Source organism: Oenanthe melanoleuca, chromosome 4A, assembly GCF_029582105.1.
Source record: "Oenanthe melanoleuca isolate GR-GAL-2019-014 chromosome 4A, OMel1.0, whole genome shotgun sequence".
Classification (NCBI taxonomy): Eukaryota; Metazoa; Chordata; class Aves; order Passeriformes; family Muscicapidae; genus Oenanthe; species Oenanthe melanoleuca.
The window spans coordinates 11,977,828-12,122,006 of record NC_079338.1 but is presented as its reverse complement, the minus strand read 5'-3'; the positions used below and the strand labels follow the sequence as shown (position 1 = coordinate 12,122,006).

At 41.4% G+C, this 144,179-nt stretch overlaps 2 protein-coding genes across 6 annotated transcripts; one reads left to right on the top strand and one right to left on the bottom strand.

The window, feature by feature from the left end:
- Positions 1–36,647: 36,647 nt before the first annotated feature.
- On the bottom strand, positions 36,648–116,155 carry KLHL13 (kelch like family member 13). 5 transcript variants are annotated; one of them, XM_056491433.1, is made up of 8 exons: positions 116,068–116,155; positions 105,902–105,966; positions 59,602–59,743; positions 58,291–58,423; positions 57,847–58,043; positions 50,931–51,726; positions 43,867–43,980; positions 36,648–42,337 (listed from the first exon to the last, which is right to left on the bottom strand). In XM_056491433.1, exons 2-8 carry the CDS (start codon positions 105,964–105,966, stop codon positions 41,850–41,852), a joined length of 1,935 nt encoding a protein of 644 aa, XP_056347408.1. In that variant the 5' UTR covers positions 116,068–116,155; the 3' UTR covers positions 36,648–41,849. The 5 variants fall into 5 exon arrangements, with proteins under 5 accessions (XP_056347408.1, XP_056347409.1, XP_056347411.1 ...); XM_056491434.1 differs by lacking the exon at positions 105,902–105,966 and adding an exon at positions 98,680–98,738; XM_056491436.1 differs by lacking the exon at positions 116,068–116,155 and adding an exon at positions 98,680–98,738 and having other exon boundaries at positions 105,902–105,968.
- LOC130253317 (basic proline-rich protein-like) lies at positions 114,457–137,453 on the top strand. Its single transcript, XM_056491814.1, has 4 exons — positions 114,457–114,501; positions 115,594–116,122; positions 117,779–117,786; positions 136,371–137,453. The coding sequence occupies exons 1-4, from the start codon at positions 114,457–114,459 to the stop codon at positions 137,451–137,453; spliced, it is 1,665 nt and encodes a 554-aa protein (XP_056347789.1).
- The last annotated feature ends 6,726 nt before the right edge of the window (positions 137,454–144,179 follow it).

Genomic DNA, 144,179 nt, shown 5'->3' with positions numbered 1-144,179 from the left:
TGTTTATGTAAATAGAAAGGGCTGGAGAAAACTTCACCACTTACAAAATATTAGATATGCAAGTCTAGGCAGTGAAGCTTGTGGGGTGTCAGCTCATTTAATCCCTAACAGGAACAGAGGAATCATTACCACACCTCATGCCTTGCAAGCTGTTATTTATGGGCACTGTGTTTGAAAGCAAACCAGCCCAGAGCACTCACCTTTCCCTGGAACCCATTTCTGGGGTTTGTCTAATACTTCCTATTAGAATTTATGCCTGTCACCTGTTTTTGAGAAGGTCTCACACCTCTGCCACTTGCTGCCAGATGCTGAAATTTAGTGGGGAGAGAAGCCCCCAGCTAAACAAGCTCTTTTTCTTCAGTTCATTCTGTTTGGGGCTGCTCATGTTCCTTCTGTTCCTGGTGCCAACAGCAGTATTTTTTTTGCAGCCTGTCAAAACAGTGATTAAATCCAAGACTGCAATCTGAAGCCAGCCCCAGCAGCCCTAGAGAGCCACAGCAGAGGCAGACAGATCCTGCCTGTGCCAAAGGCTTCAGCAGGCACCTTGCACAGGGAGGGATGGGAAGGATGAGGGGATGGAGATCAGAAGAACATCCCACCCCTTGGGTGGATTATCCTGCAGCAGCAACAAACCCACCTGAGGGTCTCACTCCTCCATGGACATTGAACCAGCAAGGATTTGCACCTCAGCCTGACCTCTGCTGCCCTCCTCCTTATGGATTCCTGCCTGATCCAGGCTGCAGCAGAACAGCCCCAGCCATGCACGAGCAGATTCCCAGCTCACCCTCTGCAGGAAGGTGTCTGAGATGTGAAGAGGGGTGGCAGCAAAGGCAGCATCCCCAAGGGGATGAGGGGAGGAATACATCTGCCAGATAAACCCTCTCCAGAGAGAGAGAAGGAGCTGCTGGTAGCTTGGGGGGTCTGCACAACAAGGCAATGCAGGGGGAGAAGTACTCAGAGAAATGTTGACTTACCAGGAGGCAGAGACAAAATGTGCTGCTAGTGATTACCTCTGGATGAACAGGAGGGTCTGGAGCTTGTAAATTCTAGAACACATCTCAGCAGCCTCTAAGGACATGCCATGCATGGCAAATTATTTGTCAAGGGTTCCAGTGCAGGTTGCAGCCCATCCCTGGGTGCTGAGCACCCCCTGATCCCTTTGGGCTTCCACATGAGCTCTGCACTGCTGCTATTGTGCCAAGATGCATTTGACAAAAATCACCTGAAGCAGACTCCTTTCTCAGGCCACAACACTTAAAAACCCACTACCTCTCTGAGGTGCCATCATAATTTTTAAAAAAATTAGTATGGAAAATATGAATATAAATATAATTATATTAATCCAAATAGAAAGATAATATATAGTAAACTATATTTCAACATTGGAAAACATGGACTTCTGCAAAGCTGAAAAACAGAAAGGGATGCTGTGACTTCCTCAGCTTCTGTAATGTTTGTGATTCCTCTTGCAGTACCTGGTGAGAAAACAAAGCTTTTCCATGATGCAGGCCCCATTCTTTCACTAATATTTCTATTCAGAGGCAAATTGATGCACTTCTAAATATCTTGAAGCTATCTCTATATTCACACTTGTTTTATGGTGTATCTTTCTCCTCCATAAAAAAGTTAATAATGCAAATTAAATTTTAAAAGCTGTGCAAGCTGGATTGGTGAGGCTTAAAAATATTTTGGCTGATTAAGTTTGGAAAGATGCCTTGATTTGAAAATATTTTCTTTGTCCCTGTGCATAGAGCCAAAGGTGACTCCACTTTGCAGCATATTCCAGCTGAGCTCCAGAGAACTGGGCTGAGAGCACAGCAGGTGTTCCTGGAGAAGATACACATCCAGCCACCCTTTATCTTTCTTCCCTTCCAGCCCCCACTTTGCATTCCTTACACTTGCTAAGTCATATTTTTCTGTGCACTAAGTCCCACAGGGAGGACTTTTCAGCACCAAGTTTACAGAATTTGCCCTTTACCACCTCCTACAGATACCTAAAAGGATACATGCAAGCCAGGGTTCCAAGGAAAGTGGGTGTAGAAACCCAGGACTCTCAGCATCATGACAACTGGAAGAGAATAAGGAAGTCAAATGTCTTGGCCAAAGTTCTGTGAAACCTTTCATTTTCAATGAATTGGCATTTTTAAAGGAGAAAATGCATCATCACAATATTTCTCTTCAGCTCTCATGCAAGGATACACCACAATAGTTTGATTTGCAACAAATCCCTCTATAAAAGTGCTGAGCTTGCAGAGCTGTCTGCATGAGAGGTTATACAGAAGATTTGTAGGAGCATAATCAAAGATGAAATGACATGTTAACTTCTGGATTATAACTAATCCCTCTGGAAATAATCATTTATTCTACCAACAAAATAAGATCACTTACATTAACCTTGAAAGATCTACTAGCAGCTACTCTCCAAGTTTCACATACACAGATGATGATGTTTAGCACTGACAGTTCCCACTATCTGATTTTTCACTCTATTTTTGTTATAAGACAGTGAAAAATATCCTCAGGCCTTCTTACTGTTTTGCTTACAGGGAATGAAATTATCTGGAAGGTAGTTTTCTTCTCACATGCCCCTGCTTATTTCAGGCTTGGTGTCAGCAAAGTTGCTGTACTTAATTTAAACTCAGCTGGGAAAGAACACAGATGCAATTACTTCATACAGCACCTGTGAGCTGTTGAAAAAACTAAACCAAAGTTTGTGCTGGAATTAAGTCCTTGTTTGAGGTATGTGTACAATTTTTTTGGTATTCAGGAGACCCTCCCAAACTTGGGCACCACCAGGTAATTCCAATCAGACAACTGGAAGATTTTAAATTCCTTATGCCCCACAACCCACCATGGATAAAATACAGTTTTTTCAGCTGGTGCTGCTGAGCTGGTAGGTTGAAGCCTGAGAGGGACTTTTAAAATTTTCTTTTATTTTCATTTCTTTTCCTGATGTCATGGTTTCACACTGGTTAACACGTCAGGTACCCGTGAAAACTGCAATAAAGGGCTCATGAGATAAGGATTGGGGAAAAAAGGGCTCTAAGGATAAAACATGCTCAAACTTACAGGTATAAAGTCACTCTATTTTAACAGATTCAGAAGAGGATAATGAGGAGTAAAACAAGCCTTTAAAACATATTTTTCCACCCAGCCTCCCCCTCCTTCCCACCAACATGGCAGTGAGACAGGGTGAAGGGGTTTTGGTCAGTTCATCACTCAATATTTTTCTTCAGTTTGCTTAGGGAGAGAAATGTCTCTTCTGCTATGCCATGGGGTCTCACAGGAGACAGTTCTCTGTGAAATTCTCCAGCGTGGCTCTAATTTTCACGAGCAGCAGTCCCACCTGACCTGCTGTAATGTGAATCCCTCCCACGGGCAAACAGTCCTCCCAAAACCGCATGGTATGGATTGTTTTAGTTTGTGAGGTGTAGTCTTTTAAGGATAAGCTGCTCTAGTTGGGAAGCAAGGGCTCTCTCTTCTCTGTCTCTGGAAACAAGGGCCCTCTCTGTTTGGGTCTCCCATAGGATTGCAGTTTCTCAGCATCCACCCACTCCAGCATGAGCACCTTTTCTCACGGGCTGTGAGTGGATCTCTGCATCCCCCCATGCACTTCAGGGATTACAGGAAGATTGTTTGTTTTATTATAATCTTCACCATGGCTTGCAGAGAAATTTCAACTGCAATGCTTGGACCACTTCTTCTTCTTTCTTTTCAGTGATCTTTGGTGCCTTTTCCACATGTCCTCATTTCTTCCTCTTTCTCTGACAATAAGGGAAAAAACCCTACTGCTCATAAGAACCGTTGCCTACAAATTCCACCAGTTCAAAGATTTCTGCAGGATCTCACAGTGCTGAGGAGTTGATTTTGTTTAGATTCTGTGTCATAGAACAGCTCGTCATATTTCCACTGCTGGCCACTGGCCTGGCCACCACCACATGGGTGTTGCTGGCCACTCTGGCACCAGCACCATTCAACTCCTCTCTTCCTGTGGGGTGCCCAGGAGGAGAAGACACCACCACCACTCCTGCCAGCCCTAGAGACAGCCAGGCAGGCAAAGCTCACCCTGGGCTGTGCTGGATGGAGCGGCTGCAGTGGCTGCAAGGCCACACACCTAGTGCCAGGATGGTCTCAGCAGCAGCCCCTCACCACCCCTAAAAAAACCAAAACTGTTCTTGTGTGGTTTTGATTTTCTTCTTAAATATGTTATCACAGAGGCATTACCAATTTCTCTAATTGGGCCAGCAGCACGTCCATCTTCAGAGCCGTCAGAGATTGTCACTGTTGGACTGCTGCTTCCAGCAGCTTCTCACAAAAACCACCTCTGTGATTTTCCCCTATGTCTTAGGTTCCAATACAGGATGTGACCAGAAATGTGTATTCTATCACCATCTGTTGAAACCAGGTGTGGCAGTGATCCTTACCTCCATGGGAGATACCCTCTGCTAATGGGCCACCTGTTAAAAACCAGGTGGGGCAATCATCTTTATCTTTTCTACAACCCATCCTTCCTCCAGGGAGGTATCTTCTGTTAATGGGCCATTGAGTTCCACTGCGTGACTGATAAAATTACATCATCCCACTGGGAGATGCTCCACCCTGGGAGAGGAGCCAAGCATTTCCTACCTAGATAAAAACTGAGATCTGTTAACACCAAGGCAGCCTTTTTCCACTGGATTCCAGAGGAAAACCAGACCCTGTTACATCATCACCGGACCTTCAGAGGAAAACTACACCCTTCTACAGGAGCACTTCTACAACAGAACCACATCTGTTACTCCAGGAGGATGCAGCCACCACTTAATGGGACTGCTACCAACACTATGACTGACAGGGTGTCAGGTTGGATTCTCACTCTGTCAGTGTTTTGGGTTTGTTTGGGGTTTTTTTTTTTCTGCAATACTGTATTTCTATTTTAATTTTTCCTAGTAAAGAACTGTTATTCCTATTCCCACAACTTTGCCTGAGAGCCCCTTAATTTCAAAATTATAATACTTTGAAGGGAGGAAGTTTACATTTTCCATTTCAAGAGCAGGTCCTGCCTTTTTTAGCAGACACTTGTCTTTCAAACCAAGACACCCCACTACCAAAAACCAGGCTGTGCTAAACCAGCACACCCTATCACACACAATTTAATTGCACCATCCAGCCTGGTGTATTTTTGTCTCAAAACCAGGTCAGGCAGGAGATAACTTCCTACAGCAAATGTCACTCTGTTGTGTCCTTTGATTCCTGGTGTGTTGCTGCTCCCGTGCAGGTGATGCTGTGGCTTCACACACTGCACCAAACACCTGCAAAATGAGAGGCTTTACAGCAATCCCAAGCTCAGCATGGCCATTTCTGGAGTGCAGCCATTCCTGGCACTGGAGAGCTCCATGAGGCCTAAAAGGATGAGCACTGAGATCTTGGATACAGCCCATCTTCATGGGAACAGCATCCACAGCTCTGTGAGCCAGACAGAGGAAAAGGCATGAGCATTCCCCCCAGCATCTCTTCTTTCTTGATTTTTCCTCGGAAGGGAAATTCAGAACAAATGAAACAGAAAAGGTGATTCAGATCCATCGGCAGGCAAACAAGCTACAAGGTCATCATAGCTTTTTGCAAAATCAGGTTCTGTACACTGCAAGAGCTTCATGAGTCCTCCAGAGGAATAGACTGACAACAGAAATTGCCAAGAAAAGGATGGTTCTGGAAGAATCAACAACAAACTGGAAGGCAGCACGAAGCTGTGGTGTGCTGCTGTCAGCCTTGAGCCACACTCACAGATCTGCAGCACTGCTCAGTTTTGCTGTAAAGCAATGCCATTTAGCTACTGGCTGTGAAGAGGCCCCAGGATGGCAATTTCCTGGAATTACCTGGGGAATGGTCACCAAAGTCCAGATCCACAGAAGGATTTGGGTACTGACTGCAACATAAGCTGACACCTGGGGAGAGCAGGTGGCCACAGGATGATTTCTGTAACAGCTGGGTGGTTATACACAGGAGCTGCCTGCAAGAACCTGAAAGAAGAGCAGATATCTCCTGTTGGCCAAGACTTGGCCACAGCATTCACATGTCTAAGTGCAGGCTGTAAACATTGAAAAATGTTGTAACTCCAGCCCCTGGAGACAGACAGCAGCCTGAGCAGAGGCTGGATTTCAGCACTGATTTCCAAGCCCAAAGGCTCAGCTCCTGGATGCTCAGTCCTGCTCTGACTGAGCCAAAAGGAAAGCTAGGAGATCTCTCTGCAATGCACTAAAAAAGCCAAGTTTACTGGTATTTATGTTTATAAATATATAATTAATGTTTCTGAAAAATTCATTCCAGGAGCCAAGGAGAACAGCAACATCAGAAGAAAGCAGACTTGAAAAGAAAATGGAGAGGTTGAATCAACAACAGAGCATCTTTATGACCTGTATATTTAACAACTGCACCTTTCTGTGCTGTTTTTAAAAATCACCCTCATTTGTTATCTGTCTGTGCATTTGTGCAACACCTTTACCCTGCAATCCTCCAGGAAAATTATTAAATTTAATAGAATCCACCCACGTTTTAAAGCTGAGATGGAAAGTACTCATCTTTAATAAAAAGTACAATTTCTAAATGGTTATGGTATTTAATTTGCATTCTCTTTGCTATTTTAACTGCAGCTTTATTAGAACAGCACTGTTGGCTGCAGTGTTTATTTTTCACTGCCATTGTCATGAAAAGAAAAACATGGAAAGCAGATGAAAAACAGGGAAAATATTAAAAAAACAGAGCATGAGCAGAGTAGGCTGAAATGTGCATTTTGGGGAAAAATATCTCAGATCTCTGCAAAGCTCAAATCCCCAATCATGCTCCCTATGAGCTTCCAGGAAGTGAAAAGAAGATGTAGGAGGTTGCTGGCTTATTTCCATACCAATTAAACATCCTTTTGCTTTGGCAGAGGCACAGAGAGTCAGCAGGTGAAAACTCAGCCCTCCAGCGAGCTGTGCCCATTGGCACTGGTGCAGGAGGCTTCTCCCAGCCTGCCTGTTTCCTGCATCCTTCGATGGTGGGAACAGAAATTCCCTTTTCTTCATCTGCTCTCTGCCTCTCAGGACCCACTAAGCTCTGTGGGTTGGATCTGGTGCCAGATGTCTGTGTTTGCCCAGTTCAAATCCCCAAGTAGAAGATTAGACATGTCTGCACCGAGAGGATCATCCCGAGTTTCTGTTAATGAAATCATTGCAAAGATCAAGAGGGGAGCTTGTAACGCTGGCCCAGAGCACCCACAGGACTTGGCAGAGGTGAAACATGAATTGGCAGGAAGGGAGACAGGGAATGGGGTGGGTGAGCCAGGTCTGGGGGGGCCCAAAGCCCTCCTGAATCCACAGCCCTGTTCCAGCCCCACCAGCCTCAGCCATGGGGGTTATCAGGAGTCAGAGGGTAAACTGCAGTGAGAGAAAGGGGAGTAGAAACAGCAGCTTGATCACAGACCCCAGTAATCACTTTCTGAGCTGGAATCAAGAGGATATTCAGCACTGAAGAGGTAAATAATCATATGGGTGAAAATGGTGCAATGAAATGGTGCTGCAGGCTCAGCATCCACGTTCCCCATTGTTACCAGCTCAGTACCACCCTATACCACCCCACAGACACTATTTACAGCAGCCCTGCCAGCTCCCCAGACTGTTCTCCTGCCCAAGTGCAGATGCACCTCTGCCTACTTCTGGCAGCACAGCACCAGCCCTGTGGAGCACCAGCACTGCCTGTGGAGCTGGCAGGGGAGGAACATGGACCAGAAACCACAGCTCCATGCTGAGGAAGGGGCCATCACTGCTCAGCATCATCCAAGCCTCAACCAGGCACAGAGCAAGGAATGGATTTAAGGAGAGAACAGGGAAAAACTCCAGTGAATGCCACAGCACAAGAACTGGGGAAACTTAGCCAGAGCACCCAATAGCATTTACAGCTCAGCTATGCAGGATGATCCATGTGCATGCAAAAAGATGGTCCCTGTCCCAAATCCCAGTAAAAGAGTCCAGTTAAAAAAAAAAAGAGAGAGATAGGAGGAAGCATTCTGGAATTACTCAGATCTTTCAATCGGAAGGAAATGAAAAAAACTCATATAGGAGCCTTATCTCTGGAAAACACTGAAAAATTAGCCATTAAATTCTCCTTTGAATTTGTCCATAGATAGGGATTTGCTTGGATTCTTTTAATCATCTTTGTTGCTTGCTGGATGGAACAAGGAGCACCAACTCACCTTTCTACAGATGTCACTGAGTTTATGGCCCCATGTGCTAGGAAGGCAAGGCACACAAAGAAATTATTATGCCTTCATTTGCTAAGAAATTAGATTCACACAAATATGTAATAAAAGTATTATGATTTGTTTACAGGTTCTCTTTTTAATTAAAAAAATGTTACTTTCATAAACTATTTAAACTGTTACTGATGAATAACAGACTTTCTGGGAGAGTAACATGTCCACTGATTAGATTTTGAGAGAAGAGACATAGGTTTTTATGTTAACTGGTCCTTTTGCTCACTACTGTCATGAGTTTAGACAGATCCCCACCAAAAATCAAACTTTGATCTAAAATAACACTCATTGAAAATGGAGCAGAACCAAGAATGCCTGCAATTATAGGGCAGCAATATTCCTTTGTCCTGGGGTTCCTGTGCTGCAATACACATGAAACACCAGATGGAGTAATTCAGATAATATTTCAGATAGAATAGCTAACAACAATTGTTTTAATTAGCCCTCACCAAACATCACAGAACAAAGCACTGTAACACCAAGACTAGTGCAGATGTTTTAAGATTTGCTCAAACAGGTTCAATCAACAGTTTTGTCCTGGCAGGAAATTCAAAGAGGAGATGACAACTAGAACATTTATGCAGAGACACGTGAGCTTGCAGCCATTAAATACAAACCTACCAAAGAGCTTACTCAAAGGGGCACCACAGATTCAAACCAGAATTATTGCCAACCAAAACCAGCTCTTCAATAGCTTCTCTGTGCCTGCTGAATGTCTGTCTTCAGCCCTTGTCTAAATATATTCCATGACATCTTGGGAGAAATACTAGAAAGGCAAAAAGATCTTCAGTACTTGTACTCTTTCTTGTGAAAGGGCTGCTACCACCTCCAGCCCCTTTCTTAGATCTGCTACACAAAGTGGCCCTGCTGAGGGGGTTTGCAGAGCAAAACTTGTTAAGATGATGATGCCAGAGCATGAGTGCAGTGGGCTCACCCCTGGCCTTTGCTTGGCAGCAAGAGAGAAAAAGGTGCCTTCAGCTTCTGAAGTTTTCTTTTAAGCAGATTGGCTCATCTGATCAGAGGCAGGCTGGCTACTCAGGAGTAGATTTCATAGGCAATTAAAATGGCAGAGAAATAAAATTTAAATACCACGTTTAAGTTTGATTTATTGTTTGGCAATTATGCAGGATATTTCATTCCCAGTTGTGCCAGGATGACACAGAGGGTGCCTTGGCAGACCAGAGACAGACATGTGTGACCTCAGGAGTGCCCACACTGACCAGTCAGCCCCAGACAGAATGTGTGACCTCAGGAGTGCCCACACTGACCAGTCAGCCCCAGCAACTCAAGTGGGATCTAGTCCTGAAGAAAACAAATCTTGAAATGCAGAAGGGCTCAAATCCTCAGTGTGGCTCCTTCCCATCTTGCAGGCTGAACACCACAGGCAGTTCAGAGGGGCTGTGCTGGGCAGGTCAGCTCCTGCAGTCAGCTTTGACCTCAAGCAATGCACCAAATCCCTGCCCTAGCTCAGGAGGAGCTGCCAGATGTGAAGGTGATGCCTGGAAGGTGCCTTTGATCCACAAGAGGTGCTACAAAAAGACCCTGTTCCATTGCACACCATTGTCAACGTTCTGGGGATCATAGTGATGCCTTAAGTTTTTCTGTTCTGCTTGGGTGTGCAGTTTCCAGTTTTATATTAAGGGTTACTAGGATCTTTTCACAGGGTGGTGAAGACAAAACAGTCCTATTCCAGCTGGGAACTCAAGGACAGTCTCTTTAAACTTCAGGCCCTAAGCATAATCAATGTGAAAAGAGGAGGGCAGGCAAGCAAGCAAGAAAGGAGGATGAAGCTTAATGATTTGAGGCTATTAATTGGACAGTTGATTTCTGTATGCAAAAGGACTAAAACCTATAAAAATGTGAGATCTCATGACCAAGCCCTTTCTTGCTTCCATCTTGGAGCATCCAGGCAGGGCCATGACTGTGGCACTGGTACTGCCAGGGTGTGGCCTCTGAAGGCCCCTCAATAAATACTCATTTTATTCCCCTTAACTCTGTCTAGCCTCTGTTCCAGCTCCTCTAGGCATCAATGGCTGCACCTACCTGGTGCCAGCTGTACTTTGCTCTTTCCCAGCAGTGGCTCAATACTTTGTGTTCCCTTCAAGGTGAGCTCTTCCCTCAAGTTTAATTGGACGTGTCTCTGTGTTTTTGTGATCACATTAAAGAGAAGCTAATTTTACATGGCAATATGCCAGTTCAGGAAACCAATACGCAAATTCATAATTATTCATGCATAATTCAGGGTTATTTGCATACAGTAAACAGGCCATCATCCTGATGAAGTGTCAAATGATATAAAGTGCTAATGAAAGAAAAGAGAATAGACAAGAAGAGATCATGAGATCAAGAGAAAGTGGAGTGGAATATATCCTCTAGTGAACTTTCAGAAGTCTCCCTAGACTGTTGTGCATACAAGAGACACTAAAACACCTTTAAGCACAGCCCCAGGAGCCATCTTCTCTCCCACATTCCAGTACAAAACCTTCCATCAAGCAAAGGCCCAGGGTTTATCTGGGTGTAAATCAGATCATTCCAATCAAACCAGAAGTTAGTTCTTCCATGACCTAGTAATTCAAAATCATTGTCAGAGGTGCAATGTTTCATCATTAAAGGGCTCCTTGGCTGCCCCAGGAGGGTACCTACACTTTCATTATGTATCATGAGATTATTTTAATCATTTCAACACAGAGCAAACATTTCCCAGCTTCATTCAAGTCTGTCTTTCATTCTTATCCTGAGGTCTATGGGGGAGACAGAGTCCTCACCTCCAGCAACTGCAAAAATACTCTACATTACTAAGAGTGCTTGTCAGTAACATGATATTCACTGAGGAAGAAAGGGAGAAATGGATTCACATGCTGACACTCCAGCACTGGATTCATTCCATCATTTTACAGTGAGTGTTGCATCCACTGGAGAGACACAACCCTTACTGAAAACATTTTCTTTGCAAGGAAAAACAATCAAGGGCTTTTGCTGAGAGTAAATTCTTTCTTTTTAAATATACAGACTTCATTACTAATACCTTGAGCTTTAAAATATTTCAGAAAAGGGTTTCTAGCTTTCAAGATTCACAACAAGGGTGACTCATTTTTAATGGGTTATATGTAAATAATATTTCTATCAAACCACAGGTGTAAGTAGTCACATATACATCTTTAAAAAAACCTCTGAGATAAATTACAAAAACTGGTGAGAATATGATTTTAAAAGGTTTTTTCAGTATTTGATTTTAAAAACTTGACTTTTTAATGATAACTGCTAGTGAAAAACGAGCAATGAATAGTGAAATGCAAATGAGAAAGGACAGTGCCTATCCTGATTTCGTGTATTAACCTGTTGCTTTGTGCATATTACAATTGGCATGAAATCAAATAAAGTAATGATGATACGTACCTAGTAGCAATTCCTGCTAGACTGAGGCCCAGCCAGGTCTAGGCTCCTGGGGACTATTGGAGTTTCTAGTACTTTTTGTACACATGTTATTGTGTGGTTTGCCATTGATTAGGTGTCACAAAAACCCCGATTTTGCTATCTGCTTCCACTGAAATGGAAATCAGTGGGATCTACCCTGACTTGCTATGGATTTATTGTACTTCCACTGAACTGCAAACACATCTATTGTTAATGAAGGGGCAGTCACATTCTCACTAAGTGCAAGTACCAAAACATTCATTATTTTGATTTTTCTGTGGTTTGCTCATTTTTACCATCACACCAAGAGCGGCAAGGTGGCTTTCAGAGGACAAAAGGAGAGACAGGCTTTCTTTGTGTGCATTCCTGTTTGTTTGTTTGCTTCTTAAGCAGATAATGTTGCCTTTCCACAAAACCTATTTATAATCAAGGCTTCAGTCTTGCTTTCCTCTTGGGTTTTTTTGAGGGGTGGGGGTTGTTGGGTTTTTTCCCTGTGAATGGACTGCCAGGGGGAGCTGAGCCTGGGAGATAAATATATCAGCTGCAGTAACTCTTGAGCAGAGCTGAGGCTTGGCACAGCACTCTCTTTCACGCTGCTGTATGCATGATAGAAAGGATTTTTTTCTGGGGAGATGCTTTAGGAGAAAATGTTCTAAGCATGGTGCACAGTGGAGAGAGAGAGGGAGAGAGACAAAGTCTGGAAAAGAAGGCAGGAGCACTTTGTGCCATAAGAAAAGATTTAAGCTTGTCAGAATGAAAAACAAGCATTTTCAAAGTGCATAATTTCCTGAGAATTACATGGGATGTGGGTGGCTTCAAGGCTACAGCTCCTGCTCTGCCACATATAGGTTTCAAGGTCAGAGTCTAATTTTATCCTGTGATATAACAGGCTGTGCTGGAAGCTGCTGAGACAAGTCTGAGTGCCTGTCACCCCAAGTGATTAGTGCCTTGTTTTCCTTGTTTCTCTGAAGCTGAGGACAGGGTGAGAATGGGGCAATTTGGGATCACTCCATGACTTCCATGTCCACAAGTGACACAGTGGCAGCCACAAACACTGCTCCAAGCTGCAGCACAGCTTCCACTGGCAGCTTTTAAGGTGAGCTGAAGGTGCTGGAGGGGAAGGAATGAAAGCAGAAATTCCTGAGGTGAGTACAAGCTGTGGAGGATGCTGGTTTCTTTTTCCAGTTAACTCACAGAAGCCTCAGCTTGAAAATTAACAACTTCAGGGCATGAACCAGAAGTGCAAGGCAAGGAAGGAACATCAGCAGTGATTCTGCACTCATGAATTCAAGGGTTCATCTCAGATGAGCTTGGCAGGAGCCTGGGAGAAGCACTGGGATGAAATATGGCTTCAAGCAAACAACCAAAAAGGGAAAGGATGGAAAATGCAAATTAAAAGTCAGCAAGACAGACCTTGAGGAACCTGATGAGGATTAACACTTCTGATGCCTGATCCTCGTAGAGGAAGGGAGGGTTTGACAGGATCACAGAGCTATAGTTGTGACCTCTGGACTCTGGTCCATCAGAGTTCCTGAGATGAGGGCAGACAGAAATCTACACCTAAGCAGTTCCTGCCTTGGAGCAAGCACAGGGCAAAATTACTTTCTGCATTACCTGCCAGTCCTGCTATTCAATCATTTCACAAATTCCCTCTAATGTATCTGTTGGCATCTGCCATGCATCCCAAAGGGGAGAAAGGAAGGAAGGAAGGAAGGAAGGAAGGAAGGAAGGAAGGAAGGAAGGAAGGAAGGAAGGAAGGAAGGAAGGAAGGAAGGAAGGAAGGAAGGAAGGAAGGAAGGAAGGAAGGAAGGAAGGAAGGAAGGAAGGAAGGAAGGAAGGAAGGAAGGAAGGAAGGATTCTTCCTTTGTTACTTTGTTACTTTTCCTATAAATAGCACTTGCCAAAAATTAATGCAATTTTTGTGGGTTTGGGGTTTTTTCCCCCCGCAAAAATATGCCAACAGATCACAGAAAATGTTGGAGAGCCAAAGATATCTCTACAGCCCAGGGCCACTGCTCTGCCATTATCAGACAGAAAAGGTCAGGTTTTGCTGTCACCACAACGTTCTGAGGCTGGCACAAATCATGGATGAAGAAAAAGGCAAATTCTGGCCAGTGGTCCCTTCCCAGTGAAGTGCAGCCCATCAGGAGAGATGTGCTGTGAGCACCCACAGCTGCTGCTCATTCCTGTGCTTGCAGCCCCCAGACTCACCCAGGGCTTTTCATACAGTGCAAGCCCTTTCTCTCCTGTGAGCTCACCTGTAGCACTATTAAAGCTGTCTCCTAATGACAGTCTCAGAGACAGATTTTTCCTTGCCTAAGCAAGAGCACTGCCAATTCCACCCATTAAAAGTATTGACTGCCACAGGGTGACGTGTGGAGTGGTGAGACCACAGAGCTGCAAATTGCAGAAGACAAATTAAGTCCCCACTGACAGTTCCGAGCATCAGCACGAAGAGAGCTGTTCCTGGCAGCAGAAGGCTTTGTAAGACTTTGCTAGATTGAAAACAAAAACAACACATGGTGACAGTGACCTTTGGGCTAAGGAAGAGCCAAGGATGAAGTTCTTGCATCTGTAAGGGCCAGAGGAGGTGCAGGATGATGCTGTGGGAGCACCAGTGGTGCCAGGAGCTGTTCAGCCACCTCTCACTTCTGCAGCACGGATGACAGAGAGCAGTTCAGTTTTTTGGCACACATTAGCAGACACTAAAGCCCAAGTTAGACACCCAGGGCCATTGCAAACACTAAAGCATCTGGTAACTGTAAATCATAAATTTTCCTCTGAAGCACTCTGTTAAAGCAACAAATTCACTATCTTTCCTACACAGCCTACATTCATTTTGCCTTGTACCTTGCCTTGTATTTAACTGCATTAAAATCAGCGAATTCTGTACCAGTCCAGTGCTGACTACAAAGTATATTGCTGATGATTATAAATTCTTTATGATATTATTTTCAAAGTAGGAAAGATCTGCAAGGCTGGGAGAGACTCTCCTACAATCCTTTTACCTTAATCAATCACATTTGCTATAAACCTGTTATAAACTTGTTATGAAGAAAACAATCAGAAAGCCAGCATCAAATTTGTCTGACAAGGTCATCTTGCCCTCTTTTAATACTTTATTCGTTATGAAGTAGGATTTAAAATAATGATGCCTTCAAGGTACCTTCACCCCTAGCAGATGGCAGAAGTCACAAGGCAAGAGATGTAATTAGAAAATCAGTGGTGTCTCATCATTTATTGACTTCTACATCAGTGCTGGAGAGAAAAAGAGGGGGTCTGTTTGTTGGTGCTGAGGGTACCCATTTTCCAGTTTGATGCTCCTTGTCCCTGGCCTCCACAGAGAATGGTAACATCCCACTTGGGTTATTTTGAAAGTCTCCAAAGTGCTCAGTTGTTTTCAGGATCGAGGAAAGGGAAGATGTGTCACTTTGCCAGCTAATAAGTCCCCAATTGCTTTTCTTTAATGCCTTTGGAGCTGATTCATGAAGATTGGCAGGGAAAGGGCACTAACAGGGGGATTGTGCCTTTTGCATCCCCCTGATGAGTTACCAGGCTCAGCCAAGAATTTCTCTATCACTAAGGGAAGTGAATCCAGAAACCCTTCACTCCAACAAATGCTCTATGTGCATATGGGTCAGGCCAATTTTAATTAAGTGATTCTTTTTTCTCTCTCAGATTCCCAGACTTATGCAGGACATGCTGCAGAGCTGGTTCATGATTCACACTTTTAGAAGGAGCTCTATTCATAAACCATGAGGATAAAGTTCATGCTCCAGGCCTGCTTCCTAGAGTAGCCAATCTTTAGTAGCAACAAAGAAAGCTCAGGAATGAGCTTGCCAAGCTTTTCAGCAAGGGCTGAGAGCAGCTGGCCTGGCTCAAAAAGGATGCAGAAGTACCCAGAGCAGCAGCTGCACTTTGGCTGCAGCTGCCTCCAGCCACAGGCTCCAACATCTCTTTTTGAAACCTGTGGTCAGGACCACTGCAGGCTGGAGGGGTGGGAAACCAGCCCAGAAAAGGGGCACCAGCTAGCAAAGAGAGCATCCTGCAAGTAACAAGGCTAATTGTGCAGGCAGCATTCATTCAGGAGCAATTCTGGAAACATCCCACAGAGTACAAAGAAGAGCAGGGAAGAGCATTTTCCTTTAATGGCCCTTTCATTTCTTTTTTTATTGCATCTGAAGTATGCAGCAAAAGGAAAAACATTCAAAGCTGTAAACTACCACAAAGAAACAGCCTGGCATCTCCTGAAATACACTGCAGGATTGGACACAGGCAATTTTAGGAGGGAGCAGGGTGGTGGCACAAAGGAAGAGTATTGATGATCCCCTGCTGGGGGAAATCTCATCCTCTCGTGGGATGTCTGAATACAAATCCCACAGTGTACTCCTCATCACTTCATCTGCTCTGGGACTTGCCTGCTGGCTCCATGGGCATCAGGCCCAGGGATCACAGTGCTCCTGGGGGAAGCAGAGGTGGTGGATAGGCACAGGGACAGTCCTGCAGCAGCACTATGTGTTGCAGGTCCTAGAGATGTGCTGAGGAGATAAGCCAAGGCAAGATTTGTGCCACTGCACTGCAGCATAAGGAATCCAACCAGCAGAATTCCACCCCCATGGACAGTAACAATGCAGTAGTGTCAGAGCATCTGTAACTGAGCTGCACCTCACTGGCAAAATTTTGTCCCTATATCTGAAATACCAAGGAAAATTATCCTTTTTTCAGGAATTAATAAAGTAGCAAACCCCCACAGTGTGCAGGATGATACAGAGCCCATCTAGGGGTTTGGATACCTGCTCCAAGCAGTACATGGAGAAAGTTGCAGGACAGGAGCAGCCTGTGCTGCAGATACTACAGGACAGCGTCACTGAGGCTCAATGGGATGAGCAAGCTCCAAAAGAAAAAAGTTTCAGATGAGACTCTCAGGAATAGTCCATGCTGAGCTCACTTGCTACTTGCAAAAGCTCATATCTAGCATGATAAACAATTTCTCTGCCAACACATGAAGAGCTCTGATACAGGTGAGGCAGACCTGTTCTCTACAGCTCCAGCACATGCACCTTCTGGACAGATCATACAAACTGCAGAGCCAGAAGAAGCTTTTGATTTGGGGAAATTAAGGCTTGGCTTTGCTGTGCTAATGAGCAGTCATTATTTGAAGTATCAAAGCCAAAGGAAGGAAATCCTGGAGCAGGGTGAAAGCACACAGAGGTGTCAGGGAAGAAGCACAATTACCTTCCCTTCAGAATCAGGGTACTCCCACACTAAGGTTCCCACAGCAGATCCTGCACAGCAGCTGAAATGGGAGTTACCATTGAAGGTAATGAGGAAGTGGATGGGCTGGAGATGGAACAGCTACAATCCAGCATTTCCTATTCCCTGGCTCAGCTCTGCCACAATTGGTGGAACTGAGTATGGGGGTTTAACTGGGGTCATCCTGGGGCTGTGAAGTTTGATCTTCTCCTACCTTTCAGCTGTACTCTCTTCATCTATTCTGTGTAGGCTTTTCCTGCTACATTTTCACCTTTCAGCAGCACTCTCAAAAATGGGCAAGTATTGGATAGTCAAAAATTGTTTTCCCTCCTACCCTTTTCTGAGAGAGCACATCTACCTTCATTATTTAAAGAACTTGCTGATTTTTAAAAGAGCTTCAAAAATCCAAGAAGGGAGCAAACAGTGTAATTAGCAAGCAAATTACACACTGCAACATGATGAAGAGTGAATAGAGAGGGGTAACTTGTTGATCTATGTGCAAATAAGTCTCCAATTAGAGCAGGCTACTAGTCAGAAACTTACTATATCTCCATGAGTCACCACTGGCTTGAAAGCTTAAAAAAAAGGTAAGAGTTCACTGAATCCTAATTGGCAACAAACATGTGATCAGTCTCAGAACTAGTATAACAACTTGTCTTGGCTTGAAAAACAGGTGTCTGCCAAGTAAGGCAGGAACCTCCCTTGGAATAGAAAATGTGGTCCCTGTACCCTCCAAATTATTGTAACTTTGAAATTATGGGGCTTTCAGGCAAAGCTATGGGAAGAGGAACATCAGTTCTTTGCTGGTGTGTGTGTGCAGAGCAAGGCAAGCAGCAGCAGCAGCAGGAACAGAACACAAAGCCAGGCACAGCCTCTCTGGCTGCGGCACCTTCCCTGCGCTGCAGTTCCGGGCACGGCCAGCAGGGGCGCTGGGGGCTCCCGGCCGGGCAGGGGCCGTGATTCCCCCGCGCCTGCAGGGGGCGCTGTGGCCGCTCTCCCTCACGGCAATGGCGGGCGGGGGCAGAGAGAGAAGCGGCTTCCTCTGCAAACCCCGGGGCAGCGGTGCCAGTGCCCCTCTGGATGGAGAAATGGGCTGCAGCAGGAGCCTCAGAAGCAGCAAGCTGGAACGGTAGAGGTGAGCAAAATGGCGCAGTAATGAACAAAATGTATCAGAACCTCAGCAGCTGTAGCAGGAGCCGCGGGGTGTCCCAGCAGGCAGGGGTGAGGGGTGACAGAGCAGTGAGAAACCCAGAGCAGTGGCAGAGGAACAGCAGAGCTGGGCAGCAGCAGTGAGGGGTGACAGAGCAGTGAAAAATCCAGAGCAGTGGCAGAGGAACGGCGGGGCTGGGCAGCAGCAGTGAGGGGTGACAGAGCAGTGAAAAACCCAGAGCAGTGGCAGAGGAACGGCGGGGCTGGGCAGCAGCAGCCCCAAACATGGCCGGGAGAGGCTCCTTGCAGGGGGAGGGGGCTCGGGGTCCCGGGTTTTCCCTGAGGCACCTGAACAGATGGTGAGGGTCCATTCCAGGGAGGTCGGGTGTTAATAAGGCCCCAGTGCAATGGCTGCTCCCACGAGCAGAGCTCACTCACGGTAGAAGAAGACAGAACCCCGTCGTGGTGGGGGCAAATTCTCCCCACAGCGACCGCAGCCTGTCTCCCCTCCCCTCATCAGAGAGAGAGCCAGGAGCTGCTCCCAGACCCTTCCCCAGACTGAATCTCCTGATATTTCTGTCCCTCCAAGGGAAACCCCTCAGGGAGTAGCCAGCCACACCCTTCCCCTGAACCACAGCAACTTCTTGGGTCTCTCTGAAGAATTGGCCATTATTGTCTCTTAGCAACAGATGCAAGTAAATTCCTGAGAGAAAGAAAACTAAAGGAGCAATCCTAACCTCCAGTATAACTACACATATGTAAACAATACTGCTTTCCTATAAAGTTTGTAGAAAGATGTTAAGTAACACTTAATGCTGGTTTTAGTTTAGCTAGATGCTGTAAAACAATGCCAAAATAGGAAAAAACCCACAAAATCCCAAACAATCCAAAATACCAATTTCCAGTTCCCAAGAGTCAGCAACCAAGGGCATGAAACAGGTTAATAATAACATTTAGTGTAGATATGCATTACACCGCTGGTTGTCCAGCCAGCAGCACCTAATTGAACTAAAATTATTCACTCTGCATATCTAATTAGAAGGCCCAGTCTCAGGGCTGTGATACAATCAGTCACTCAGCATTAGGCTTTTATATGAGACACAGCTGATGACACTCACTTGTGCAGGGCATGGAGGAAATGCCAGTGCTGGACCTGCAGCTCTGGTTTGCAGCAGATATTACTGTTTATGATCTTTTTGTGGTACATTTACAGACCCTACTGCTGTGCACAGACATCCCACACTAAATCTATCAGAAAACATTACCCACTGTAGCTCTTGGCAACACCAACTCCACCGTGTCAACCAGCCAAAACAGGGCTCTAAACGGAGAGAACAACTCAGATCATATGTTTTGCTAATTATGCATAAGACGAAGATGTAAATAAGCTCCATTAAGATTATTATGCATGAGTTCATGTTTTTGCACAATTCACAAATTACCTATAACTGCTTTTCTCAGATAAATAAGGTTGGAACGATACAGCTGACATTTTTTGCCAAAGACTATGACTTCACTGCAGCTTTCAGAGGAATTACCCTGAGATTTATGGTCTTATTAACCCATGACTCTGATATTGTCTGATGAGACTTGATTATCATCCCAGTCTGGTGGCTGAAAAGAGTCCTTTTCTTGATCCAGAAGACTCAGAGCAGAAGCAGTATGTCTCTGAACTGAACCTGAGTCTGAAAGAAACTGTCCCAGCTGTGTATGAGCATGGATAGGCCTGCTCTGTCTAGGAGGAAAGCTGGGTCAATAGGATACATATGAGATATCTTTCTTTTCTGATTCAAGTCAATCTTATACAACTGGGAATGCTAAAATAGATAAAATTACTAGAAGGCATTGATACATAATTCCCTGATCACACCCAAGTTCACATGATGCTCCTGCAGAGAGATGCATGGAGAGTCTGGGAGATCAGGACAAAAAAAATAGGTTTCCTGCAAGCATCATCTCCACATCCTGAACAAACACAGCTCTATATGCATAAAGCCATGGCCTCTCTCTAGATCACAACGAACATGTTCCTTGGCCGTACTGTTCCCTTTTTAAAGCTCTCCATTCCGCAGCACTTCTGGCTTCACTCCTAACTGCATACCCACTTGGAATTTCCTGCTGAAAAATGTTGGGAAGCAGCTGCACTTGATTTCTTACTCCCTTTTTACTTTATAACAGTGCATAATCAGGTCAAGGCAGACTTGAGACTTTTTTAATTAACCATATTATTATTTTGATATTATTTTCTTCTGGATGGTTAGATAACAGGAAAGCCTTTCTAACCCTTTATTACTCTGCTAATTGCTTCAGTTGTACCTATTGAGCACTGGCCCACTGTTCAACACTGGAAAGAACAAATTTGACACGAAGAGATTGCTTGTTTTTCTATAGTATCTCCTGGCAGAGATAAAATGAAAACAGCTCTCTGAGATGACAGTAATGTGAGACAAGCCTGTTGTTTCAGGCAGTGCTGCAGACAGCTTTGCTGGAGGAGAGCAGTGATCAGCTTCTTCCCTTGACCAGGCTGTACACAAGAGGGAATTAACATTTCTTAGATTTATAAATCCCTAAATGACCTTCATGGATCTCTTAAAATAGTTTTGAAGCACTGCCAGGTTCACCAACCTTGCATCATTTCCAAAATGATGCTGAGAGCCTTTGCTTAAATCGGCAGTGGGGTAAGAGCACCTTGTTTCAGCAGCTCTCTCCACACCCCAAGGGCTTTAAAAAAGGTAATTTAAGGATTTCTTCTGAAATCTCATACATCTTCCAAAAGTGGCCATTATGAAAGACAGAACTCCTGTAACACTGAGGACCTAGTGGATGGGGGGGTGGGAGCAGAGTAAAAGTCTAGAGGAACCCAACAGGACCTGAGTTTTAACCCAAAATTAACCCACGTGTCCATGAGCTGCTACCATTGAGTCAGAAGAGGTGTGTCCTTTCCTATGGATGTGTTGAGGCATTCAGCTCCCAAATCCAGCTTGCTCAGGGGCTCCTTCTTGTGCAAAACTGTGCCCAGATCACAAATTAAGGTTTGCCAGTGGCATCATGTTCTCCTTGACTATGACATTCATAGCCTTTAACTATAGGTATTTAGAATTATATTAATGTCTCCTTATATTATGTAAGGCAGATTAGAGTTCTGTTCCATTTAATCTTGCTCATCCATCATTTATTTAACTTTGCATATTGTCATTCAAGGCAAGTATTTTGAAATCAAAGCTCCATTAAACCTATTCAATTATCTGTTGTTCTGGGTAACTGTTATCACTGGGTGCAATAGCTTTTATTAACTGATAGAACATTACGAAAATGAAAAATATGTGATTGTTAACCTTGGAGCATCCCCAGGTCCTCATTTTAAAGCAGCTCAGGCATTAATCCCACAACTTATAAATAAATTATTACTAAAAAAAGACTAGGAAAAGTTGTAGAAACAGACAACTAAGCAATGTCTTCCATCATGGATTCTGCTTTTTTAAGCAGGTAGATCTTTTTTTCCATGCAGCACACAGAAAGGCTTTGATGTTTTATGTAATGCTGTCGCTCACAGAAAAGCAACTTGAAGTTAGTATAAAATTCAGACTGCACAGAGAGCCCAACTTCACAGCTCCTGCTCTCCTATTTGTGAAATGCTTCATATTTAAGAGTATTTATACTGCTTGAAAACTATGTTCAGAAGAGACATATTGTGGTGACTGTGTCTTAATGACTTTGTAATTAGATGTACATTTAGTAACTTCAAAGTAGGGGGAAATATTGGTCTATTTCTGTACTATTCTTACTCTGTGTCATGCTTGTAAAAACTTCAAAGTGTCTAAAAATCCAGTCTGATTTCATACATAATTAGGTATGGAACAGATACTTCCAAACAGCAGCCTAAGACAATAGCAACCCACATTCCAGCCCTTGGCAAGAAACAAACAGAGACAGAGACAACAGCAAGAATAGCTGATACCTGAAATCACCTCCCTGCTTTCTGGAGTGAGAAAACTTAGGATCAGACAATCCATGTGGTCTGTGTATCATCAAATTTCTCATTCATGCCAGGAAGTTATCTAGGAAATCATATAGACTGAAATATATAAATTGGTCAGAGATAGGTGGCTAGATCCAGAAACACACTTAAAGCAGAGAGTTGCAGAAAAATAACAGGCTCTAAAGGAAGATGGCCAACTCTCCAGAGACCAAAGGTACCTGATACAGGATCACATAAAGCAGCCAGTAAGAAGGCAAAATTGCACTGTGAAATTGCACTATGCTTAGATACAGTCGTTAGCTTTATCTGGGCAGAAGTTTAATCCAGGCTTCCTTGTAATCCTCTTCCTATTGCTGACCAACACCACTCCCCCAAACAGCCCACACCACGCTTCTGGGGCAGCAGTGCTGGCACAGCACAGCCTGCCATCCCCTCAGCAGTTCTCTGGTGCAGGAATCAATGCAAACTCTTATTAAGGCATATCTTTTCCTGTTGATCTCAGTGCAGAGAACCAAGAAATACCCTTGAAGAGATGCACATATGAGATTAGATGACTTACAGGCAGCATGAACAGCAGATGTACGTGGGTATTGACTACCTTCTTGCTCCAAGTAATTCCTGCAGGCTACAGTGAAGAAGCTGCAGTCTTCCAAACACCTTCAGTCACATCTCATTGGCCTCCAGCCAGATCATCCCACAAGAATCTTTTCAATCACACAATCCTATAAAAACCAATTTGATTTCATGATGGTGATGGATCTGTCCTCTGACTAACCTTATTATTTGCTTGCTTGCTTTGTGAAGAGCCTGATCAGACAGCTTCAGATTTATCCATACATTTTCAGTGTTTTGTTAATCACCCTATTGCTTTATCGATGTTCTCATATTGGACAATCACCTCCATCTGAAAAACACTTGCTAATTGTCAATACCGGGGAGGCTGGGCATTTGTGATAAGTCTGATTAGCAAAACAGCATTTCTGTTCTTCTATCAGAATGTAATGATCAGCTGTAAGACAACAGGATAAAAACAAGTGGGAAACAAACTAAAATGCTATTTATTTTCATCCATGGGAAATCATGACTGACCAATAGCACATGATTCCTTATAAGAAAGCTTCCTTGTTGGACTGGGGAAACACACTTGTCCTCACCTATCCAGAGTGGGGCAGTCAGTGAAATCTCCTTAAGTGAGTTACTGCTTGAAGACAGAATGGCTGGGAATTAAGAGTAGGAACCAGCTCCATTGGGATTACCAGCAGGCTGTGCTGAAATGAGACTTCTCAGAGCAAGGGCATTACCAGTGATGACACTCCAGTTCATGGATGTCATTAAGGAACCTGGTCCATGAAGCAGCTGTGGTTTTCAAGGAACATGCCAAGCTCATGTAGAGCTGTGTCACGACGTAACATCAAACCTGTGTAAAACTGCACTGTATTACCAGGCTTTTTTCCTTCTAAAACCTTGAAACTGAGAGTCAGAGAACAAGTGACATCAGAAGGACTGGTACAGATAAAACAGAGAATACCTTGCAAAGAGGCACAACTTGGCTCAGCTCTGCTCTACATCGAGCATTGAGGTGATCACTGACACAGGCCCATGTGAAGGAAGAAAAAAAATGTACTTCAGCTCCTGAAGACTCAAGATCTGGGGAAAAAGAAAAGCAATCAACAGTGCAATTTGATTTTAATTCCAAAGCTTTTGAAGTCTGCTGCAGTGAAATGGTTCATAATGAAGCAATTTCTACCACCATTCTGAAGAGATGTATGGGCCAAGAACAAATCAAAAGCCACTCTACCAGAACCATCGCTCTTGAAGAGCTATCAGAATTGCTCTGAAGTGTCTTCAGTGCATGTGACTCAGCATTCAATCACTGCCCAGGCTGGTGCCAGGCTAACCAGCCCTGGACAGGTCAGTGTATTGCTGCTGTTGGGGCTGAGCCTGGCCCCCAGGTGGCTTTTGAGCTTCTCTGTTCAGGACAAGGAGTATCAGATGTTCTCATTTGCTCTCAGAAACACATCACCTCTAAATAACCAAGCAATAGAGGAAAAAGGGGTTTTATAATGCCAGATGCTGAAGCCTGTGTCTTCACAGCTGTCTCTCACAGGGTGCACTAAAAAGGCTCAAATGGTACAAAGGGTGTAGTCCACACAGGGTTGACAGCAAGTCCTGCACCAAGCCATTAGGCCCTGCAGTGACCTTCCTGTGATCACCCTTGGAAGTTTGCAGGTTTTTCTCAGCTCAGCTGGGACAGGGGTGAGCAGGAGCAGTGGCACAGCCAGGACAGGCACCTGAGGCAGATCCTGCCCCAGTGGCAGGAGGGCTCAGCCAGGGCATCTTCTGGACCAGAGCACCACAGTGAGACAAGCTTAGCACTCACCCTAATCACCTGCCTATTACAGGAACAAACCCCATTAATTTTAATGTCTCCCATTTATGCTGGGGTCATTGTGCTCCCATACCTTCACCTGACAGTGGAGACAAACATTGAGACAAACACAGCTCATCCCTAAAGCAGCAGCACCTCAGCCTGGGCTGGGGGACCGAGGCTCAGACAGGAGCTCCCTGACACCCAGATGCAGCATGGGGGATGCAGGCACCCTCCCACTGCCACTGCAGGATTTCTCCAGAGCAGGATTAGTGTCTGGCTGAGGGGAGGTGATGGTTTTACCTCCAAAAGCATCCCAATCCCTCTGCAACTTCAAGGCGAGCTGAGGGACTTGAGCAGGATCCCAAACTGCAGCAATCTGGGACACAGAGACTCCTGAGCTCTTCCAAGGGCAGGCAGAGCCACCCAGCCTCTGTCATCTGGTGGAGAACATCTGCTCATCAGAAACTGCAGTTTTCACAGAGAAAAAGAAGAAAAACAGGTGGAATTTTTCACTCTTTCCCATTGAATTTTTAAACTGAAAATACCGCAGTTTTCAAAGCAGGCCAAAAAAGGAAAGAATTTACAAGACAGGACATAAACAGAAATTAATGAAAGTATTTCCACATTATTTTTTTTAGCATGAAAATCTTTTTATAAATATCTATGGAAAGATTACTGCTATTTTGGATCAGCTGTGGAGTCAGCATCGAGCAACAGATTTTGCTGAGCATCCGCTCCTCTGGAAACATTTCCCAGGATAGAAAGCAAAACACCCAGAACTTTTCAGCACACTCAATTTGCTAATTTTGTCCAAGGAAATCTACCCTCCAAACTGATCCCTTAGATAGAGCAGCCCCAAGGAACACCAGCAGCACTGTCAACATTTTGGTCATCCATCAGCCCTTTGTTCAACACACTGCACATACAATCCAGAGCCTCTCCCTTGTCAAATACAGATTTTTATCCATTTTAATGCTGATCCTCCCTGCAGCCCCTAAGCAGTAATGAGTGGCTGAAACACAGGCAGGGAGGCACTGACAAAGCTACTCTCAAGGTGTTGGGAAGCACTGAACCTCCCAGAGAGCACTGAGGGGAAGGGAACTCCTCCTTGGAACAAAAGTGGAGACAAATTCAGGGAACTTTTTCCTGCTGCCCAGATGTGTTCAGTATAGCAGGCAGCTGTGCTGAACTGGGACTATCCTGAGAGAAAATCCATCAGAGAGCATGGAGAATAAGACCCTGGAGAGAGGGAGGAACAAACTGTATAGCCATGGATGCTGACTAATGAACACAGATTCATTATCTGTCTCATGTTCAACAGTGTTAAAGCACAAGACCTGTCCCATTCCACAAGCCAGAGGCAGCAGCATCTCCCTGCAGCACCCAAATGCACATGTAAAGGCCTTTCTTCAAGGGAATTACTAGCAAAGCCAGCAACTTCTACCATGCAGATCAAATAATAGTTTTAAATGATAACTTGAAATAGTGGAACTAATGTGATTTAACCACAGATTTGGGTTTTTCCCTCCTCTGGATAAAGCCCTTGTGCTATAATTCATTTATTAACATAAGCCTTTATTGCAATTGGGCTTAACCTCCTGTTTTGTACTGCTGGGAGCTGAACAGGCACAGGTGATGTGGGTCCAGCACAGGGGACCCATGCCCAAGGAATCCAGGGTTTTGTCTAAGCTGTGGGGACTGGAAGTGTTACCAAAATGGCAGTGTTGGTCACGAGGAGGAAAACAGCATCCATGGGGTACTGCAGCTGCAGTTTCACCCCAGCTAGGTGCTGCATCTTCTCAATGAAGACAAGATACTCCCCTGAGCAGGGCATTTCTTCCAAGAAGCTCCCCAGGCTCATCTTCACTCACAGATTCACCCACATTTTTTTGCCTGTACCATGACTAAGGACAACTGCACTACTAAGACACCCAGATGTGAGCACAGGAGAGAGCAACTTCCAAAACCATTGCAGATTTTGGGCATAAAAAATGCTTTTGGGGATAGAGAAGATCAGTATACAGAGACAAATCTCCCCATCTACTAATAAGTTTATTTCATGACAACATGCATATAGCAGAGCAGCACTCACTCCTAGTAATTGCAGTTAAATCGATGGAAACACCCAGAAAATAATTTCGTCTTTGGAGTTTGTTCATTTTCAGCCAGACAGGATGAGTGACAGTGTGGTTCCACCCTTGGTTGGTTGGTTGGATTTTAACAAATATATTATCTGCAGTTGAGCAATCATCCACCACCTGGACTCTTAGCAGAGTATTGTGGTCCAACCCTAGGTCTGCCCAGGACAGAAGTACCATTTTTACTGATTTTGGAAGGTTTTGGTCTGGGCTGACCTCCCAGAGGCTGTGCTGCCCCAGGCACTGGGCACAGGGAATGGGATTTGGAGCTGGTCCATTCACCAGCCTGGGTGAAAGCCAGCACCCACCAGCCTCAGGTATCATTCTGCAGAACAGCAGCTCCTCTTAAAAATTGATTAAGGCTTATACAACATACTTCTATTTCTTGTATTTTTGCCAAAATTAACTCTGTGGAGTGTCAATGCTACAGCAGAAATCTGCAAAGCAGGGTAAGGCTGTTTTTAAGATTTTAAAAATTGGGAAAGTTTAAAAAAGGGAGCTTCAGTTGAAAACTTTAAAGCCAGTTTGCCAGCTAAATAGTACAAGGAGAAAAAGCATAATTAAAAATAAAGTTATCAGACTTTTAATACTACATTTACCAGACAAGCTAAATATAGCAGCATTAGACTAAAGTATTGTCTTTAGCAGGCTTAAGTTTCAACAATTCATTTTCTGATTAGCATCTACATGAAATCACTCACCACCTTGATTTTTGAAAAAAAAAAAAAAAAAAAGACAAATAGTAAATTTTTATCTCTTTAAAGAAACCCAAATCACAGTGGGCTAAACATAGAAAAGGAGAGCGATAACAGAGAATGATGTAAAACCTAATTAAAGACCTCTGGCTGCCGCAGAATTGAAAACCAATTAAAAACCTCTTTTTGCCTGGGAAGGTCCCAGAAGAAATTCCTAAATCTTAATTTGCTTCTGTCCTTATCTGCGCTGTGACAGGTCTCTGCAGCCTCCTCAGCCACGCCAGGAAGACAAGAGGGCAGCGAGCAGAGGCACTCGGGGTCTGCCTCCCTCTCCACAGGCGGGGCCGCCGGGACCGCGATCTTTAATTACCGAGCACAATCGCGCGCTCCATTAGAGAAAGGATTTTTAAAGCCCCATTTAAAACCTGATATGCCAGCCTCAATACCTCGCTGCCAAGTACAGCCCTGGTGGAGGATGAAGGATGATGCTCAGCCCAGGCCATGCCTTGAGCCCACCCACCTACTGCTGCCAGCACCTCCAGATGCTCCAGCTCGGCTGTCTCCTGTCCTGCGCGGTAGTCCTTGGCGCCTTGCCAGACATTTGATACCATTTTGTTTTATTCCTGTAGGGAATTAACAACACAAGCTGGGAACACTGAAAAAGACTTCTTACAGGCTGATGCTTAATTTAAAAATCTAATTTAAATCCTCAGTAGCCTTTCCTTTTTATAAAATTAATGCTTAATTTCTTCCTTGCTACTTGAATGAATTCATGTGTGCGGTCAGACAGAGAAGATGAAATTGGAAATTACAATTCTGGGGTGTCATACCATATGAGTAATTAGAACCATGGATTTTGACATTGATTTATTTTCTTTATTAGTACTTTTTGTTGCCTGTGACAATATCACTGTGACCTGAAGTGTGAGATTCACAACCACAACAAGTGCAGAGACCAGAGGGAACCAGAGCTCTGGTTCTATCTATCTGGCTCCCAGTTCAGCACTGGGAAGGTGCAGCCTGCCCACTGTGTGCCCACTGTGGTTGTCCTCCCTAGTATTACCAACACACAGATCAGAAATCCCAGACCACTGAGATTCTGCAAAGCATGATTTGGGAGCTGGTGTCATGCCAGAGGGGGAGCATCCAAGGGCAGAGAGCATGCTGCCTGATGTGTCCATCACCTGGGACATCCTTGGAAAGATATCAAAGAACCTTTTCTCCTGCACATCTTTCCCTTTTGTTGAATACTCCCTTTCTTCTGTTACTGCTCCTTTTTTCCCTTCACTTTTTTAGATTTCTAACACATTCTGTTTTTTCCTTCCCATCAAGGCAGACTCAGTCTTGCCTCCCACTGTGGAGCTGCTCAGCTGGGTCAGCTCTCCCTCTCTCCCTGCTGCAGGCAGCAGGTGACCCTGCTCACACCATCCCTCTCATGGGCTCTGGTCTTCTCACCTGAAGGAAGAGAATTAAAATTATCTTAGCAAAACCCTACACAATGATTGATGACTGGTCATGGCACTTTCCCCCCAGAGATCCCACAGGCATTGCTTTAGCTGGCAGCTTGCTGGGATTTTCATGATTTAATGTGTACCCATGAGCTACCTGAAGAGCAGCTTGGGCAGTGCAGGTCCTTTCATCATTTTTCCTGCTGAAGTCCCAGGCTCCATCCAAGTCAGCAGCTGCAGAGGAGCAGCCTGTGCCTGTGCCTGTGCCTGTGCCTGTGTCTGTGCCTGTGCTGACACAAAAAAAAAAAATCATAATACTGATATTTACCAATTGATTAGCAATTACGAGTGCATCCACCTTAAGCAAAAGGACCACCGGGGCCCCAGAGCAATTACATAAAGCAATCTCTCAAGTAGAGAGCATATTGACATTATTTAAAACTCGTGCTCCTGGTGACTTTGCTCCCTTTGCTTGTGCCCCACACGATGGCAGCTGTGGCAGATTGCTGCCTTGAGTCTGCCATGCCCATGATCTTCACGTTCCCCTCTCTCCCAGAGCCAGGACTCTTGCTCCCAATGGACAGGGATGGGTGCTTGAGTTGCAGCCTCTTCCCCCAGGACTAGGGCCTCAGAGAAGCAGAGCTGTTCCTCCTGGGGACAGCTGGGATCCCGGGGCCTCACTCTCTGCAATGCTGGTCCTTCTGCTGTAGGTAGATGCACTCATCACCACTGAGCATTTGCAACCAGCCCTCAAGGATCATTTCCATGACCGAGGGCCATTAGTCATCTGATCAGCTTGCTCACCATGCCAGCAAGTTCTGCTGCTGCACTCCTTACATGAAAAAAGGCAGCTTTCATTTGGGGGAGGCCGCTGTAATCCTGCTGGAGAGAAAAGCCATCAGGAGTTCATTTAGTGCCGTTCGATGGGAGCGCTGTGTGTCAGCTCTCACGCCATCAGATGCTTAGGGAGAAGCAACTCCAATTGGGAATTAACCCATTTTGTAGTTACTGCTAAACCTCTGGGTTTAATTTTTTTAAAGAAAGTATTTTAATCCCCATTCCTAGTTTGTTTGGTTTTTTTTCCCAGAGATCTCTTGGCCTTAAAGCAAGTTCATTTCTACAAAAGCTTCAGAACCTTGTCTGAGATAGGTTGGATCCTGAGCTCAGGGGGCTCCAGACCATCAGACACATCCAGATATTCCAAAACCATCAGTCTCAAGGGCTCTTCTACACATAAAAATAGCCTTTGATTTTGCCCCTCCCTCCCCCACTGGTACAGCTAAATTTTATTTTCCTTTATGCCAGGCCTTTCTTTCTGAACGACAGACTGCCCAGAGAGAAGGATGAAGAGGAACTGTCTAGAGGCTTGTGTATTGTAAGGTCACAGCAGGCCTTTCCTGATGTAAGTCACTAATAGCATGGCTAGACACACTAAATGACATAAAAGTCAAGAGTGGACAATTAAATATAATTTCAAAGTGGTAGTTATCCTACTTGGGAAGGTCACTGGATTTAGAATGTCTAATCCTTTGCAAAATGTCTGTATATTCAATAGCAATAGTTAAGTCAACCATGTATCCTCTCAGTGACCTCATCCCCTTGCTAAAAATACTTTTGGTTTGTCCCTGGGAATACAGTGATTCTCATTAGCAAATCATGGTGACTCTTATTTAATACAACAGCGCAGACTAATATACATGAAAAATACATCAAAGAAATTAAACAATGGCTTTCTGCCTTTCTGATGGGTAAAAACAGTCAGAGCAATCAGTTATTTTCTTGTGAGAATACAAAAGAACCACCAGACCGCTACATGCAAAACCCAGCAATAATCTTGTGCTGGTATAAATTAGCCCCTACTCCTCCCTGTGCTCAGACCACGCATCGTGCCCACAGCTACACTCTTTTGTTCCCTTTATGGCACATCCTGAAGGTCCTTGACAGGAGCTGCACTGACCTGGCAGGGTTGTGTCACCTGCAATCACCACCTTGCTGAAGAGCTCTACACCCGTGTCAGGCTCAGTTCTTGTTTAAGTCACAGCTTTCCAATGTCTCTTCACCACAAGATGCTGGCCCTGAATTACAGACAGTTTCTTGTTGAATATTTTTCCATGCTGTCACATCACTCCCACAGAAGATCTCCAGCCTGTGAGGGCAGCATGGGCCCTGTATTCCCTTTCCACATAAAGGCTCAATTTGCTAAAAAATATGTTTACAGAAGTGTTAAAGCAAACAAGTGGAAATTCTTAAGACCATACAAAGCATTTCCCGTGAGCATGCTGGTAACAGGGCTGGTCAGGATCTCCCTTTTTCCCTCCCTGTCCATCACCCAAACGAAAGGCACAGCTTTTGAGGAGCAGCTGGTAACATCAGAGGCAACTCAAAATTGCTGAATCCAGCCCCTGTCACAGCTGGAAGCAGAGCCTGCAGGCAACATACTCCCCTGCCTGGAGGAAGCTGTGCCCAAGAGGGGGATGAAGCTCTCAGGTACCAGCAGCTTTGCCAAAGGGTGTTTAGAGACCTGAATGCTCCCCTGACCTTCACCACTATTAAGCAGCAAAACCCTTAGAACCTTCTAAACAGGCTGAAAGATAAGCAATTTTTTCCTAACATTTCTTTAAAAATCAGTGCAGCTTTCATAAAATTCATTTTACCTGTAATTTTATCAAATTGTTTTGGTGAAAACTGTTCAGTCCCTATTGGGGACTATTGGCCACAACCAAAACTTGTTCATATGCCTATAGTAATGCTGGAAACATGCTCCAGATTTGTTTTTTAAGCCTAAAATTATTTGCAATAACTTTCCATCAAGACACATAAATCTGATCTGTGATTCACACACAAACATTTCACCTGATTCCGCATCATTCACTGGAGCTGAAGGGAAAATTGGCCCTAAATTAACCCTAAATTAACATAAACTATAGCATCTGAATATTTAATATTGTGTCTTCTTCAACTGAGGAAGGACAGTTCCTCTGTTACAACCTTCCTGTTCATCACGTTTTTCAGCTGAGAACACACAATTATTGGTGATAGAAATTCTAAGAAGTAAATAAAATTAGTTCTAGTTAGCAACCAAAGTAACTTCTACTGAATAAGTGAACTGTAAATCTTTCCTCTGTGCCTACAGGACATATTCTCTCTTATATTGTCTGTGATCATATTACCAGAGTCCTGCTTCTGGACATAACTGGTAAATAAAGCACAGAAATATCAGACATTCTGCAAGGTGTGAACAGGGCAAATGCTGCTGGTGTTGGCTGGTAGGGTTGTAGTGTTTGCAAGAAAAACGTTGCTGCTAAACTGCTGCAGCCCTTTCCAGTGTCTTAATGGTGGAAAAAAGATAAAGTACCTGCTACAGGCCTTGAGAAGGAGAGGACGAAACTGCTTTAGCTTTGCCACTGTGGTGCACATCTTTACAACCAAATGTTCATGTATAAATCATTAGCTGTGATAAAACATGCACTAAAAATAATTTCCAGAAGGAACATTCAGCTGCTATTTACCCAATATTTTTTTAGTCATTCAAGATGGTTTGATTTTTTTGTCCCCTTTTTAAAACAATTCATCCCACTCCACCTTGACATCTTGTTTACAATTTGTTTCTAGCCACAGAGAGCTGACAGATGTGATGTGATTAGCAAGACAAGACAGCCTAAATACAGAGCAGACAGCACAGCAGACAACACACAAGGGGCCCTCGAGCTCCTCTGCACGCTCCATCATCCCCACCAGCCCTGGAAGTTTCCATCTGACAGTGGAGATGGGCATTAACCCCTGCAAGTCCACACAAGGGTTGGTTTCAAAACAGGATGCACTTAGGAGTAAACCCAGTTTCTGTTCAACTATAGAGAAAAAGTAGAGGGTTTTCTGCAGCCCAGCTCCTTCAGACAGGAACATTTCCTGCTCAGTTCCACTATCATTAGCAGAGTTACTGAAAATTTTTTTGAAGTTCTGCTTGTGTGCTGTGACCTTGTCATTGGTGCCACTCCAGCAGTGCTATGGGAACAGGAGCAGAGTCCCATAGCTGCTCTGAGCTGCAGGAGCAGAGCTGCCTGTGGGGAAACTCCTCCAGTATTCAGAGCTGTCAGATATGGAGTCATCTGTCTGTTTTCCAAGCAAAGGAGTCAGGACTGGGAGAGCAAACAGAAAACTGAGGAACTCTCTAACAAACCTAAATAAGAATTTCTGGTGTTGGCAAATTCAGATACCTGGGGTCTCTCTTACCAGGGTCTTTACATTACAATGCTTTAATGAAAAACCTGCTCAAAACCATCTCAAAACCCTCCCCCAATCAAGCAACAGGTAACACATTCAGAGAAGAATCTACTTTAGACTCATTTGATGGGGTCTTTCTAAAATACTACTCAGTTTTGAAAGGTGCACTGGACCATCCAATATCTATCCCTCAGTACCACACATCTGAGAATGTGCTGTCCAGGATCTGCAGACAATGGGATCACAAGCCTCAGCAGATGGCTTTACTTACTACTCTGGTGAAGTGTTTTCACTGAAGGCTATCAAATCATATGGATGAAGTTCACAGTTAGAGAGTAGAACCGAGAAGTTGAACAAGAGGCATCCCACCTTCAGCAAGAGCAGCACAGGTTGGTTCAGGGACTGATGGTCCCATCACAGCAGCCATGCACAGCATTTTGCAGAGGCATTAAACAACAGGGATGAGTTCAGAGGCAGGAGGGGCAGCCTGCACTAGATATTTGATCACAGCAGACTTTCATTCACTTACTCTTGTAATGAACCCAGTTACTTGCAGCAGTTCAAGAGCTGTTTTCATAAAACAACCAGTGGTCATGAGATTCTCCCTGGCCTTCCATAGGTGGCCAATACAGCCACTTTACAGCATAGTCTTTGCTGTTGCCATCAAAAATGTCACCTGAGCCCCCATCCTCTTTCAGTAGATCACAAGATGTTAGGGCTTTTGAGAAAAATAAGTAATATAAACAGTTGGAGAAAACTAGTCTTTCTATCTTGGCTGACAACCAACTTCAGAAGAGTGCAATAAATTATTTGTTCTCATTTTATGTGTAAGGGAATGCAGGCTTCCCAGGTAGCTTAGAAAAGAAACAGGGAAGAGAAAAGCTCTTCCTCCAGCAAATGGAACTAGGAAAATAAAGATGCATCATACCCTCTGACCAAGACCCAGCCCCTGGCTGCCCCTCCCAGACTCTGGCCCTGCTCTCCCCACATCCCCATGCAGAACCTGAACAAATGGCAGTGCTGGTTACTGGGAAGCTGAGGAGCCACCCTGCTGGACATCACCTCTCTCTGGAGGTTCATGGCACTCCTGCTCTCAGGGCACTGGTTTTGCCCAGCAGCTGCAACACTCAGGGCTTTTTCCAGCAGGTCCCTCTCTCCACTCCCACCACTGTGCCCATAAAATTTAGCAATACATTGAGATTCTTCTGCTTAATCCTGACCCATTTCCAGTGGCAAAGCAGTAACAATGAACTCAGGGTAATGGCTCCATGCTGCAAAGTCAGCTCTACATGGGGTATAGGGAGAAGGCTCAGAGCTGAGGCTTCTGTAAAAGGAAACTCCAGTAATTTTTAGTTTGTTTGCTAATTGAAAAGCTGATTTTAGACTGCTATTCCTTTCAGCCAGTGAACTGTTAAGGAAGCTGGAATTTCTCCTGAGGACCATATGGCACATGTCGTCTCTATCAAGTTATCAAAATTCCAGAAAGTCCACATTTATAAGTGTGTAAATATGGAAGAGAAAAATGAAATGTGATTCTTTAGGAAGTGAAGTTTCTGCTGTAACCCTAAGTTCCAAGCTGCAGCTGTTTATTGAATGGCATTGGTCTCTCATGCCACATGATGTTAAGACAAAAAAATCATCTTAATTTTGAAAAGACAGCAAAAATGAAGAGTGAGATGAAGAATGTGAAGCATCTTTTAAAACTCCCAGTCTGATGCCTGGTCTAATGAAAATGCTGGTTTACAATAAGGATGGGTTTTCTTTGGGGAGGAAGTAAGGATAGGGAGAGCAAACAAGGTCACAGCTTTTTTCTCAACAGCATCCCTAAGTAGAGAACACATACGTGGTGACATGAAGAGGTCTCAGTCATGTCCCTAACTGCTTAAACCTCTGCATAGCCCAGCCTGCCTGGAATCAGACTCACAAAATGTCTGAGAAATATTTAGGGCCTTGGCAGAAAACTGAGGGCAGGGGGGGAAGAAAACTCCACTCTCTCCAAAATCAGTGGCTTGATTAGTGCTGAAATTAGATGAGATCACTCAGAAATGCTCTTAGAGACCTCTAGATTCAATTATTGCACCTCAAATTTTTCCTATGTTTTAGGGAGCCAAGATTCAAAGTATTTTAATGAACAATCAAAGATAAAAGAGAAAATGCTTCCTGCTTGCAGCTGGATGAAGGTATTTTTATAGCTCTGTTGTCCACAGTGGAGCCCTGCTGGTCCCTGCTCAGAGGGGCACAGCAGCACCTGCCTTCCCAAAGTCACACTCCATCCCTTCAGCCTCCCAGAGCCACGGGCTGGAGCCCAGCTGGGACAGAGGTGGCCACAGATGGCCCCTGGCTCTGGGCAGCTGTGGCACAGTGGGGACTGGACCCATCCCCCCACAGGAGCAGGGTGGGATTTGAGGCTTCAGTGCCCTGGTGCAGGCCAGTGCCCATTGTTATTCCATTGTGTAAGACAAAAGTCACAGAGCAGGGGATAATGCAAAGATATTTGGTTTTTACTTTCCCAGCACTGTGTCACTGCAGGCCAAATGGAAACCTCCTGGGTTATTACACAAGATAAATTTGACAGGATTTTAAATAATAAAATTGTCCCAAATGGCAGAGCTGCTGACAGCAGACACTATTATTCAGTTGCATCTGATGTTTTCTTTTCTTTGTTTATTCTTGCCACAGGAAGAAACATCCCTTCCTTAAAACTATGTAAAGTGAAAAGGAGATGTAAGAAACCCAAGAAGACCTGAATGATGAACTAAAACTTGACATTTCATGTTTTCTGGGGTTGACTAAATGCAGTAATGCTGAAATAACTAGATACATAAAAACTCTTTTAAAAAGGCTTAGGAAAAAACCCAGAAAAGTGTATCCTCTAATATTCTATGTAATTTTAAAACATTATTCAGAATTGACTAGATAGAAAACACTGTGACTTATGGGAACTAGGGCATCACTTATGTGATATGAGCACTTGAGACATCCCATATACACACAAAGTCAAATATTAATAGTGTGGTGTGTCAACAGAAGCAATCTCTATTTTGGGGACAGATGTAGGGATTTATTTCATTGTCTTTATTTACAGCAACAATTCTTTCATTACTAATATCCTCAACTCCTGACAAAACATGCCTTAGAGACAGCAGCTCTCTCTCCCCTTTCTGGAAACTTGGGCTGTGCATTAACTGCAATTAGGAAGCTGCTTTAATTTGCCTTCCAAGTTCACTGCTCCTGACCTGGTAGAGGTTCTTTAGCCACAAGGTTGTTCCCCTGAAGTGGAAGAACATCAGTCTCAATGAGTCTTTCTGGCTAGGAAGGGAACCTCACAGGCAGGGGCCAAGGAAACCTCAACACCCAGTGTCTCACCCATTTAAGAGCAGGGAATTCACACTCAACAAAGTGCACTGTATTTTAGGCACTCATTGCAATTACATCTCTGAGGGACAAATATTCAAAACTAAAGTTAACAAGCACAGGCCAAAACAATCTGCATTTAAATGTATTAAACAGGGCAGAACTGTTCTTCAAAGCAATTTTTCTCCAGAAGTGTTAAAGAAAGGAGATGTCCCCTCTTTACCACAACTATGCAGCGCCCATCAGCAGGAATTTTATGACTCTGTGATGGTATTTATTGACAGCTGTCAAATGTTTGGGTAAAAATATGGAAAGATACACTGGCAGGCACTGAGCAAGAAACATGGGGAGGGGACTCAGGTGATCAACGGTGTGTTTATTTCGGTGCATAAAACATGTAAGGAAAATTATTTCCACATTTCTAAGAAAAGGTTACAAGCAATGAAAAACAAATTGAAAAGAAACCAAGCAATTTTTTTTACAGTAATGTTGAACAAGGGAGGTAAAGGCAAAGTTGTTAATGAAACAGAAGCCAAGTATTTTGAAACAATCCTGGTTAGAAGGAACACCGGTTAAAACAGACTGATTTTTCCTTTATTAATGAATACTGTTCTGTAAAACAATGTTTAAAATCTGAAATGTTCCTACAGCTCTTTTTCCTGCAGTGCTGTGCAGACAGATGAGAATAAACAAACTTCCTTTCTACTGAGAGCTGGAAAGTGCAACCCAATCCTGACCCTCCCTCCCACGATCTCCATCTGGGCACAGAGGAAGGAGCAGAATCAAAGGCCTACAAAAAGTATGGTTACCCAAGGAGTTCCTGTGTCTGCCCCTTTCCAGAGCACTCAGCAGCTCATGTGCACAAGGAGACGAGGATACTCTCATGGTCTTTAGATGTCCAGGTAACTAAAATTTTCAGCCTGAGAGATTTGCGTCCTGCACTCAGATTTTAGATGGGTTTGGGAACATCTTGCAAAGCAGTGGGGGGCTGGTGGGGAATTAAATGTCAAAGCCATGGCCCTCAATTCACAGCTCCACATGGTCTTTAGGTACTTTAGATGTAAGAATTCAACTCAGATTTCTTTTGGAACTCAATTAAAAGTCAGTAGGGAAGACAGGAGGTGCTCTTACACAAGGAAACAGATGCACAGAATACTGTGGTCTGAGGGAGAATACAACGGGCCAGCCAAGAGTGCAAGCAAGTACAAACAACTGAACTTTGACTCACTTAAGTCAACTATAAGTTATTAAAAAAAATAAAATATATATATCACTCCCTATTCAGTCTGTGAGAGCTCAAAGTCCAAACTAACCTCTAAACCATGACAAAAAACGTTCTAAAACAGTATGCATTTCAGTTCCAGTCCCAAACACATTTTCATCTGAGGTCTCTTCACATTGCAAAATGATTTCTCCTAAACGTATAGGAAACAGAGCTCCAAATAGAAAGGGTTTAATAAACATGTGGATAGCCTGATAGCATGAAGCTCTGAATGAGCCACCTGAACCTTTTAGCTCCCAATACAGACTCAGAGAGGCATTACTCATTTCATGAATAAAAAGTTAAAAACTCAAACAGCAGCAACAAATACTCCCAAAGATGGGGGAAAAAACCAGCACTTGAGCCAAAGTAACACATATAGTAGGAGACCATCCCCTCAGGAATGCCAGCCACTTATGGCTCCTGCTGTAGCACCACTCCCAGGTTATCTGGGCTACACAGTCTATACCAATTAAAGGTCATTAAAGAACTCTGGAGGACTCCTGTATGTATGACGATGGAATTCCTGAAAAAAACAAGCCATGTTATTTCAGTAAGACAGGTTGTGAAAACACATCCCACCACGTTTTCCCCAGAGTGGGTAATCAGCAGGTCCAGCAGAGCTGGACATCAAAATACAGAGCCTTGGACTGAGAAAAGTTCTCTTAATGACCTGTAAAAGACTGGCAACAAGAACATGTGAACAGGTGACAGGCAGGAAAACCATCCAGATTTCCTGGCTTGCTCTCAAGCTGCAATCACTTTTTCACAGCTGAACGGGTCCTGCAATACTCATGGGAATAAAAACCTTATCAATTAAGCAAAGTATAACTCTGCCCTTTAAGACATTTTTCTGACTACATTTGCTCACAAAGAATCATTATTCACATTTAAACTAAGATACAAAAGAAAAAATACCCGATAAGCTACATATGGTGTGCAAGTACAGAACACTTTCACAGAGCATGGAAAGCATAAAGTGCCACATGAGAGCCTGACTCTCCCTCCAGATCTCTGGGAACCACTGCACACAATCCTTCACACACCATGAAAAGTGCAAGCCAGGAGGAAACAGGATACACATGACTCCTGCAACATGCACATGCCTTTCACTAGCTTAAAATGCTTATATATTTCCAAGAATACACAAGCTGAATTATGAATACATTTATCAACTTTCTAGGGGTGGAGGAAATCACAGAGAAATGACTATTTGCAGATTATGAACTCTCTGATGTTAACAGGGCAAAGAAACTTTGCATAACCTGGAATTTCCCAGGTCTTCTTCCCCATTGTTCTTGTCCTGTCTCAAAACACAGAACAAGGGAAATGTCATCTTGGATGTCTGGAACCAGTGCTGAGTTTTGCAGGGATATCAGATGGGCCTTTGGGCAAATTGTATATGGAAGTGAGCACTTTTGGCATTTGCTGCTAATTGGGCACCAAAAAAGCAAAGTCTGAATGAATTTTGCAGTGTGTCTGCATCACTGGGAGAGGGCAGACAGCTCCTGTGGCTCTCCCAGCTGGCACACCATGTAGTCTTAATTTCATTCAAGTCCAATGGCTATAATTGCTTTTTATCCAGATGCTCTTCTGGTTTAGGTACTACAACTGCAACATGAGAGAATCCAAGATTTATGCAGAAGCAGCCTGACTGGAAATGGAGATGGGTATTTGCTGTATTCATGTGCATACCTACAGCTGTGGATTCAGGGATGGAAAAGGGTTCTTATGCTCTGGTTAAGAAAGACACAGTGAGCATCAAGCAATTTTATACTACATTACAGAAGAAAACAGTTTGCAGTTTTGGACAAGTCTTTGATGTTTGCTTTTCAATCCTAGTGAGTAAATGTTAACTAATGTCATTATAAACACTTTAATCCAGAGGGAGATTAAAAAAAAAAAAAACAACCAAAGATTAATTTGATTGAAGCACTACATTTAATCCACTGATGACAAAATGTTCAAAAATAATTCTTCCACTTTAAGTATAGCAGATAATGAGTCACTTAAAAAAAAAACAAACCAAAACATCCTCAACATTGTGGCCATATACCAGCTCCTGGCTATTCAAGGCTCAGGCACAAAACTGACACCCTGGCTTTAAGCCACTTCAGAATGATCAGAACCCATGTAAAGCTTCTTCCAAACAGAGAATACCAGTGAAGATACCCACTTCTAAACACTGTGTCCCTCATCCCCAGCATACAAAGAGCAGGATATATTTACATCATCCTAAAGGAATTGCAACTCCTTCAAGTACTTTTCAGTTTAATTAATAAGAGACACTGAATATGGATTTTGGGGGATTTAAACTCAAGCAGGGTCTAAAATCTGGTCTCTGAGCTGGAAAAAAAATTAGTAGCATGTGACACTTAAATGACTGACAAATCCTTAAACGACAGAGCAACATTTCTCTATCCAGTGCTTTGCACAGCATAAGAAGATGCTTATAATAATTCTTAGGGTGATGAGTCAATTTATCTTCACTGACCAGTTTCCAGGAGTATCCTCTGGTGCCTCTATTCCATCTGCAACAAACTTAAACAGCCACGTGGAATTGAGACTTGAATTTTTTAAAGAGGAAGAATTGCTTTTGATTTTAACCAAAACAATTATGAAACCTAAAGCTTACACGTAGATTTTGGTAGTGACTATTACTAGTAAACTGTACAAAGAATAAATATCAGTACTTCCAAAACTGACACCACAGTAAGCCTGCTGCTTGATGCATCAAGCAGGGACAAAAACAGAAATAGCAAAGTCCCAACAAAAGTCTATTAAGCTTTACTTGGTTGTTATTAATAGGTAACACAAAAAGCTGGTTTAAACATTTTTCCCCAGAGGATGCCCCTGTGACTGCATTCATCAGCAAAATGACTTGTAACATGATGGGAAGTTCAGAACAAGCACAATGGCATAATCAGAGCTGCAGTTTGTCAGCAGGGCACTGTATTTTGGAGCAGGTAAAGATTCCTGTGAATTTGCATGGCTGCACACATAAGCAGTTCTCCAAGAAAAAAACATTAAGACTGTTTTTTCATCAGTCCCTGACAATAAAATGAACACATCAGACCAAAATAGTTTCTTAAAAGTAGGTCAAAAAGTACCCATTCATGATCACTTCTGCATTGGTTTCCTAGCAAATTCATCTACCCGCATGGATATACGTAATGCGTATCCTGGAGACAGTGAGGCAGAGGAAGAAAACCAAATACATTAATGAGGTAGCTTAGACTGGGTAACTGCAGGTAAAAGTTTTATTGAACAAAAGGTAAAACGTGGTAGTCCAGGTTCACTGAGCAAAAGCAGCTCTCTTACTGAAGCTGCACTTTGTGCTAAATAACCTTATTAACTGAGACTATACAGAGGACACATTATGTAAGTTATCTCAACAGCAAAGGAGAAAGGTAGATTAAATTTGATCAGATGGAACAATTTGGTCAAATTCAGTGGCTTAAGTTACTGTTTCTAGCCCTTAACTACCCATATTCAGTACAGCCATACAACAGAATACATAACTGCACTGAATTCCTATTGTTAATAGTGTGTGCTCCCATGCAAGTGGAAGCCAATTCCTGAAAAAAAAAAACCAAATTAAAAAACCTAAACATGTTTAGGATGTTTTGTTTGAAGCATCATTCAACTGACTCCGGAAAAACACTCAATATATGTAATAAAAAACTCCTGGCCTCTACAAGGTTTGCTCCTGTACAGTGCTAATATTTTAAAATTATTTTATTTCTTCCCTCTGCCTAAGAAACTTCATATGCTCTGAAAGCACCCACAAAGTCAGGTGGGTAAACAGATATGTCAAAAATACTCTGTGTAAAGAGGGAGGTAGCTCAGGCCCCTTGGCAACCTTCAGAACGCTCACATTGATGTGGTCTACCTACCCTTGTAATCTGCAGTCAAAAATGAAAGGAAAAAGGATTTCAACATGAAATTTAGTGACAAGTTCAGTACAAATTTGACTCACTGGGCTCCCAAATGTAAGCTATAAGGTACCTCACACCCAACATACAACATTAATAACGTACCTAGTTCATACATTTCATAGACAATACCCTCTCATTTGTTAAACATTTGGCTCGGGCAGTACATCCTTTTTTGTTAACCACTTGAGAGACATTCTAGGCCAAACAAACAGCACAAATAACGTCAAAGTCTTTTCTTTTTTTCCAGTAATTGTATGAAATGCTGTAGGCTAAGCCTAACAGAAACTACTGAAGAAAAACAACAGACCCCACGATGCAGTGCAGAGGTGTTACTACGACATTGTGAGTCAAGGGCTGGTCTAAGGTGCTGAAAGAGGAGACTCTCTAGACGGTGACCCTGTATTGTCCTCCGGAGGGAAAACAGTGAGAGTGCAGGCTCGGATGCCACCAAGGGATTCTGGAAGGTCAAACACTTTATGCCACTCATCTTTTTCTGGATCATACTTCTGAACTATTTCCACCATACACCGGTTATTCCAAGAGTATCCTCCAACAACATAGATTTTATTTTCAAAGACAGCAACCCCAACATCACTTTGCCCACGTAACATGGCGGCAATTGGAGTCCACTGGTCTAGAGTTGGTGAGTAATATTCACAGCTTAGAACATCATCATAATCACTTGTTCCTCTAAAGTGATTGCCACCAATAACATACAGCTTGTCTCCTACAGTACACATGCAATGCAGACCTCTGACTGTCGTCATCGGAGCTTTCTGAGTCCATTTGTCTGTGTCAGGGTCAAAACACATGAGTTCCTTTTGGAAAGTATCATGGGTAATTCCCCCTAAAGAAACAAGACACATGTTAGAGTAGTGCTCATCCTAACAAGCATTAAATAAAAAAATACATTTTACTGAAAGAATTCCATCTTAGATTACTATCACAGAAGTACTCTATTTCAAATGCCATTTGTTCCTTTAAATGGGAGTATAGACAGAAGCCATGTCTCACACTGCACCTCTTTACACAATTGATACTGGTAGATTAAAAGAACAAAACCTGTTATCTTTGCTTCTTTTTTGCAAAATTATTTATTTGCTTATATTCATTCAGTTTGCTAGTATTTTTTCTTACCATCAAGAATCCCTTTCAAATTTTGATGCTATGTGTTTTAAGTATCACACAGTAGAATTTTCATCAAAAAACCTTTTTCATCAACTTTAAGTGAATAGAGAGAAGACACACACATTTCAAATATTCTTCAGTTAATAGTTAGCTATGGTTCCCTCTATATTTTACCTTTTCCATAGCTCCCTGCAAAAACATTTGGTGAGGTTTCAGGACAAAAGTAAAAGAAAAATCTGTGGGATCTACATGAAAACAACCAGAGCAGGCAGCACATGCATATGCCACGTGCAGTAAAACAAGCAAAATGGGCAAAACACAACTGACAATAGCACAGCAATTAGGAGCCCAATGGACTTGCTCACAGAAAAATAAGTACCTGCACCTGCACAGTAAATTCTAAAGCAAATTCCTCCTAATCTACTGGCACAAGGCCCATAAATCAAGCTGCTTCAGCATGTCTCCCACCAGTTCTTGTCAGCTAAGCAACCTTGTCCCACCTCCTGCCCTCAATCTCAGCTTAGTTCTTAAGAGGACATCCTTTAAAATTTCAGTAGGAGAATACAGGCCTGTAATCTCTGCAACAATCACTGACAGACAGATTGAATCTTCTTTAAAAATTGAGCTAATAGCAGATTTTCAATCCATTTGGAAAAAAAATGTAATTAAACTACAACCTCAATGACATACAGGACCAAGTATATTTCAAATAAAAAAACGGTGAAAGTACAGATATCATTTATATACTATGATTAACATGAAAACTTAGCCCTTTCCATTACCTCAATGAAGGCAAATGTTGTTCTTCAAAGCAATAAAATTTCCAATGTGTTCCAAAGTCTGAAGCAAGGGTGTGTTTAATTACATTGCTATATTATATCATAATATATGTTATAAATATTTAATACTGTTATACACAGTTATAATTATATATTATAACAATATTGCATTTAATTATATTGCTATATAAATTTATATATGTGGCTACAGAAAACTTTATTCTGAATGGTAAAGTGAGTAACTGCTCTGAAATTCAGAGCTATTCAAGTACTAAGCATAAAATTATCTACAATAATTTTGTCAGAGCCTGCAGTGTACGTGCTGTCTGACTGGCTTCTTATGAAACTGAATCACTACAGATACCATGGCAATCCTACTGCAACCACAGAGTAATTTGTACTGTCTGCTGCTGGAACAGAAAAAGGTAAGTAATTGTTTCACAGAGATGATATCACAGGTGTGATTTACCTGAAATGTACATTAACCCCCCATACACAGTTCCAGCATGACCATAGTGGGGTTCATTCATTTTTGCCACGTAGCTCCACTCATTCATTCTGGGGTTGTAACATTCCACAGTGGCTGTTGGAGACAAAGGAGACATAAAAGAGTTGAAATCAGCATGGCAGCTTGGTGCTGAGCTCAGTGCAGAGGCACAAACATTCACAGAGAAGTGCCAACAAGTAACACTGCTCAGCTGAAGGAGTCTCAAGGGAATTATTGAGTACTATCACAGAAACACAGAAGAGATGGGGCTGGAAATGGCCTCTGGAAATCATCTAGTCCAACTCCTCTGCTAAAGCAGGGTCACAAAGAACAGGTTGTGTCCAGTTGGTTTGTACCATCAGCAAACTTGCCAAGAGAACACTCTGTCCCTTGCTGACTAATTTTCTATTAGTAGTGTAGTGTTTCATTAAGGGTTTGCACAGCAACATACAGCACATACAGCATATGCAAGTCACTACATCAATGTACAAAAGCCTTCCTTAAAAATAATTTAAAAAAAGAAACATCCCTGAATCTGGAAAAGAGATAAGCAGTGCCTGTGTTGATGTACAACTCCATTTGTGCAGTTCTCTCTGTAAGATGGAATGTTGAAGTGATCAAGGGTTTTATCAGATCAGAAATCACAGAAGACAGTGCCAAGTTAAGAAGAAACACAGCACAGAATGGATCCCTGAGAAGGAAACCTCTCTCTGATGTAAGATGGGAGATGGAGGCTGCAGGAAAAGGGCAAGCAACAAGCACAGGGAATACAAAGAGAAGGCAGATTCAATAATGGAGCAAACTGTAGGTATTGGCAGCCTGCATACTACAGTATGATCAGAGGGACACAAGAGCCTCAAAAACTCAAAATACAGTGACTTTATGATGCACAATTGTCAATAATTAAATTATCTTTAAGACAAATTAAATATCATTTTAAATAATTAAAGACTGCTTCATTTCTGTTGGATGTTTATGAACTATACATAGAAAAATCAAGTCTGTCTTGAAAACTAGCATTTTACTTGCTCTAGAACAAGGTTTTTGTTAAATCAAGGGTAGAAAATCTTAGTCAGCTCTATGGAATCAGTAATGATGACTTAACAGTGCAGGATTACACATCAACCAAGACAGAAAATACCCTTAGAATGTGAGAAACTTGTCATTATAAAGGCAGAATCTAGTTAGTGTTAGTTTAAGCTAATTACAGAAGTCTAGACCAGGCCAGTAAAGAACATCAGACAGTAACACTTACATAGTGAATATAAGGCACCTCGCCCTAACTCAAAAGCTGTTTTAAAAAGACCCTCTGGATCATTTTGGAAGAGTATAGCTATGATCTCAGACTACAAAAAAAAAAAATTCCTAGTCATGAAAAAATTAGTATAGAGCACATTAGAGTGACCTTCTGAATTCTCTTTCAGTTGCTGCATAACCTCCTTATTGTTGCAAAAGGGGATGATAATACATAATTCCATGCAATTAGTGGCTCAAGTACATGCACTGAAAACAAAAGCTTCCAGTTACAGTGTCAGAAATAATGTTTGACAGTCAGTTCAGCATCATCTAAGGCTAGAAGTGAAAAATAAGTCTATTTTGCACACAAGAATTATTAAATTGCAACAGCATGCTGGATTTGCTTCAGCTTTTCCCCACCCAGGAGCCGAACTTCAAATTTATGACATGCAGAAAAGTGACAGTCCAGAACATTAAGTTCATGATATAAGGCAAAACACACTAAATGTCTGGTTTTTTCTAAACAAATTATATATGTTGACCTGCATGTATAAAATTATTAAATTTATATTCTTGAAACTGTTTCAAAATAGTAATGAAATCTTGAAATGCATCTGGTTCTGTGAAAGTGCCTCGCACAAGGACTCCCAGTTTTGCTATCTCAGGGGTGTGTAAAAATAACAAACCAATACTAACTAATTGAAAGTCATCTATGCCTACAGTACTGGTGATGCACCAAATTTTTGATTTAAAAATCTGCCCAATATATGGACAAGTTCCCAAGTCTACTCCAAGACATCTGCCTGGGTTGTTTGGGTTGTCTTAATGAAGATAGAAATCTCCTCTTAAAAAAAAATTGCATTCTTTTCCATTTGATATGCTTCAGGCCTTCTGTATCCCATCAAGGACTTAGCCTTAAATCCAATGAATGCTGGAGACACTCTCTTGCCCAAAGAAAGGTATAGGCACAAAGAACTGATTCCACAAATGATACCTACAATTAAATCTGTGAGTTGTGTTCTGTTCAGTGCCACCTTGACATCAATAAACCTATGCTTGCTCTTGTAAATATATTCATCCATTCCAATATTCTTTTTTTTTAAAGGAAAGCTCTTTTCCACTTTGCTCTCTTTAGCAATCAGAAGCAAAGATGTGCAGAAAGAAACAGATTTGATGTGAAGTAATTATAGCTGTCCCAGTTCCACCCTAGATCAGTCCCATCCACACCCCTTTGTCTGCTTCTCTGCACCAAAACCATCACTCTGCTGCTTCCACAAAACCTGTATCCCATTCCCAAAGTGCTTCCACTCTGCACCAAGGGGAGGAACTTGTATTTCCAACCCACTCCAAGGACAGGAAGAGCAGAGGATGTGTAAAGGACGAGGAGAGCCAGCAGCACCCAAATGGATGTGACATTCAACGCTGGACAGTTTTATCTCACCCTGCACTACAAATTGCATTTAAGAGAGAAGCCATAGCCAAAATCTCCCTTTAGCAAGAGAAGACAAAGGTGCAGAATCAGTACCCATTACCACCATCACTATCACCATGTTGTAAAGACATTTATCTGAGAAAGGATGATGCTGAGCCCAAGACTCATCACTTTCTGATGTGGCTTCAAAACTGTCTCAAACATTCCTAGTACAGCTAAAATACTGTCTGACACTATTGCAGACAAACTATTCCAACTCAAATCTCACATCCACTGTGCTCTAAAACCCAGCTAATCACTTTCCAGCTGAAAAACCCTACTCTACCAATCTTCTGGTAGATTGATCTCTATACTTGTTTCCCTGCTACCTTGCAAGGTCATTCAACTTCTCTCTTTTAGCAAGATATTCCTCTAAACTAGAAATAAAAAAAAAAAGATTAAAAATTCCAGCCCATAATTTAAGACAGACATCTCTAGAAAATCTCCAGACAGAGCAGAGTTCACAAAACACTCTAAAACTGCTGCTTTAATGCACTTAAGTGAGAGTGATGGATTCATTCTTCTGACACCATGAATGATTCACACCAGGCTTTATTTATGTTTAACAGCAGAACTTTTGATGTGTTCATTACCATAATCTAGGGAAGACAGGCCTCATCTTAATGGAATTAAGCAATCTCAAAAAGACACAAAGTTTTGGCAGTCCCAAGGGATGTTCAGCCTGCACTCATTTTATAGTGCCATCTGTGATGCTATTTGAGGAGTATGCTGATATTTAACAGTTCTCCGTCAGTAGCTTCTAAAGTGTCTTGAGGTCTGTTACAGCAGCATTTAGCGACTCTGTGATCCAGCCTTTTAATTTTTTTACATTATTTCTATAATACAGCTTGTTCCTGTATAACTGCAAGCTGACTTGGTTAAATAGTCCTGACTAATTTTGTCCTAGCATAGCAAGGAGCCACTCCAAAAGAAGCCTTTGCACAAGAGGTCCTCTAGTTCACACTCTGGTCTGATATTCATGATACTCATCTGACAGTAAACAGCCCAAGTGGGTACTGCTGCACATCAATCATCAACATTTAAAATATATTAGCTATATCTTTATATAATTACGTACATGTATATGTACAGACACTCACAGGGGAAGTTTCTGCATAAGAAAAGGAGGGTTCAACATCGTAGAGGGGATCTGGAAAAAAAATACCTTCCAACTTGATGGGCAGAGGGTTAAAAGAACAGGTAACTGGCCTGGCAGATTTCTCTTTCTGTCTGTATTGCAGTGTGATGAATGAATCTGTGGTTTAGTCACAACCCAACATCCCCTAAAGTGCTTAGGAAAAGCCTATATATAAAAACCCCAAACTCTACTCAAGCCTATCAACAGCAGAGCCTGAAGTATCTGGAAAAATACCTAAATTCACAAGTTTTCTACTACTTACACACAGCTTCTGCCATCGTCAAGTACCACAACTGAACTCTTACAATGAGCTACAGAAATCTACTTGTCAGAAGAGAGAACAGTCTCCAGTGCTCAGCTGGAACCTGCTGATGTGCTGTGCTTCACAAGTGCCTTTGTGAGCCACACCTGGTTTTCCCTTTGTCTCTTTTCCCAAAAAGTCCTGGTTTTTTGCACACCTACTTTTCCTCCTCATGCTCAAGTGCTGTTCTCCTGCCTTCTGGGAATACCTCTGGCAGGTGCCTGCCTTGACATTTAAAAGGAACTAACCAGAATTATCTACAATCCTTTCAGGAGTGGTGCTTAATTCTGCACAGCCCTAAGCTGCACAGGGTTGAAAAATCTAAATTATAATATCATAATTCAGGATATTTAAAGGATACATTTACCACATTCCAACACATGTACCACGCACATGGAAATCCACTCACCCTGTCCAGTGAACCAAACTTTTCTCGGTGGCAGGCACTGGTAAAACAGCAGCTCATTATTACACTAAAGCAAGTATTACAGATGCAGAAAGTGGCATTTACAAAGTTCTCAGAGGATTAAACATCTGAAAACTGTTCTGAGAAGGTTTGATGGAAAGCCTCAAAAAGTATAATTTTTATTCTTGTGAATGTCAGTGGAAAAAAAAAATCATTTTAGTAACTTTAATCCTTTGGCCCTTTTCCATAAGAGCCAACATTCCAGAAAGCTCAAGTCAGGTTTCGGGATTTTTCCCTCTCTAACAACAAACTGAAATTAGTTTGAACCCAAGGGCAACTTCTTTAATATCTGTCCAACACACATTTGACCTTCTCTTCTATGAAAAGACTGAGAGTTTTTCTCTTCTGAACAGAATGGCAAGTTTAAGCTGGATTGCATCTTCCAGTTGTCAAGGCTTATGAAAGAAATATGAAAATGGAAAGTGACTCACCTCACAATTAACAAGGAAAGAACCTGAAGCCCCAAATCAAAGCATCAGACAGCTACAATATTTAGCATTTAAAGTGCTATTCCCACAGACTGATCCAGTGGCATTTTTCAGGTCTGTGGAAATTGCTACAGGATTTTAATGATATCTTTACAAAGGAATTTTAGATAGGTGATACATTTTGTATTTTAATTAAAGAAAGCAGAAGAGTTGAGGTCAGCAGAACGATACTGCTTGATCTAATTTAATGTAACGCTGTGCTCAAAGCCTCCAGGTTGCACTGGCTTAGTGACAATATTATTTCATATTGATTTTGTCAGACTTGCAACTTTTTCACTGACATTTTTATAATCCTACTCTGTTCAGATTGTACAGTGCACAAGGTCAGCAATCTGATTATCTGCTATCAATTCATACTGTTAGAAAATAGCTCACTGAAGCTAAATATCAGGTTTTCTGATATTCAAAGATCAATACATGTAAGTTTGCACATTAAGTCTTTTAGACGTTACTGAGATTGTTTAGGATGTATATTTAGATAAATAAAGTGATACACAGTAAAACCTCAGGATCTGCATCAGAAAATGGCTGTCTAAGGAAGACAAGTTATTGCTAAGCAGTTTTGCATCTTTTTGGAGCAGGAGGCATTTTAAAGGTCCCATTTCATCAAACATTGGAATGGATTATAAATTTTTAGCAAAGCCTGGCCATTTTTGTATGGTGGAAGCAGTGTACTGTATGTCTCCTATGAAAATTTGCAACATGACGATGAATTAAACCTGTGTATGTGAATAACAGAGATGCAGGAATTTTAAGAAGACACAGATCCTGCAGTGGAAATCAAGCTTTGTATTGTGTTTCAATTAAAACGTTTCTCACTGCACTTACAGATATCTGTGCGTTTCTGAAAAGCAAATCTTAGTAGAAAGAGGTAAAAGCCACAAAGGGACAAGGGACAGCTGAGTATTGGGCTAAAAGCAGCAAACTAAATAATGAGATGTTATATCTGGTTTAGATACAATATTATGCTAAATGTAAAAGCACAATCTGTGACATTTCAATTTTAAAACAGGCAAATTTACAGTCGAGTCTCCTACTCCAGACTTGACTAAATGCTAACCACCATGGCTTTGCACAATGCAATGGATGAGTATGGGTCATCCTCTGCAGACTTTTGTTATCTCCTGGAAACTGATATGACAGGTTATTCTTCCGTGTTTTTGTTTGGGTTGTTTGGGGTTTTTTTGTGTGGTTTGGGGTTTTATGTTTGTGGTTTGGTTTTTTTTTTCTATTTGGGTTGGGACTTTTTTTTTGGTCAAGCTAAATTAAATGTCATTTGCAAGGGGGGAAAAGATGAGGCACCAGGACCGAATCATTCAGTCTTTCCTACAAATAAGTTACCTGTGTACTCACAGGATCATAGGTGAAATATAATATTTTTAATAATTATAAAGAATATCAGAATCTCACTAATCTGTGCGTGAAAAAAACCACACTCATTAGACTAAATTAAAAAAAACAAAAACAAAAAAAACCCCAACCACACATCAAAAAACCCCTTGTCATTTCAAATACTATTCCAGAAAATTTGTGTCTTTTACAATGTAATGTTCATTCAGCAGTGAATTTCAGCTAGAGCCATGTATTCCTTAGGAATGGATTTTGTTTCTCAGCTGAAGTAATGATTAAGTTTTTCTTTTTAAAACTGCATTTATATTCCCCCATACTTACACAGGCAGACATATATGAAACATATGTATGTTTCAGGGTAAAGGCCAAGACACATGCATCAATACACAAGACATACGTATTATGAATTTGCTTCTGTGGGATGCCTTCTAAAATTAACTTCTAATAGTATCCAGACAAATTTCTGTCTGCATTTGCAGTATTTCCAGAAATCAGCAGCACTCCAATGACTTGAACTTGTTTCTCTCCACCCATTTCCTGGCAGCAGGGCATTTCCAGGCCAGCGAAAGGCAGGGGCTGGCTGCAGCAGGACTCACCTAGCTCACCCGCTGCGTTCCGACCTCCGACTGCGTACAAATGTCCTTTGAGGGCACTTAGGTGGAAGAAGGTCCGTTTCTCGTTTAGAGATGCCACTTGCATCCACTTGTTGTAGCGAGGATCAAACCTGAAGACCGTGTCGACCGCCGTCTTTCCCTTGGTGTCGTAGTTGCTCTGGCCGCCCACCACGTAGAGGAAGTTGCCGATGACGGCGATGCCGTGCTGGTAGCGGGGCGCGTCCATGGGAGCCAAGGACCTCCACTCGTGGGCCTTCTCGTCGTACATGCGCAGCTCCTTGCTGACCACCAGCTGCTGCCTGAGCACTCCCCCCAGCGTCACCAGGTGCGTGCTGTCCGAGCGGATGGCCGTCCGCTCCGACTGCATCACCGGCTGCATGTACGGCATCATTTGGTAATTGCTGGCTTCCAGCAGCAAGTTGACGCAGGTGTTGTCAGTTCTCATGAAGTCCACTGTCTGAACGTAGTTGATAAGATCCTGGGGTGTCATCAGGGGGAACCTGATGTTTTTCATGAGCTTTGCAGCGAACTCCATGCGAGGCTCCTCGTAGCGCAGCCAGCGACACGCTGCCTTGAAGAGTTCAAGTTCAGTGCAGTGCTTAAGGCTATTACTTGAAAGCACGAAGGCAAGACGTTCAAAGGGGAGTTTCACAAATTCACCAGTACTTAATAATGCAGGGAAGTTCTTCAGGATGAAATTATTAACATATTTATCCACTTCTGTGAGATTGTATGTGTTGGCAATTCGCCCAACCTCAACACAGTTTTCCAACGAAACCTATTAAGTAAACAGAAGAAGGAATCAAAACACTTTCTTAATTTGGTGCCTAAATGATAATGTAAAATGTAATGAATACTGTAGAATCAGCAATATTTCAGCATTTTGCAGCGCTCAAGGAGATTTACATGTGAGTAAATATTCAATGAAGTATATATATTCATGACTGCAAGCGGAGACCCAATTTATTCCTTATTTTGAAGAAAGAAATGAGACAAGTAACAAGCAGATGGCATATATTATGTCAAATACCTTATACAATGATGAGGCATAGCAGTTATATAGCACTTCATCTTTGAAAAGCTCTGAAAACATCTTTGTAAGAAAGACATGTAGAAAATAAAGCTAAGGGAGAGGTGATCAGCCCTAGGTTACAGAGAACAAAAGTCTCCCCATTAGATGTTTTCTGACATTTGTAAAATTGTATTCACTTAAAATTAAAGAGAATGGCATAGTTAACCCCTGCATGTCACATATTTCAGACAACTTATATTTACAGTGTTCAATTTCATGAATACATTCCTTCAAAACAAACAAAAATGTATCTTTAATAAATCAAGGCAATGTTCCTACAGACTCTGTTCAAAATTAAATACATGTCAAAAATAAGACAAAGGTAGTGATTTTAGTTTACATATCATTTTCTTAAAAGAATGAGCCTAGGAGGATTTCCCCTAAAAATACTCAGCTCATTAAATGCTTTTAGCAGTATGGATCACACCCTAATTTAACTCAGTATTCGAGTACTGTATCTTGATAATCATCTGTTTTACACTGTAGCTGCATCTACCTTTTTATACCTTTGGCTTCTGAATTTCTAAAGTCATTTTGACCCAAGGCACAGGGAGGAAGGAACATATGAGGTATGGGGCACAACTTCTGGTGGGTTTTCAGTGAACCCAGTCAGTTCATTTCAGAAAGCTCTCTGGTACATGTGCCCAGCAAGTCACTCAAATGCTTCCTGCAGAGAATTGCAGCTTTTTTGCATTCAAACCTTATTCCAATGCACGCTTCATTTACACATGTTCTAGTCTCTGTGCATGTCAGTCTTACTCAGTGTCAACCATTTCCAAAACTTTGTGATTCTCATTACATTTGTAATGCCAGACGAATTTAAGCTTATGAATCTCATGGCTATTTTTTAAAGATTGAGGACTATGACCCAACTGGAGCCTAAGAATTCAAAAATCTACAAATGACCTTCTGATCATGACAGAGATTAGGAGATTTTAATACTGTATAATTCAATCTGATCATTGTCCTTTAATACCAGACAATTCAAGTGCCTAATGAGTACAGGAATAGGAGATGTTCTTAATTCAGTAGACACTGATCTATCTTGCCCTAGAGTTAAGATCTACAGCCATCCAAAGTCTTCATTCACACATCCTGAAATGCCTACTAATCCTGTAATCAGGTCCTAGCTATAAAATAAAAGTGCAGCAGACTGTCAGGAGTTCCATTTGTGCTTTATATACATGGAAATAATTTTTTATAGTACAAGACAGACAATATTGTTTCAATCAAAATATAATCACACCAAATAGCAACAGCCTATAAAATATTCTGTGACTTGGTTTTGAGGATCAGCATCAAACAGGTTGCCCAGAGAAGCTGTGGCTGCTCCATTGCTGAAGTGTTCAAGGCCAGGCTGGATGGGGTTCTGGGCATCCTGGTCTAGTGGAAGCTCCCTGTCCACAGCAGGGGGATTGGAACTGGATGATCTTTAAGGTCCCTTCTGACCCAGGCCATTCTATGATTCTAATTTCTCTACATTTCCTTTTAGGTATTTTAATTTACATAAATTAATTGCATAATGGAAATAACAGCATACCATAAATCAAGTAAATGCAACAGAACATTCTTACTTCTAAAATCTCTTTCAAGTTGTATTCCAAAATAAAGCAATGGAAAAATCACCTTAACAAAGAGCTGTCGTGCAGTATGCCACAAATCTTAAATCTTGCTATATAGTTACCATATTGAAAAATCACTTTGCAATACATTGGCACCAAACTAGAGAGATGCAGCACTTCCTTCACATCAAAGTAGGCAGGCAGATGATACTGCATACAGGAAAGGCATGCTTGAACTTAAAAGATCAAAGCAAAAGCTGTGCAGGTACTGTACCACTGGCACATGTTCAGGATGCAATGAAGTATTTGGAGCTATTGCTGACTGGCTGCTGCTTATCAAGTGCTCAGAGTGTATTGAGTTATGTATTACCATAATTATGTTATACTGTAAATCTATGCAACTGAGCATATTCCTGGACTTCTAAATTTGAGAAATTTATTGACACATTAACACTGTTAATGACTGATGAACATGACATCAGCGGTTTCCAGTCAACCCCTGATTCTCGGAAAATTTACTTTATACTGCCTTTATTAATCCACTGGGACTGTACTGCACTCAGGGTTGTTTTTTTCATATATGCTTGCAAGTGCTTTTCATTATGCTTATGAAATAGTGCACTGTTTGACTCACTAAAATTCCACCACTCACCTCAAATCAGGGTGATATTTAATATTGGTTACAGAGGTTACTTTTCTTGCAAAATTACTATTACCTTCTTTTCTGTGCTCTAAGATAATAATCAATGTACCAAGCTAAATTATATTGCGAAGACTTAAAAGTCATAAAAATATATATTCCAGAGATTCTCAAATCCTGAGCCAAAAAATAATCCTTCAACAAAAAGAAATGCTATAGCTACATCTACTTGAATATTCAAAACTGGACAGAGTTCAGTACAATAATGTTATTTAAATAAATATTTATTTCAGTTACCCAAACATTGGGGTTTAGTTATTTTTTTTTTACAAGTTTGACTTATGATATGGTTCTGTGTGGATCAGTCAATCAGGAGCTCTTCAATGAAGAGAAGGAACTGCTGCTCTGGAAATCCCACTGAAGTGAACAGGAGGAATGGAAATGTCAGGTGAAAATATAAGACTGTACAGTGTATCCAAAAACTAATAGAAATACTCACAAGGAAAGAGCTAAAAGCCATAAACGTTCAAACAGCTAAGCAGCTCCACAAGGAATTTCATTTAAATAAATCCTATTTTGACTACTGAGCAGAGCTGCTCACTCACATTACTCATTGTAATTGCTCATTACAAAGCAGAAGTTGCAGAAAACACTAAAAAGCTTTTCAAAAAAGAAAGGTCAAGCACAGCACCGTGTTATGCCAGCCTGAAAAACCCAAAGCAAAAGCCAAAGTACTTTCTTGAGAAAGCAGTTCACTTAATTCTTTGAAATTTTGAAGCAACTCTTATAAAAACTGCACTGATTATAAAATACAACAAACCTGGACACAGTGAAATGATTACAAGTATGAGAGCCTGAGAACAGCTCAGGAAAAGTAACATGCACAAGAAAACTAAGCCCCAAGGCCTCAAATCAGGTATCTAACTTTGTCTTGTTTCAATGAGTCTTAGACACTGAAGCACTTAATGCAGAGCTTCAAAGGGTCAAAGTTTAAAAGAGCAAACACACTCCTGAAAACCTCAATTTTCCTGTGGGCTTCCATTGACAGAAGCCCAGAAAAAACAGCACAGAAAACAGAATCCATTGTACCCCTACAGCATAAAGCCAGAATCCTTTGACAGCTGTCAGAGCTGGTCCAAGGGTTAAATCCCATGTTCCCACAAAACAGATTAACCTGCTCCATCCTCAGATAACCAAGTTCATTTGACATGACAGAACTTCCAAGTATTAAGCCCTCAATATTTGACTGTTTCCTAGTAGTCACAAAAGCATAAAGCACCAAATTATAGAAGGAATATATTATTTTTCCAGGTATATCTACAACACTAATTTTCAATGTTTGAGAATGTTTTCTTTAATTACAGTGTGACAACACTTTCCCCAATACCCTGTGATTTTCCTAAAAGCCGTAATTCACTTGGGTAAATTTCTCATCTTTCTCCATTTTGTACACTGCTGCTTCTTTTGCAAAATCAGTATTGTGTCTACAACTCACTACTCTGAAAACATTTCCATGGCATTTTTATGAATCTTAATTACATTACAGTTCAGTTAGACGTGAACATGAGAGTAGCCCTAGTCTATTGTACAGCTATAATTATTTAAAAGCAATAGTGACAGTAAGACTGAAAACATCTTAGGAAGTATTCCACTGTTTTTCTGAGAGCCTGTTTGGTTGCAGAGCAAAGATAATCAAGGTAATGGGCTACTTGACAGGAGGGCTGTAAATGCAGAGGAAATAATAAAACACTTTAAAGTCAGCTACAACTGATACTATTCTTTGAAGGTCTCATTATTTTTGTTACACAAATTAAGCTGTTACCTTAAGCTCCGGTTTTTCTTCATAAATATTTCCAATACCCTCTTATGAAGTACACAATTACATTATGCCTTACATAAACTGACTTCCATAATCTCTTTAATAATGGACTCCCCAGACAATTCAAGACAATTAAGTATTTGTCTGGGAAGGGTTACCTCAGCTCTCAAGCCAGCTAACCTCAGTAGAAATAAGCTCAATACTTGCTCAAAATATTCATTTAAATTACAGAAATGCTCCTTGAAAAAGAAGCTCATTTGCTCACCAACTCTTGTTTCAACAAATTTAGAAGTAAGGTCATTCAAAAATTCTTTATATAAGGACACTAAGAACATAACTAAGATAACAGAACAACCTCAATTTTGTACTTCCTTTACAGCTATAACATGAATGAGATTGTCCTCTTAAACATTGGTCTAAATGAAAGTATTGCCCCAAAAAAACCCCCAATAAAATTAAGAGAATTAATAAAGTCTTCCTCATTCTTTGAAAATGCAGTATCAAACAAGATATTTCTTATTTGAACAAAAGCAGTGACTGAGTCAACATCACAAGTGAACATACTTTCAGAGAATGAGCATTTTAAACAATAACACTATTTAATATGAAAAAAGTTCTTTCCTTAACAAAAAATAAACAAGCAGCTGCCCTACCCAGAAAGGGGAAAGGGCAACACAGTATCCCCAGGGCTCAGCTCCCATCAGAGAGAGCCCTTTTCAAATACCTGATTCAAAACACCACCAAGACCTTTTTCCAAGCTGGCATTTATAGTAATGTCAAACCTGGAGAGCCATCATTTTGGAGAGTGAATAAAACACTGAGCAACATAAAATAGGTGGGGTAGGATTGAAAAGTATTAAGCTTAAATTAATAATTAAATTATAATTAAACATTTATCACAACATTAACAGACAACTGGTCAGCTAGAAAATATTTCCAAATTAAAAGTAAATTAAAAATCAAGCCTAAGTATTCTAATATATCATATATTGGAGTCCTCTGCTTTGCATAAATCCTGGTACATACTTTCAGTTAGGGAGGTCACATTTCTAAGCCTGTACTCTGCAGAGCAACAGGAATACTGCTCCTTTATTTCTCATTACAGAATCCAAAACCTGAATTCCAAATAATTTTGCCATTCATGTGGAACACAAGTCTCCCTGTTAAAGAGTTCTAGTGAGGTATATTAGCTTTTGACATCAACATGAAAAAAAAACCTCCAGGAAACATTGGATATAACTGCAGGGTGTCTCTCCAGGCAGAGCTGCTTTGACAGCACAGCTCTTGCACCACTGCTGTTCTACAGCCCCACAGAGCAGGTGCTCCTCATTGCTGGCAGGACAGGAGGCCAAGGAAAGGCACTGAGGGATCCTACCTGGGTACTGCTTTTTACTGTGTTTGAGTCAGAAAACAGGGAACTGCACCCCCATTGAGATGGAAGGGCTGTAACTACAGGAATGAAGTGAAGGTAACTGAAGCACACCTACTGAATGCAGCAAGCAGACTAATGCTAGAGTGAGTGCAGGCATGCAGGGAGCATGAAACATCTCATATCAGACATGTAAGGGAAGAATTTTGATGTGGTAAAGCACTTGTATCAACCTCATACTGTACATAATGCTCAGAAGAAAACCAGCTTTTTCAATGAAACTATAAGGCAAATTTGTTCTCTGTGAATTTAAACTATGAATAATGGCAAGTTTTAGACATAACTTTGACTATTACATAAGTCAGTGTCATTACAGAAGAAAAAACAAAACTAAATACCAAAGCCTTCAACATAAATGGGAAACAAATCATCTTACCCCAGAGATAAGAAATACTTTACAGAAGTCCAAAACAGGTAAAATCTGCAAAAAACTGGCAGCTTCCAGAGTGTCCTGAAGGTTGTCCATGTTAAGGGAAAGTTTTGCAGTATAAATGAAATCAATGATCTTCTTTAGGCCTATTTTGTTCACACCATGAAGCTTAATGCACATTAAATCTTGTTCCTTCATTCCTCCTGAAACAGACATGAAGGTAAATGTATATGATCATTTTGATGTGGTTGAAATTATTTCATAAATTTAGAGATAATTAAAATATAATTTTGAAATTTAATTTAAAAACCCCATATGCAACAGTAGAGAGATGTTCAGCCCATAGTGTTTGCAATCCTGCACTGATTCACACAGCACTGAACTTGTGTCTGAGTGTCTGAATGAGAGCAGTTTGGAGACAGCAGTACAGGGCTTTAATAAAAACACCACCTGTGAACATGGCCTTGAAGTAATCACTTGCAGAAGCCATCATTGCTCTGTGGACTGGAAACACCTCATCACCATCTCCAGGAACAAGTGTCACATCACAGAGCAAACCTTCCACTCGCAGCTGGTCAAAGCCCTGCAGGAAAAGCACAATGCAAAACATCCCTTTGATTTGGGAGCAGAGTAGGAATCTCTTTCATTTCCCTCATGTAAATATTTATTTTCTTTTATGTACATGTGTACTGTAGGTCAAAAAAAGTGACAAATAATTTGTCATCTTAAAACCATTATCTGTAATATATTCAATGATTATTATTCATTGAAAACAAGCAGAATAATCACTATTTTCCAGATACAGCTGATGAATGCAAAGTACACCAGGGCTTAGAAAGTAGTTTTATTCAAATAATTAAATTATTTTCAGGAAGGAGTTTCCTTTGTAAGCTTTCACAATAGCAGTTGTTTCAGGTAGGAACTGCTATCTTTTTTGGACCTACCCATTCTGGTGATATTCTAGATATAATTCTATTCCACAGCAATTTAAGGGGTTTGCAACCTAACAGGCCTAAAAGGAAATCTGTTACCTGGTTGTATGATTAGCAAATTTGTTACCAAAGTTGACATGCTAAAAACTCCAAAATAAACTCCCATTATATCTCTGATCTCCTATGAATTACTTACAACATCTAACTGTAATAAAAAATAAAGTCATCTACAGCAGCATCCTAGAGCAAGATTTCCTCCAAAGAGGGGCCCAGTTGTGGCTACTGGAGGATGAAATACTCTCCTCCTTCATTCACTGTGGAATAAACAGAAGCTCAAATATTAAACATTTTCCTTCAAACTGGTATTTTTCTAATACTAGCAAGAATGCAAATATTGGTTCTATAGATGTTCTATCACACAGTAGTGCCATAGTCAGACCCAGCACAGAGCATTACACCAAACCTGGCAGGGCTCTGCTGTCTTGGGGACCTGCCTAAATTAAATAATGATATTTAAGCAAGCTTCTGTGATACAGCTATCACATCAGAGTTTAAATGTTGTTACCTCTTAGAACTTGAGAGTGGACTGGGATATGATCCCAGGAAAAGGCCAGGCTTTTTTTCCAAGCTGATGCTAAAAGTTGAAACTCTACCTCACAGGAAAAGAAATCCCAAGCAAAGCTTGCTTGTGGGCATTGACAGCATAAGAACATGAGAGTGTCTGAGGCTTTATAGCAATTACTAGACTGATAAAATCTGAGTGGACACATTGTTTAGAACAGACAAATTCTCAGTTCAGCTCAATAGAGGCATGAAAATATTGAATTACCTGTAATACCACAGAACTGTGAGTATTGCTGGTGAAAAATCTTGTGGTTCCTGTCTTTGAAGACTGCAGATGGGCAGAGACGCCCATATCGCTGCTCCCAAGAGACACTTTCATATGAGGATCCTCCTCTTCCACCAAAGATCTAAGAAAATTGGAACACAGAAACTTTAAGACCAAACTCACTTTCATTCAGTGATCTTTTGTTCTAAGCCCTCAGTCTTCTGGGATGAAATGTAACAGCACAGAGGCTACAGGAAAAAAAATCAGCAGGCAACAGAACCAGTCCTTAGTGGTTCCCTTCAGCTAATTCAAGAAAATGAAGCGTTAACAGTCTCTACAAAGGCAGAACTACTTTTTGGCTAACAAGTTTTTCCTTTTCCTTCTATCTCCAGCTCACTGATTTAGACATTTGCACACTATATTGTTTCTACAATCCAGTATTGTAGGATGTTTGTAGAGGTTTCCTGGTTTCCAAAATCAAGCATCTTAGCTTCTCCTTGGCAAAATGGTCAAACACTGAAACTTCAAGGGTAATATGAAAGAAAGTATTTTCATTCCTACAGCTTGCATTACCTCATTCATGCATGACTATTCATAATAGAAAATGTACTTCCTGGAGTTTCAAACTGCAGTTTTAACCTGGTTTTGAAACACACAATTAGAATTCCTTTAGGACATGATATCCAGTAGTCTGCTACTGTGCAGGCAAATACTTGATAATTTTGATTTAAGATTTGATTCCAAGCAATTACTGTCCAAATCTAGACAGGACGAGCCAATTTTAGGTAGAACTGTCAAAGAAATACTGCAGTATTATTAGCCTATTATTTTAACCTTGAGATGTAAATTAGGTTACATATGAGAGCCTAACCATGCCAACCTGAAATTATTGTAAAATGCAAATAAAATTCTTCTAAAGAAATATTAACAACTAGTTTCTGTAACTTCTCTGATCTAGTGTTCTACCTATGAGCCTTTATACATATATAATGAATATGTACACAATTTTAATTAGCAAACATTAGCTAGTAATCCACAGAAGAGGGCATCTCCACTGTTAATCAAGACTATATCTCAAATTTATAGCTGTTTGATGTTGCCATTGCAAATTTCAGATACAAAGTTTCCAAAATTTTAAACATGCAGGTTTAAAACATTGGCGTTCAAATTAGTTTCAGAAATTACTTGAAGTAACAAGAATATGCTTAAATCTCCCTCCTTTTCCCCAGTTTTGATTATGATCACTGTGTAAGGACAAATTTGGAATTTGTAGAAGAAAAATAATTTTCATAATTTCCTTTTTAAAGAAGATATTTACCCCCACCTTCTTTGGGTACAAAGACCATTGCAGAGCACTTTCTGAAACTCACATACTACCCTCATGGCATCATGTGCCTTGCTCAAACCCATGAGCACAAAAGGTCAGCTACAAAAAACATACTCAAAACAAATTCACCATTCAACAACGTACATGGGTTTGGAACAGTAAGATTTTATGCACACAGACATAACATTGTAGGAACAAGGGTACATCTAAACAGCTGTGACTTCTAATGTACTCAGCTGAATCAACTAATGTGGATGAACTGCAGCATGCAAGATTTGTGCTATTTTTGAAACACAATTATGTCTATTTTATAAAACAAATCCAGAGTCATTTAAACAGTTTATAGGGTATACCTTAGAACAGGGCTCTCCAGACTATCTCTGCATCCAACAAATACAACTATGCAACAGAGCAGCAAGCAGTTGCTGGCTCACAACCCAAAATGTTTTACTTCACTCAGTTCTGGGTGTTTTGGGTTTGGTGGGTTTTTTCTACTTTAGTTTTCATACAATCACATGGAGGTAAATCTTACATAATTTCAAAGGACATCCAGTCTCTAAATTTATCCATGTCTTTCTAAGAAGAAATACAAAATAATGTGGGGAGACTTGCAAGCGTGGGTGTGAAGAACAACAGATTCAACAAGCATGAATCTGACTCTCCTCTCTTGAAACATCTTCCCAAAATGTCAGATCAGATAGATGTTACATGAAGGAGCATTTAAAATATTTTCTCTGAACTCAGAAGAAAATAGCAAGTGCACACATAATTTAAAATCATTACAAAAAGAAACAGACAAGTAAACCAACCTTCCTGGCTGTTCTGAGTGGGCTTTTTACCATGTTTGCCACATCACTACTTGACTTCCTGACAGACAGCATAATTCATAAGTTTTACAAATGAAGGCAAAGACCTTGAGTATGATTGATTTATTCCAAGAACGGCTGGGAAAATGCAAGCATTTTGCTGAACATGACACATAAGTTCCCATAGCTCTGTTCTCTACAGGTCATTCTCTGTAGAACACAATGCCTAGTCAAAAGTGCACAGTCAACAGGGAATAAAATAAACCTTAAAATACTTGCAATACCTAAAAGTAGACATTTGACATGCTGTAAGTGTGGCAATAAGGAGTCACTTCTTCTACCTGATTTTCCATACATAATAAGCAGTTCTCTATATCACACACACAAGCTCAGCAGCTCACCATCTGAAGCTCTTTTGCAAAAGAAATTTTCACTATTTCTCTTCCAAATTTGCTGTTATGTATAGACAGAAACTTGCACATGTGAATGAGGCATTAAAAACTGCAAATTTCACATTATAAGACTTCACCAGAATATAACTTTCACAATTCTAGTCCTAAACATTAACTTGGCTGTGTATGATTCCATGTGAATAAAGACAAGCAGGTGATATTAGTATATGGCTAAACAACTATGACCAAAAAACAATTGTGATGAGGGGTTTTTGTTTGTTTGTGGGGACTTGGGGTTTTTTGTTTGATTTGTTGTTGTTAAATACACCACCTTTCCAACCTACAGCTTTACAGATCTGAGGGGCTGAGTACCCTCTCCCTTCTGCAGAAAGTGACATTCAGGAGCTGGGTTTGGCAGAAGTTTCAAAGCAAGTCAGCAATAGCACCTGGCAATAAGGCACTGATCCCCTGAATTCCAGCCCTGTGACATTCACCAAGAGGGGAAGAGCATTCCCAGAGCAATCACAAATTATGCCTTTGTTACTGGCTTTGTAGCAGTTCAGCATTTATCTCCACACAACACCAGAACCTTTCTTTGCAAGACAAAGTGAAACTGCAACAGTGCTTAAGCTCTGTGTTAACAGCAGTACACAAAGAGCAAAACCCAAACATTGCATCACATACCTTGCAATAAAAGCCTAAAGCATTCAGAATGCAGCTTCTGTTACAGGGGCTGAAACATTAAGATTCAGAAATAACTCTGCCGTTCACACCCAGAACAGATGGGGAATGCACTGAATGTCCAACTGACTTCCCAACAAAATCACAGTAACTACATCTGCCTTCTTTGGACACTTACCAAAGGCATTATTTACATTTATTAACATAGGTCTACTAAGCACTATAATTAACTCAATAGTAATGAATGCAAACATTGATTTTTTTTTTTTTTTTTTTTTTTTTTTTTTTTTTTTTTTTTTTTGCTTTAAGTACAGTATATCACAATTAAGCATACTACCAGAGGAGAAAGTTAATTCACTTCCTAATTAATTCTATTGTCCTGATCAATAGAAATCATTAAACCAGAAGTGCAGCAGTACCATTTTTAGCTGAGTTTTAAAAAGTTAGGAAACAAAAGAACAAAAGTTAAAAGAAGTTAAAACTACAGTAACATGTAGTGAGAATTCACAGCACGCTGCTCTAAAGGTGGATGTTAGAATCACCTTCAACACACACTTGGTCTGGAGAGGGTAAAACATCACAGTGATGAGAATAAGGGAATGTTGGAGCTGCCTGTGAAATTGATATTAACACTGCAAGAGGAAGGCTGAAGAGCTGCCTGACTTTCTGCAACCTCTGGGAAGCAGTGACTTGCAGTTCAGAGAAAGGTGCCAGAGGTTAATTAGTTGCTATCACAAAGTGGGTTGAATCAGAATTTTCTTTCTACCCTCATGTTGATTCTTTCAAGTACAGCACAGTTTTTTCCTGGAGGCTGCAACCAAATGTGCTTTTCTCATGACTCCATGTTAATCCTCCAAGTACTTCCAACTGATATTTTTGTAGTGGTGAAATATGGAGTGTTCATTATAGATATTAACATGCTTTAACTTTCCAGCAAATACTGACAGATATCACTGGCTGAAGTTACAACATGATTCACAGAGGCAAATTGCTTTCTAAACCACTTAGCAAATATTAACCTGTTAAAACAGTTCAGAGGCATCCAGGTGACCCAAGATAAGCAAAGACCTGTGAAAATTGTGACATTTTATTCTCAGCTAGAATACTCAAATCATGGAAGTAGCCATTTTGTAGAGCTTAGTGGCACAAATGAAATAAACCAATATTCTGTTATGATGTTTTCTTTAGAAGTAGTCAAATTTATTCTGATGCAACAGAAACAAGACAACTAAGAATATTATTATGGACTTGTACATTTCCATCAGTAAACCATTCATCTGTTTCTCAGACTATTGTACAAAGTCTTTGAAAACAAAGTAAGGAGATCAGCCTACAGCTACAGATATTTTAGAGTGCATGTTCTCCAATTTATTTAAAACCCAGTCTTTACATAACTCAGTAAAAGTTTTGCCAAAGCCAGATTTGCCAGAGAGTGAGTTCTTAATTTGGTGAAGCTCAATAGCTCATTTTTGAAAGGACTATAACCTTATTTTCTCTGTCAAATCACTGTTCAATGAACCAGGACCATAAGTGTTCTGGTCACTGGTAAAATGGCTTCTGATGCAATCACCCCTGGCATGTGCCAGGATTCTGGTATTTATCAGGTAACAACGACAGAGATTTCAATTTCATATTAGGTTTTTCTTATTGCAGGCCAAATCTTTATGATTTTATGGCCTATCAAAAAAAAAAAAACCAACTCTGGTACATTCCAAGGCTATCCTATGCATGCAATTTTCTAATGAACCTATTAATTAAAAGGCCAGTAAAATACAACAAAACTTTCATTTGCTATTAAAAACAATAGCAAAAAAAAAAAATTTACTTTGTATGCATAATCTGCCAAAGAGTATTTTAGTAGGCTTAGTCTCCAAAAGAAAAAAGAAAAAGTTATTGACTATATTGCTGTCTTCCCATTATGAACAGATGCCCTAACTTCATGACTAATGAAATTAGGAATTCCCCAACAAAGCACCTTGAAGCCAGTAAGCAGAAATGATATGGAAGCATTGTATTAAAGAAAATCTCATCATATTTTTTAAGAAATTCAAATATTAATATAATGTAGATGAAAAAATTATGCAGTTATGGTATTTCACATTTCCATTCCATATCTTCTACTCATACAATTTCAGGAAATCCTTTATTCAAACAAAGAAGTTACTTTTATACTTGTCCTCCCCTAAAATATCATCTCTTCCTTTTATTACTACTTTTTATCAAGAATTTCTAATTTAGTTCTTCTATGGTATCAGCAACCCAGTAAAACTAACCAGTTTTATCGACTGCAAATGATTTCTTATTACAAAAAAACAGTTTCTACAGGAAATGCAAGTCCATAATTTAAAACAGATACATATTCCAGCTAGCAGAGAAAAGAAAGAGAAATGGTTATTTTTGTTCCAATAGTTTGACATGGCAAGTTAACTCCTGTCCACAGACCAAGGAGCAAGTTCAAACTTCAGCTCTTGCTTTGGGGCACACAAGAACTGACACTGCTGCTGCTCAAGAGCCAAATGTAGCATGAGCACAAGAGCAACACTGGAAGGCAGGACCTGAATTACTTTGCATGGATCACCTCTGTGACATACACAGTGCATTAGGAGTAGGAATTATGCCTTTTTTTTTTTCTTTCATCACTACAACCAGTTGTCCTACACTATCAGCTTCAGATGTCACTGTTTTTACTGGACAGTTCAAAGATTATATTTTTATTAGGTGAACTTGAGGCTGCTGCTGCAACTAAAAACACCTTGTATGTGTCAGGCTACTGAATTTCTTTAAAATGCCATTTAATTCTGTTCATTTGAAGGGGACCACCACAATCAGAAGTTTACAAACCTTCTGCCTCAAGTGAATTAACATTGCACTGTAACTACTGCAAATGCAGTCTCATAAAACAGCTATAGCACCTGGTGCTGAATACTGCTCACTTGAACAATGCTCTGACATTCATATTTTAATATTTCACTTTTTACACCTGATCTTTTTTATACATTAGAGGGGCAGCAATAGCAGCAGAATATTTTAAAATATTTGCTTAGTAACGTCATACTCAGCTCTTCTAAATCTCCACTGCAGGAGAAAGGCACAAAGTAAAACTTACAGTCTCTTAAATTAAAAAGCAAATAGATGTCCCATTTTCCACCTTTCCTCTAAAGTCAGAGTGTTCTGTAAAAGGAGAACATAAAAACAGGTTCTATGTAATAGACCAAAGCAGAGAGAAGTGGGTTTTTACTTTTACAAAGTAAACAGGAGATAAGGATGCAGGACTTGCAAACCCTCCAAAATTGGCAGAGAAGGACAGAGGTCCCTTGTGGGCACACACTGATGGGCAGAGGCAGGCAGAGCACCAGCTTTTCCTGCTGTTCTGACACAGTTACAGCACAAGATGCTCATTGCAGTGACCAGCTGAAGAAGGTGAAGTCAGTACAGAAGCAACATAGCCTGAGCAGCTCTGTCAGCACCATCACCAAAGGCAGCAAGGCTACAAGGGGAACAACCACCACAGCCTCCCCTGAAGGACAGGGACAAGGACATGTGCTTAATCACAGACTGGCTCCAGGTAACCAGCTGAATCTATTTTGAGAAGCAAAGTTTTGGAGACTAGTACTTAAATGTCAAGCCTTAACCTTTCATTTCTTTTTTCCTTTTTTTTTTTTTTCAGTCCAGTCATGTTTCTTTGGACTTCAATGTGAAATCACCATATTGTGTCCAAGCACACAAGCCCAATCAACAGAAATTATGAGCGCTACTTAAAACACTCAGGTGATTGAAGGCATTGTCACTGTTCCCAGAACCGGTGGATCTCAACAGAAAGTAGGACAACACAGAAAGAAAGATACTCCCAACATTACCTAAACCTTTTTGTATCACTTTCTAGTATGGCCACACTGTGATCAAAGCCAGCAGAAGACAACTGAGCAACTTCAACTGTTTTAGTATGATTTCCCAAGAATATTCACACAGAAAATATTCTCTTCAAAATTCCTTCTTAAACAACTAAACAATCACAGGTCTCAAGCTGTTTACAGCATAATTACAGCCCGCTGGTTAATTCAAATTTGTTTTCCACAGAAACAAAGCAATATTTGGCTCAGTCAGTGCTATAAAGCTTTTGTTCCTAACAGCATTTAATCTCTCTGGGAGCCTTAGTATCACATCCACATTTATATGCTTGACAAAGGGTTTGCATTCATTGAGTCATTCGTAGCTTAAATTTGGGGACTCGCATTGTTTAATGATGCTGAATTAGAAACAGTTCACTAATGACTTTTTGCCAAAGTTGGTGTTTGTCTGTTAATTCCTACTATTAGAAACAGAAAAAGCAAAGAAAATACACACTTTGTAGCTTTTCTACATAAGGAGAACCATTATTCCCTTAATGTTGAAAAAGGTAAAATAGAACAATCAGACTTCACAGTTTAGGCTGGACTAACACTGCACCTATTTTCTGCTCTTTATATTTGGTCTTAAGTACTCAAGAGTTATACTTCCTGTATATTACAAAACACTTACAAAAACCATTCTGCACGCACCAGCAGATTACAGTTGTACCTCATGTGCCCTTAGTTTTCACACACAGAAATTAGGAAGTTAACAATGGCTCCGTAGAGACCAATATAAGCCTAAGGAGGCACCTGCACATTGACTGTTTGGTCACAGAACCTCCATCCCACTGCATTCCTGTAACTGAATTATGAACTACTCCTTTCAAGAGTGTTAGAGGTTTTTTCCCTATATACTGGTCAGAATAATTCTGATACCTTAAAAGTCAGTAAGATTCTGACATTAGGATTTGGGTTCTTGTCTACCATTCCCCTTGCTTTGTCACTTCCCACAGATGTTTCAGCATTCCTTTATTGCAGTCTGCTGGACAGGATGTAGAGGGGCATTAATTACTTTCAATTGTAAAATATTTTCCCCTATGTGATAAAGCATTTATATTTATGCATAAGAGGAGCATGTGACTTGTTCATCCCACAAAAAAACACATTTTTGCAATTTAGACATTGATACAATCTTAGTGCTGGACAAAATATTACAGCAATAATACAGATGTGCACTTCCACTTTAATGTGATTACACTACAATTGTCATTATTACTATTTAAAACAAGCAACTACTATTTCAAAACTGAAATATTCAGCAAGCACTTTTGAAGATGCATAGGTAGCCCCACCCAAATGTCAACAGAAAATACCACTTTGCTCTAGAAAAGTCAATGAGTAGAATGTGACTGAAGAACAAGATTTTTTTCACAGTAACAAAGAAATAATGGTAAAAATAATAAACTGGCAGAACTGACATGCTGGCAAGACAGGCTAAGTAACATATTCTAGATAATTCAATAAAGATGCTTTACCATGTCACAACACAATGTCAATATTGCAACATCCTGCTGTGTGAGGAGAAATGGGTAATTTTGGGGACCTGTAGGCCACATCATCCCCTATAAGGTCCCCCCGGGAAAAACAGTAGTCCTAGGAGATTTCATGACAAAGAAATTGGAGATTTTTTTCTCATTTTTTATCAGTTTATTACAGCAATGAAATTTCACATTTCAGACTTGGAATAATCTATTGAAATGCCTGTTCTATAAAGAGCTTAAGAAAGATCAACAGGCACAAAGGAGAATTCCATACACAAAATTTCTGGATTAAAAGCAATCTCCTACTAGTATGATACAAGCCCCACTCATCCAATTCATGTGTCTGCATGTATTGTCAGATCAGTTTAAAAAATATCTGAGGTGAGCTGCATATTGACTTTCAACATGCTGAAATTTGAAATATATAGCAAGCAATGTCATAAAATGGAAATGTTGCCCAAGACAGGTAGTATGAATATCATGTAGTCTGTCAAATGCTCAGGAGTCAAATAAAAGGGTTCATTTACTAAAAATTACCATTGAAGGCTGCAGACACTCATAGGGTGGTCTCACCAAAGAGAACTAATACAGGTCTGATGAATTACTCACACACCTTTTCCCATTTAAGTATAGATCACTGTATAGCATAAATTCAAAGAGTTCATTGTAAAGCAAAGCAGATAATTCAAAGAAGACACAAAAGCATTAACCTATATAACCAATATAAGCTGCTGAAACTAAACTGCTTACTCCAGAGTATTAAGAATTTATTTTACTTTTCTGCACAGTAACTGATTTCCATTAGAGCAAAGCATTTCCTATCAGACAAATTTCATAACCATGTGACTCAGGACAGACTGTGTTGCAAACCCTTTGATAGCAATATATTTGGAATACCACATCTGTTTATTTCTCCTCACATTAGTCAGTTATTTATGAAAACACATGCAAAGGATAGTTTCCATTTAATATTAACATACTATTCTATATGAAAGTATAGAAGGCACTAAGATTACAAGTGGATTATTCTGAATCAAGAATTTTCAACAATCCTCTGTAAGGTGTTTTTGCAAATAGGATTTTTGCATTATTGAATTCTTTCTAGATGTTCATCTTAGCGTTTTAATCTCTCGAGTTTCTACAAACATCTCTTCCATTTGCATTAATGGAAGATGTGCGCAATTTTTTAAAAAAAATATGACATTACTGGTGTGAATAAGAATTCTTAGTTCTTAATGTATGAGGTGCCATGCCCAATTGGGACTCATGTTCCCTTATATCTCAAAGTTGTTAAATACAACTCAGAACTGTTCCTCACCTTCACTGTATTAGTGCTTTAATTCTCAACCTCTGCTTATGTCAGTCACTATTGCTTTTTTGTTTTTAAGCATTTGGCAGTCATGTTAAATAACAACTATGATGCCATGGTACACCACTTTTTCAAGTGTTATTCACTGTCCATGTTATTCCCCTCCCTTCCTCTTATTCACTTGCTGAAACTGTCCCCATAATATATGAAGTCACGTAGGTTTCTCTCCACATAGTCAACACAACCACAAATATGAATATGATTTGACTAGTGGTGCATAAACTTGCTGCAACAGCTTTCACAATGTTTGACAAATGGCACCTATATTCTAAACCCCAGCAAAATAAGTGCCATGAAAGAAAATGCAGGCTGACAAAGGCGTGTGCACATACCCAGAGCTGCACATTCCTAACTTGTGCACTAAGCCAGCTGCACTACACCTACAGATATTGGTATGTGCCAGTGTTTCAAGTCTAATAGTGCCTAATTTTCCCTAAGCAATGTCACTGGATCTCTCCAGTTTGGGAGAAAGTTCAAGCTACTCTGGATCAGTTTCCCCAGAAGTTAGGGAAGGTGTGTCTTCCCCATCAACGCTTCACCCTCTGTATAACGTGAGGAGTTACCTCTTGCAGTCAGGATGTCTTGAAGATATCCCTGATAAATAATAGGTGTATACAAATCCACCAGCCAAGAGGCAGCAAGTCCCTACTGCTCCTTCCCATTGCCAGGAAAGGGGTACCAATCCTGCAAACCAACCAGACTTCCCAGAGACAGAACCATGTCCTCACCTACAAACTCATCACACCTCAGCTCCTGCAGGTCCTTCATTTCAGGTACTACAGCCACAAATTCCCCACAGCACAGAACTCTCCAAGAGAGCTCCTTACACTCATTTTCCCCCATCAGCAGCTACCACAAACTTTCCAAGCAGCCAAGCCTGCACAGCTGCATGACAGCCAACATTTTGCAGTGGCACTTTGTACATAGGTGCTTCATCCAAGAAGCCAAACCTGCTCACAACCAGCAGTCTCAGCATTTTGAGACACGGAAACTAAGGCAGAGTTCAGCTATTGGGTACACAGACAAAAAAAACTGATAAAATCTATCTGTCCTGATCATCAGTTTAATCTCTAGATAAGTTGTTTGTAAATCATAAGCAGGGTGAAGCTTTTAAAGCTAAGGTCAACTTTTCTAGAGAAACCTGAAAATTTTAAATACAAGGTGGAAAAGAAACACTTTTATGATCTTCCTACTTTGCATTCTAAACTACATTAACCCCCTATTTTGTAAGATTGAGATGTCAAGTACTAAAGGGATTAAAAGCTCAATCATACTTTTGTATACCCTAAATCCAAAATATTTAGTAACAAAGTGGTCATCTGTGAATTCTAGAGTTTTATGGCTACTTATTTTACATCAATACGTGTTCCATTTCACACACCACTTATTCCTCAACTCTTTACTCTGCCAGTGTGCAGAGTACTACCTACAACAGAAAACTTACAAATACTAATATGAAAATCATAGATTATATAACACAGTATCAAATTTACTGTTGTTATCTCTACAATGAAGGTAATGAACCCCAAAACCAATTTTACTGGTCAACCTCAATTACAAGGGATTTTTTTCAATTAGTTGATTTATACTGCCAATTCAAATAGGTGCCATTTTGTAATGTTTCACATTCTTTATAATAAAATATATGAATAATTTTAGCATTAGATATATGAGTCCCCCTAATGACAGGTCTGTGTGCCAATAAAGAAATGTCTTCATAAATATTGAGATACATTGACTCATTATCAAGAGATGATTAAGGCTGCTGATCACATATTTCTCATGCTCCAGATAAGCTCAGCATCATATAGTTTAAACACGATCACTAAACCTGTTCATACTTTGAACACACTGAGCTAATCAGCCACACCATCCCCATCACAAAGGCTGGAGCATTCTCAGGGCTAAGATTAGCACTTTAAAGGCGACACACAAAAGGAATACTCTGTTTCAGCAGCAGAGAGATCAGACTAGGCTAGTTCTGATTTTTCTTGCATTTAAGACTATTACAGTTTAAAAACAACAGCATAAGATAAAACACTAACAGCACTGTTTCCCTGAAATAGGGTCTAATGTCTCACAACTCTTATCACCACTATACCTCCCTTATATTTAAGTCATATTTTTTAACAACTCAGAATAGGCAGTGATTTATTGGAAATAGCTTCTCTTTTGGAAGCCTTAAGTATATTTGATGCTTCCCATAAAAAAGACTGAAGCACATCCACATCTTGTCATAAGATTAATCAATCTTAAATGTGAGTGTGCCCAGCACAGGTTTTGTACAGCCAGGTTTGTTCTCTCAGCTCTTCTGCCCGAGAACAATAGTGACCGTGCACATGGCGCTGGATTCTTTCAGCCCCACCATAACAATGCCATGCTCAGCAACAACAAAAAAAAGATATTTAGAGAACCTGTGCACCTCTCTCTTACAGCATGTACCTACTGTAGCTGAAGCAAAAGCCTATCTGCAAGCAGACAATACAAGCTTAAAATTACTAATATTGTAGGTATTAGGCTGCAATACTATTGGAAAGTAGTAGCCTTTACAGCAATTTCCAGATAGAAAAGTCACCTACACTGCTACCTGCGCATTTTAAAGCAACTCTTCCTCCTTTTGGAAGAGCTGCTTCCTTAAACAAAGGCAGAAGGAATTCAGTACCCTGAGCTTCATAGTTTTATTTCAGAGAAGGGAAAAAAAATCCACCTGTATATGATAACAGAACTCACAGCAACAAAAGGTGAACAAGAGCTGCATCAGGATTTGGCAAGACAAAGGCAAATTGTGAAGCTACTTTACACTGACAATTTGTATAACTATGTAAGTATTCAGATATGAATGATTTAAATTTATGTTTCAAGCTTTTAACTTTAGATGAAGACGTTGAATCTGTGTTAAGGCTAAGACTTTAAAGAATAAAACAAGACCAAAGCAGGATGATTTCATTTCTACAAGAACTCACACAAACAAAAGTGCAGTACAATACAGCAGGTGATTTCAAGCTCAATTTCTAAATGAAATAGTCAGAAGGAGGAAATGTTCACATATAAACTAAATAGAAAGCCTGCCAGCCTCAAAGCTTAACTTGTCATTTCAAGATCAGCTCTATAAATTAACACACCACAAACTTTTCAAATGAATATACACAGTATCATTATGAATAGGGCTTAATCTGCACAATTTCTCTACGTTTTAACAAAAAGGGAAAGACTTGACACGACATCCATCATAAAAAACATCCAGGAGAAAATGAGGAGGGGAGGTCTACATAGCAAACAAGATAAAATTCTGAGTGCCAATGTCATTTAATATGTAACAGGGTATTTTGCCACAGGGTAGTCTCACGAAAAGAATTCCCACCTTATTATCCTCATTTCTCTCACTTACATGTATGCTGGAGAAAGTGGCGATGACCTGGATGTTTTAAGCACAGGAACTGGGAATTTCCAGATAGCAGGAGAGCTCGTTTTCCATTTCAATGGCATGTTGTCACCACGGTACTACAATAACAGTAAACAGCGTTTCCATAACAGACTACCAACTAGGACTTCCATTCCACACACTACTGACACAGCAGTGGCTGCTGCTAAGAACAAGGAAATGATTCTGCCAATGCCCTTAAACCGATGCTTCCAATCTGTAAAACAGGGCTGTAAGGCATCTCCTTTTAAATCCTGCTGTCCCCTAAAGCAATATGATGATTCTATCCTTCTAACTCAACAATAGTGCCACCTCGTTAGGGAAGCACTGACTGCAGTACATGTTAAGAAAAAAAAGAAAAGACTGCACTCTGCACACCAGCATAATGCAGCTTTATTAAATAAAAGCAGCTAATTTTTAAAGAACTGTTCCTGATGCTATTGTTCTACCTTAACAGGGACACTGCAGCACTGTACTATATTCTCTTCCTATTAACCTCATTTCTGACCAATGGAAGCAGAAAAAAAAATGGGTTTCATATGAAAATGAAACAACATACCTACTCAGAATACACTTGTCATCCTCTGAACATTCTTCTTTTGAGCTGCAACAATACAAATGGGATATAAATCTCAGCATAGCCTTAGGCCACGGCTAATAGAGATCAGTGACTAAATTCAGCAGCCTGTTTTCCTCCTGTGCAAGCTCTGACCAAACAATACAAGAATGCCATTATGGAAAAAGCCCATTGCAAAAATCAGTCCTTCTAATCCATAGCTAGGAAGAAAAAAATAAAACAGAAATCACTGCAGGTTTCTGCATGCTCTTCTAATAGCTTCTGGTTCAGGATGCTCTCATTTTCCTATTCTCATTTCCAAGGAGGAAGAGCAAAATCTCATGCATTTTACAACATGATATGGGAACACAAATATCACTCTGTCTTCTGCAGCAGAGAAGCAGAGACTAGCAGGCTGTTAATAGCAGTCTTTGTAGGAACGCTATCAACAATCTAATTCTCAACGCCCCCCCCAGCAGCTCCCAAATTGCCTCCAGAGCTGACGAAGCAGATGGTCACGCAGGTCCCCAGCAGGGACCACTCTGCAGCTCTGGGCTCTGCTCAGTGACCTCCCGGGGCTGACAGCAGCAGGGAGCAGGGAAGGCAAGCTATTAAAAAGGGAATGGGGAATTTAATAGCATCTTATGCAGAAGCAGAGCAGGTTTCTAGGGAAAAGAAGGCAGAGATTCAGCTATACTGATTACCTTACAGGAAAAGAAATACATCACCTCTAATGTATTGCTACAGCAGACCAAATCAACACTAAGATATTTAGTCTACAGATTTCAGAGTAGTCTCTGTACAGCATGACAATTTTTCTATTCATTAGAAGAGCTTAATCCTCTCATTAAAAAGCCAACACCCTGTCACACTACTTAGCAATAAAGAATTGAACAAGAAGCTATTTCTATAAATTTCTATACATTTATTCATTCTAGCAACATTTAACAACACTCTGATAGGGTTTTTTTCGTAACAGTGGAACACTTCAACTTTCACTGTCACAAAATGTTTTTCACAATATTAAGTTCGATTTTGGGATGAAATCATCAGGGAATAATGGCTGTTCCTGATCACCAGTATTTGCCAATAATAGTTTTGGGCATTTGAAACTGTTACCAAAACCAAAGGCAAGGAATTACAATAACACAGGACAACCTCACTCAAAAGCAGATGCACCCCTTGGACAAACAACTGAGAGCCTCTCTCCCACTTCTCTGAAGGTCTAAATTACAAATGAGCAGCATTAACCCAGGAAACAAATTTCACAGGAACTGCTGCTGGGATGCTGAATAGACACCACTGTGCATGAAAAGAGTGTTTACATGATGGGACTATTAAGAAACAAAAGCCCTGCAAAAACATCTATGCACTTTTAGCACATAGTCATACTATTAGCAAAAGAATTCAAGTATTTATATTCCAACAGGCACACTTGGCTATGCACTTGGTCAATGCTGTGTCCACTATCACACACACACAAAACACTGGACTGTTACATCACCCAGCTCTGCACTGAAGCTCTAGAAATCAGGTTGAAAGATGTTAGATAGCAGCTATTATAATCACAAAGTTTAAAAAAATCATTAATTTGCATTCGTACACTCAATTTAGCTTTTACATTCACCATCATACAGAAAGTGTCTTAAAAAAAGCAAACACTTCCTCACACAGAATGCAGCCAGTGCAGCCAACTGGTAACTGCTTGTAAAGTCTCTGTCTCACTGCTCTGCCACCCCAAGGAGATCTTCACATGTTTATTTATTAAGAGCAGCATGACTAGTTTTTAAAAAACAAATAAGGGTAAAGACAATCAGTGGACCTCTTTTCCAGAAATAACTCCTGAAATACCCTTTTGCTCAGTAAAATAAAATCCAACTCAAGCCACAAAGCCCTTCCCAAGTACTGACATTTAAGTCAATCCACACAGGCACAGAAATCAGAGTTACTTCTCACTTTTGACCCCAACAAAATCATTCACCCTAGAGAGCAACATGAGTCCTCAAATACCTGCTCTCCTTTGTGTGCTCCTGGCCCCACTTACTTTTTCACTTACTCTACAAACAACATAAATAAAACCTTTGCAGAAAAAAAACAGTAAACATTTTTTTTTGAGAATGCAGGAATTCCAGGCACTGCCAACCAAATCCCCTCCCAAAGTCCAGCAGAAACTACTCCACCAAACAGCCCATCTACAAAATCCAGAATAGAAGAAAGTAGCAGTGCCAGGTACTCTAAAAATAGGAAAATGCTTGTCACTTGCTAAAGAACAACCATGTGAGAAATGAATCACCTATGTGCACATAAGGAGAAAAAAACAAATCAAATCCCATTTTCTTCCTGAGAGTCACAGATTGGTTGCATATTCACAGGAAAAATACTATTATTATGTATTTTATGCTTTACATAGACTATTCCTAAGACAACAGAACATCTCAGCATATAATTCTGATATTTTAATTAAGACTTCAAAATAACAATTTAGCTGTGCATTTAAAAATATGGGAAAAGTAATCTGATCTCCTGGAGTGCATTGCACCCACTGAATATGCATTTTCTGTTCTCATATTACACAGCTTTGCCACTCATCCTCAAATGAAGAATTCTGAGGGCCAAAAGCAGCATTACAGTTCTGTGCAGAATCCTCCTTGCTGAGAAAAGTTATTCCCACACAAGTGCTCTGAGAACACACCAACTTGGCACACAAACTGGTGATGTGCTTTAAATGTAAAATTCCTAAATGCTGAAAATCCCATCATAGCTGCACAGATTAAACAGAACTTTGGGATGGTTCGAGGGGCTTGTTTTCTGTAGTTCTCACAAGCAAGTTCACATTCAAAATTAAGAGCATCTACTACTTACAACTTACTTGAAGTTATTTTCTACTTTTCATCCAAGTCTCCCACACATCCTTTATTCTGTGTTTGGGTTTTAAGGAAAGATCTTCATGCTCGTGTTTCCAAAGCTGCACTGAGCACAGACAAATAACTGACAGAGTATCATGAACTTCTGCACAAAACTCAGCCATAAAGGAAAGGAACAGGTGGCATAAGAAGAAAAAAAAGTAAATAATGTCACCAAAGGTGAGATCTCAAGGTGTGATTTTACAGACCTGAGATATTAAGGGAGGCCAGAAGCTAAACAGCAGTGCAGCTCTGATCCCCCAAAGAGAAAAAACACTGAAAAGTGCTTGTGTTAAGAGAGGAAAGCATTTCCTAACCCTCTTCCTCCATCTCTGCATCTACATCCTGCTTCCCTATCGACCAACAAGCAAAATTTGGCCCCAAAAGAGAAGAGCAGGCACACAGCATCATACTCAGCAAGCACATGACCAATCACATACAGAGCCTCCTTGCCAGGACACTGATCACAGCATCTCTTCTTCTGCAAGGTCTCCCTGATCTTCAGAGCAGGAATGCAGCAAAAAGCACGTCCCTTGTAACACATCCCTTGTGACTTGCTTCCTTTTCTGGGGATATCCTCTTCCCTCCTTTGTGTAACTTGAATGCTAAGCTGCTACCATGTTGTGTTGCACATGCCAACTATCCTCTTACAGCCCACTGTGTTCACATTTCTTGGGCATCTCTACATCCAACAGAACTCTTAAACCATCTCTGCATTTCCCATAAGACTTGCCTTCACAGTTGTTCAAAAAGAAGAAAAAGGCACAGGTAGAAAGCTGTATCAGAGCCCAGGCAATATAAAACTGTACTAGTCTAGAAGTATTTATTCTTAGTCTTTGAATGCCAACTGAAATTTTCTATGAAAACTAAGCAGAATAAAATCAACTTCTAGAGATGTTGCTGGGTTTTCATCAGTTTGAACAGATAATGAGCGTAACTTTTTTCCCCTCAGTTCTTAAACTGTTGAAAACTAAACTGAAAAAATACATGCTCAGTCAAGTGATTTGCTGCAGTTAAAAAAGTTGCTGTTCCACTTTAACAGGCTACTTACCTCTCTCCTTTTATTCATCTCTGAGGTGTCAGAGGAACTGAAAGCAGTAGGTAAAAAGTAGGGTTATGCTATATCAGAACTTTCTCAAGTCTTTCACAGCCTTTCTAGCATGACCTGAAAAGTCTTCTCACTTCTAGAACCTCAGGCTTCTTAAGCTTTCCAGAAAGAAAAACAGTCAAAGCTACGGTGATAGTATGATGTACATCTCCCATTTTCATCTAGAAATGTAGACAACAGAAAGGTCTTAATAGTTGTCACAAACTATTTCCTACTGATATAGTGTTTATATAAGAAAAGATGCCAGACTCAACAAGAAAAATACCTTAAAATTATAATGGTAAGACAGTAATAATTTTCAAATTTCTGAGATTCTTTTACCCCACACCTGCGTTGTAAAAATTCATTGATACAAAAGCATGTTTCCATTTTAAAATGCACATTTGTTATAAGATAAAATCCCTGTTTTATGGTATTAGCACTAGTAGAGCTCACTTCAAACTCAACACAGAAAATCAATTTCACATGGGGAGGAATTGCTCTCATCTATTCCATATCTTCAAACCACCAGCCTGCTGAGCTGATGCATCCTACACTACACAAGAAAATAAAGAAGAACCCCCAAAATCCAGTAAAATATTCCCAAAGGCATGGAGCTCAAATGCAGTAATCATTCCAGTATCAAAATCATTTCAGCAATTTAAATATGGCTGCAAAGGCACAAGCCTAGAAACTGAAGAGGAGCAAATAAAGGTGTGTAACATTTCTCTACAGGCTCCATAAAAAAACTAGCTGTCATAATTTAATTGGCTTCTTTATTCAGGTCTTTCCACTTCACATGGTTGCTTCTCATGTCTCTACCTCTGGCTTTTCAGTCTATTAAACTGCAGCTGTTCCAATTACTGGAATAGAATAATTAAAAATGGTGTTGACAGTATTGTCCTATATATGTCAGTTAATTAATACAATTTCTTTGACCGTATATCATCAAAATATTCGCACCAAAATTCATATGAAGGGAAAACACATCTTTACTTTGAATTGCTACCTCCTATTCTGTCTCCAATATTTTTTAACTGGGGGTAAAAAAGCCCTCAGACATCAGATATAAGTTACAGCAGCTTTTAGAAGCAGTTGTACTATAGACATTGAGGTCCATGTGACCTCGTAAATGGATCAGAGATGCTCACAAAATAGTTACTCTCAAAAGATCTTTTAAACTGGGCTGACTGCTCATGGAACAAGGAACAACCATAAATCATAAAGCAGGGAGATAAACTGGGTTTGCATTCAACTCCTCCTGCTGTCAAAATGCTGTAAGCAGTGCAGCTTCCTGTCTCTAAAGAAATATGAGGGACCCTTTCTCAAATAAGAAAAAAAATCCCCAAATCTTTAAATATTAAGTTAAGCAGTCAAGAAATGTCCTATGTGTTTAACAAGAAGTGCCACTCACTCAGCACTTTTTCCTGTAAAAATGAGGAAATTGCTGCAGTGACATTTTAGGATGCACCATTTCAGTGAAAATTATTATACATAAATATACATAAGCATACTATGTATGGAATTGTGTATATAGCATATATATATATACATACACACTATATATGGACATAGATTATTTATATATATATATATATATTTGACAAATACACATTACTCTGCATCTGACAGCCACTTGCCCTTCACTTCCACACATCTCAGATAGGAAAGATTCAAATTCTCACATGATTTTGAGACTATCAAAGTACATGTATCTTTTTCCAAAACTAATGGTGCTGAGAAGGAATCGTTGAGAATTTAGTTTCCCCATTTCACACATTCTTCATATGTCCACAACTCTGGTCTCTGCATTATAAAGGAAAAAAAAAATCTGATAGTCTAAGCTTGAAATTTCTGAAATTATTCCACAACAGCAAACATTCAAAAAAACACACACCATTTCCCAAAGGGTCACAATCAAATATTTTTAAAACTAAGTAAAATAATTTTGCTTGAATTTTAAGTCAGATTCCCAAAAACTTACAGGAAAAGGGAGACAAGAAATGCACAAATTCAGACCCTGCAGTATTCACACTTTTAATATTTGGAAGTACTCATTTATTAAAATATTAGAAACTGCCTCAGGTATATTTGGTAATTACACACAGTCTCAAATATTTCAAATGTTCTGAAGTGTGTGCTTCTGACCATAAAAATGGGTTTTATTTTATGCCACTTATGGATGTCTTGCATTTTTTTGTGTGTGTTCTTGGAGAGATTTTTCTGAAATTGAGGTAAGATTTGTCAAGATGCACTGTTAACTTAAATGCAAGTTACAGGTTATAATATTTTTTAAAAATCAGCTTTGCTTGGTTAAATTATTGTTACATAAAAGTTATTAGGCAAAATAAGGTCCTGAGACACTCAGTAGGAGGTGAAACCAAAGTGAGCTAATGAAGGTTCCAAATTTTTGATGTAAGTCCATGTACTCTACTGACAACACACTGCTAAGAAGAAATGCTTTTGAATTAGCACCAATTTATTCAGAGAACATGGCTCATCTTCCCCAGGTGATTACATTTAATAAATCAACACATAAAACTGAATGCATAGTCACAGCAGTCAGACTGACCCTGCTGAAGATAATTGTCTGAAGCAACAGTTATTTTTATTAGGTCAAACTGTGAACTACAAAGAATTTATTTCTAAACAACTTCTCCACAGCTGTTATAGTCTGTTAGCTGCTCAATTTATTTTAGTAAAGTATGCCTAAACACATTTACACATCAGATTCAAATGCTGCAAATATATTAAACAATTTAGTAATGGAACAGAAGCAAGGACTGAGCACCAGCCATGAATAGCTTCAGCATTTCCTGCACCACAGACAGCAAACTGCAAAATACAGAAGTCATGAGTTAGTTCTTTGGAAATATTCTTAAAATGAGAGCTTGTCGGCTTTTTCTTTCATTCTCGCATTATTTACATGGAATCTGTTAGTCCTCTTGCATTCTCTAAACCCTACTATCTTTATCCACTGGAGTGTATTTCTGTGGTCCTGCACACCTACTGAAAGTGTCCCTGATGAAAAGAGCAGAAGAGCAGGCAAGAACAAAGCCCTTGATCACTGCTCTTATTTGCTTCTGTAATGACTCAGTTTCATTAAAAGCCAAAAATACAAACTCTTTGTGAACACAGGAATTCCTACTGCATTGTCACCTCTGATGCCTCCAACCCACAAAATCTCCACTGTGGAACTCCTGACACCTCTACCCAAAGGCCAGAATCCCTCAGGAAGGCAGACAGAGAATGAGATTGAAAAGGTTTCAGGAAAATGCTGGTGCTTCAAGTCCAGGCTGTCAGAAATCATTGTGTGCAGCCTGGGAGCCATAAAAACTGCAGGCATGCATCTTCCAGGAGACTTGAAGCTACTGCACCTTGCTGCCCATGGCCACTGCACTGCAGCTGGCTTGACTCCTCCAAGGAGTCACAAAAGAGACACCCAGATACAATCAATTTAATTACTTGCCTTTAGACACTCTGTAGCATATTAGACACAAATTTTTATGAGATAGCAATTTGACCTTAAAGTTCAGTTTGCCTTCACACAGGGACATGCAGCAAGAAGTTCCATTTCAAATTTGTCTAATGTTGTTTATCACTAGTGTTCATTTCTCTCATCCAGTGAGAGAAAAAAAAAAAAAGAAAGTATAATTTCTCTACGCTAGAAAAGGAGTTTCAGGGCCACAGACAATTTCAAATAAATGCCAATGAAAACAGACAAAATTAGTACCAAACCAGAACAGCTGAACAGACAGTGCAGGAAAAAGAGAGTCTTGTACTAAATTTTCAGTGTACAATCAATGAGTGTGTTCATGCCACAGAATTAGCCCCATCTTAGTGGTCATCAACATTTAAAAAACAATCAAAACTTTCAAAATGCATACCTTGCTTACATTTAGATTTTTCCAGAAGACAAAACACCACAATTACAAAAACTATTCTTCATACGAATGGGGTCTATGTTCTACTTCTAAATCATTAAATGTTGAAACTCCTTTGTAATAATTACAGACAAAATCACAAACTGCTTTCATCTTTAGCAGCTCAGAGAGCATAAATTTAAGGAAAATTCCACATTTCCTCGGAAAAGTTTTGAAAGATGCCAGTTAGTTTTTTGAAATTTTTTTATGGTGAGCAAATATACATGCTATTAATTCATTTCCAAAAGCAGATCTAAAGTTTTAAGATATTCACTTAGCAGACTGGAACAGCTCTGCAATTGCAATACCCCTATTTAGTGGCAATCTGGATAATTTAGGATCAAATGAGGACATGCTGCTTTGCATAAAATAATTGTACATAGCAAGAAAATTACAAGCTGATTTTAGAAATGCCCATGGAAGAATGGCAATCTTACTTACATTTTTTTAAAACTATGAACTGCTTAAAGCAAATACTTTAAGTCTTCTGATTATAAACTTCTCTTTCATAAAACTTAAGACATCTGACTCCAAGTCAAAAGTGTAGTTCAGTGCTTTCACCAATGTCCATGTAGCAGCTTCTACAGGTCATGTTACCAGCACTCCACACACTCCTGACAGTTTTCTACATCTTTATAGCATTGCAGATGTGGCTACATCCCTTCACCTGGCAAACCCCCCTTCAGAAACATTGAACTGAAAATAAATCAACAAAGCTCAGAGGAGAAGACTGCAGAGAGGTGGGTGGGAGGCTCAGCCCAGTGACAGTCACCGCCAGCACAGCTGCAGCACTTCATTGCACCCAGCTCATTTGGTCAGGAAAAAAGGGTCTAAATTCTGCAAATAACTCTAGGCTCCTATGCAAAACAGCCACATCACTCATCTGTGGTGCTCTAGTGAATCACATCAGGCTCAGGAAAGACCACGTTAGAGAAAAAAAATTTATAATCTATAGATGTGCATGCTGTAGAGGTCCTTGGGGTGAAACAGCACTGCACAGCTGTGATGCACTAAGACAGTGCAAGAGTCAGCTAAACCAGAAATATCTGCATTTCAGCAGCTTCTGCAGCTGCAGTAATGTACTTTTCTTCAGCTGAAGATACCTTTCTGAAGCATACATAGAGAGCACCAAGCAACCGTGCTAACTTTGCATTGGGACAAGCCCTTCTCTGAAAGAGACTAAAGTAAAGCAGTTGTAGTTCAGGGTTTGTCTGCCAGAGGGAGCTGAAGGAAAGAGAAAAAAATTCCATGCATCTCATTCCTTGAAAAGTTTCAGGCTTGTCCTACACCAATTAATGTAAGTATTCTAACCAAAAGGGGGTTTAATGTGAAATCAACCCCAGCTGTTTCTGGCACAGGGCACTCCTGCACTGACACCCCACGACCAAAATCTTGCCCATCATACCCAGTGCACTCACTCTAGGAGTGAGTCCCTCCACAATTTTGACTGGAAACAATACCTCCCTTTAAAGAGTATTTAACTACTTTTTCATCAACACCATAGTGGAGATGACTGCCCTAGAGAGAGACTAACAAGGAATGCATCACACGAGATGGTATCTAATACCTTCTTACATCAGCTTGTCAATAAATGCTGGGCAACACTACACAAAGGCTAAGCTTCCAGTTAGAACAAGATATATATTATCTGAAAATAGGTTGTCATTAAAAGGCTCATTGGCCTTCTTTGCACACTCTTTTCACTTACTGCTTCTAACACTTAATGTTGATACACCTAAAAATCTGCCTGCGGTTGGAGGTGCTGCTATGCAAAACTATCATTTATATGTTACCATACCAATAACTTATTCTTTTATAGCACTTGCTAAAGAGCTTAAAATAAACAGGAATTGGTCTCATTTTGCAAATTAAGAAAGCAAGGTATTTAAACAATGTGTTCATGGGAAACTGGAAAGCTCAGGAAAGAATTTCACTGGACACATACTGCATGACCCCTTTCTTCCCTCCTGCATTTTCAGGTAAACTACTTTCACCTTCAAAAACTTTACCTATAAAACCAGCACACAAGGGTTTTGCAGTCTGGGGGGGGGGGGGAAGCAGATGGGTATACATTTAAAAAACTCTTTTAAATGCTAAGGTTTAAGCTGATCCAGCTTCCCTTAGATCAAAATTTCACTGACAGCTTTAAAATCTGCACAGTAGCATCACGAGCCTTTCTTGCAATCAGAACACTTTTAGGAAAACCAGTTATGCCATCTTCTGGTATTTACAAGAACTACTCAACAAGACAATTATTTTAATACATTCCCATTTTAAGTGGAAAATAAAAAACCATAACTGTACAAACAGAAAACTCACTTTATCTGTGAAACCAATGAAAAATATTACTTTTTTTAAGCTTTGGTTGACCTGTGCAGCACCACAGCTAGGACTAGCTAACTTGGACTAGTTTGTACCCAGCCTCCTAAGCCTGTACTACTCAGAAGATGGATTTGATGATCCTTAGGGATCACTTCCAACTCAGGATATTCTATGACACCTACTGACAAACACAGCACCCTTCTTACACATTACCTGGTGTGAGACATGGCTATTCTGCCCTTTGCCCCATCTTGCCAGCAGCAAAGAACTGGGGAAGGCAGAGTGAAAATGATGAGAAAACTTGTGGAATGGCTTCTGTACAAGAATCAACTTTTAGATTTGACTTAAAAGCATGGAAAGCAGAGAGGAAAGAAGAAATACACTGGGAATATACAGCGTCACAAAAAGCATAATAAATATGGGGTCCTTATTCACCAGCTCTCCAACACACAAAAAAAAAAAAAAAAAAAAAAAGAAAGAAAGCTTTGCATGAAACTAGCACATGTTTTGTGGAAAAAAAATGAAACAGAGGAAATGTCTTCACATAGCATGCTGCAGCTATCCCTCCAGCAGCAGCTTTTCAATAACCATTTATTACAACACAGATTTACTGAAGCAAAGTGAAGCAAAAAAGTTTAAAACAGAAGTGGTTTGTACCCAGTGTTCTGTAGGTGACTCCAACACTCATATACAAGGCCAAGAATCAAACTTCTCCACCTTACCTCCCACTATCAAAGCACCCTTAATATGGTAGTGGGACACACAGTTATGTAAAAACAGCTGTAAACCCCCTTCCTCCTGTACTATACCTGCATCTATCCAATTTACTTTGTACTGATAAAAATACAAAGGAAAATGAATTTAAGCTATGGCCTCAAGAAATTTTTTGTGATTTCCAACATATGCCTTCAATATAAAACTTTCTAGATGTCAAATTCCCACCAACAGTTTCTGAAGCAGAAAAAGCTTCAGTGAAGGAAGAAAGAAGGCATAGAATTAGGTATGAAATAACATTAACAAATTAAGTGGATAACTGACTCCAAAGTGTGTCAGTTGATACCTCACAATGCCTCACAAGACAGACCTTAAGTGATTCTCCAATCTTAGGCAATCTCTGAAACAGAGAGCAGGTATTTCTGACTATCATTTTCCACTGTAACTTTGAACTACAAAGTTTAACTATATGAATTTAAAACAGAATTTGGAAGTTTGGTGTAGGAATCAGACAAACTCAAGACCATGCTCAGGTACTAATGCACAAACAGCATAAACAATGTAAGACACCTGCAACACCAGTACATCTACTTGCATGCCCACTTGCTCATCACTCTCCCACAAACCTCTGCATATTCTTTCAGCCATGTTTACTCAGCTCTCTGCAGTGTGTGTCCCACAGTATAATCATTTTTTGGATCTCTAAACAAAGCAAAACTTATATTAATCAAAGCTTAGCTTTGAGGTGTTCTTCCAATGCAGTATATTTTACTCATTCTGAAGTCTGGCAGTTTCATTTCTGGGAGACGCTGAAATTACAATTTTGCCCACACAAGACAGAATGATAATACACAGGAGGGTATACACACACACCACAAGAAATACAAAACATTATTTTCATCATAAACCACACCATAAGTCATGCTGCAAATAACATCTTATTTGCCTGAAAGGTTTTAAAAGAACCTCTGAAATAACTAATATAACAGCAAAGTTGCACAATAATATTTCAGAAGAATCATGAGAGTTAACTCAGACCAGGCAGAATGTGACTGCAACCACCTGAACATAGTCTTGCTGCATATTGCACAACATATAGCCAGGAAAATGAAGTGTCATAATCCCACATAACCTACTGTTAAAATAATTTTTTTAAAAAGCCATGCATTAACATCAGTCACACCTGACCTGCTCCTGCCTCCCCATGTATCTACAGGCATTTAGAACTGGAACTGAGTAGATTTCTGCAATTCACCAAAACATTTCTTCACTCACTTGGAACACTGATTCTAAATTTCAAACTTGGTACTGAAAGCAGCATTGGTGTCTAGAGATTCAAAGGCAATCTCGAAGGAACTCAGTACTTTCATGACACTGAAATCCTTGAGAGCTGAAGCCTTTGAATAGCATATACTGAAAACATGAAAAGAAGGCAAGATTAATTCTGGGGGCATGTGGGAAATCTCTGCTGAGATAAACATACACTATTCCAAAAGCACAGGATACAGCAGTCAGATTGGGAAGGGAGGAAGGCAGGAAGCAGGGCAGCAAACCAGATACTTATTCAGTAGGGTCAGTACTGAACTCAAAGCAAAATGCAGTTGGTAGCTTAAGATAAGATGAATATTTGCCACAAAGGTTTCTGTAAACACTGAAATGAAAATTGTTCCGTGAATAATAAACCTCTGCAGGGAAACCAACAGTTACAGCAGCTATGAACCCAGGAGTTTTACATAAACACTGTTACAGAAGGCTGCTCTTTCTTTAGTGCTTCTCAGCAAATTTCCATGAACTTATGTTCTGGCTCATATCCTGAATCAAGCAACAACATGCATAAACATACCTTCTTCTGTTTGAGTCTTTCACTAAAGTAGAAATATAAGCAAACTACCAACACCTTGCTGTCCAAAAAGCAGCTGCTAGGGAGAAATTTCTAAAACATGACAAAACTTTGCTGGATCTTGAAATAAATGTCCATTCAGGGGATTTATTTTTTGCTAGGGAAGAGGGGATGTGCAGTTGGCACTAATCAAAGACTGATTTATTAAAAGGAAAATACCTATTTGAAGACTACCAAGTATTTTAAATTCAATAAATTCAATACATCAAATTGTATTTTATTTTCAATAAATAGTTAAGAAGCTTTTCGTAATTTTTAGTCATTGTATCAGGCACCTGGGTGTAAAAGAATTAAATCTAGAATTTGTAGATAAGCAGCTTATTTATAATTGTTTTTTATCAATACCCTAGAACAACACACAAAGAGCAGTGTGACTAAGCTTTTACTTCAGGGCTCTAATCTGATAAAAGCCTACAGAATCCAAAGGGCAGAAGTAAAATTAACTAAAATTATTGAGCCTTAGCTTTCTGATGTTTAGCACACAATTCTTTTTCAGAGCAAATTCCAGGGATGTGATTCAGTTCATTTACTCTTCTCCCCCGCTTTGCTCCCGAGTTCTGCATCAGTTTTCTAACCCAGTTAACTGGCTGGAGAACAAGGCCATTCCTGTTCTCCAGCATCGCTGCTCATTACTCCTGAAGCATGTGCAGCAGAGGGATGGCTGCTCCCACTGCACATCAAGCCAGCAGCATCCCATAATTACTCCTCATCAGCCGAAGCCTTTGCCACACCCCACTGCAGAAGAGCAATGAAAAGGATTTCCTGTTCCCAATGACAGACCAGGGATGTCCTGGCAAGGCCCTGAGCAAAGCCCAACACAGAGAACCATGTACTTTGCTGTGTGGGCCAAGCTCTAATTATCTGAAAACTGAACTGAACAGAGTCACATTGGTGCTCTAATTACCAGAGACAGAACAGGAGAGGAGAAAACCTGGCTGTGAGAGCAAAGAGGAACCCAGACAAAGGCAAAGATGCTCCAGCTGGGAGAGAGAAGCTTCACAAAGTCTGCAAACTCCTCTGCTTCAGCTCTCATGTTCCGCTTCACTCCCACATTGCTCTGACTCACTCAAGTCACATCAATTTCAGCAACAGCAAACACGGCTTTGCTCCTCGTCCAGCTGGGCTTCTGAGGGACTTGCTGATTTGTTAATATGTGACCTCTGTGCTCTTTGGGACAACAGAAGCAAAATGAGATCATCTGAAGATTTAACACATTCACTTCAAATTAAGTTTCCTCCTAGATCCTTGGTTGATCCACCTCCACCTACCCAGCTGTCAGCTTGGATTCAACCACCCTGTAACAGGTGAGCTGGAGCAGAAGAATGAATGTAGAATTCAGGAATTTGGGGCAGGGTAGTTGCATGCTGAAAATGTTTGGAATCCAACATGATGGAGCTGGATGTGATAACCCAGCTTGGGAAAATGGAAGGAGATTAGCAAGATGCTCAGGTTTCAGCAATGCCATAGGAAGGTCAGGCATAAACATACACACAATATTGTGACAAGGCAGAACAGCAGTAGTTAGAGCTGAAGGCTTTCTGTGACAGACATGGACTTTTAAACAATGCACTGGTATCTTCAGTTACCAGTTAAATTTGCTGTTATCCACAGGAATCATACTGATGTCTGGATTTTAGTGTGTATTTATTTATGGGATTGGAAGTCACCAGGCTGTAGAACACACTGTTTGAAAAACTGAGCTGCTTCCCTGAACAGCCTTCACTGGTTCTGTAGGATATCTGTATAATACCTCTGAAGATCACATGAAAACTTAATAGTTGCTTCAACTTTCATTCTCCAGGACAGGACCTTAATGGAAATATAACCCAACACTCCTCATTATTACAAGATGCCCTTAACAACGCTAGCAAGCTTAAAGTGCAGCTCATTAAAACAGATCAGTTTCAGATGCAAAACCGATCTCAACATACAGTGAACACAAGCAAGACAGTTTTTCCAGTACAGTCTCCACCACTGTGTGATTATTTTCCAAGATATGGCTGATTCTGCATCCAGGTGAATGGCAACCTGAGTCAGAGACATCCCAGATGCCCAATGGCAATGGAATAATGGGAAATCTATTACCAAGTGCACACAGGAACATACATAGGCAGAACACCTCTAGCATAAAAAAATGAGTACGATGTACACGAAGGAGCTTTTTGATTGGTTGAGATTAATAGTGCAAGGGGGTTTCTGTGTTCAGGTGTGGGGGGTTTTTCTCTTCAAATAAGGTAAAAATACACACATCCTGCAGTTGTTTTGAGGTGGGGTGTGGTTTCTTTCATTTGTTTTAAATGTAAGAAGCACCAAACTGTTTGGTAACCATGAAGAAAGGAACACTTCTCTTTTCAATATTAGGTCGCTTCTTCTGTTAATAGCAAAATTAAATAAAACAGATCAGACATACCCAAAGAAAAGCTGTATTTCTTTTTTCCCCTTCCCTTTACAAACAGCAGATAACCTACTTCTTCCATTTTGACTCAATGGAGCGACATTGATTAGAGCTGAACTTGAGCACCAAAAGAATTTTCTGGGAGTAAGCAATTTAGACAGCATTGTAGCTTTTCAATATTCCAACTTTTATTTCAAAAGTGTTCATTTAGATGATCAGCTGCTAGCTAAGGCAGACTAAACTGGGTAATAAAATTATTCATTTTTGAAACAACAGGGGTAATTTTTGAATGTTTTGTACATTATTGATTTAAGAACAATGCAAGTCTGTACCCAAATGTGATAACAAATACCATACTCTCTCAAAGGGACAATGCTATATACACTATGTGAGTAGATTATTTTAGATTTAGGATTTTAAAACACCTTACCATAAGCATAAAGTTGCTTTGGTTAAAACTTGATGCATTCAAATAAACAGCAAATGGAGCAGGGAAACAGTTACTCACAGCCCTACAATCACCACTCAGCAAGAGAACCGCTATAACCAGCAAACACCCTCCCAAGTGACAGAAGACAGAGAGGAAACAAAAGGGAAAATGACAATCAGCCTGAGATTACACTACACTGCTAACAGGTGTCATCAGATGGAGAACTTTCCAAAGTCAGAGTTTTACAAAAAAAACCTGCTTGAAGTATGTTGAACATCCTACAAGCCAGCCAGACCTTCCAAGCAGCCAGGGCAGTTTGCAAACTCATCTATCCATTAAAAGCAGCAGTTGACCTCCTTTGAATGAAATATGAACTATTTTAGATCCACATCTCTCTGCCTCCCACATGAAGTTCAAGTTGCAAACAGTTCCTGTGCAAAAGGCATTGGCTCACAAACCATCCACTAAAGCTGCACTTGGACAGATGGCAGGACCCACAGCCGTGTCTAGAGCAAACTGAACTGCATTTAACCCAGAAACATACCCAAACCAAAACCCAGCTTTTAAATATGCAAGAGAATGTTTCTGCTTTGAACCACTGTTCTTTCTTCATGAAAAAAATAATTCACAGGAGTATACTTGTGTCATGTTTCAATATATTCATTAGGCCTGCATCTTAATTTCTAGTCACAGGAAAAAAACTTTTGCTTTTTTATCGAATATTCCATCAAAAAGAAAACATTACTTTTACCTAGCCAATCTTGAAAAAAGTTAGATGCTTTCATTCAAGTCAAGACTAAAGCTGTGAGTATTTACTCTACTAATCCTTAGGTCACTTTAGTGGTTGGTTAAAAATGAAGGTTATTTGGAGAGCAAAAAGTATTTACTGGAGAAAAACTCTTTACTGAAGAGGTTAATTCCTCCAGTGAGATTAAGAAACCTTTTCCCCATTAACAAGCATAAACACTGTCACACTCACCATACTGAGACCAGATGTAACAAAAACAAGTGTCCAATAAATAAGGTAAGAAGCTTGTCATCTCCTTAAAAAAAAAAAAAGCCACTGAATTTTCTTCTAGCTCTTTATCTTTTAATTCTTAGATTCATATATTTTAAAAGGCTTCACATGGCAATGCCAACATTCACATTTTGAATGGCAATGGACTTCTAAAGTATTCAAGTGAACGTGCCAGGGAACAAAGGACAAAATCATGAACCTGGTGAGGACTGAAAGTACTTCTAACATCACTGTTATGAACACACTGATGATTGCTAAAGAAGATGAAATACAAAAGAATGACTTGAAGGAAATAGGACTGAGTAGGTACTGGTTGGGATTACTAGAGACTGGACGCTTTCAGATTTGGAGAGAACACATACATAAGAATTCTGCTCGAAGGAAAGATTTTCTATCTTTTTTCTTTGTAGTTTCACAGAATTACTCATTAAAGAGACATTTTTAACACTAAGCAGAAATGTGACTGACCAAAATACTGCTAAGAGGTTGTGTGCACTCAGAGTGCAAGTCAGAAAAGTGAAACTTGAGACTGAATATGCTCAAGTCACCATAAATGCATCCAGCAGACAAAAGACACTTGTGTGCCTGTTTTGGGGAGGAAAAAAGGGCAGAAAATCTGTTGTTTCTAATCCAAGATCAAACATGTAAGGAAAAATCCCCCCGGAAGCAGTGAGCAGCATACCAATGAGTCTGGTCATTCTTCAAGACTGATTTAGCTACTGCCAAAACATAACTTCAGTAATTTAAACTGTTGTACTATGAATTAACTGTTTAGACTGAGACAGAAGTACACAAAATCAGTCATTCAGTCAAATACAGAAACTATTAAGATTTCTTCAGTCTAAACTTGCTAAAAGAAGGTTGCTTAATGTCAATACACGCCTTGGAACAGAAATAATTGAGCATTTATTCTTAAGATGAATGCTCAAAACAGTTATATTAATCTAGTTAAATGAAAGGTTTAAAATGCCTTTAGCACTCCAAAGGAAAAAAAAAAGTTGAAGTCTTAAATGGCAGTAACAGAAATCCAAGTAATGAATGATGCCTCTTGCTGTAGTAATATTTTCAATCACCTATAAAGGAAAATAAATCCTACCAACATACTGCAACACCCATAGCCAGGCTGTTACATTCATACAGTAGTGAAGAAAGGCACATGATGGATCCCTCTCATTTTCTCAGACAAACACTAAATCAAAACTATCATTCCTGACAGGATGTCAGAATGTAAAAGTCCTTTACAAAGTAGCGTCAGAAACTTGTGCTGGCAGCACACATTTCATCATCAGCTTAAGACCCCTAATCTTACCTTTTCCATTTTAGAATGATGTCCCTATTTAACTGCAAAATGGATTAAAACTAATAGATATTTATATTTGTATAACATGCAGCTGAAAAAATTTCTACAGAAACATACTGCACTACAAAAATAATTATTTTTCTTGTTTCTTGGAAAGAATGAACCCAGTCACTCCAACACAAATTAACCAGATCAGCCAAACTATCATTATGGGTGTGCAAAATACAGCACAATAAAATATAAACAATGTCATAGCTTCTATATTCATGATACAAAGAACAATTATGTTTTAAGTGAGCATTTAATTTCAAGAAAAAACATTGAAATAAGGTTACTGGAATTTCTGTTGGGTTAAGGTGATCAACTCTGCATTAAATAACTGCTGAAGATCTGTAGAGTCCAACTCCTGTTTATTATAATAAATTAATCTTATGGTTTCAGAAAAAACCTGCATCACAGAAAGCCTCAAAACAGATGAGACATTCTAAAGCATAGAATCACACCCAATCACAAGTTTCCCATATCTAAAATTTACTTGTAGAAAAGATAGGAATTGTTCTCTTCACAAGGATACACTTATCTCATTTGTTCCATCAAAAATCGCTCTTGAAAATATGTTAAGAACCAAATTACTTTCCAATGAAAATCAATATTAAGTAATTTTTGTCACCACAAAGCATTCCGGACAATGGAAATATTCTGTATTATAAAAAAGGGAAAAAACCTACTGAAATTTACTAGTTTTTCTCTTTGCCAGCAAAGCATGAAGAATTAAAATGAAATTCAAAAGCTGAACTAGGCTTTCAGCCATTTTAATATTATAAAGCCTTGGGTGAAAGTGACAGCATTTATGTCAAAATAATCTTCTCATTTGCTCTCTTCTATCCACATGCTACCTCGAGTTCTGGACAGATCTTTATTTATGTCTTTTATCTTGCCTGCAGTAGTACATCACTAGGGATGTGCAGTTTTGCCTGACTGGTAATTCCTTTGCTGGGAGCACTAAAGAAAGAGTGTTCTGTTTGCAGGATCCTGTCCCTTGGCATGAAAGTGAAAGCATAGGAAACATGAAGGGTGCTGTTTCTCTAAAAAGATTACACATTCAGACCAGTAAGGGCCTTAATGCAATTACATTGCTAAACTATTTTTATCCATTTATGTCATCAGTCAGGATAAACTGGGGAAAAGCCATCTTCTAGAAGTGTATGCTGCAGGTATAAAGAGTTACTGGCAAATAGATAACCATTTTTCCAAAACTTTTTCTACAATATCTTCTAGATGCAGCCTTTTCTGTCTTGTTATCTAGTCAGGTAAAATCAATCTTTCACAAAATCAAATTGTTCTGGCTTCTGACAAGCCCCACATTTCCTAATCTTTGAAACTACTCAACTGTTCTCCTGCCTTGTCTCTTCAGCCACATTAATTTTCTACAGCACATCCATCCAATACTCCTGCTTCTCTCACCACATCCAGCATGGAAAGCTGCTTTCTGCTGCCCTTCAGGGCTCAGATTTGCTGGTTTTGCAACACCTTTTCCCCTCAATTAGATTAACCTTTGGCAAAGCATCCAACAAACACTTTGTGTTCTCTTCCAGAGGACCCCTAACGCACAAAGGCACCAGAAAAGAAGAAGCAACAATAGTATCTCCATCAAAACAACACCAAGCTGGCAATGGCACATGGCACTCAGCAGTCAGAGTGATGATATATGGCAACTAAAACTTCTTAGGCACTCAAGTTGATTTTCCACAGATCCCCAGACAATCTACAAGCTCTCACAGGAAGAACTGGAAGCTCCAGACTGGCACAGCACAGGCACAGCATTAAAAGTGCAACTAAGCAGCAATTGTTAAGGTAACACTTTGCATCTTGCAATCCCATTATGAAAACTTGGTTAGCTCAGACCAAAAGCCACCAAACCTAACTATGATGAGGGGTGCAAGCTGACTGCAGAGCACTCTGCTAGCACACTAACAGCAGAGACTCACATCTTTCCATTAGAGGCTATTCTGATCCAGCTGCAAACACCCACATGCAACATCTGTTGAGTCAGGGTTTCTTAGGAGCAAGGATTGAAGAGGCCATCAGACAACATTTTAAAAAATATTTCCCATGGATTTTTCTCTTTAACAGAAAATACTACAACACTGCTCCTTATTACAAAAAGAAAAAAGTAAAAATCAACACCAGAACTATTCAATTTGGCTCCTTGAAGTGAAAGCAATTTTTAATGAGTTGTGAAAAACTGTCCAAAGCCTAAATTTTAAGGAAGCTTTGTTAATATAAAACACCAACATGCTTCATATTGCACTGAAGAGGTTATCAAAATTCAGCTGTAGGCAAAGTAAGCATGTGTTGGATCAGTTCAGACTTTCTGAAATGCTATTTACAAGCAGTGAATTTCAGGTAAGCCACACACACTAAAAATGAAGTGAGACTAATGGAACAGGATTCACTACAATGAACTCCATAATACAAAACCACATTTTAAATCAGTGCAAGTAATTCTTGTTTTATGTAAACCATTCTACTGCAAAATTAGCTTGTACAGCACACAGGGCACTGCTAAAGCAGTGTAAACACCTGGCTTGTGAAAAATACACCCTGGCGAGCAGGAGGCAACTCAGCAAAGGACAATTATCAATGTGCAGAGAGTAAAGCTCCATAAGATCTTAGCCCTCACTTCCCTAAAACACTTCCCAAAACAGCTCAGAAGGACTCCTATACCAAATCAGAATACAAGCTGCTTCACTGCATAGCCACTGCAACTTTTAATAAGACATTGTACAGCAGTAAAATAAAACTCTTGTGCTGCTGCTACAGTCTTAATGAAACCTAATCTATAATCTCAAAACCATTCAGCAGTTTCAAGCTCTGCATAACATTTGCAGGAACACAAATGTGCTTCTGTGCTCCCAAGCTAAACAGGATTATTTCACTGCCTAAGTGCACTGGCATCTTGGTTCCCAAGTCAACTCCTGTCTTGGCAGTTAGGGGCCAATTTCTAAATTGAACTCCAAGAGGGACAAGTCTGACAATACCAGAGTCATTGTAAAATTCCAATGCTAACAGGGTTGCATTTTACATGAAAGTTTATGTAACTTAAGTTTAAAAGCAGATCTGTCTGTTAATACATTAAGGGAGATCTAGGACAATACACAGCTGCAACACTTACAAAATTTTAATCCACTATCTCATGTCTGCCACAAGTCATCTGAGGCCCCTCCTCTCTTTGTACATTACTTCTAAAGTTTATCTGATCCAAATGAGCTTTCCTGTCCATATTAATGGCCTAGAAGATGACACTGCTTCCATGCTGTGCCTTGTGTCTAAGTGAATGGCTCAGCCTGCTGCAGCCTCAGACAGAGCAGGACAGAAGCTCTTCCCACTAACACCTTACCTCAGATGGGGCAGGCACCTGAAACTCCCCCACTTCTACAAGCAGCAGATGACCTCAAGTCAGGGCTCTGTGCAAGGACAGCCTTAAGCCACTGCACTGAACATAAAATAGCAGAAAGCAGAACTTTTACAATGCTGAGGTATGTGTATTACAATACTGTCTTAAATATCCTTCTGAATTTTAAATCAGATGATCAACCTGGATTTGCATAATGAACCAAATTTAAACTCACCTATCTAGGGTAAAATTAATCAAATTATTATTAGCTGGCCAAATAGCACCTAATCAATTTAATTTAGAAGTGTTCTTAAAATTTTTGTGAACTTGAGAAATCTCTATTTCCCATCTCTTCAGTATTCTGTAAAGGACTTGCATTTCATCTGCATTTTCCAACCCTCATAAAGCCTCTCCCTGATGTAAGTCACCTGTGGCTACAACTTCAGCATACTAAAGCTCATTCATCATCACCTACACTTAATAAATCCACAGTGATGAAATAAACTGCTGACAAAAGGTTGATTAGATAAGTATTGCATGTAAGAAAAAAACTGTACATAAGAAATCCAGCAAAGTGAAAGAAAAACCTGTATTGTCTCCACAAAGACAAAAGGACTATGACATTTGGATCCCACCTTTTCTTCACTACCAAGTGAAAAAATCCTGGTATGAAACCAGCTGCTGACTGTCAATTATTTTAAGGCCATAAAGCTTCATGTGTTTACAGAGAGGAAAGGTCAACAGAACATATTAATTAGTCCATTCATGAGTTAAGTGAATAGCTTAGATACAGCATGTCCCTTCAGTGTCCAGCTTGTCACATACACCCCTGATCTACTGACTACAAGGGCACAGCTCAAGTACCTTTTACTATTGAACAAATTAGGCTCACTCAGAAATGGGCAGATGTCAAGTTGAACAAGGCACCCTCATTCAGCCAGTCCAGAAAAAACATCAGCACTGGGAATGTTGCGCATATCTGCATTTTGGTTGAACTTCATATTCAGTATTATCCACTACACTTAAGAATTAATATTTTGGAAGTTGATTAATTTAGGAGTTAATGCTACATGAAAATGAAAAAGCTTTTACTGGACATTTGTTCTTCATTATCAAAGCTACTTTTTAACTTAATGGACTAAGTTGTAGTGTATATTTCAAGCCCTTTAAAACCTTTTAGCATTCAAAGGTGAAATGTTTTTCCATTTTTCACCAGAAATTCTATACATCAAGCACACAGTAATAATCACAAAAAGAACAATGGCAACAGGCAAAAAGCAATTTCCTTTACACAGCCCACAAACTTGATAAATACTTCTCAAGGTATTACAGCATAAAGCTTAAAGCCAAGGTTATGATCATGCAGAACTGGAAAAGGAAGCAGTTCCTTCAGTTCCATCCTGCACCAAAAGCTAAATTCAATTCTCAACTTATCCCATTATATTTTATACATATTAACCCTTGAAATAATGCCATAAGACCTAAATGGACCTGCCCACAAAGACATTACCTGTTATTGCAGCTACTAATGCTGACACAGAGGAGCATTAATGTAGGCAAATCCCAAAACACTCTTCATGGTGGGTGTCATTGGCTCTGAGCCTCATCCACCCAAGTATCAGAGCACAACCTCACCCAGCCCAGTGCTGAAGACCATGAAAAGCTGACTGTTGTGCAATGGAAAGGTCCTTAACAGCAACCATCTGTACAAATTAAATGCTAGCCCCACAAAATAACTGCTGCCTATTTTATAGAAAGTCTTTTCTGAAAATGACCTTACTAAAATATAGTCAATATTTATAAATAAGCTCCAGAAAAATGTAAGTATTCTCAATAACTGCACCATCACCATAAGAACACTTCAAGATATATAGACTGATAATTGGAACATTTATACCTAAACTTCTTGCTAAATAATTTTTTAAAAATCAATCAAGTTTCAATTTTATTAAGCAGACTATATTAAAGAGATTTTTTTATATTAAAGAGATTTTAAAATAATGAAATCATGAAGAATATTGCATATTATCATTGCTACTCAGCCAACTGCAGCTAAGATTTCACAGACTTTGTCTCAACAGAGACAAACAGAGATCTCAACAGAGTAAATCAAATCAACACTATCTCCTGGGCAAGTCACCTAGATCAGGACAAGGATTTCTCCTGCTGCTTCATACAGAATCCAGCATCTGGCCAGGAGATTGTTATACAGAAATCCTCACACAGCCCTCCTGAACCAGCAAGCAGAGCCTGGAAGAAGCCAAGAGAAAGATAACCACAAGCCAACATTATCTTTAAGCTGATTTTCTCTTGAGTGAAAGCAAGATAGGCTCTCAAATCAGGCACTATTTGCAGATGCCAAACTAGAATGAGGACATTAAACAATAGTGACTTCTTTTAGATTAGGTACTAAACGAATCACAAACCATATCTATGAAAATAACCAAAAGGCTCCAGGAAGAGGGAAGTCTAAAAACCATTTAATCTTTCTCTTAGATCTAGGTAACAAGAATGGCAAATCACGTGTAGAAACACAAACTGGTTCCTGCCTAGGAGTTGAAACAATAACTAGTTCATTGTAATAAAAGGATTTTGCTTCAAATCAAGAAAAGAATAAAGAGAAAATTTCACTATGTAGCTTTAATGCTATAAACATCAGAAAACTTAGAAATAAAGGTGCCTGAGGTAAGAGCAGTTCTTCTAATTTGAGTTCTTCCTTGCCAAGAAAAGCACTGGAGTTGTCCACAAAGGCACTGTTCTCCAAGATAATTATCATTAGAACAAAGCAGCAGCTCCAGAGTATCAAAGTTTATGGTTTAAAAGAAAGCACTCAAGACCACATTACTCATATTATACTTACAACAAAAAAATGAGCACAATGACTATAATGGAAAATCCTAAAATAACATGCTGCTTTAATTCACAACTGTTACTGGAAATCTGGCAAAAAAAAGGAAACACTGGGACTAATTACTCCAAAGGAATGAGCTGGCTGAGGAGCCTACAGCACTAAAAGCACAGCATTTTTATGGAATCCATCTGAAAAATATGGCATTGCATCACCTAATTGTGCTCTCTAAAAATGACCTTGTCTCCACAAAAGCAAATCTTTTAAGTACTTATTTAGGTACAGCTATATTCCACCATGGAAGTTTTTCCTTTCCTGTAATATTTTAGGAGTGTGGTCTAGATGCTTCATCCCAGAATATATATATATGGGGTTTTTTTTTTTTTGTTTTTTTTTTTTTTTTTTTATTCCAGCAGACAAGAACTGAAAACTTTCAGGAAAGCTTCTATTGACTGCTACTATTCCCATCATCTTTACAGCAGATAAAGCAGAACTGCAGCCCAAAACTGGACAAGGACAATAAAGTGTTAAGAACTTGACATGCAGAATAAGCTTCTGTAAGTAACAAGTTAACCCTGCTACAGTTTCCCATACCCACCATGTCAGGGGTTTTACTGCTGTGTAGAACACTTTCAGCAGTCAACATTAAAAACCTTTATAGGCTGATCACTACAGACAAGTAAAACACTGTGGTTAATCACCTATGAAACCATACACTGCTCTGTCCTCCAGCTCTTTCCTTCAACAACGAGCTTTGTCCATGGTTCCCATGAAGGGCTCTACACTCCCAGCTTTCCAGACACAAATGAAAATGTTAGACAAATGGCACAGTTATTTTAAGTTAGAGAATTTTTTTAAAAATATTAATTCCCACATTAGCATTTTGGGCTTTTTAGAAAACACACGATAGTTACTCACAAAGAGTCTCTCCACATCATCTCTGATAAGCGGAAATATCTCCTCTGTTCTTCATGCACCTGTAGTCAAACAGAAAAGAACTGAAGCAGAGTCACAGACAGACACCCCCAAACAGCACCTGGCTCTCCAATCCCATGGATTTTCACAAAACAAACCAAGATTTGTTATTCCAAACATTCAAGCACAATCTGTTTTCCCATTTCACTTACTTTCTCTGGTAAAATTACAGAGATGAAGGAGCACAAAAGCAAGAAAAGTGCTTCTTGTTTGCATGCATTAGGCTGCTCTTTGCTGTGGAAACAAGGATGAATTATGAAAACTAATCAAGTGAACAGAGAGCACATGCCCTAGATTTTTCAAATAATCTCTTGGTTTAACCCAGTTGTTCCTGAGCCTGCCTATCCCATGAACAATTTACTAAAATGGAAGTTGTGACTCATTAAAGCCACTTTTTATGAGAGAGAAACATCTCAAATTACATATAAGCAAGACGTAATCACATTAATTTGTATAGAAGAGGCCAAAATCTTAATGACTTCCATTTCTAAGATCTAATACTTTTGATAAACAAATTCCTTTTTTTTTTTGTCTCAAGAGTATGGTATCTTACAGCTTTTAACCAAAATGAAAGACTACAGACTAGATCCTGGCTTGTGAAATCACACCTCCACTTGAAAGGACAGTGAAAAAGTTGTAAACTTTCTATTTGCTGACACTTATTTATTAGCAAACATTGCAAAATATAATCTATGCCATACCCCCGAAACAAACCACACTTCAGATTTTTGGTCTTTCATATATTTTACATTTAAACATAACTGAATGATAAAACCCTAGCTGTATGCATTGGGTATTTCTTTAAAGCAATTTGCTATTAACTCACAGCCCAAAGAATAAATTTATTTTTCTTGTCAATACTTTTAAGATACAAAATCAAAGTTTTAGGTGAGGTCACAGCACAAGTTTATATATAATAGAAAATAAAAGCTTCTGCAAGCTCTCCTTTTCAACTGCTCTGTACCATGACAAATAAAATTTTGACTTCAGAGTAGACACAAGCTCTCCTAATTTAAGAGCCTGTCTAAAATCTTATTTTGCTAAAGCAGACATAGACATTTAGTGGAAGGAAAAAGCACACAGTATTTGTAAGCATGAATTATAAATTCAGTTGTGCTTTGCAATACTTTAAACATGCCACAACTGAGACAGCATCAAACAGAATTGTTTAACAGCACCTAACTTGCCCCACTCCCTCCCACTGATACTACAGCAGCTGCAGAATAAAGTGGTTCTTAATTCTCAGTGTTGTTACACCTCAAGACATCCTCTTGTTTCAAATAAACTTTAGGTTTTTCTCTGTTAAAGAAGTCTGCTGAGTAAATGGGATGGGTTTCATTCATCCCCCACCACAAAACTAGCATTCAGAAAGTGCCACATCACCTGAACTATTCTTCTACCATCACTACTCCGTTATTTGTGAAGTTCTATGTGATGTGCAGTGTGGTAACTGCAATTAGGATGGGTGCTTAAGTCTCAGTCCTTGTTTTGCCATGCTGTGGACATTACACAGGCTTCTCTAATGAGAAGCTTCTCTAATTATACAACAGTATGAAGGGATCAAAATAATTCCATGTTAAATTAGAATTTTTCATACTCAGAAAAATTTTAGTTAACTTTCATCTTTGATAATAGAGCTGCTATCATCCTCAGTGTTGATTCTATAAATATCTATAAATTCTGATTAATATCAGAAATTCATACCTCTGGTTATACCTCTGCCACAGAAAGGACAAATCTGATCACCAGCACAAACTTGCATCCTACTGCCAGGAGCTGAATTTCTCACTGTGCAAAATCCTGAGGTCCCTGGTTTGCAGGGTTTGCTCCCAAAGCTGTTATACTTTGCCATCATTCTTTCAGAAACACAAAAAGAAGTACTATACTATGAATAAGAATGTATTTCCTATATAAACCATTATATTTGTTCTAGCCATCTTCAGCCTGAATACAAGAAGACAATTTAAAAGAGGTGTGTTTGAGATCCATGTAAAATTGTTGAGCACTCCTGAGAAGTTAAACTACTTCTAATTTCAAGTCTATAAAGTAAACACTACATGCATTGTCATATACAACTCACATGGTGGACACCCTGTGAAACTTATTCTTATGACTGTAACTCATCTGCCAGGAAGCTGTAGATTTTTCAGGGTTGATAGTGCACATTGTTTGTGTAGGTTACATATATCAGTTACAACCAGCTCTTCAGAAACAACAGCAAATTAGTGACACAACATGCCAAGGAGTAACAAAGTGTGCAGGGCACAGCCTAGGGAGCCATTAAATGAACAAGCCTCAGGGACAAACATGAGCATCCAGGGAACAGGAGTAACACTCATCAGGTCAGAAGCCAGACCCCAGCAAACATTATTCCTACAGCAGGCAAGTTGGTTTTAATGATTCTCAGAAATCCCAAAGCAGATGCTGTGATTGAGCCTGACCTACAGTGGTAACACAGTCCTTCCTCCAGCACAGCAGACAACCTGAATCAAAAACTAACAAAAAACAACTGCTGAAAAACAGAGTGCCCATGAAATCCAAGTGAGCAAGAGGCTGAATTCTCACTTAGGAACACTACTGAAGGCCACAGTCCCATGCTACTTAGTTTCACCCAACTACCACTTCCCTATCTTGTGCTGAATCAAACCACTCAGCTGCACAAGCCAACAGCAAAGGGGATGAGCAGTGCTAGCACAGCCAGTGCTGCCTCCCACCAGTGGGACAGGGAGACCACACAAACCCCCAGCACCCACTGTGCAAAGAGAGGAGGAGGCAGCCCTGCCCCTTCAGCAGCAACTGATTAAATCTGACATTGAACTACGCTCTTAAATGAATGGCTTTAATCTCTAAAAAAGTAATAATAAGAGAATCTCTCTCTAAATACAGAGAATACATGCCTAAAGAAGTATTATCATCTTAGAAATGGGATGCAGACCAGCCTGGTGTACGTAGTTCTCAGCATGAACTTTGTACACATTTCTGGACAATAGCACTGTCTCCCAGTTTTTATAACAGGCATCAGAGTTGCATAGCTCAAGAGCAGCATTAACCTATATCAACTATCCCTGATATTCATTACAAGTAGAATAATTTACTAACTTCCACCCACAAACCAGAAGTATATAAGTACTTAAACATTTTCCATAAAAATGAACACAAAAGAAATCCCATATTACAGAAAATACAGCTGAAGCTGCCAATTAGCTTCAGTCAGGCAAAGTCCTGCATTTTGAAAAACTCAGTGTCATAAAGGAAGCCAACAGTTGAAATACAGCTCTAGGTAGCAGAATAGATCTTATCCTAATGGAAATTTTGCAATTGTGAAGAAGTCTTACCCACCAAAAGCAGTGTTACCATGCTTGTCAATTGCAGTTACAGAAAGACCTTCATTAATGTACTTTAAAAATATATTTGATAAAAATGCTTTTCAACCTATTTTAGGAACACAAAATAAAACAAGCTTAAGCATGCTCACACAAGCTTAGAAGTCTTCAGTAATACTTCAAGTGTTAAAAAACCCCAGGCTTACTGGTATAGTATTTCACTCACACAGAAAGAGAAAACAGTTCCCTGAAGCAGATCAAGGCATTAATACACCACGTATAAATCACACCTAAGTAAAACACCTGCAGTTTAAAATGGCACCATAGGCAAGAAGAAAATGCTGTGCTAAGCCAACAGACCTAGGCTGGTTGCCTTCATATTATACTCTCAACACAGGGAGCTTCAGCAATTACAGCATAGCATAACCCAGTCCCAAGGAATGAATGGATTTCTCTCCCATTCCCTTGAGATTATCTCCCCACACAGCAATCCCAGCCTGGGACCAAAGAGAGGGGACAAGGAATAGGCTGAAGATGACACATCACAGTGACAGTCAGTCTAAGATGCCAGCAAAGGGAGGGGACAGGGATGCAGCAAGAGCCAGTGCCCCAAAACACAAGAAAGCAAGTGTGAGACAAGCCAGCTCCCTGCCAGAGCCACAATGACCTGAAATTAGTGACTCACCTGGGTTCACATCAGCTCTGTTCCTGGACAGCAGCACTGCTCTGTCTCTTCTGCCCTTGGCTCAGACATCTGTACCCTCCTGTCACCCCCAGGTGCAGCTCCAAGCATTGTTCAGAGCTATGCACAGCTCCTGGATGGTCTGTCAGTGGCAGCTGCCCAAAATGCTGCTCTCCTCCTACTGCTGCTCCTACAGCCACAAGGCAGAGCAGGCCCCTACCAGTGACAATGCCCACAACTCCTGCTGTTTGCCCATGTCTAGAAAACAGAGCAACTGCCTGCCACCCCTCTCCTAAAGGCAATGTGACCTTCTGCCTCTGTGCTTATGACTGGAGGAAGATTTTTAATCATTGTCTCCCTGACAGTACAAAGCCAGGAGTCTTACCCTCTGTGGATTGCTTCTATTTGCCAGGATCTCTGTTTTAGACAGGCTGTGTCACAGATTCAGAGCTACCAACTACTACTCTGGAAGCATTAATGACAAGACCAGTTCACATCAGAGTGGAAACAAATCATAAAAAAAAGGAAGTAAAAGCCTGTGAAGCTTCCTAGTAAAACAATGCACATACACTTCAGCAGACTGAAATCTTCCAGTCTTCACAAGTGACTCCTGGATAGCCAGCATACATTATCTGGCAATAAAAGCAAAAAAAAAGCTCAGAACATTTTCCAATTTTCTTCTGTAAAACCTTTTGGCACCCTCTTCTATATCACATACCACAGTATCAGAACTACCTGCATCAGTGAGAAATTGAATCCTTGGTATTTCCTTACTGCTACCATTCAAGTATCCTTATGACAAGCCACCTTGGAATAATTTTCCACTGAACTCCAAACCTTCCCACCTGCTGTTACGTCCAACAACAACGTCCTTTACCTACATCCTTGGGAGAAGAAAAATCTACATATGCAACAAAAGGCCTGAGAAAAACGCTCCTAGATCAAGTCAGTCAGTATGATTTCCAACACCAGTCACTGTCAGCAAGTCTACTAATTTTGCAGTGCTGTTATGGGTGAAGGTGGAAGCTAAGGGAACAGATCTACATCAGGCTGCAGATCAACTTAGAGGCATTAGTTTTCCTTTATTTTCTTTCTAAAGCTATTTTGAGCAGAATTTGAAATGGCACAAACACTGAACTGACAATTCAGGACACACAGGTCAGAAATGTATCCAGAGCACAACACAGCTCCCATCACTCACTGCCTTATCATAAGGCTCACAAATTGCACGAGAGCTGAGTAAAATGTGCCTCACATGTTGTTTAGCCTTACGTAGTGGCATATGGATGTTTTCTAACACAACAGCTTTAAAAGCAAAATGATATTTGGATTTCTGATTAAGAATCGCCCAAACACAAGGACCTGGAACACCAGTACAACAACAGTCCAACTATTTTGGCTCCAACAATTACCTAGAAAGAAAAGCCAGAAGAGAAGCCACACAACCTTTAGATAACTGATTGTCAGAGAACAAAAATAACCCAGAATCATTTTAGATGTCCCAACCTCTCAAACAGTGAATTTGCTAAATAAGACAGTTCAAAATCAAGGAATGTTTTACCTCTGAGCAGCACAGCTTAAATTGTTAGCTCAGTCAAGCCACGATCAGAAAAAGTAAACTGAAGCTTTAGCTGCATTCTGGAAAGATTTCAAAGCTATTTAATATTCTACAAATATATATATATATCTCTTCCAGGTAAGCTGAACAAACTTCTCAGAAAGCCAAAAGTAACCAGACTTAGCAGAATCTGCTTGAGTTACATACCCTACTTTGTACAAAGCACTAAGCTGCCTTTGTCTTTATCAGCTCTCCCAATAAAGAACATAAGGATCTGTGATTTGCTCTACGAGAATTTACCAACTATAGTTTGTTCATCAAAAGAAAGTCCTGATATTTTTGAGATATTAGCAGTGCCTAACATCTCAAGTATATAAACCAGATTTTGAAAGCCCTGGGGGAAAAATTGCTCCCACAGAAGAATTAAACATGACATGATCAGAGTCCTACAAAAGAAAATAAATTATTTTTTTCATTTGAACATTTGCATAATGCATAAGTATTTACACTGCTGTGAAGAGTTTAGATCACAGGAGTTTTCAAGAGATGTACATTTCCAATGGACTATACCCAAATTATTGTATGTAACAATACAAAAGCCTTCTAATTTCTGTCCCAGTGAAGGCTGACAAATTGTGTAATTTTTCTGCAGACACTGTTGACACTTTACAAATGTGTTACGCACCCACACAGTCTCTCAAGTCATCTCTTTTGTACTGGGAAAATTAATCAGAATAATTTTCAATGTGCTAATTTAAGGATGTCTACTGCAACATCTGGAAAAGGCTATGTAAAGAATACAGAGCATATACATACATTAATATTTATCCTTCAAACTAGGAAGTCTCAGGCTACCAACAACACAAAAATATCTGGATATTTTGATCAACACTCAAGAATACCTTTAAAGCTATCTTGCTTTCTTGGCTACATGAACTGTTTAATCAACCTCTGTTACACACTAAGTTTCATATAAGAAAAGCACCACACAAAAGTCAGATAGGAAAGTACAGACTGCAGACCAAATCAGCCAGGCTACCTGTTTAACAGCAGACAATTCAGGAGCAGTGAAATGACACTGCCTTGTGGCAGCTTCCCTCTGCCAGGGTTTTAGGGATTTCCTCCCACAAACTGCATCTGGAATGCAATCCTGAGCACTTCAAAATTCACTTTTTTTCTTCCACTAATTCATCTAATCACATTTCAATCTAATTTGCACTCAAGATATCCCATGACAATGGAGTCTTGATATAATTATACACTGAGTAGCAATGGAATCTCACAATATAATTACACATTACAGGAAAGCACCTTTCAACTACTACCTCAATTTCCTCATGCACCACCCACGGCAGCTTCTCACCTCCAGTGCCACACTGACTGCAGAGACTTCCCCACTACAGTTTCCCAAAGAATTCTCCCCTGCTGATCCACACCTCTGACCTACTGTGCTGCCTCTTTACTATCTAGAAAGCTGGGAGCACCTCCACCAAGCTACATAATGAGTTGTCTGGTTGTGTTAATTGAACAGGAAAGATTTCACTGGGGTTTAGTCACTAAAAGAAAATTATTTGCATACACAAAGCATCTCAACTTTCTTACTGTTCATGGCAGGATCCCAGGGTTATGTTTCGCCATTCCCAAGTAGTCCAGGTAAATTTTGACATCTAGAACAAGGTTTGGGAAGAGAAAAAAAAGTCACACATGTTTGCATGCTATTATCCACTATAGATGTTATATTAAAGAACTGCAGGATAGAGCATCTCCAACAGAGTTAACTATTGGCTTCTGCAGCCCTTTGAGCTCTGTCTGTAGTGTGAGTGGAAAATTGGATAGCCCCACTTCTTGCCTGAAGGGAAAGTTCACATAACTCACTAAAAATCTGTGGCATCCTGCTCTTTCCCATATGTATGGAATATTTCATACAGAATCCCACAAGATCACAGCTCCACATAAAAATCAATTTCAACAGTAGCACAGGAAAAAAAGAAGTCTGATCTAATTTTTGCTTTGAAGCTACTCAGGCAGTCACTCTCTCAGAATCACAGCCACTATTTCACGTCAATCACTAAATGCACACAAGCCACAGGAGGTACAGAAGTCCTAACAGAAGTAACACCTTGCACTGTGATCCCAAGCCAAGCCCCCTTCTCACAAATTCCCCCCAGCAGCTGTTACCACAGAAGGAAGCAGGAAGCTCTGGCTGGGCTTGCACAGAAAGCACCAGTCACAGCAGAGCTGAAATAGCACAAAGTTACAGTGAAAAGTCACCTTACAGCCCTGAACAATGGGATAGAGGGATTTAGGAGGGGACCCTGCATTCCTTTTTAATTCTGAAAATATAGCACAACCAATTTAAAAGGAAAACAGCAAGCAGTTACTCCAAAACACAAGGAGCAATCAGCAGTGCTGTTATTTGCAGAGGCATTAATTTTTTTTTTAATTCATTCTAGTGTAAAGCAGAGTGAAGAAATGCTGGCAATAATCTGCTGGCTTTCGTTTCCTCTGCATTTCCTCTCAGAAAAGAAAAAATGAAAACATTGCACTTGGCAACCCATATTCTCACACTGTTAGCACCAGTAAGTGAGGGTCACTTCTATAATTCAATGAGTGAACAGTATTTTTTTAAAATTACAAGCCCTTGCCAATCAAATTATTCATCCAGTTAAAACAAAGCAATACCCACAAGAAAACCTCATAGGAAAGTACAGAAGAATGGATCAGAAGCACTACAGGACACTTAAACTTCTTAACCAAAACAAAGGGTTTACCTGAAGATGAGAGGCTATGTCAGGCTTATTTCATGAAGCTATTGATACTCCTTCTTAAAATGTGTCAAATTATTTTGCTTATATATATGCACAGCTATGGATAGCAGCAATCAGAATGATTTGAGTTCCAGAACTAGAATACCATTGTGTCAGGAAAGACACACACAATTCACCGAGAAGCCTCTTACACAGTTTGTTTTGGTGAAGAAGGCCAGAAAGACATGAAGTAAGAAACTAGTTTCTAGTGGTTTCTTATTCCCTTTAAAACCAGGAGTAAGATTCAGCTCCCCCCCATGCCCTATGAGCACATTCTGCCCAACCTGCAGGGTGGCAGAGCCGTGTCAGGCTGCTCCAGTGACACACACGAGTGTTACACTGCAGGGATTTATGAGATGCTCTTAGTAATGAAAATCTCAAACAATGTCAGACTTGTTAGACATCTGGGATGATGCTAAAACAAAGTCAATACAAATACAGCATTTTCTCCTCTGGCCTATTCATTTTTTCCTCCTCCAATTACTTTTTCTGCCATTATTTATTCCTGACTCCTTGTTTAGGACCATAATGTGTTGTCATGTAACCTCTGACCTTGCACATTCACGTTTTCCAGCCCAACTCCCTCCTACCATTAATTTTACTAATGAATAAACAATTTGAACTACTAGTGGGAGCTGGTTGCAACCATAATGTGGATTCTTCTCTACTCATGTGGGGAAGACAAGGAAGTGCTGCACAGCAGCCCCACACCATGTGTCCTGGCACCTGGTAGCACCACCAGAAGGGTGCCAGCACTGCCATCCCCTGCTTCCACATGAAATATATCTAAATTTAATCACATCTTTCATTCCACACCAGGAGATCATTACAGCCTAACCAGAAAATTGTTGTCATCCCCATGAGGATGATGAAGTGGGATTTTCTTATTTCAGCTGTAATCGCAGGGTTATTTGCAGGGAGAAGCCACATTTCTGCCTCCAAGCAACTCTTGAGCTTGTGAACCTCTGCCCTAGGTCTGGATCTCCTCCTCTAGGAACAGCTGTGCCATGGAAGAGCTCAATACCCTTGGCTGCTTGTCCCTGCTCTCTGCCATAAGGCTCCAGCTGAGCTGCTCTTAAGTACTTTCTAACCTATTTACTCAGGATCAGCCAATACAAAGAGTGATTATTTAGGCTGTTTAAACCACTCCAGCTTATTTTGGTTGACATTATGCAGAAGAGCTCACATAAATGTCTAAGCTGCCAGAGGTAAGGTTTACAACCCCCTTACTGATATATTTTCTCCTCCTACAAACAAGGAATGGTAGCCAACAACAAGAAAGCCAGCAGCAGGCAAATCCCTGCTGTCATCCCAAAAGAAGTCAGGGCATTTGGCACACTCATCATCACCAAAGAAATCAATTTTGAAAGGAGGGCAAGTCCAGTGCACATCTGCTCAGACCTTTCTCTCAGAAAAGACATAACTTGAAGCTCCATGAGCCACAACAGCCATGTGAGCACCTACAAAACACTTCAGACAAATCTCTGCCCTTGAAGGAAGACAAGAGATGCTGGTTAAGTCCAAACATGGCCCTAAGGCTACAAGAAAGAGAAAAATGTTACCACAGGCTGGACTACTTGCTTACAAAGGTGTTACCAACAATGATGACTGTTCCTTTATACAGCTGTATGCCATCCCACCCACTGCCACCAAACACCAGAAAAATAAGCTATGGAAGAAATACTACAGCAACATAGCGATATTTGGAAACAGAAACTGCCTTTTTGTTCTGCACATGGGAGGCAGTATCATAACAAGGTCTTGGTGCACCACTGTGGCTCTTAATGATCACCAGCTAGAAAACTATGAAAAAAAAAAGAAGATAAGGAATTGCAGTAGGAACACAAAATCTCAGAGTCCCTACCTTCTTGCTAAAGGGAAGTGCTGGGGGAGGGGGGGGGTGGCGTACCATGGTTCATTTACAGCTTTACAGCAAACTCCTCCACATATAAAAATCTACATTAAGACAAGGTACTAAATCATTCATGAAAAAGGTTAGCAAAGATACAGGCCACGCTGTCCTGTAGCAAGTGATACCACCATCATCACTGAGGTAAGTGATGGGTTAATAACACTTCTACCAACCCCAAGACAGGTGATAACATGATCATCTCATTATTCTTATTCTTTAAATAACAGAATTCTGTTTGGACATTAAGGAGAAAATTCTCAGACTCGGGTAAAATCTGGTACCAAGCCTCACTTGGATCACAAAACTCCCCACAATAGCCCTTTTGTCATTACAGATGTCAGTGCTTGGTACTGCCCAAGCCTAATAAGGAACAGAAATACTGAATGCTGGCACATTTACTTCCCCATGACAAATGTGAGCAACCACAAGACACTGGTCAGATTTGCAGAGCCACCAAGGGAGCAGCATAAGGCAGCTCAAGCAACTTGGTAAATTCAACATTGCTGACTTATCTAGATATATCCTTCAATTCCTTTAATTCCTAATTTCCAGCTTCAATGTGTAAGCTTGTGAAGTCTTTTGTTTGTATGTCTCTAGGACATACACCCTGGTGGAAATACTTTAATTCTACTGTATAAAAACAAGCTTTGCTTAGAACAGCAAACACAAGAGCCCAGATTAACTTTAAAATTATTGCTACATTGTACATTCAACATTTAAGACAGCAAAACTGGTAACACTGTTACTGTTAAAAGCTTTCATCATAGACAAGCAATGAAATACAGTTGTTAATAAGTGATAATAAGCCAGCAATACAACCTCACATATATTTTGTAACTTCTAGTTGCTACTACTTAAAAATTTACTAACAGTGACTGAAAGTTGCAGGGGTGGTGGTAGGCATAAACTATTAACACAAGTCTACTACTATTCTGGCACCATAGTGAATAATCAGCTTCTAAAAAAAAAAACTAATACATATACAGAACACATGCCCACGTGTGTAGGATTCTAGTGCCACTCGCAGCTTTCTTTAAATAACGGACGTGCCACTCACTTCCTCAATTCTATTCAAATACTGTGGGCAGCCATAAACTTGCCCAGAATCATGTGTTTTGTAAAACTGAGACTGGTTGAGAGTCAGGCACTGAGATGCCAGAAGTTGGCAAGGCAGAACAGCAACCCATTTCTCCCTCCTGGCTCCCTTCAAGAGCCAGGTATCCATCAGCAGGACACAGGGATCTGTGTGAATCCTCCAAAAATGAGAAAAAGTTTTCCTCCTTCCTTAACGTAGTCTAGAATTTCTGCTTTAATGTAAATATTTACCTGAAAACATGAATTTAAGCATTACATGGATCACTCAGCTTCCTCACAGATGGAATGCTAATTGGAGAGCATCAGTCTCAGGAAGAGCTCTTTAAAGGCATCTGGAAACATGGCGAGTTTGAAGTGGGAGCAATGCCTTGGTCCTGCTGAGCTCAGTGTGATGCTTCATCCCCAGCATCTGCTGGGAGAAGCCATGCTGCTTTCCCTCCTCTCACCTCCTGACACAATTCCTGCCTCTATCTGCGAGAGCAATAGCAAGGTGCAGCCACAGGGTGAGTTAGTAAACTGATAAAAACATCACAGAGTGAGTAAGTTTCCCATGAGCTAAGCAGCATGAAAGAAATCATACTGCAATCACTCAAGTATTAGCTCTGTCAATGGAGCTGCAGCAGGAGATCAGAGCACAAGGCAGGACCACCCAGAGGCACAAATGTTGAGATACCTGCAGCACCAAACTGTCCCCAAAGCCTCTGGCATCAGACTTCGCTGCCTGAGTGAATCTTCTGCTTAATTTTCAGTCCTTAACAAGTTTATAAAGAAGTTTGAAATTTGAAGGAAGTCTTTTTAATTTTTTTCTTACAGAATTATTTTAAAATGTAAAAAACATATTGCAATCATATATGACAGAACAGAGCTTTAACTTTAGAAAGCCAATGCTGTAAAAACCTGCTGGGTATTTCAGATCACCATCTTAACATGCTGCTGGATACCTCCAGTTAGCATTATCAGATAAGGTCAGTTACTCAAAGGAATTAAAGTTCTCATAATACTAAATTAAATGCATGTGGAACACATTCATCTTAAACTAGAACACACCACTCACATGGAGATGCCAGAGAACAACCAGGAAAAAGGAACTGGGTTGAAATTCACTTTTATCCTTGCTTTTTTCAGCCTATGAGATTCTCTGTAATATTTAATCATAATCACTCACACTCATTCTGATGATTTTTTTCATTACATGGCACCACCACACCTTCCTCATAAAAATTTGCACTTGACCAGTGGTTCGGGTGTGAATTAAATTCATTTACCATGCACCATGATTTTCACTTGTCGTGGTCTGTGATTTCTGAATAATAAACTGATAGAATGAGTTCATTTTCCTCACCAAGAAAAAAGGAACAAAGTTCTTCCCCCACTGCCCTGCAAAATGGAAATTAACATTCATAACAGGACTCACATGATGAGTAGCTGACTAGTGCAATATTTGTTAGAACACATACTTTTAAGTCCTCAGAGCAAGGACAGGCATCCCTGGTTTTAACCATGAGATCCGTGCAATGCATTCCCATAAGCTTTGTGCCAACTTTTCTTCTTGCAAGGTAGAACAGCTTAGACAGGACCTCTGTCCTAAAGCAGCTTACACCTCCCACTTCAGGCAAATAAAGAGACATCTGAGAGGCAGGACAAACAAGTCCATATGCCAAGAGGCAGGAGACAAAGCAAGTGTCTGACATCACGGGTAAATAGTCCTGCTGCTTTGCCTACTGACAACCAGTTCTGCTCTGGTCCCATCCACACCTGCCCAGAGAACAACAGCAGTTTTGCTCTGACAAAAACCTTCCACATGCATCACTGCCTGGACACCCTCCAGAGAAAGGGCCCTTGAAAAGAGAGAGCAAAATGTGCAAAATGACAATTCAAGCAGGCATGGGGCACCTGGTAAGATTGATGCTCTTGAATAAGGAAATGGAGAAAGGTCTGAAGTTTTATCCAAAATTTAAGCAACTACAAGTCAGGGCAAAAGCTCTAAGAACTTCTTTAAAAACAGAATTTCTGTTCACAAGCTATTTTCTTTTGTACTTTCTCCTGTACATAAGCTTGTTCATATTTTAAATATTTCACATTAAAGAAACCAAGCAGAATAGCTGGCATTGCCAAACAAATCTCACATTTCTCAACTACAGAACACACCACCAAGCAGCTGCATGAGTCACAAAGAAGGTAAAACAAAAGGAATCATATGACCATTGTCATTAGTACTAACAAAGCACTGTTTCCACAAAAAGAAATCAAATTACATATTTCCTACAGCAAGTTTAAGGTGAAAACATCAATAATACTAGCTGGGGCATTCTTCAAAAAGTAGTACAGCTGACTCACTTGAAAAAAGCTTCTCAGAACATTGAGGGCATCGAAGACATCAAATTCATAACAGGACACTGAACATGGAAAACCAAATTTTCTTAGTTAATCTTCTGAAATAAATAATTACTCCAATTATAGGAGTAAGCTTTAAATTTGTCACAGGTTGCAAGCTCCTCCTGGGTTCAAACAGATCCCTTCCTAGCTCAAAATCCAGAAGATATCTTCAGGAAATCCATTTCTGAAACACTTCTGTCACCAACACCAAGTCACACATTCCAATTCCCTGTATCTCCCACCACAATGTACTTACAGGCTGGTTCCCTTGTCAGAACCTCCTGATACAGGATCCAGACTGTCTGCACTGTATGACATAGGCACATTTTCACCCCAAAACACCTCCTACTGTGTGATGCCTCAGAGACAAAGTTTTATGAAAATAATTCATAATATTTCATAATCATGAATAATTTCATAATCATAATTCATAATAATTCAGATAAAACTGGAAAACTTCTCAATTCCCTTAATGCCCACTGAAAGCATGCTTTTGGTCCCACAGGCTACAATCTAATATTGTTTAATTACTTTGTAGCTTCTCAAAGACACTTTGCTTAGGGCTAGCCAAATTCTGAGAAGCTTCTTGCAGTGTTTCTAATTTATCCACAAAGCTCTAATCTCACAATTTTAGTAAACTGGTTGCATCACAAATAGTTAAAAAGAAAACCATAAAAATGTTTCCAGTTAGTACTCTGACAATGCAATTCAGCTGGGAGAATTAAAAAACCTGAAAGCAGAGAGCATTGAAAGGAAAGCAGAACATGTTACCCCATCTATTTAAGCTTTTACCTCCCACTCACACTGACATCCATAAACACTATACCAGATCTGTGATAAAAGCCCTGTGAACCCAGCCCCAGGCTGTCAAAATCAACTCTGATAAGCTATTAAGAGTCATTAGAAAAGTTTTGCACTATTGATACAATGAAACAGCCAAACACCGAGTGTGTTCTGAGGCTGCTATTCTTAAAACACTTCATAATTGTTCAATTTTTGCCACGGTGCAGTTTCACAGAAAGTTTGCCAGCACAGACATATCATCTAAAAGAGTAAAGGGAGAAGAAGAAGAAAAAAAAAAAAAAAAAAAAGCTTTGTCTTGTGGAGGTGATAGAGTAGTGCTAGCAGAAACACTCCCAGGAGAACACACTGCAGATTCCTTTGGAATCTCTACCAACACTTTCTTTGTAGTGTTGATTAATTATCCCTTTCTAACAGCTGGACCACACCAAGAACATACAGCCTGGAGGTAACTTCAATGATTTCTTATTTCAGACAACAAAGGTTATACCTTTAGATACCTTTAGACAACCTGGGCTTGATCACCATTGTCAAAGAAGCATATGCAAGTATCCCATTACACTGAGACACATTCAACATGAGATAGCTTGTTGATTTTTTTTTACTTTTTTTTTTTTTCCCTCTTTTAAGAATGCCAGCATTTTTCTCAGCCTGTCGGAAAACAAAACAAAATTTTAAAAACTCCACTTGTGACTAGAATTCATGGAACAATTTGGGTTGGTAGGGATCTCAAAGACCATACCCTTCCAACCCCTCTGCCATGGGCAGGGACATCTCCCACTAGACCAGGTTGCTCAATGCCCCATCCAACCCGGCCTGGAATTCAGGGGGAAAAGGCAAATTTGTATGCCAAATCCCACTGTCCCTTTAGACAGGTCATGTGCCAGCAGAAGAACCCTTCCTGCAGCAGCTCCATCTCACTTCCCCTCTGAGCCTCCTGTGCTGCCCCAGCAGGACACCAGCTGCACGTCCTCCCTTCCCTGCTTTGCTCCCAAGGCTGCCCGAGATATCCCAGTGCTCATCGTGGCTCTACAGACACACTCTCCTGCCGTTTGAGGGACTCCACTGCAAACTAGATCCGGGAATCTGGGCATAACCCTTTTCTTCTGGCTGGGTGCATCTGCTGATCTGCTTCATACATCACCAGAAATTGTGCCAATGATACCATGAATCGCAGAGTTCTCCAAGCCACTATTACTGCTACAGGTCAGGTACAGTTGACACTCAGTTTAGTGATTCTTTTACAGAAGAGCAGAAGAAATTCTTTAAAGTAATAATAATAATAATAATAATAATAGTAGTAGTAGTAGTAAAAAGCTGGCTGGGGCAAAGTCACTTCAATTCATTTTTGACACCTACTGTCACCAGCTCACTAGAAGCTAGTCTGGTTTCTTTGAAGCAGAGCAGCATGCTAATTTGTGCTGGAACCTTGCTACAATTTTTTGAACTTTAAGAGTGAAGGAAAATGTTTAGAAGAACAATTTTGAAAATCATAGATTCGAAGAGATCACAAGAAGTGCATTGTGGATAGCAGTTAATCTAAGTTACTATACAATTTTTTTTTTTTTTTTTTTTTTTTTTTTTTTTTTTGTTACTATCAACACTCTGCAGCGTATTCTAGTATTAAACAGGACTGCAGAACAAGCTCTACCATGAAATCAGAGAAGTGGGAAGAGAGCCCTGAAGGTTATTCATTAGCATTATCTCTATGTGTAGCTCACTGGGGGAAGAATAAGGAAAACTCCTCTGTGGCGTTCCATTCAAATGTATGAGGCATATTTAAATGAGTAAGGGAAGTATTTCTGATGCAGATTTCACAGCAGGTCCAAGACAGCATCAGTTTCATTAACACTCAGAACATCCAAGCTGAAGAACCCTTTGCCATACAAAACTGAAAAAGATGTGCACCTTGCGTTTCCTGAATTATACAAAGGAGCCGAGCCAAGACTCCTAGAGTTCTTAAGCTAACATCGCACTTTTCGTACGGAGGCGGAAAGTCCTGAACAGTACCTACTAAAAACAGAGCTTGGCCTAAATTTTATGCGAACAGGGAGAAGAGGGAACTGACAACTTAATTACAACCGACAGCTACGTGCCCCTTTCTAATGGCTGCATCTCAGAACTAACCCCAAAACTCCTTCCTGCACCCAGACCTCACGCAGACTATTTAAAGACCAGGGAACAATAAACACCGACGAGCAGAACGGGCCGGGTGAAGGAAGAGAACGACTACAATGGCTGCACAACAAAGCCTGGAAAAGGAGAGTTAAAGATACTTTTTGCGAGCGACACAAGCTCCGCAGCCCGGTCCGCACACGACTCCGGCCGGGACAGTCCCGCTGCGTCCCCAGCCTCTCCCAGCGGTGACCCCCGTCCTGCCGGACCCGTCCCTGCCCCGCCGGGCACGGCGCGCTGGGGCTCTGCCCGCACCGAGCGCCCCGCGCTGCGCTCGCTGCAATGGGGGCACGTCCCCCCCGCGGAGTCCCGCACTGTCCCCCCGCACGGGGTCACCGCCCGCCGCCCCCCGAGCGCCGCCGGGACACCCCGGTCTGCCCCGCACGCAGGGAGCCCCGCCGCCCTCAGCGCTGCCCCGCGGCCTCCGAGCGGCCCCGCTGAACGGGGCAGCCCCGCCGCTGCGAGGCAGCCCCCCCGCGCCGCTCTCCCAGCGCGGCCCCGCTCCCCCCGCGGCCGCAGAGGCCCCGCAGGACGCGGCGCTCCCGGCCCCGCCGGGCACCGAGCGGGACAGAGCCGAGCCGGGTTCCCGCCCTCGCCCTCACCTGCGGCTGCGGCCGCCCGGCCCCGGCCGCGGCCCCGCTCCGGAGCGTCCCTCAAGTGCCGAGCGCGGCCCCGCTCCCCGCGCGCGCCCGGCCCGCCCCGCCCGGCCCCGCGTCACCGGCACGGCCTGCGCACTGCGCATGCGCGGGGCCGGGGCGGGCCCGGGGGAGGGGCGGGGCCGGTCTGAGGGACGGCGGGGCGAGCGGGGCTGCAGCGGAGCTCGCCTCCAGCGGAGCTCGCCTCCGGCTCGGTGCGTCCGGAGCGCTGCTGGAACGGCAGGGAGGACAGGAAGGGGCAGCAACAGTCATAAAATCGCTGGATGGTTTGACTTGGAAGGGACCTTAAAGACCATTTAGTTCCAACCCGCTTGCCACGGTCAGGGCCATCTCCCACTAGACCCGGTAGCTCCAAGCCCCATCCAGCCTGGCCTTGCACATTTCCAGGAATGGGGCGTCCTCAGCTTCTCTGTGCCAGTGCCTCACAACCCTCAGAGCAGATCATTTCTTCCCAATATCTAATCTAAACCTACTCTCTCTCAGTTCGAAGCCATTCCCCCCCCCCGTCCTGTCACTGCAATTCCCAGTGAAGAGCCCCTCTCCATCATCCCCTCACAGAAACTCACCGAGTCCTTGATGGCCTAGGGAATGTGAGTGACAGATAAAAACATCTTGTCTTGTCCAGGGGTTCATCTGGGATCAGCAATATTACCAAGTGAAAGGCCAGCCCCAAGCTGCTCTCCCAGCCACAGTGTCTGCTCCTGGAAAGCTCAGAATTGCTTCACCTGCTCCCATAACGCTGGAGGATGCTAACCCTGAATTTTCTTCACAGTCCTCTCCTCTTTTTCATGTGGCCACATCTTGGATTTGGGAACAGCCATTCTTCTGCCGTTCTGCCTGTATTGTTTCCTGTAAACATCTTTAATTACTGAACCACCAACATTCAGCAAATTTTTGACTGCAGGTAATCTTAGGGCAAATAATGCCTTAGTTAAACCCAGACAACCCTAATGAAGTTTTAGGAATTTTAGTAATGCAATTGAGGGAAGAACTTGATGCAAAACTAATTATGAAGCCATAGTCAGCCTCCCAGCCAAGACTGCAACCAGCTCCTCATTCTTTTAACCCTGGAGGAAAGGTTGAACAGCCTATGAGACCATAACACACCATCTGGGAGTTATGTATGTCTAACAGCACTTGCTTTTAAAGCTCTTTTTTTATCTGGACATTTTTTACATGGCCTTATCAAAGCCAGTGCAGCAACAATCTCAGAGCAGAAGATATTCTGGTTGAGTAACTCTCTAACAGATTTTGCTATGGGCAGTTTTGAGTTCACTTCTATTCTCCTCACATCATTGAGAGCAACTGAAGCAAATTCAGGCACAGGGAACCAATTCACTTCTACTCTGAAGCTGTCAAGAAAATCAGTATCTCAGTTGCAGAAGAAAGCATTTTTTGTGTATATTTTTCCAACTCCTGTCCTCAAAAATGACCTCTTGTGTGAGCCACTGCCAGTCTCAACTTATCTTAACAAAACTTAAGGAAGAATTAACCTCTGCTGAGAAGAAACATGGACAGAGTGACACACTGTATATTACACAAATGTTCCCAAATAGAATAACTCCAATATAGGAATGTGCTCAGTCAAAATATTTTACAAAAAAAAAAAGGTTGAAAGAGTGAGTTCTTCACCTTTTTGTTTCTTTCTTTCTATTAGAAAAGGAAGTAAAATTTGCCATTTAGATGGACAACAGCTATAACACACATGCCACTCCAGATACTGGGCTTTTTTCCTGCTGCTCTTTTTTATCCTGAGGCAAGGCAATATCTCCAATGCACTTGGGCTCTGCCCAAGTTCAAGCCCACACTTCCATCAGTCAGCAACTTTATGATCCTCTTTGCTCATTTCCCTGGAAAAAGGTGGGGTTTTTACAGCCTGGGTTCCATCTCGTTTCACAGTTGAATTTTTTTTTTTTTTTTTTTTTTTTTTTTTTTTTTTTTTTTACTAAGGACTTGGCAAATGAATCGAGTGCACATGTGCTCCAGTGTTTCACCTTAAAAACCAGGCAAGTTTTCCTGGTCTTCACCTGGGACATCTCAGCACCAAATTCCAACGTGCATCTGGAAGCCCCCAGGAGCCCAGCTGTGCAGGGGAGGGCAAAGCTCTGTTCAGCAGACCTAGGCTTTGTCACTAAGGAGTTCTTCTTGGAAATACATGTACCAGGTTGTTTAGATATTATATGGGCATTAAAAAACTTGTTCTTAGCATACTTTTCTACAAATCTTTGATGCCTGTTATGTATTCTCTGCAAGAAACCCACCTGAAATTTACTGTACACTCTCTGTCAGGCATCTTGAAGTATAGACACAGCACAAGACAAATACACAAAATTACTAATATAAAACAATTTACAAAGTAAGTTTTATACATAATTATAATATACATTGCATATTATATTACAGCAAGACAGTAATCACAAACATTTCCTGTATAAGTCTACTAACAGTTCCTTCCAAAACAGCATTCCAATTAGTTATACTGACAAATCTGATAGAATTTGGTAATTGTAGTGAACATAATTTGGTGTGATAATACACGTTTTCAGCATCTAAGAAAGGTACAAAAAATGAACAGTTATCAGTTCAGGCAGAGCAGGTTTATATCCACCCCACAATCACTTTGCATTGATATTACAGATTAGAGAGAAATATCCATTAAGCAACAGTATTTCCTGTTCTGAAATTACACAACTCGATTTTATCTCAAAAGAAAACATGTACCCACCACCATCTGAGCTAGGAACAATTCACTCTGAGCATTTGCCATAAATTGTAACAGAATCTGTTACAAAGCAGAACACAGAATTTGGGTAGAGAAGAATCTAAGCTCTATTAAGTCTCAATTGCCTGTTGAAAATTGATTCACTATTTGCAGTTCTGCAGGTAGTTACTATTGAACTTTATTTGAGCTTGTGAGGAGCTGCAGCTCACATGTTATGTGTACCCACATATGTTTAAGGCAGCATTTCTGCAGCTCTTTCAACCAGCATTGTTTGCCAAAGTGAATTGTAGCATCCATGACCCCTTCTCCAAGTGCAGGGCTACAGGTGGAGATGCATCTATGTGCTTCCAGTGATGCCTTGGGTTTCAGCTTTTATACTTTCCAGAATTGCTGCTGCTTAGTGTGTAACTCTGAAACTTGGTATAAGGCATTAGTAAGGTCTCTTCACAGGGTAGTTGACAAAACAATTCCTTTCTAGCTAGAGAATCAAGGACTGGTACCCAAAAAGCAGAAACAACGGTGAAGGGAAGGGGGCAAGCCAGGGGGCTGGATAATTGACCCAAATATGTAGATTAACCAAAACTTATAAAAGTGTAAAAACTCATGGCTGGGATCAGTCTTGGATTTGGTTTGTGTGTAGCCCCTGCCAGACTCTTGCACTGCCCGAAGTGTATCACTTATCTGATACACCTTTCTTTAACTACCTGTTTTATTCCTTTCACTCTGTCTAGTCTCTGTTCCAGGTCAGCCTTTTCAGGCAAGACCAGATGTGAAGTGAGCTCCTTTGTTGCATGAATGTTTTTTAGTTCCTCTTACTTTATTCTGCAATATAGAAAAGTTACTTTCAGGGTTTATACCTTTGCCATAATGAAAATGTTCTGGCTAGGATAGATCTGCATATTCATGCTACCATAGCAGCCTCACAAAATTAAAATCATTCTAAAATGAGAGGCGAGGTGCATATTTGTCAGGCAGTAAACACTGAAAATATTTTGTGGTAAAAAAATCATTCATTTTAAGTGTTTTTAAAGCTGCCTTTCCCCCTCAAGACAGCTTGTCCAGCCTCACACAGTGCATTTCCAAAGTTCACTGAGAACTCTGGCTCCCAATAATTCATAACAAATCCTACAGAGCTGGAGTAGAAAGGAACATCTGCTGAGCACAGGCAGTTCTGAGCTGCCGGCTGCTCCTGCAGGAACATTCCTGTTCCAAAGGCAGGGAACAGCCCAGCACTGACCATATGGAGGGGCTCTGTGAGCACAGCCTCCAGCAGAGACACAGGGAGCTGAGAACAGCACACCACGTCTGCTGGAAACTCTTCATTCAGACAGGAGTGGACCTACACCCTGCTCTTGGTGTTTCCCCAGGGTGTGAATTGGAAATTTCTCCCAGAAGGTTATCAAAATAAAAATCCCTAGAGGACAGAGCAGTGCTCTACAACTTTGTCCTACTCCACTTCCAACAGCACCCAGGAGACACCAGCTGCTTTCCAGGAACATCAGCAAGGAAAGCCTCCCAATTTCTCAGATATTTCCTGTAGGAAAGACAGCCTGGCAGCCTCTCTCCCTGTCTTGAGATGCAAACATGAGATACTTCTGGTGTCCAACATGAAAAATGGAAATTTCACCTTCTGGCCTCATGCTTTAGGGCACAGAAATGGGCATGAGCTCCCTCACCGCCCAAGCACTGCTCAGATCAGAGCCAGCTGAGGTGCACAGAGACACAGCCATGCGTCCCCAGACAGCTGCAGGCAGCCCTCAAAAGCCAATGGCACTAAATATATATTAAAGCTTTATCAAGAAGCTGTTTGAAATGCCTCTCCTTGCACAGTTAGTGCTTTTGCTCTACAAAAATACCAGGTATTAGGGTAGTTCCCAGTGCTTAGAAGAGGAAATCGCTGCCTGGTATATGCTGGCACACAAAAACATTTTAGATTAAATTATAATACTGATAAATCCCACAAATGAAAGCCTTGATTTCCAACCTCTTTTCACCATCCACTGCCATTTTCACAAATGTAAAAATGAGGGCTAAACAACAACTTAAAGATTAATTTTTCTTCATACCATGTTGAATGCCTCATCTCTCTTAGCCCTCTTAATATTTTGTCCCATTTTGCCCTTCACACAGTCATCCACCACTGAAATGGCAATTACTGGGCCAGCAGAGAATCACAGCCAGATTGGACAGCCTGCCCTTCCCTACCAACCTAGCTCACCATAGAGCAGGAAAGAAATCAGCATAAACAGCATTGCTACTCCCAGAGAAACATTTCCAATGTAAATGGAGCATCTCACCGGAGAGACATAGTTAAAATATTAAAATATGTAGGAAGGGGGAGTTATTTTGGCCACTGAGCATTAAAATTCATCATGTGGAAATAAAAAAAAAAAAAAAATACAGAAAACATTTAGGTTACAATTGATCCAAATCTTAGGAGCTTGGGAAGACAAATGAAATGTGAAGGGAGTAGAAAGAAGGATGGGGAAATCAGAGAAGATGACTGCAGGGAGTACAGTCTGTAACTAGCACTCAGGCAGAAAGGAGGCCATCCAGAGCAGGCGGAGATTTAAATGCCTCAAGGATTCAGAGTGGTTATAAAATTTAACCCAACAACTACAAAGAGGGAATCTGACCTAAATTAGCCACTAACATTCTTATATTGTCCAGTGCAGCAATAATTTCTCTAGTTTGAGGCCATGAAGGACTGATATAAAAGCAACACTGACATTTTAATGCTATTTTTAAAATTCATAAATGCCAAGACTGCTGATTGAGTTATTCTTTTCAAGACATACCAGTAGATTTTGCATTCTGCAAAAATCACCAGCTTTGCAGAAAAGGGTGAAGTGGGGATCAGACAGCCAGAGGTCCATTGCCCAGGGTATAGCTTCTTGTGGTAGATACACAAAATGTTTTACCCACTTTGTCTTGCAGGGTATGACTTCCCGTTGTAGCAAGGACTCCTCATCTTCAGTTGAATAAATTGTTTTGGAAGCCTTCCTTGGGAACATAAGCACTGGCAAATAACAACCTTTACCAGCTGCAGTCTGCCAGTCACAGCCCCAAGTCTTCCCTTACCTCAAAGGATTTCGCTCAAAAAACAAATAAAAGTGGAACTTGTCATTTCCTCCAAAGTAATTTTGAAGTTTATCATGTTTTTTATCCAGTGAAAATCAGTGAAGCAGAATTTCAGATTAATAACTATTTTAAAAATAGATTTCTTCATTCTATAATGTGTTATAATAAAATATCACTGTCAAAAGATCAGAGAGCTCTTTTCCTTAGCTGAGATAAAGAGACGGTGCTTTACCATTTGGGAGCTGGGGCAGGCTGCAGGTTGTGCCTGAACTTGGTGCAGGACTCAGTCAAGACATTTCTTTGGTAATTCTTGCACAACAGCTTTTATTTTTAATGCAGGAATTTTCCTGTAAAGTCTTTCCTTGCTTGCTCTCTTTGAGATTCAAATTTATAAAGAAGAGTGAAGCAAATCAATATTTTAGTTGTGTTATTGCTTTTATCTTGATTTCCTATACACATTTTGAAGCAGTCCAGAGAGGGTTAGGAATTTGAAGTTTGAGTTATAGATTAACAGCAAGTCCAAAGTCTCAATTATTTTTGGGTTTTTGTAGTGTCAGATTTGTATCTTCATTGTGTCTTTTCTAAAGTTTGGCTTGTTTTATAACTTTTATGGTCATCAGGAAAAAATAGCCAATTGTAACTCTTTCTCACTGTCAGGCAAAAAGTGAAGTAGTGCAAGTCAGGAAGTGCTTCCAACAAATGTCTGAGGAAAAAAGCAAAACACAGTACTTTCTTTCAATCCTATACATTTCCAAAATGAACTACTATAAGGTGTTTGTTATCATTCCCATCAATCTCTTTTTTTTTTCTTTTTTTTATGTCTGTACAGCAGGATTGAGCTTTGAAGTGCCAGCATGGGATACTTCATTACTTGTGAAATAATTATGTTTGCATTCACCATATGCAAGTTCCAACAGCCAGCAGAAGTGCTGGGTTAATCGATGTCTTCTGCAAGTTCTCACTGTTCTTCTAGCTTGGGCAACAGCTGGAACAACACTTTTTGCACAGAATTACTAATCACCACATAACTACTTCCACCACTGTAGACTGTGTATTCTCCAGGCTAAACAATTTGTCATTGCATGCTTATGCTTTTGTTCCCCGCTGGCAAATGTTTCTAACTCCTTTCATATGACTGCAGGGCAGCTTTCACAACATGACAGGAATTTTAAAACACTAATAATAATCCTCAATTTGGGTAAAATCAGCTTACTTTTAACTCATAAAACTGGTGTTACAAGTCTTTCTTATCATCACGAGGAAATGGGAGTTCGACACTGCCAGGAATGCAGATAAATAACATCACTTTCATCTTCCTTTCCCACAGGTGGGGTTGAACAGGGAACAAGTGCCAGCAGAGGAAACTCCTTCAGCCAGCACAATTCAGCCAGGATGCAGGAAAGTGGTCTGTGCCAGATGAAGGGATTATATATACAATTTCCCCTGGAGCAATAGGAAGAGCAGTGGCTCTTGATGAAGCAGGGGAGCCTTGCAATACAGCACTGCTCTCCTCGTTTGCTCACTGCTCATGGCATGATCCCTATGCTGCTTTGATACCTGGGAATTTCTTCCCATGGTGAAGAAAGCAGTTCACCTTTGTTTCTTTATAATTAGCAGTAAGGATAGAAAATGTGGAATTCTAGAAAGCCCTGTATGTCTTAATAAGTTATAATTTATAGCTACAATATCAAAACAAGATATGAACTTCTGTTGTGTATTATTTTTCTATCACAAAAAGAAAGGTAATAAAGGCTGTGTTTTGCTTGCCTCTTGCAAACACTCATGCTGATCTTGGGAGCACTGTTCATTTGAAAGTTGCAGGAGATGATCAAAGTTGGGTGTGACACAGCCTGGCCATGTCCTGGCAGAAGAGCTGCCTCTGACGCCCCTAACAGCACAAAAGCAGTGAAAGCAACTGTGTGCTCTCATTCTCCACAGTGGGAGCTGCTAAATGGACTTTCTGCAGCACTTGACAGCTCTTATATCAAAGCAATCTGTCTTTAGGGTTCACTCACAAATAGAGATCACAATGAATATAAAATAAATTATTGATCGCTGTCAGGAAATACATTAACAAATCCATCTCCAAGCAAGAGCAGCTCAATGGTTCCAAGTGGAGCAAATTTAGTGACTGTCAGTGGTGTGGAATGACTCCATTCATCAGCTGGGCTCACCCACCAGTAAAGCATCTTAAACCTTCTGAGCCGTGCCAAAATACGGACAGGAGAACAACTCAGGACTACCTAGTGGCCCAAAATGTCCTAAAACAACACTTCAAATAAAAGTTTCACATTGCCACAGGATAAAATGCAGCCCCTCATCATGATATTCCTGAAAAAAAAAAAGGAATCTGCCCTGAGGCAGATTAGGGCACCTCTAGTGAGGCTAACCAGCAGTGCAGCAACAACAGTGAAGGGTTTGTTTCTACAGAGATAAACAAATTGTTGTGAAATGTGCTCGCACCACCGAGATGCTGCAGTGTGCACAGCATCAGCAGGACCCAGTGACACCAGCTCTCTCATTACAGGGTATTTTACTGTAGTAGCTGCATGGGTATAAATCCTAAGTTTTGAGCCATGACTGCAGAGTAAGTCTATGTCTTTATTGTTCTGTGCAGCACAAGGATAATGGCTGTGGAGAGAAAACAAAGATGTTCAGTCCAATATTTTATCTATGGGGGAACATTTTGGCTACTGCATCCTGAATAGGAAACACCAAGATCCATTACAGCAGGGAGGGCAGAGGCAACTGATCCTGACTAAATGGCACAAGGAAAGTAAAATTCATAAACAAAAATGCAACACAACAAGTATTGGAAAAGAAACAGGCTGAGCTCCTTGAAAGGCTCACAGCCTAGCTCCTGAACAGACTATGCAAGGTCTGCCCAGGAATGTCCATGCTGACCACAGAGATTTACTCTCCTCAGGAACTTTCTAAGGTGGGCTTCATTTAGAGAGGGATATTTGATCAGAAACAACCATCAGACTGCAGTATCATGATTTTGCTTCTTCTAGTCCATCTTCTTTACAGCATAATGTCATGTAGAATTTTCATGAATCTGCATATACTTTACATAGTATATGAACCTGCATACACTTTATAGCTTATCCTGAATTTCATGTATGAGAAAGAGAGGGCACAACAAAGAGTATCAATACTGACAGAAACCTGGATCACCATCAGCTCTCCTGTCTGTGCCCCAGCACTGATGAAACCCTGTTGGTGGTTGTGGGGGCAGTATATATACTATTTTAATAACAAAACTTGATTCTCTGTGTTATGGAAGAAGTTCTCAGCAGTGTCTCCCTTCAAGGAGACCAAATGAATTAGCATAAAGTGGGGGTTGTAAATAACAGGTCATCAGTTTTGGCAGGGAAATTATAGGTGTTTGGCAGCAGGATAAATACTGGAGGTGAACCCAGCCCATTGCTTTTGAAACTCTTTATTTACTGCTGGTCCCAGCTGCAGGCTCTGATGGCTGTAAACATTGCCCTGAAGAAAGGGATGGAGATCCCACAGAGCATGTGTCCATGGGGTATAGTGGCAAACCCCCACACCAAACAGGGAAATGCAGTATCAAAAGCAATGCAATAAGATGGGGTGTGTGTCTGAAGGTGCCCTTCATTTGGCTCAACACATCACGGAAAATTATTTCCATGAAACTGTACAGAAAGTGTTTTCAAAATATCCTTGAAAGGCTCCTGGAAAGAGTTGTGAATATCTGACAAGCAAGCACAGTGAGTACTCCTCTTTGTGCCAGTAAAACCAGAGGCACAGAGGTGAGTCCTGAGTGTCTTTTCTCCAGGGTTTTGTTGTCTGGGGTCTGTGACTGTTTTTTATGTGATGACTGGAGCCTGCACAGCTAGGAATTTGTGGAGCTTTACAAGGCTGATACTCCATTCTCAAGTGCCCCAGATATCTGGTCTCCAGCAACCCCTTCAGCGCCAGAAGAGATCCTTAGGGAAGCTCTAACCCAGGTGGTCAGGCAGAGAGGAGAAAACAAAACTGGGTCTTCATTTCCCATCAGGAGCAGAGGTTGTAATGCACACAGTCCATGGGCTATGCCTTGCAGGCTGTCCTGTCTAGTCCAGGATTAAGGATGTAATTTATGGTCTTTTGCCATTCCACAGCTGAGCAGGACCACTTGATCCCTCAGGAAGGTCCTGGATCCCTTCCTGAGGACACTGAACACTCTGTTGTATCTGGGTGTATTGTACCACACCCATTTAACACCCTGACTCCCTTCCCTGCCTTGACACACTGGCCCCTGTGTGGCAGAGGGGCTCTTACTGTTTCCATTCACATGTTCTGAGCACACCAGCCACAGTCAATTTTCCTTGTGTGGGCAGATATGAAGCCAGGGATAAACAGCAGCACACAGTTTCCATCCTGCTGGGATGCTCAGAGCTGTCCTGGCCATGCAGGGATGCCAAATAACTTTGGGGGTTGGGTGTTTTTTTGGTTTGGTTTTTTTTTTTTTTAAATTCAGGGAGGAATTTAGAGCATGTTCTAAAATTATTTTTAGTATACATGTAATATATTTTATATTCAACTTCATTTCCTGGTCAATCCATGTGTCCCAGTGGGGGGTTGTGCCTTCTCTGTGACTCCTCCTGGCAGAGAGCCACTTTATTAAAAAATGAAATGAGGATTCTCATTAAATGAGAGAAATCATGTCTATCATCAGAGCTTCTCTGTCTCAAGGCACCATTGCAGAGCTGCTTAACCCTTTCTTTAGTCTCCTTGCATGAACTCTTTGTGTGTGGTACCCCAGAGGCAGTTCCCAAATATCATGGACTTTTCAGGAGAAAAAGGACATTGAGGTACTTCCCACGACTGTTTTTTTCATCAGCAGACTTAGCATTAAAGATGCACATTTCTGACAGCAGCGGTTTTTACTGTTACTACCACATTATCACCCAGAATGTCTGAAAACAAAATTACTGCTTCTGTCTCAGCACATCTTTCCTAGCTGCCTGTGGTGCTGCTGATGCCCAGGAATGCAGCAGGTATGCTGGATGCAGCCTGCTTTTTACTATGCAGCTCCTAAGGGGTAGAGAGGAATTGCACTTCAATACAGTGCATCTGAATTTTAGTTGAATTGTAGCCTGCAGCTCAGTGGAAAGAATTAAAATGAAATTTCAGTGTTTCACTATAGAGTTGATGTTACACCATACCTCAGAAATAACTGAGCAACCCTTGCCCATGTCTCTGTCTTCACCCATGGCTCTGGGAGACCCTGCAGCAGCCTGGTACAACCTCCCAGGCAGGTCACAGAGAAGAGTCCCAGTGACACATGTTCAAACCACTGCCTGATGCTGGCAGTGCTGGCCCACATGCATTTCCCATATTTTAATGAGGATAATGTAAGGACAGGGATTTCCAGGTGAGCCCAGAGTCTAAAAAGGGATTTGTGGCAGTGTAACCTGAATCTACAAAAAAGCCTGGGCTTTGAAATGTCACTCCATCCTGGTGCTGCCAAATACAACATAAATGTCAGAAACAAAAAGGTAATTGATTCACCCATCCCTTTGCCTTTGGGGTTTTTGGGGATGCAGAACCCCAGAGAAAAGAGCAACGTGGATGCCTTGTGGTGCCTCCCTGACATCTTGCTGATATGTGAGAGGTTCTTGTGACTGTGGGAGTCAATGAAGGACCTGGTCCCTCCCCAACAGCAATTTAATATAAAATTCTGCTACAGCAATGACATCCACTAGTCCAGGAATGATTCAGCTCTCACCATGAGTGCTGTTCTCAGTTACTCTGTGTAACACAAACATGGAAAATGTGCAGAAGAGGATTGTGAAAGTTATTGTTTTAGCTGGAACAACACAAGAATGGGAGAAAACACAATCAGAAACATGAAGCAGCTATAAATAAACAGGCACACCCTTGCAAGAGTGGCCATCCAATAAATATTTGAATATACTAACCCCTGAAATCAAAATGTTAAAAATAGCCTCTAGCCTTTGTTTTTCAGAAAGGAGGGTATCCTGCTGCCAGAAGATTCCTGTAGTATTTGAGAGGAGAGGTCATTGTCACACCTACCAGCTGATGTGAACCTGCTGCTCACCAGGAGCAACAGGGGATATTTGGGCTTTGCAGGAGCTTCTTCCCACAAGGTATAGTTGCAGTCTCCACATCTGTCCCTGCTCCATCACTGTCCCCTGAAGCTGCAGCAGAAGAGGTCCCTTCTGCACCCCCAGGTGCTTGCAACAACAGGTGAGGAGGAGGAGGAGGAGGAAGGGCTCTGGTAGCTGTGCTCATGGCCTGGGAGGAGCAGTCACATTTCCCTATGGAAAAAGTCAAGGGTTTTTGCCAAAGCTTTGAAACCATCTGCAGAGCAGGGATGTGACCCTCTGACTGGGTTTTGTTTGTATTACTTGTCCATGTGAAATTGTGAGTGTGGGTGCAGCACCACATGCAGCACAGCTGCCCTGTCACATCCCCTGCCACACGGGGCTGCTGCTCTGTGGGGGCTGACACATCTCTCTCCAGACACCTCCTCTACCCATCACCATCAGTTAGCCCAGCACACTTCTCCTCCATTTGCATTTGAAGACTATATCTGCTATTTTAGACTTGAAGTGTGGGTTATCTGTGCAAAGTGTGTTGGTCCTTCCAGCTTTATCAGTGTCACAGAAGAAGATGTGTCTTCATGAAACTTTTCCCACTTCCATTCTCCCAGCACCACAGGGTCAGCAGTGTCACTGCTAAACATTTTCTAGCCATTTTTCTGGTTTTCCTGGGTTTTCCTGTTTTCCAGATTCCTGGTTTAAAGAAGGTCATAACAGCACAAAAATAAACTTTATATTAAAGAGCAAAACTTGCTCAGTATGTCTTGCTTTACTGTTGGAACAGGAATCATTTTTCCAGTTGTTGGCTAATCTTCAATAAACTTTATAGACTATGCTGAGGCCTCCACCAGGGACACTGCTAATTCTTGCTGCTGCTTCTTCTACAGCTTTGGCCTGTAAAAGGACATTTAACAATTATTTTTACAAAAGCTTTTAGCTTTTATCCCACAGCTTCAGCTTTTGGGGCTATGCTCTCAAATAGGAACTCCTTGCAATTTTTAAAAGAGAATGGAGTTAAAAGTGCACAGTCCAACAAGTAGGACAAATGTAGCCAACAGAAACAGAGAGAAGGCTATGGAGGAAAATGCAGGATGTCAGAAACAGGATATAGTGTGTCAGCCTTAAGATTCTGACCTGGAATATGCTTTGATCTCTGCTCCCTCTGTCCTGTTCATCTCAGGCATGGCTAAGCCAATGGCCACAGGCACCAACATGCTCCTGCCTTACAGCCATCCACCAGCACTGAGCTCCATCCATACAGGGGGTTGTTTTAAGTTGAAGTGTTTTGAGTTGCTCTCATATTTTCATGCTTTTGTTCCAAGCATTTGCCCCACTTTAGGAGAATGGAGCAGCACAGTGGTTGGGCTGCTTTGGGCATCTGCACAGGGCTCACAGGACTCCAGGAAAGAGCTGTCCCTTCTCATCCCCATCAGCTTTAGACTGACATTAATTTGGAAGTACAGATGATCAGACAATGTAATTGTGTTTATAAGTGTGAATGAAACTCATCAGTTTTTCTTATTATTACAAGTGGTTTGGTTTTTGCTCACTTAATATTCCATCACTGTTGCCTCTGCAGCAAAGAGACAAAGTTGTTGCTCTGTTCTCAGCCACAGCCATATATATCTTGTAGTAACACTCCTCAGGATACAAGGAAGGGTATTAAACCAATAGTGTAAAATTAGGACAAAGACAAAACCTTTGGGACCTTTCTGCTCAAAAGTTATCACTAGCATTAACACCTCACTTTTGTATTCTCTGCTGGGTTGCTACCCTGCAATCCTTCAGCCAGATGGTCTTTAATTCTGTTTATTTGAGCTTAATTCAAAGCAAAATAAGTCCATGTCTTTGGGGACATCCGTCCCACTTCCAGCACTAGAGTGCTGACACCTCTGAGAGCCCAGTGATAACAAATCCATTAAGAGCCTCTAAATGCTGGGGAAAGCAGAGCCAGCCCGGTCAGGTCACACCCAGCTCTGCCTTTCGTGCAGCTCTCCCTGTGTGTGGCCACTGCGGGCTGGTCACATCCCAGCCTCCCGGAACCCCTTTGCTGCGGAGGGATCCCCAAGGGAGTAAAGGGAGAAGAGGCTGGTGAAACCCAGAGGCATCTGAGCACTTGGCAGGTACTTACAGTGCCTTTCGAAATGTTTCCTCTAACTTTGAAATCACAGCTTGTCTTTTCAGGAGTTTGTTGAGATAGTGTCTTTCTGCCCTTTGGATGTTTTTCCCTTAACGATTCCCTAAGGAGAATTGGCTGACAAAAATAAGTACTTAGTAATTCTTTGGAAATCAGATTCCCTTAAATCTCCACTGCCAAAATACACGTATTTGTAGCTCAGAGTTCCTTGTACCCACTTGTATTCAGATGATTTTCTCATTGTTTCTCTTGCTATAAGCCTGTCTACAAAGGATTCACAAACAACTTTAGACGTCCCACTCCTTAAAAAAAAGTCTGTCCTAAAATCGGCTTGTAACCAGATGTGCCACAGTATGTAACACACACTGTGCTATTTTTATCCCTCCCTGTTTTCGTCAGTGATTAAAGCTTTTATGATGTAACCCAGCACTTTGAAAGGGCTTCTGCTGTTCCACACTGCAGTTGAGTGCTCCATCCCACATTAATCTCTCCCTGATCGCGGGGAGATGCTGCCCCAGACGCTCTGGGAGACAGAGCTGTGCTTTGAGCACAGCCACCGCAGCCCTCAGTGAGTTTTGTTTCGAGAGGTGTCTCCTCTGGAGAGGGATGAGCTGTCTGGAGAGGCCTTCCAGGTCCCTCTGGGCCCGCAGGAAGACAGTCCAGGACAGGAGGTACAGGAGGATGCTCCCAGCCCGCCCGTGTTTTGTGCCTGCCTGCCAGTCGTGCCCCCAACATCACTCACAGCTCTGCAGCTGCTGGGACAGTGAACCTCAAATCGTCTCCTTCCTCTTTTTCTTACATTTCTTCCTTTAGAGTATATGCAAGGATTGATTAAAATTGTACATAGTTTAAAAAAAATTACATTAACTGGTGAATTTATCAGAAAAGCGTGAATTAGAAGTCCCACAGTATTATGTAGGATTTTCAGAAAACCACATTTAAAAAGCCCCGAGCAGCTGTCCATATCTGCAGCCCCCTGCCTGTGCCCAGGAGCAGGGGGCAGAGCTGTGCCCGTGTGTTTCCGTGCGCTCCCTGCGCCCGGGGCAGCCGAGCCGCCCTGGACACACCTGCACCTCCCCGGCTTCTCCCGGCGCTCCGAGCTGCTGCCTCAGCACCCGCTGCAGGAGGGAGGGCACTGGATCTAGATAAAGAATACGCCTCGTTCAACAAACATTTGGCTAGAAATGCAGACAGCGTAATCAAGATACTCATCTGCTTCAGAAAAGGCTTCTGAGAAGTGAAGTTACGCCCTTGCTACGTCATATATCCATTTATAACTCAGTTACCTTCCCCTGGGAATTAGCAGAAGCTAATCACTATGTAAACTACAAAATGTGTGGGAAATTGTCTTTTATCAGCGCCAGTGTTACCCCTGGGAATGGGAGGGTTCAGGCACCAGCGTGCTCCCTGCAGCGATTCTGTCTGCTGCTCCTGGATCTGGGTGTTTGGGGTTTTTCCATGCCCCAAGCCCCGTGGGGTGGGCCCCACAGTCCCCTGACATGATTGTGGTTTAAGGCCAGTTCTGCTTCTCACCACCGGATGGGGAAAAAAGGTGTCAGGGCTGGTGGTACCTGAGAACCTTGCAGAGAGTGACACAAGGATGTACAACGAGCCAAACAGGGAGGAAAGCTCCAGCCACCAGGGCTGACCTGCTCCTGGTGCACTTAGAGACACACACACACACGAACTACTCACCTCCCACCCAGAAGGGCAGATTAATTACCCTGAGCATCACCAGAGTTTCTGTAATCCCCACTGCCAAGGGCCAGGGCAAGCTGTTGCTCTGTGGATAAAGACGAGCTGCAGCTTCCAAGCTACCAGACAGGATTAATTTTATTTTTTTCCAGTTATGTTGAGTTTTTTACTTGCTCTTAAAAGGTGCAATTGCAAGAATACAAAACAAATCTACGCATATGTGAGAAGATGGTGCAACTTTGTTTTGAGCAAGCCCAGGGAAGTCACTATTTCTGTCCCAGAGCAGTGCTGAGAAGTTTTGCCATTCCCAGTTTACTCTTTCTTTCTCTTTAATTTGACATTTAACAAAGGCACAACACGTGCCCAGTGACCCATGCCCATCACTGCTGAGCTTGCTGAGTAGAGCTGCCCAGACTTCATGCCCTGAGACAGCTCTCAGCTCCTGTGAGGCTGTTCAGGCTGTACCTACAAACGGGGACTTGAGCTTTGCTGATGGACAGTGAGGCCCAGAGTATGGCGGCATTGGGGACAGAGGGGTGTCAGCTCATCAGGATAATTAGAAGGACATTTGGAAGAGGGAATGGATGTCTTTGTACATTGTTACATCACAGAAAATCTGTGGGCCATGTTCTGTGATTCCTGAAGTCACCCTGCAGAGCTGCCTTTGTCCTTCCAAGCCAGGTATAATTTATGGTTTCTTGTTGCTAGTGTTGGCCCACAGCAAACAAGCAGCAAAAGTCCCATTAGCATTTTCCCACAACAGCCTCCTCAGAGCCAGGACTGTGGTGTTATCTGCACTGGAGCAGCAGCCACTCCCTGAGCCAGAGCCCTGATGCTCCCCTTGGTCAGGGCCATGGTGCTGTACCAGGGGTGCCTGTGAACCCTGGGCTGAGCAGCCAGGCACAGCTCCATGCCAGAGCACTTCATATTAGTGGGCTCAAAGCAAATATTGCCATGGTTTCACATTCCTGACTGACTTTGTGTCAGAGTACATCAGCATAAAGAATTGGATGAGCCCTCAGGTTGAAGCAAGATGGTTGTTATTTAGATCTAATGAACTGCAATAGGCAGAAATACATAAATCATTCCTGGACAAGGAGTAAATCAAAGACAAGTGGCTGTGATTACACCAGAGCCTGAATTTCAATCTGCTCAGGGCCAGATGCATCCAACAAGAGTATGAACTCAGTATTTCCTGACAAGCTGCTTTTCCCAGCACCTGAGTTAAATGCTTTAAAACAGTGACTGACCAACACTTTCTGCTGAGACCATGGCTCTGGGACAGCCACCCCCTGTGAAAGTCTCTGACTTGGCCATCACCTATTTGGAGGTGAACAATCATTTCTACAGGAATGTGGACAGTTCCCTATGCTGTGCAGGGTTTTGCATGGGCTTTCAGCCTCACTGAGCTTCCTTTATTCAGTTTTTAACTAATGGGAAGTAATTTGAACACTGGTATAACCCCTGGATTTAGCAGAACTGCTGACACAGACAGGGCTGGATCTGGCCTGACCCTCATTAGCAGGAAAAATGACAGATTGTCCCAGTTGCCATCAGAAATCCCCACCTGGCCCTGCCACTGTACCCCAAAGGTATCCATCTTGAATAAATAATAAATGCTAAAGCCAGCCTCACATCCTCCCCTTGAAGACTGCATGAAGCTGTGTTCAAATGAATTAAAACTGCTTGCTCTTTTTTGGTGATGAACTTGAGGCTGATGAAAGTGAGCTATTTTTAGTGCTAGCTAGAGGCACAAGTGAATGGCTGGCAGAGCATGGAGTGCACTTCCCTGCCCTGCCAGTGCATCCAGCCAGGACTGCACCACCCAGGCACAAAGGATGCCAAGAGCCTTGATGCCATGCTCCACCTTGGCCCTTTTATTTAGAGTATGCTCTGTAATTCCTGTCTCACAAGGAGAGGGTCTTCCAGCTCAGACACCCCCCTTGGGAAGGTGAGAGCCTGCCTTTCTTGGCCAGTGCCAGGGGATACATTGCTGTGTTCAGCACTGGGGAGCTGGCATGGGAGCCCCATGGTTCTGCTCCTGAGGGAACACTGCTTTTCTGCCTTGGAGCAGCATAATGGGGTGCAGCTGTGAGGCAACACTGTGACAGCACTGCCACAGACTGGAGAAGGAGGAGGAATCTTCTACTTTTGGTTCAGGGCTGCCAATAGTAGCATGAGCATATAAACTGGCTTCTGCTGAATGTCCTGCACCTTGCACCAAGGGGCAGAGGAGATGTTGGTACTGGATGAGTTTCTATTTCCTCAAAGTGCTCTGAGGGCTGCTGCTCATTTCAGATTTGCTTACTGTAATGTGTCCTTTACTGTGGTCATTTGTCTTGTTCTTTAAAGGCTACAGTCTGACATTTGGTCTTTACTGGATTCCACACTGCTTGTGAGCATAAAGGTCCTGTCTACTCAAATAAAGTTTTAGCCAAGATGTTATTTACAAGTTTCTCCAAAATGTCAATATTTGCTTTTCTGCAAGCTAGCAGGGTGATCATGCTTCCTGCTGGATAGCACTGCAAACTGCAGCTGCTCGTTGTCCAGAGGGTGTTTCTGAGCCCTCAGAGAGTATTTCTGGGGGCTGATGTCCTGGGGAGCTGCCCCCTGCACATTCAGCTGTGGCTCCTCCAGTAAGGATCTGACTCCTTGTTTTTCAAAGTTTATATTAGTAGTTACTCATTGGGCTTTTTATACACAAATACCTCTTAAACTGTTTTCTTCTGTTCCTTGACATATTTATTTGTGCTGCATGCATGGAGCTTTTCTGTCTGGCATGTATACTCAAAACAGAATAGGCAAGTCTTTCTTTACAGCCTTGGTAAAGTCAGCTGCTCATCTGGCTGTTGTAAAAACTAATGAGGAGTTTAAATCTGCAAGACAGGAAAATCATGTGTTGTGTTTGCAAGCACTGAGTGAGCAGGACCCTGTTGGAGGTGGTGGCCCCAATGGCCAGAGGGAGCTGTGAGTGTGAAACAGAGTCCCTGCCCACAGCAGCTGCAGATCCAGGCCAGCACAGGCAGGTTTATCTGCCTAACAGGACAGCTGGAACATTGCTCCATGCGCTGCAGCAGTGCCCTGGTGCAGCATCACCCTGCAAGCACTGTGCCAGGGAGGGTCATGTCTCCATGGCTTTGCAAACTGCCTTCCAAACCAGGCATTCAGACAACACTCCTGCAGCCTGTGTGCCAAATGCTTGGGGGTCTTATCCCGCTTTGGCTCTGGAGACAGCAGGACTGCAGAGCTCTGGCAGCAGACATCCCCCTGCCTGCAGAGTGACCCTTGCAGTCAATCCCCTGCAGCAGTGCCATGAGCCATGGAAACCCCCAAACTCTGGTGGCAGGAGGGGGAGATGAGCTGTGGGTGCCATCCTCAGCACAGCACCCAATTCCAGATACCCTCCTGCCCCTACTTCCCAGGGTCTGCTCTGCCCCAGCACCAAGAAAGGAGGATCTGTTTCCATTGCACCAAACTGCACCTGTTTCCCCACAGCATTGTGTTCGTCCAAGTCATTCCCCCAGAAGCAACAGTGCTTTTCTGTTCTACCAGAATGCCCTTCCACTGCTGCCTGAGGAAAAGTGTGCTGAACTCTTGTTTGCTCTGCTTTAGGACACGGTGAGGGGAGACAAGCACCAGGCATAAACCTAAGCAACACAGCAAGCTCTTTCCCATAGACACTGGCCTGCACTAGACCTCTGCTTTGTGCAATGAATCAGTGTCCTCCTCAGCAATATTATGAAACATGATACCCTTAATTCCACACTATTCAGGATACAGAGCTAAACTTGCAAGACTTAATCTATTTAAACTGTCCTGTGATACATAACATATTCAAGAAAACAGAGGTACACTCATAAGAGTTAATCCATTTAAAATTGATTTTGCCTCTAGCCTTTGTGAAATATCTGTGCAGGAGAGCCTGGGGGCTTTCTGCATTTTTCAATTAGGAAAGACACTGGCCAAGTCAACCAGGCACAGGGCAGAACTCAGCTTGCTTTATTGCAGACACACTATATCCAGTATTTCAAGCAGTACCCAAGAACCAAACTGTTGGAAAGGAGCTGGGGAAAGCCACCAGAGTCTTATTTCTTGCAGAAAAGATCAAAACAACCCCTGAGAGCTGCTTCAAAGACAAGCAAGTGGAGAAGTCCCAAAGGACTGAGCATGCTTAAGCTCAGCTCTCATGCAGAGGCAAATAAATGGCTTTAAATTGATTCCTTTGCCAATCCCAATGGAGACATAGAATCACAGAATGCTTTGAGTTGGAAGGGACCTTAAGGACCATTGAATTCCAATCTGCCTGCCATGGGCACCTCCCACAAGACCAAGTTGCTCAAAGGCCCATCCAACTGACCTTGAACACTTTCAGAGGCGGGGGACAGTTCATTTTTCCTTGACAATGGCTTTAGCTGTTGGATACAGTGGCAAGACATGGTGCCTTTCCCCTTGGAGTGTCAAATTCGTGTCGATGCAGGAGTAGTGGCCCCAAAGCCTCCTGCGGGATTTGATCCCGGGGTTTCACTTTGTGGCTCAGTCCTGTGGGAGCCAGGCTCTGGGGAGTCCCCGCCAGCCGCTGCACACCACTTACAGGCTCTGCGGGCACACAGGAGCCCATCACTGCCCGGTGCCACCAGCCCGGAGCCCATCACTGCCCAGTGACACCAGCCCGTCTCCCATCACTGCCCGGTACCACCAGCCCATCTCCCATCACTGCCCGGCACCACCAGCCCGTCTCCCATCACTGCCCGGTGCCACCAGCCCGTGTCCCATCGCTGCCCGGTGCCACCAGCCCGTGTCCCATCACTGCCCAGTGACACCAGCCCATCTCCCATCACTGCCCGGCTCCACCAGCCCGTCTCCCATCACTGCCCGGCTCCACCAGCCCATCTCCCATCGCTGCCCGGTGCCACCAGCCCATCTCCCATCACTGCCCGGCTCCACCAGCCCGTCTCCCATCACTGCCCGGTTCCACCAGCCCGTCTCCCATCGCTGCCCGGCTCCACCAGCCCGTCTCCCATCACTGCCCGGCTCCACCAGCCCGTCTCCCATCACTGCCCGGTGCCACCAGCCCGTGTCCCATCGCTGCCCGGCTCCACCAGCCCATCTCCCATCACTGCCCGGCTCCACCAGCCCGTCTCCCATCACTGCCCGGCTCCACCAGCCCGTCTCCCATCACTGCCCGGCACCACCAGCCCATCTCCCATCGCTGCCCGGCTCCACCAGCCCGTCTCCCATCACTGCCCGGCTCCACCAGCCCATTTCCCATCGCTGCCCGGCTCCACCAGCCCGTGTCCCATCACTGCCCGGCTCCACCAGCCCGCTCCCATCGCTGCCCGGCTCCACCAGCCCGTCTCCCATCGCTGCCCGGCTCCACCAGCCCGTCTCCCATCGCTGCCGGCTGCGCTCGGCGGGGCCCCAGCGCCACCCTCCGGGGACGCGGCCGCAGCCGCTCGGTCCCGCTGCTCTCCCGGCCCCGCATCGCCCCCGGCAGCGCCTTTGGTTCCCTCCTCGGCGCCTTCAGCGCTGCCTCGGGGCTCGGCCCGTGCGGAGCATCAGGGGCCGGGGATGGGCTCGGTGCGGGGTGCGGCTGTGGCTTCCCGGCAGCGCTGGGGATTGAGGCACTGCGCCTTTGTGTTGCCTTTTCAGCTGGGGAAACAGGATATTTTTTGGTCATTTCAGAGCCAGCTGTTAAAAAAGGTGCATTTAAAAGATTCTTAAACCTTCTTCTCTCGGTTAAGAATCTCACCCTTTGGTTTGATCTTTTCACATAAAATGAGGGGTTTTTGGGTTTCTTTCAGTTCATTTCCTGATCAGCTCCATCCAGCTCAGCAGAATCATCTCCAGGAGGAAGAACAGGAGGGCACTGCTGCAGAGGAAAGTGAGGAGGCCTGTCTAAGTGCTGCTCATACCAGTAGATATTCTGACAACAAATTAGTGTGTAAGTTTAGTAACATTGCGGATGTGAGCACTTCATATCTCCTTATAAAGAACTCCTCTTGTTATTTATTGTCCCTTTCAGGATTAGCTGAGGAAGGAAATGGGAAATTGTACTCACTGGCATGTCATGGAGCTGGCTGGGGGGCTGAGGAGGAAATGAAGCAGAAGCCAGCTGAGAACAGCACCTTGCTGTCTAACACCACAGGGTGATTTTGGCCCATGAGAGGAGCAAGGCAGCTTTGACTCAGCACTCCTGGGTGAAAGTTTAAAATCAAATCAGCACAGCAGCAAGCATTTTTGCTGCTTTCTCTCATAACTGCCAACTCCTGCCCAGTCACAAACTTGGGTGGAGGATCCCACTGTGGAGCTGAAGATGGTGAAAAGTTCCCAGTTGTCCCAGAATAACAGTGACAGATGTGCTGCCTTCTCCCCAAATTCAGCAGTGATGTGTTTCTCCCCACCTTCTGAAGGTCACTGGTTCTGCATGCTGGGACACACAGAAAGGAAGGTCAAGCATGCTGCCTTCCTGCTGAAGAGGGCATTTCCCTCCTGTACTAAATATGGAAGCAGACACAAGTAGCCCTCTTGTTTTTCCTGGGGTCATCTGAGACACAGAAAATTCTGGAGAAGGCTGTTCGTTATTCTCCACCCCTCAGTGCTTTCCTCCCACTGTTGGCAGAGCCAAAGCTGGCAGAATGGGAAGGGCTGGCCTTGAACATCCCATTGCTCCCACAGAACACCCACCTGAGTGGATGCCCGGCCTCTGGGCAGCCTCTGTGCAGGGAACTTGACACACAGTCACAAAGAGGTATTCATGTGGGGTTTCTTTACCTGTACCAAATGAATATTTGCCAGAACTCTGACCCTGCAGTGCCATAGAACCATTGGGAGGGTAGTGATTTTTGTGGGTATGAGCTTCTAAATCACTTACAGCAAGAAATAGAGAGACGATGGCACAGCTTTTGGTGCTTTGCTGCAAGCCTTGGCCCATCCCACCAAATCAAGCACCATGGGATATCTGGGATGAAATCATCAGATCCACACACACAGGGTCTAGGCATCATCCCTGGAATGCACCAGCAGCCCCAGGCCATCAGGGCTTTAGCAGGAGCTACTTCCTTCCAGAACACTGGATCTAAAATAAGTTACATTTCTTCCATTGTTTCTTGGCTTGAGCTTGTAAAAGTTCAAACTGTTTCTGTTTTCCTGGTGTTAGTCATGCACACAGATTGGGAGTTTAACCTGTAATTCTGGCACTGCTGCTGCTATTAAACATTCACACTGGGTTTTTCTAAACCAGGAGCAGAAACCTTTAATTTCATTCCACTAGAGTTTAATCTAGGACTATGACATTTCAGTTACTTAGTAATACACATTTAACACTCCCAAAATTAACCAAGAGGAGGAAAAATGTTGTATATAAGCAACTACAAGGATTTTATTTACAGCCAGTAAAAGCTCTAAATTTAGAGCAAAGATCTCAACAAAGACCTTGCAGTAACTCCCTCTGCCTCTTAGGCTGCATAATTTAGGGTTCTGTTCAAAAAGTAATGTGTGAGATTTTAATTTTTCCTTAGTTTGAATTTTTTGCTTGATGGGCGGCAGAAAAGTCTAAAATATTGAAAATTTCCCCTTGATGGGAAAACTATTTCTGCAGGATGCTGGTCTTACTCTGGAGCACACAGATAGATTATTCCTCATCTGCAAGGGTTCAGGGCAGCTCCCTCTTTATCTTCTGGTAGGTACAGGTCTTCTCTTGGACTTCAGAGGGGTTGTGAATACCTTCAGGCAGGGTTCTCCCTGCCCCATGCTGGTGCAGATGCTGTTCCAGCAAGGTGCTGGTCGAGAGCTTGGCAGTGCTGTACTGCAGTATGTGAAGTGCTCCATGGCTTGGCTGTCTTGACTAACTGTGTCACTAAAACTACATTCAATTTTACTGCTTTCTGTGCTTCCATAGATGGTTGTTTATTACCCACAACCAGAGATGGTTTTGCTCCTCAGCACAATACATCAGGCCCTTTTTAGCACAGCCTCAAGAATTCCCAGAGTGATTTCAGCTCCCCCAGAACCACAGTGTGACTCAAGATATGAAACAGAAAACCAGAATTTCCCAGTAAGCTCCTGTTTCTACACAGAAGTTATTGCTGGATATGGGCTGGTTTCTTTTTTATGGTGGTTGGTGCTGGGGATCTTCAGCCACTGGATTAACCTGAGCAGGGGAGCAAGAGGCAGTTCTGGAGAGCCCTCAGAATGGGTGCCAGGTGGGCTGAAGTGGTCATTGAGCAGGGGAGAGGTGATGAACAGCCGAGGGATAAAGGAAGAAATCCTGCCAGCCTGCAGGGATTTGGAAGTAGCCTTGAGGAGGCAGCTGTTCAGGGGGGTGAGGAGCTTCCTGGCTTGGGCTTATGCACACACACACTGGCCCACCATGCCCAGGATGCTGCTGGGTTTCTGCACTTCCTAAATAGTTCTGGGATTATTATTATTGTTACTTTTTAATCAGTGCAGGAAATTAATGGAGGTGAGAATGAAAGTGCAAAGGATCTCCTTTGTTATTTCTGACACAGCACAGCAGGGACATGGAGCTGTTGGATAAACCACAACAATATCAACAATAGCCTTGAAGCTAATTTTTATTTTAAATGACTACTGACGTCTCTATTAGCTTTCACAGCAGATATCAACACCTGTAGCAGAAAAGAGATTTATACCCACTAATAATGAATTCTGTGTTAGCAATGGGACTAACTCATATACCATTAGCTTTGCCTAACAATAAAACATAGAGGTCACATAGTGCCCTTTGAAAGCTCTGATGTGACTGTTGTGCTAAACTCACCCACACTGCTCTCCTGCCTGCCAGAGCACACAGCAATGTTAATGTGGTCCTTGGCAGTCTTTAGAGAAAAAGTAAATGCTGAACTTCATTAAATATAATAGCACATAATAAGCTGATATTCATTTACTTAATGCTCATGCTATGAATAGCAGATATTGACCCAAATGTGAGAATAGCCTAATCCAGTGTTCTATCACCTAACATTAATCTTTATCAGCTTTGTGGTCATGTTCAGAGATCTCCCCTGGGTATGTTTCCTGGCCACTGTTAAATAAGTAAATTGCTTCTGCTGCCTATAATTAAGGACATATATTCAGCAGCAAAGAGGCACAAATGGAAGTGTACAGCAGGAAATTGCTGCACTGTGAGTTATGCTTCACATAGACCATGATGGCAGAATAAGACACACTCCCTGCTAGCAAGGAAAAAGCAGAAAAGAGAATGAGAGTGAACACTGGCAAGATGCAGAGCAGTCTCTGGGGGTGCCCTAGGGTTATCTCATCAAATACTTTGATAAAGCAGCAAATAATCCTGATCTGGGAGACATCAGGCTCATTTAACCCCAACACCACTGTCATTCCAGCTTTTACTGTCTGCATTGACACTTCTCTGCTACTACCACCACACCACCACCTCTCTCCCTGTGTCTGTGCTCTGTCAACACCACTTCTTGCACCAGAGAGTAAAGCTCATTCCCAGGAATGGGGCAGGTGGTTCAATGAGTGGAGTTTTTTTGCAGATTCTTTGCACAAAAACTCAGAAGGCCCATTTCAGACTTTTCTCCCACATCTGTCCACCCAGGTTCACAGATACTCACCACGTGTTCTTTATGGGCACTGGAAGGAGCAGCAATGAACAATTAAATTTCCTCTGGGACCCAGAGTCTATCAAGAGAAAAAAGCAGCAGAACAAGTCATTAGAAGTAAATCATAATTATCATCAAAAGTGCATTGTTAGATAGATAGATAGATAGATAGATAGATAGATAGATAGATAGATAGATAGATCGACAGACAGACAGAGTAAGAGAGAGAGAGAGAGAGAGAAAGAAAGAAAGAAAGAAAGAAAGAAAGAAAGAAAGAAAGAAAGAAAGAAAGAAAGAAAGAAAGAAAGAAAGAAAATTGGGTTAAACTAATCCTAAGGTTTAGGCAGAAAAACATGAAAGCAGAAAAATTCAAAGCTGAGGCTACCATGGCAACCCTGACTCACACCATGGTGGCTGGACATTGCAGCATCTCCTTGGGACTTCCCAGCAAGTGCTGATGTGTGCTCTGCATTTTGTGGGCATTCTATGGACAGGTAATGGAGCTGGAGAAAGGTGCTGGTGTGGTTGTGGAAGAGAATGCAGGTTTTGAGAGAAGAACTGGAAACCCAGATTTAGAGACCAATACAAGCACAGGTAAATCTGGGCTCACAAGTGAGGTTGCACATGAACTCCTGAGCCCACAGCCCCAGCAAGCCATGGGACCATGAGAAACTGGTCATGAAGACAAAAGTTTTACTAGTGAAGCTTGGAATACTGAAATCCCACCTGTGAACTCTAAATCAGTGCCAGCTCCAGCATGGGTCCTGTCCACAGGGCTACAACTTCCAGGTCCTGCTCTGCCCAGCAGGTATCTCTGTGCAACAGAACAGCTTCATTTTCCTCCAAGTAAAATTTCTTACAGTCATGGAAGTCCCTTCATGCAACTGTGTAATTTGCAGTTATTCTGTGGAGGAATTGAGTCCAAACCAGAGATCAAGGGCTGATAAAATCTCAGTTAGAAACAGTTTGACCCATTGGCTGTAGGCCAGGAGAGTCTGGGCCCTCCCTGCACCACATCAAAGAGGCAGTGCCCAGGAGAACAGCCCCTGGTTATTAAATAGAGGTGTGATGACCAGGAGCTGGAGGAGAGGTTTTCTTAGCACCGACTGGCTTCATGTTAACTGTACATATAAAGTTATAACTTCCAGACTCCTCAGTGTCTTTAGAAATCAGACCGATTTTTCCGAGCGTTTTTAGAATGCAGATGTTTCAGAATTAATTTTTTCCAATAAAGAAAATGCATGTGACATAATTCCTCCACTGTAATCTATTCACTTTCCCTTTCAATATAAGTGCTCTGTAAAATCATGTTAGTAAAAGACATGTATTTGTTTTTCTTTCAACACTTATATTAATTTTGGATTTTTTTAATCTTCACAAATAACAAATTACCTTTTTAAATATGACAAAATTCACTTCAAAGCAAGCTGCTCTCAATTGTTCCTTACAAAAACAGCCAGTACACTCTCTTTCAGTATGCATGCCAGCATTCATTGCTTTGATCATGATTTTTGGTGAGTTGCAATGAAGAACAAAAGTAGATGTTCAGAGAAAAGCACAACTCCTGGTTCTGCTATACATTCATACACCAAGCCTGATTCATAAAATAGCAGTGCACTTTTTGGCATCTAGAGACAGAGTATAGAGAAAACAAAAATGTAACAATTATACATGAATCCACTGAGCATCTTCAGACAAAAATAAAACAGGGAAATTTAGAGGACAGAGCATTTGCATTGGCAAACTCGTCTGCACATGCAGGAACTGTCAGCATGCCAGGAAGAGCGATTAAACAGCACGTCTGTGTAGTTAAATTGGTTTGTTTGTGAGAGCAGATGATATAGTGCAAGTCAGAGCAGCAGGAAAATTCTTTGAATAGAAAGCCATGCACAGTCTGAGTTTTGGAAGGCCACCTTAAAAGACAGATGGGTTTTCTCAGCTGTTTCTTAACCCGTTCAGCAGGCACTGAGTCTTCACCTCACCTTTGATTTAGTAGCTGCACTTCATCCTGCTTCACACTTTGGGTAACTGACCATAAAAATAACAAGGTTATTTCACTTCCAACAGAAAAGTTTGATGCTCTGCTTCTGGTAGCAGGGAAACCCCCCAGGCACTGCCAGTTTTGCTCAGCCTGCCCTGGCTCCCCTCCTTGCCAGGGACCTGTCACTGCTGTTCAGTTCCAGGTACTATGTCGCTGCACCCTGGGATGGAGGCAGGATCCAGGCTGGGCATACCCAGTGTTTGGAGCAAAAGGGCACCAACCTCTTCTTTCCACCTTTTGAGCCATGGGAAGGAATCTCACTGCTGGATTTTCCAGGGGTGGATCTGGCCTTTGCAGAGAAAAAACAAGCCAACCCCTCCAGTTGCATAAAGCACACCATGCTGGACACTGCCAGGCATGGGAAAGGCATCTCCACAAGGAAGGAATGTAGGGGCACTTCTCACTAGTTTGCTCAATGCCTCATCCAACTTGGCCTTGGCACTCCCAGGAGTTTGACATCATAACTTCTGTGGGAAACCTGTTCCAGTGCCTCACCACCCTCACAGTAAATAATTTCTTTACATCTCAACTAAATTGCTCCTCTTTCAGTTTAAACCCATTACTCTTTGAATATCACTACAGCTCCTGATGAAGAACCTTCAGAAAAAATAAGTCAGAAGACCTTCCCCTATTAATCACAACAGGAAAAGACTGCCCAGTCCATTCAGGGAAAATATTTTCCAGATCTGCTTTTCAGTCATGTAGGATATTTTCTCTCCGA

What these genes read in the sequence shown, in the direction of transcription:
- LOC130253317 (XM_056491814.1), top strand. Translation starts at nt 114,457, where the DNA reads ATGAATCGCAGAGTTCTCCAAGCCACTATTACTGCTACAGGTCAG. An exon ending in CTATTACTGCTACAGGTCAG is followed by an intron (nt 114,502 to 115,593) that starts GTACAGTTGACA and finishes CAAGCTCCGCAG; the next exon opens with CCCGGTCCGCACACGACTCC.
- KLHL13 (XM_056491431.1), bottom strand. Translation starts at nt 73,033, where the DNA reads ATGCCATTGAAATGGAAAACGAGCTCTCCTGCTATCTGGAAATTCCCA. An exon ending in CTTCAAGGCCATGTTCACAG is followed by an intron (nt 58,044 to 58,290) that starts GTGGTGTTTTTA and finishes TGTCTGTTTCAG; the next exon opens with GAGGAATGAAGGAACAAGAT. An exon ending in GAACGCAGCGGGTGAGCTAG is followed by an intron (nt 43,981 to 50,930) that starts GTGAGTCCTGCT and finishes TGTCTCCAACAG; the next exon opens with CCACTGTGGAATGTTACAAC.